The following is a 144,179-nucleotide window of genomic DNA, read 5'->3' on the forward strand; positions in this document are numbered from 1 at the left end:
ACACAGTTCTCATTCAGTAAAGGCACAGCCAAACAGATGTGTTTTCAGTCTTAATTTGAATGTGCCTAATGTTGGAGCACATCTGATCATTTCCGGATGCTGATTCCTGCAGTTGGGGGGCGTATTAGCTGAAGGCGGATTTACCATAGTTTTACTGAACTCTTGGAATTTCTTGTTTATATGATCCTAAAGTGATCTATTCGGTTTGTCTTCAGTGAGCATATCTGTAATATATTGAGGCCCTAGGCCATTTAGTAATTTATAGACAAGTAATAATACTTTAAAATCTATTCTGAATGTAACTAGGAGCCAGTGTAAACACCTAAGGACAGGTGTGATGTGCTCTGATTTTCTTGTTCTGGTCAGAATCCTGGCCGCAGCATTCTGGATGAGCTGTAACTGTCTGACTGTCTTTTTGGGAAGGCCAGTGAGGAGTCCATTACAGTAATCCACCCTACTGCTGATGAAAGTATGAAGTCTTCACTGGAAACAAAGCATCTGATTCTTGCAATGTTTTTGAGATGATAGTATGCTGATTTTGTTACTGCTTTGACATGACTATGAAACTCAGATCTGACTCCAGAGTCACAGCAAGATTCTTGACTTTATGTTTTGTTGTTTGACCCTTAGAGCCAAGGTACGCATTCACCTTGAGAACATCGTCTCTGTTCCCAAACGCAATGACAGTTTTCTCTTTGTTTAACTGAAGAAAGTTTTGGCACATCCAACTGTTAATTTCATCAATGCATTGGCAGAGAGTGTCAGTGGGGCTGTAGTCATTAGGCAGTAAGGCTAGGTAGATCTGAGTGTCATCAGCATATTTGTGGTAGGAGATTTGGTTCTTTCTCATTATTTGCCTCAGAGGGAGCATATAAAGGAAAAGCGTTAGCCCTTGTAGTCATACAGAAATATTTTGTTTTTAATAAGTAATTAAAACACTACCTAAAACAGAGGAAAAGCATTAAAGCATATGTCTTCACATTTGGTCCATATGCATTTTCAATGTTACAAGGTTTAATGTTTAAGATCATCAGCATCACAGCCTGAAAGCATCACGATGCACATTTAACAGCACTGTAACAAGGTTTCAACCACATAATAAACATTTTCACCCAATACAAGAAAACAGATGGTATTACAGAACACTGGCAGCTCATCTTTGATCTCTGTGCATATTGCAGGTTTATATTCAGAACCATCAAGAATAGTCCAACTGGTAGAGCGATTTTCCTTTTGTTTTGTGATTCGCAAAGCATTGGCCAAGTCTTCACTCAGACAGAGAACGAGAGTTCATTGCTCCAAATAATTATTGCTGGTTCCCAAAGCAATGTCATAGGATATTTTTAAAATATTGTGCACTAGAAGAGCAGAAGCACCTCGAACTTGTCATCCACAGCAGTGTAGTACCAGTCAAATTTGTGTTGACTCCTCCCCATGGATAGAATATATGGTTGATGACTTTGGCTTTTCTTGAGCTACTCATCAATGCTGAAACACGACTGCAAAGTGAAACACAAAAACAAGTTACTCCTCTCATTTTAGTCTTTTGAAACATTTGACAGGTAAAAAAAGTTGGTAAATTGTATTTAACGTGTAATATTCCTAAGCAATGTTATTTAACAATGTTTCCAATGTAACCCTAAACACTAAACTACACTACTCAATCTTATGTGATCTTTTCTCACTTTATTTTAAACTTCAGGGCAAATGTTTAATTAAGAATGTATAATAATAAGTTGTAAATAAAATATAAAACACTTTTTAAAAACTAATGATAAAAACTAAACATAAAATATTACTAATAATGCAAAATGTAAAAATGATACTTTAGAGATTTCAACTTTCTCACAACACTGTTATTTGTGTCTGCTTGCATCCACATTAAGCAGTGTAATATTGCACTCATGAATTCTAAAAAAAAAGTATTAATGTAAACAATTTGACATCAGTGATAGAGCATGATGAATGAAACATTGGACATTTTGTTTTGTATAAATGATATATATTGTTATAACCATAGAATGTGGTAATGATTTAAATTAGAGTTTAATTAACTTCAAATATGTGTTTGTGTATATATATATATATATATATATATATATATATATATATATATATATATATATATATATATATATATATATATATATATATATATATATATATATATATATATACAGTTTAAGTCAGAATTATTATTATCCTGTTTATTTTTTCCCCAATTTCTGTTTAAGGGAGAGAAGATTTTTTTTCAACACATTTCTAAACATAATAGTTTTAATAACTCATCTCTAACAACTGATTTACTTTATCTTTGCTATGATGACAGTAAAATAATATTGAGCTAGATATTTTTCTAGACACTTCCATACAGCTTAAAGTGACATTTAAAGGCTTAACTAGGTTAATTAGGTTAACTGGGCAGGATAGGGTAATTAGGCAAGTTATTGTATTACGATGGTTTGTTCTGTAGACTATTGAAAAAAATAAACTTAAAGGGGCTAATAATTTTGACCCTAAAGTGTTTTTTTTTTTTAAAAAGGGCCTTTTATTCTAGCCGAAATTGCTCTGTTCAACATAATTTGGTAAATATTTAAATAGAAAAAAAAAATTCAAAGGGGGGCGAATAATTCTGACTTCAACTGTATATACCCACCTTATGAAACGTCACATTTTGCAATGGCAGAGGCACTTATTTTTGCCCACTGGATGGTGGAAAAAAGTAAACCAGTAAAAACAGCATAGGTAAAAATCCCTCTCCCAGTCTGTAGTAACATGTAAATGGCGCACAAGTAACAAATCGAATTGCTGAATGGTAAATAACATCCAGTTTGTGAAGGAGAGCTTTTGAAGCTGATCTGTAAATTAAATACCAATAATCCAAAATTGGTAATACTGTTAATTTGACCAAATGCTGCTTTGAAGATAAAAATATCAAGTCTAGAAAGACCCACCACTCACCCACCACTCGAAAGACCCACCACTCACTGACAAAGGTCCAGAATTTGTCCCATACCATGCAAGAGAAAGGAAAAAAAAAACCTTTACATGTTAATTCCTTTATATCGTCTAAAATGTTGGAAGAAAAACATTGCAAAAACAGAATTTACATGAGACCACAGGTCAACATTCCCAAAACATATGAAGAAAAGAACCTGAAGAGACAGTGTTACAGATATGACTGCAGTTTCATTTTATACCTCTTATAAGGAGTTATGTATGCTCTACGTATGACTTTGAAATGGATAAGTTTTTAGACGTTAAGGTTAGATTAGACCACACCTTGACCCAGTTAATCAATAGGTCCAAATCTGTTCCAATATCTGATTCCAGATAAGTTTAGTAGAAAGGGGCTTTTCAGGGTGATCATTAAGTTTGCTATATATTAAAGAAACAGATGGCTGACCACAGGGTGGTGCGATCCAATCCCTCATAGGATGAGAGGAAATAGGAGATGACCAAGGAACACTGTAGGCTTTGAGAGCAGAACATAACTGAAAGAAGACAAAAAATGATGATGCCGGTAAACAAAACTTAGTTCTTAAAAAGGTCCACTTTTTAAGAAAAAAGAACCACCGCTTTTACTAGGCTGGCTATACGGGCCTGTATGTAATAACAAAACTAATATCTAACAGTAATATATATATATATATATATATATATATATATATATATATATATATATATATATATATATATATATATATATATATATATATATATATATATATATATATATATATATATATATATATATATATATCTGTTATATATTAGTTTGGTTATTAGAGTTATGAACGTTATATTAACAGTGACGAAATATAAAAAGGGACGTGCTCAAACTGAAGATGAGTTTACTATAAAATGCAGCAGTTTAAAATACATTTTAATGAATCATAAATAATAGCCATTCTGTTATTATATTTAAGCATTTCATTCTACAAAATGACAAATAATAACTTGCAATGTTGCACAAATATATTGGCATCTTCTTAATTATGCAAACTGAAGCAGTCTAATATTTTATTAGATATCATATTTAATGAAATATAACAACACATAATATATGTATATATTAATATATTATATGTACTGTCATATAATAACATTCAATTATAAACCTGGGTTGACACGGTCATTCAGTGGTTAGCACGATCGCCTCACGGCAAAAAGGTCGCTGATTCAAGTTTTGGCTAGGTCAGTTGGCATTTCCGTGTGGAGTTTGCGTGTTCTCCCTGTGTTCATGTGGGCTTCCTCCGGGTGCTCCGGTTTCCCCCACAGTTCAAAGACATGCGGTTAAGGTGAATTGAATAAACTAAATTGGCCGTAGTGTATGTGTGTGCATAAGTGTGTATGGATGTTTCCTAGTAGGAAGGGAGTCCACTGTGTAAAGCATATGCTGAATAAGTTGGCGGTTCATTCCGCTGTAGTGACCCCTGATGAATAAAGGGACTAAGCTGAAGGAAAATTAATGAATGAATGTATGAACTCACAAAGAAAGTCAATAAGTCTATACTGTCAGTCATAAAAATGCACCATCATCATCACTTCACTTCACTATAAAACACAATCATGAAGCCGCCAAAGTTGCGTGAAGTTTAATTTTGACTTAATTTGTTTAATATCTAAAATATGAACCACGTGGACAATTAGGATAATTGAAAAAAGAGCTGAAAATGTATTTGTTCAACAGTGCAATGCAAACCAATCATTGTTAGTGGATGCTGTTCTGTGTGTGTGTGTGTGCGTGTTTGGATTACTGTAATCTGTGAAGTGGGGATTTTGAAGTGTCGTGCTCCACCAGCGCTGTACAGAATTAATGAGGAGGAGAGCAGCAGCAGAGAGAGACATGTTTAAAGTTTAACTGATCCCTCTGATCCTCACCTTCAGCACTCAGTCTCCTGCTCCCCCTTACTGAGACACTCCAGCACTCTGAGTAAACATCTGTATGTCTGTCTGTCTCTCTGTCTGTCTCTTTGTCCGTCTGTTTATCTGATCTATCTATCTATCCATCTATCTACTATCTGTCTTATAGACCAATTACCAACCTACATCACACATGACGTCACACGGGTCCCCGGTTGCAAAAAAAGACAGGCTGCAATAGTAAACATGTCGTGTTGTGCAGTAGAATGCCAAATTCGAAAAAAAAAAAAAAAAAAGTCCAAAAATAGAAGACTTAACATTTACCGTACACCACACTGCTTTAGTGCTAACTGCAGACGTCTTTGGCTAAAAGGGAGCTGAATGAAGTGACGACCTAATTAAAATTGCTGGACTGCAGTTCTCATGTTATATCAGGTAAGCTAACGCTATGCTGAATCATACACATTACTCATTTTTGATTGCAGAAATGTAGTTACATATGGTTAATTAAACTGCGGATACTGAATCTACTGAATCCACTGAATCACTGTTTATTTGACTGTGAACAATGTTGTACGTTGATGGTCATTGGCTGCTAATATGATTTTGCTATTTAGATTTTGCAAATAATACTTTTATGAATTATTAAGGAGAAAGCAATGTGCGAATATAAAACCAAATGTACTTCTATGTATAAGTTCACATACCCTGCCATACAGGTGCAGTTCTCTGTCAGAATGCAGTAGTTTTGCTTGTTGATGTTTAATTACCCAGGCCTTGTACAGTTCCGTCTTCTTTCCTTGTCTTTGGCTAAGCAGAATCTCTGTTTTTAGCTCTACATAGTGTTGAATCTGGTAATCATGGAGCATTATTTCTTGCACATGACCACACAGACAACATTGTTGGCATCTAAAGACTTGTAGGCCTTTAACTTCTCTCTTGTTAAAACACTTGGAGCTTCAATGAGATTGTATATTTGGGGCTGGATAGTTGGCCATTTCGTCTTATCCAATATACATTAAGAGGGTGCTATCACAAATGGACCTGTCAGATGAACGCCGCTCACTTTAACGGTAATTTTGCCGAATCACTGTGCTTATCATTGGGTGACAAGCTGCTATAATACACTGACAGCATTATGTTAATAATATATATATTATGTAATCAATATATCTTATTTCTAATACAACAACAAACTCTGTACCGCATCAGATATCACTCCCTTGCTGTAAATGCTAGCGCTCCCGGTTTATTTCTGCAACCTCACTGCATGCGCATCCTGAATGTTTACAAACATGCTAATTGGTCTATATGTCTGTCTGTTTATCTATCTATCTATCTATCTATCTATCTATCTATCTATCTATCTATCTATCTATCTATCTATCTGTCTGTCTGTCTGTCTGTCTGTCTGTCTGTCTGTCTGTCTGTCTGTCTGTCTGTCTGTCTGTCTGTCTGTCTGTCTGTCTGTCTGTCTGTCTGTCTGTCTGTCTGTCTATCCATCTATCCAGCATGATCTTACGAGAAAACGTAAGTATTTTACTTTTTGACAGTTTAGTGGCTAATTCGTACGAAGTCGTACGAGTTCAGTTGTACGAAATTGTACGATTTTAAAAAGGAGGCGTGGCACCTAACCCCACCCCTAAACCCAACCATCATTGGCGGATGTGCAAATCGTACTAAAGTGTAATAATTAGATCGTACGAATTAGCCACTAAATCAAAAAGTTACGAATTGCCATGAGATTGTGTTGATCTATCTGTCTGTCTGTCCGTCTGTCTGTCTGTCAGTCCGTCCGTCCGTCCGTCCGTCCATCTGTTCTGTCGATCGTATGTCTGTATGTCTGTCTGTCTCTCTGTCTGTATTTGTTTTATCTGTCCATCCATCCATCCATCCATCCATCCATCCATCCATCCATCCATCCATCCATCCATCCATTCATCTGTCTGTCTGTCTATCTATCCATCTATATAGTATCTGTCTTGTATGTCTGTCTGTTTCTCTATCTATCTATCTATCTATCTATCTATCTATCTATCTATCTATCTATCTATCTATCTATCTATCTATCTATCTATCTATCTATCTATCTATCTATCTATCTATCTATCTATCTATCTATCTATCTATCTGTTTATCCGTCTATCCGTCTATCCGTCTATCTATCTGTCTGTCTGTCTGTCCGTCCGTCCGTCCTTCCGTCTGTCCGTCTGTCCGAGTAACACTGCACTGACCTCTATAGGTTCAAGTGTATTTAAAACAGAAGTCAATGTTCATTAAGGCCATCTCTGTTCAATGTGCTGTAGTCCTGAAATGTCTTTATATTGTGTGTCTGTGTGTGTGTGTGTGTGTGTGTGTGTCTGTGTGTGTGTGTGTGTGTGTGTGTATGTGTGTGTTAGAGTCATCTGCTTATGTTTGTTTCATATTCTCTCTTTTGACCCACCCTGGATGTGCTTTCCCACTTGAGGCAAAGCTCATAAAATCTTTACAGTGCAGGAACAGCTAAACGAATCCTCCTCCTCCTCCTCCTCCTCCTCCTCCTCAACAGTGCGTGGTGTAATTAAATGAGGCAGCAGGTTATTATTATGTTTAACACATCTGAATGCCAACAAGATCACATCATGCCACGAGCAGTTTAATTGGTTTGAAATGAGCATGTATTGTGACCTGAAATCAAGTATATTATTAGTCATCTCTCTCTCTCTCTCTCTCTCTCTCTCTCTCTCCCTCAGATGCAGTAATGGAGCAGCTATTATTTCTTGTAATTTTCTACTTGCTTCCTACTCTCGTCTCGTCCATACATAATTCAACGACCGGAGGTAAACTGTGTGTGTGTGTGTGTGTGTGTGTGTGTGTGTGTGTGTGTGTGTGTGTCTGACCCAAGCATGTTGAATCACAACCAAACATTTAAAGTGGCTAATCTCTTATGCTTTGTGAGATTAAAGGCCGTTCTGTTTAGATGATATAAACTGAGTTGTATGGATTTCAAATGGTGAGTTGCCCTCAGTCCTTGTGGGATCATGTTCGGCTGGAGCTATAGAAGGAAAAATATTGATTGCAATGTCAGTTCTCTCTTTTCATTGTGAAAGCAATGTATATCCTACAGTCTTAGTGAATCAATGCAATTCAGTGTTATGTACAGTATAGTTCATAGGTTTACTTCAATGTTTATACTGTATATATATATATATATATATATATATATATATATATATATATATATATATATATATATATGCTTTAATACTGTTAACTAGTTTTGTCTTTTATGATTTATTATCATTTTTACAACAGTTCTGTCTGGTTCTTGAATATGATTGGCTGATAGCTGGCAATATTCTGCAAATAACAGCACTCGTACCGCCTCTTCACCCTTGTGTATTACTCCGCCCACATACAGCAACAAGCAGAGGACACTCTACATTTTGACAAATATGGCTGCTGTTGGGCAACATAATGTACTTTTGAGGCTTTTTACAGAATGTAGTTGTTTAGACTGCAACTGTGCAGTTTATTTATAAGGGTAGTGCCTATTTTAAAATATTTATAATTTCTGAGAGACAGCGCGTCGGCGGTCATTAGCCTGTCATTGAGTAAAGTCGATGTTGTCCATCCACAAAATGGCGACAGAGACCGCATAATAAGCTCATTAAAAAGAGAAATACAGCATAATTTCTAACTACATCTGATCAAATCCTTATAAAACTATTAAGTGATATTCTAAGTCGATCTCTCTCATTTGTATGTTGTAATGCTGTATTTATACCATATAATTGTCATGTATTGAGTGTGAGATGGGACTCACATATCAGTAATGTATGTATTTTGTGTTGGCCACTCTTTGTATAACCCTGAGTTACTTTTTGGTTGGCCATCTGTTTCTTATGAGTCGCCTGTTTTTTTATTACTGCAGGCTAGTTCAGTAAAAATAATAAGATAGAAGGAATGTCCGTATGTGTTTACCTTTTAGCTTTTTCCTTGCAGTAATATATAAGTATAACCGTAATCAGGTAGTGTTTGCACTGCTTTAGCCTTTTCAGGGTTAATTATTGTGATTTCTTGATTGCAGCAGAGAAATAAATCTCTGTAGACTGATGGCATTTCATGTCGTTCAGCCTTATAATGTTAAAATGTTAGCAAAATTACCTGTTTTGTCATCACTTTAGACATTACGCTAGAGAATCATTCAAATACTAGCTCTAAAGTGACGTTAGTGAAGTGAAAGTAGCAACGGTTTCTGCTGTTCTGACGTCAGCTGCAGATATGAATGAATGGCGGAAGAAAGTAGTTCCTCACAAAAGGATTTTTAGACTCTCGTGTTTGATTTTCTTTTCATATACACGATTATGCAGTCGAACTGTTGTATAAACGCAATATCACATGAGTAGCAGTACGATATGGCTGTAAATCATCACTAAGGCACTCGGCCGGCACGCCTCCCACCAGTGCCGAAATGCAGCCATATCACACTGCTACTTGAGTGATATTGCTCATTTAATCTATCGAATTAATGTATTATCCAATATAAGTGAATATTGAAATAAATATGATAAATGAAACCTTTTTGAATGAAATAGATTGCTTTTATGAAAAACAAAAGACATATTTTAAGGATTTTAACCCCTTTAGTTTGCTATGGAAAACATTTCTTCCATGTTTCAAATAATGGTTTCTTAATTATTAAGTAAAAACATGAATATTCTGCTGTCTAAACATGAATATTAAAATAAATATGAATGAGTTTAACTTTTTTCACACTTTGAATTAAATAGATTAAGGATTCTAACCCTTTAATTTGCAATGGACAACCTTTCTTCCGTGTTTCAAATAATGATTTCTTAAATATTAAATAAAAACATTAATATTATGCTGTCTAAAAATGAATATTAAAATAAATATGAATAAACGAAACCTTTTTGAATGAAATAGATTGCTGTCATGAAAAAACACATATTTTAAGGATTTTAACCCTTTAATTATAGTTTGTTTACACCAGACAACATTTCTTTCATGTTTCAAATAAAGGTTTCTTAATTATTAAGTAAAAACTTTAATATTATGCTGTCTAAAGGTGAATTTTGTGATAAATATTTATAAATGAAACCTTTTTAAATTAAATAGATTGCTTTGATGAAAAACATGTATTTTCAGAATTTTAACCCTTTAATTATAGTTTGTTTGCATAATGTCGTTGCTGTTCGTGTGAAGAAAAACAGTGATGTGTATTACTTTCATATCTTCATGGCTAAGCAGCTGTGTTTTGCATTATTATAGGATTTCATAAGTCAATGATCAGAAACAATATAATCTCAAATACTACCACTCGAAATCTTATACAAATATCTTAGTACATATATATATATATATATATATATAAACTCTTATATCTTTACCAAAACACTCACATCTTTATTATTACATATTTTTAAATTCATTTGGGCTGAAGTGCTCAAAAGAAAACAGGAAATCTGTTAAAACTGACACATTTTACATTCAAAAATAATAATAAAAAATTTAAAGGCTGTTTTTTTGGTTAAAAAATGCTATTTCTGTCCTGAATGTTCTGAGAGTTACTATATTTGTAACTAGTTTAAAAAAGATTTACAAAATGAAATGAGGGTGCAGTAGTAACACATTTTGATCAAATTTATGCTGTTTGCATTACCATTAGAAAATAAATGATCTCTTTCATCACTTTCATCACAATCCTCTTTTTTCTTATAGTCTTGCATTAACACCAAAATGATCACAAAAATAGTCAAACAAAATGTCCATAAGGATGCACAAGGGCTAAAATCCCTTTAAAACAGCATTGCAATACAGCCTTGAGAATAAATCAAATACAAGTTCACCAGAAACATGTCATTTTTCTCTATTGATGTACATTTGTGTATTCTGACTAAGCTGAAAACCTTTCCGCTCTGTGCGTTTGATCCTCCCCCGTCTCTTTCAGGATGTGCAATCATTCGTCCCCCCAGAGACGGAGGGATACGCTACAGAGGACTGACTCAGGAACAGGTAAAAGTCTACAAGCAGCACATTAAACTGGCAGCCATAAACATCAATGCCAGTTCTGAAGGGACTGTGTCCCTCCAGCAACATCTAATTCAATTGACTAAACATCTCTCTTTCTCTGTCTGTAGATCCGCAGTGTGCAGATCTTACCGGTAGACTATGAGATAGAATATATCTGCAGAGGAAGCCGAATTATTGTGGGACCCAAAGTTCGAAAGTGCCTTCCTGATGGCACTTGGACTGATATTAACCAACTCAGCAGATGCTGTAAGTGCTCTGACTGTCCTATTCCATCGATTCATATTGATATTGGTTACACGGCTCTCTGGAATACTGGATTCTGATTGGTCAATAACAGCATTTTGAGGTCAAGTGCTTTCATGTAATGAACTTAACTGCATAATTGACAGATTTCTATTGTCTTGTTTTTCCTATCATGTAATATTATATATTGTGTAATATAATTAAGAGGTAGATTTATTCATTTATTTTGTAAGCTTCCGTGTATTAAACATGAACGTGTATAAGGGTCAAAAGTGAAATGGTTTTCAGACCTCAAAACGATACTATCTTTCTTAATTCTATTTTTTATTTACAAGTCAGAATAATGATATTCATACATTTACATTCATGTTAGAGATTTTTCCCTCCACATTTGCAAAAATAACAATTTGTTGACAAATCAAAAACTTCATTGCTTTATTTTTTTATTTAAGGATCATCGTGCAGGACCAAAATACTAATCAGTTCTCATGGCAAATCCTTTAAATATCATAGAAAATCTAGTCTGATCATGCATTTTTATATATTTTAATACAATCCAAATCAGAAAAATTTGGGACAGTATGGAAAACGCAAATATAAAAAGGAAAGTAGTCATTTCTAAATTTACTATGACATGTATTTCATCGCAGATAATATAGCAAACATTATTAAATGTCTTCCTCATGATTTTTATTGTTTTTTGGACTTGTTGTTACAGTTAACAGTTTGGTCTGGTCTGGTCTGGTCAGGGACTTGACTGGCCTGTCTGCTGTCTTGACCTGTCTCCAATAGAGAATGTGTGGAGCATTTTTTATAATCCTTTATTAAGCAGAAACTTGAATGACAGTATGTACATGACATGCAAACTGCATAGTATAATCTACTGGTTATGTGAACATTCAAAACATTACTCTTATCCCAACCCAAATCAACCACACAAAAGAAAAAATAGTAATAAAAAAAATTTATTAATAAAAATAAATAAATAAAATAAAAATGATACTAAATATTAAGAGAAGAAAAAAACTACAACGAAGGCAAGGTCTCGACAAAATAAGCACAAAATGCGACAAAGAAGACCCCGTACTGTTGCCCACCTTAAGACTTGTTTCCAGAAAGAATGGGACAAAATTACACCTGAAACACTTCATCACTTGGTGTCTTCAGTATCTAAATGTTTTTTAAGTGCTGTGAAAAGGAATGACAACATTATAAAGTCGTAAATGCTTTTACTGTCCCCAAAATATGCTGCAAGAACCAAAATTAGAATATGTTTATTTTGGGGGGGAAAGCCCCTATAAAATCACGAGCAACACTTTAGATAATGTTTGTTGTACTGTCTGCAATGAAATACAAGTCAAAGTAAATTTAGAAATCACTACTTTCTTTTTGATTAGCGTTTTCCATACTGTCCCAACTTTTTCTGATTTGGGGTTGTAAATACGGGTCAGAATAAGTTATATATGTTGTTTAATACAGTTATGTAAACAACCAAAACATTACTCTTTATCCCAACCCAAATCGACAAAAAAAAAATAATAAAAAATAAAAAATAAAAATAAATTAATTAATAAAAATAAATAAATATAAAATAAAAATTATGTTAAAAGTGGTGAATTAAAGTAAAGTGTCTTTACTGTTTTAAGTTTTTTTGAAATGTGTTACAAGAACCAAAATTGAAATATGTTTATTTTGGAACACTCTAAAATCATGAGGAACGCAATAGATAATGTTTGTTGTATTGTCTGCATTAAAATACAAGTCAAAGTAAATTTAGAAATCACTACTTTCTTTTTTTATTAGCTTTTTCCATACTGTCCCAACTTTTTCTGATTTGGGGTTGTAAATCCGGGTCAGAATAAGTTGTATATCATGTCAAGTCGAGCTTTATAGTCATTCCGCTACATGTTTGTACAGAGGAACGAAATGTTGTGTCTCGCAGGACAACATTGCTACATAAGTTGATCATACAGTTTTTCCCAATTGTTTACACACATTTTCTGAAAGCATGTCTCATATTGTCAGAACTTTACACACAAATCACAAAACACACACACATTGGACAAAACCCTTCAATTCTCTTGCATAATGAAACTTTACATTCTAAACAATGTGATTTCTTCTCAAAGGGAAGTTTCATAAACTAATTTCGAGAAGAGCATGTGATATGATTGAGCTCGTCTGGCCACTCATCTGTAATCAGTAATAATCCAATCAGAGTGATCCTAGTTTACTATAAATGGATCATTTTCTCCCTACTATTCTATCTTCGTTTGGAAGAATCCCCCCTTCCACCCCATCTCCTCCTTTTCCTCCCTTTTTTAAAGGGGGAGCTCTCGAGACCTACCTGATCTCGGATCTCCTGATATGCTCATCGACCGGGCGGGAGCCCTGGGCTCAAATATCTCAGAGCTCAGGGTTCTCTCCCGGGACAGCATGCCAAACCTGCTTTATGCGGCAAGCATATCTAAGTGGGAACTCTTGAAATGGTATTTTGTTTTCAAGTGACACACACAACCATCACATGAATAGACATTTATAAGAACCAGTTGAGCACTGACATGCTTAATGTAAAACACTATGACCACATCTTCTCCATTCATCATAATGACTTACTGTAAGCCTTTTTTGTTCAGTGTTCCACTTACAACAGACAGTATGACCTACAGAAGTGCTTTGTAAAATATTACAGAATATTGTTTTTATACAAAACACACAAATACACGGTACCAAATATATTTTACTGTATTTTCCCACAAAGACAGTGTACACAGTGTTTATCCCAACCAGCACAAAGTTACACATAACGTTGTCTACATATGCCATCAACAGAAGTATTTACAGAATACAGTAACAGTTAAACAAAAAAAAAGTGTGGGTTTCGGTCATAGACTTTCCATCCGCAGGCAGAAAATAATTCCTCAATAGGATTGAGGAATGGAGACTATGGAGGGAGATAAACAACGTGGGTGGGCAGTGAACCAGTTATGAACTAGATGAGCTCTGATTTCTAAATTGCAATTATGTGTGACAGGTGTTTACCCATGTGATGAGTTAATATGCAAAGTAGGACAACTGACTTTACAATTTTGAATGACAGTGTGTGCGTTGTGAAAACAAGAGATTTTCTGCATGAAGATTGTGCCCAATGCAGAGAATTGTGTGTAGTGTTTTGAAAAAAGGTGTGTTTTAAACCTGCAATTTGAGTGTAAAGCAGGAATTGTGCTTGTAGTTCAGCAGAATTGGTTCAGGGGGTTGGTGCATCAGTTACATGTTGTAGTCATTGTGCCTGAAATACAAATAATTGTGTATAAACAACTAAGAAAAACTGTAAATAAAGACACAACATTTGACATTCAGACATTTAAAAAAAAGCTAAAAATCCAATGCATAACTAACATTTACGATAAGGTATGTTGTTTCTTATTTTTTTTAACCACAAACTGGTTCTATAGCAGATGTTTATGTTACCAAAATGGTAACATATACTATAGGATATGTTGTTTCTTATGTTTTTTACACAAACTGGTAACAATAAATGAATGGCACATAATGAAACATTGTGAAATTCTATTTTCAAAAAAGGATATTTTAAACATTAGACACTTTACTTGAGTTTAATGAGCTTTCTATGCCCATGAAATAACATTTGTAAATGTAATTTATTGCACAAATTGGACCAAAATGGGACATCCCATGTCTGATGCACAGTTTTATAGAATTTTATTCTATTCTATTCTATTCTATTCTGTTCTACATTCTAAAAATGCAGGGTTCCACACAGTTCAAATTGATTCGTTTTTCTCAATTGCTAAAATACTAAACCCATTGGCTGAACTAAGTTCTCAGTTGCCAGACCTCATTTAGCTAATTGTGCAGTCTGTTGTCAATACCTTAAACCATTTCACATGGTAAAACACACTGTGCAGATCCTACTTAGACTTTTCAGTAAAACTCCAAACACATTCTCATTCTCAAAACACACTCTGCACTCTAATACTCACGTCATCGATGCTGGTAAACACAAGTAGCAACAATCAAATACAAATAGAGAAAAGATGTCATTGATTAAACACAACCACTCAAAATTGATGTCACGTTTTTCAAATGATGTGACAAAACCGATATAAGCAAACAGGTTGTTGAAGGTGGGAAAGAGAGTGTCTAAGCATGGTTAGAAGAAACAGTTTGATAGGACGAGTGCAGTGGGCAGTTTATAAACTGTACCTCCTTCCATACTCGCCTTTTTTACTGGCAAGTTTGGCAAGTTTATTTATATAGCACATTTCATACACACTGGCAATTCAAAGTGCTTTACATAAACAGGAATAAAAGAAACAAGTATAAGAGAAATAAAAAAACAAATGTTATAAAAGAATTAAAAAGAAGAGAAAAACATAGTAGTTCGATCTGTCGGACGTAGCACAGTGCTCATTCAGTAAAGGCACAGCTAAACAGATGTGTTTTCAGTCTTGATTTGAACGTGCCTAATGTTGGAGCACATCTGATCATTTCTGGAAGCTGATTCCAGCAGCGAGGGGCGTAGTAGCTGAAAGCCGATTCACCCTGCTTTGACTGAACTCTTGGGATTTCTAATCTATTTGATCCTAAAGATCTGAGTGATCTGTTAGGTTTGTATTCAGTGAGCATATCTGTAATGTATTGAGGTCCTAGGCCATTTAGTGATTTATAGACCAGTAATAATACTTTAAAATCTATTCTGAATGTAACTGGGAGCCAGTGTAAAGACCTGAGGACGGATGTGATGTGCTCTGATTTCCTGGTTCTGGTCAGAATTCTGGCCGCAGCGTTCTGGATGAGCTGCAACTGTCTGACTGTCTTTTTGGGAAGGCCAGTGAGGAGGCCATTACAGTAATCCACCCTGCTGCTGATAAAAGCATGAACAAGTTTCTCTAAGTCTTCACAGGAAACAAAGCATCTAATTCTTGCAATGTTTTTGAGATGATAGTATGCTGATTTACTAACTGTTTTGATATGACTATTAAAACTCAGATCTGACTCCAGAGTCACACCGAGATTTTTGACCTTATTTTTTGTTGTTTGACCCTTAGAGCCAAGGTACGCATTCACCTTGAGAACCTCATCTCTGTTCCTAAACGCAATCACTTCAGTTTTCTCTTTGTTTAACTGAAGAACGTTTTGGCACATCCAATTGTTAATTTCATCAATGCATTGGCAGAGGGTGTCAATGGGGCTGTAGTCATTAGGCATTAAGGCTAGGTAGATCTGAGTGTCATCAGCATAGCTGTGGTAGGAGATTTGGTTCTTTCTCATTATTTGGCTCAGAGGGAGCATATAAAGGTTGAACAGGAGTGGTGCCAGAATCGAGCCTTGTGGGACTCCACATGTCATGGGTGTCCACCTCGACCTATGGTCACCTATACTGACATAGTAACCTCTTCCTTCAAGGTAAGATCTGAACCATTTGAGGACCGTCCCAGACAGCCCAACCCAGTTTTCCAGCCTATCCAGAAGTATGCTGTGATCGACAGTGTCAAATGCGGCACTGAGATCGAGCAGTACCAGCACTGTTAGTTTGCCTGAATCTGTATTTAGGCGGATGTCATTGATTATCTTTATAAGGGCGCACTCTGTACTGTGATGTGGTCTGAAACCAGATTGATAATTGTCTAAACACCCCTTGAAGTTTAAGAACTTGTTAACCTGGTTAAAAACAACTTTTTCAATGATTTTGCCAATGAAAGGGAGATTTGAGATGGGCCTGTAATTGCTCAATATGGTGTTATCCAGGTTGCTCTTCTTCAAGAGGGGTTTAACAACTGCAGTTTTAAGTGAGTTTGGAAAAATCCCTGAGAGAAGTGAAGCATTTACCACTTTTAGAAGATCCATTTCTAAACAGGTAAACACCGTTTTAAAGAATGATGTGGGGAGCGTGTCAAGACTGCAGGTTGATGTTTTCATAACTTGCACGATCTCTTCTAAGATTTTGCCATTAATTGCCATGAAATCGGACATAATGTCTGATTTCTTAAGTTGTGGTTGAGTTAATCTGACTTCGACACAATTTGGCTGATTGGATGAGCTGATTGCCTTTCTGATATTATTGATCTTGTCAGTAAAGAAATGAGCAAACTCATTACATTTGCTTTCAGAGAGTAGCTCACTGGAAATCCGACTGGGGGGGTTGTGAGTTTCTCTATCGTTGCAAAGAGTTTATGAGCATTGTTTACGTTGCTGTTTATAAGGCTTGAGAAGAAAGTCTGCCTAGCAGTTTTTAGTTCCATATTAAAAGCACGAAGACTGTCTTTATAGATATTATAATGGACTACTAGTTTCGTCTTTCTCCACATACGCTCAGCTTTTCTGCACTGTCTTTTCATTATTTTAATTCTTGGGGACCTAGACCAAGATCCCCTTTGCCTGCTAGTTATATTCTTGGCTTTAACAGGAGCAATGTCATCTATGACATTCTTAACTTTAGAATTAAACAAATCAAGGAGAGAATCAACAGAGTCTGCAGATATACTTGGTGCTAGCGATATGGCCTTCATAAACTGCTCATTAGTGTTCTCATTAGTGTTACTGTACCTGTATTTAGTAAATACTTCTGTTGATGGCATATGTTGGAATGAACACTGTGTACACTGTTTTTGTGGGAAAAATACAGTAAAATATATTTGGTACCGTGTATTTGTGTGTTGTGTATAAAACAATATTCTGTAATATTTTACAAAGCACTTCTGTAGGCCTATGGACTGTCTGTTGTAAGTGGAACACTGAACAAAAAGGCTTACAGTAAGTCATTATGATGAATGGAGAAGAAGTGGTCATAGTGTTTTACATTAAGCATGTCAGTGCTCAATATAAATGTGTATTCATGTTATGGTTTGTGTGTCATTTGAAAACAAAATACCATTTTGAGAAGAAATCACATTGTTTAGAATGTAGTTTCATTTTGCAAGAGAATTGAAGGGTTTCGTCCAGTGTGTGTGTGTTTTAATTTTTGTGTAGAGTTCAGACAATATGAGACATGCTTTCAGAAAATGTGTGTAAACAATTGGGAAAAACTGTAAAGGGGCTAGTAATTTTGACTTTAAAATCTTTTTTTTTTTTAATTAAAACTGCTTTTATTCTAGCCAAAATAAAACAAATAAGACTTTCTCCAGAAGAAAAAATATTGTCAGACATACAGTGAAAATTTCTTTGCTCTGTTACAGTTTTTTCCAACAGCTTACACACAAAATCTTTTCATGTCACACAATTTCTGAAATTTCTGAAACATCTCCCTTAAAATGCAAACCTACACTCCAAATCTCCAAAACCAGAAGAAAAACAAAAGAGGTACATCTGAGGAGTCAAACAAGAGCAGTAGATACTAGATTTTATAAACCAGTCATCATAAATGGACAAATAGTAGAGCAGCTCTGAAATTTTAAGTATTTAGGCACAATTGCTGACAATAAATTGAATTTTAATAGTAATTTAGAGGCTTTTTATAAGAAGACAAGTCAGCGCCTCAGTCTCCTCGAAAGTTCAGAAGTTTTAGATTAGATTAGATTAGATTAGATTTAACGTTATTGTCATTACACATGTACAAGGCAACGAAATGCAGTTTAGGTCTAACCAGCAGTTCAATAGCAGCAAGTGCAGGGTACAGGTATAAGTTATAAAGTGCAGTTATAGAAAAACTATGGTGATATTTACAGATGGATGTACTATGAACATTATATACAGATTGTATTAGCTATGAACAGATTTACAATAAATGAATATATGTACAGGATGCTATTAATAGCAGAAGTGTGCAGACAGATAAACATAATTACAAGTGTCCATGTGCTGTGGGTATGTACAGTTCAAATAAATGAATCAGTGCAATGAATATGTGCAAATTTTTAATGTTAGCACACAGACTTCTATTTGACTTCTTTATGGAAAAAACTGCAGTTGCGATTTTTAAAGATAGTAGGGGAGCGCGGGGCACAAAGTAACCTGGGGTTAAATGTAACATGGGGTTTTAAGGTATTTGCTCAGGGTTAACCATGGCATGCTTCCAAGGTTTTCACTACAGTGTCGGCAGACGTCTTCCTGCCAATTATTGAAAAAGTTCTGCGAAATTTGGATGAGAAACACAGAAGAAACCATTTTTGCAGCATAAAACTATTTTTTTTTTCATTATAGTCAATATTTTTATTTTAAAAAAATCTGTGAAAGTATGAATGTAAAATCTTATATTGTGACCACCGTCTTCTAGGCTAAAAGATGAAACCATTTTGAAAGATGTAAAAAACACACAGTGACTGCTAGCCAGGAAACATGACACAGCGGGGTTAGTTGTAACAGGGTGTTACAATTAAGCCGCACACTGTTGCACACTAGTTAAACCAACAAAATAATTTTTCGAATTTTTACATTTTCAATTGTTTTTTTTTTTTTATGTTAAAAACTTTTTAAATAAAAATGTTTTTTAATAGAAAACAATGTTTTAATAGAAATAAAATTATTTTATTGCTAATAATGCAAATAAATGCATTGTATAATAATGGATAATAATGCAAATAGATTCAAATGTGTTTATCCAATAAACAAATAAATACATAAACATACTGTTCTCTGTAGAATAAAAAAGAAATGAGCCAATTACTGAGGAAATATAGCTACTATTTAAAGTAAACTGGATTTAAATTAACTGTGAAATCTGTCTTTGTATGCATATGTTGAAACTAACCCCCTGCCTGTTACAACTTGCCCTACAGGTGGGGTAAATATTAACATTTTTACCCCTGGCACTTTTGGAAATACTGCACAGAAACCATAGGTCCGGCAATCATAATTCCAGTGCTCATTTGTTGGAGAGGCTTGTGTGTTATTGGTAAAAAAAATATGGTTTATCTAACCCCATTATTTTCTTCATTATTTGGCCAAAACCAAAAAGTGTTACTTTGTGCCCCGCTCTCTTCTACACATCCTCTTCACTCAGCATTTGAATTGTTATCATCAGGACGCAGGTTTAAAATTCCTAAAGCCGTAAAAAAATGCTTATAAAAAGTCATTTATCCCAATTGCTGTTGTTGTCTTAAATCGGATCAAGATTTGAAGTTAATGTGGTGGTTGTCAAGAATGATCTGCAGTAATATATATGGGGCTAATTTGGTTTTTAAATTTTTAACTTATGTTGTTGTCTTGATGAGTGTTGTTATTGTGTGATTGTTGTATGTATGCAATTGTTGACTTAAATCCAGTGTTAAAGAATTTTAAATTAAAAAATGTCCTTACTGTGCCAAGCAGAACGGACAATAAAGTTTAAACTAAACTAACTAAACTCAATTATTTTTACAAATTTAAGTGGATTGAACATAAAAGAAATAGGTTTTCCAAATAAAAACCTTAAGAATTGTGTTATGTCTACTCATTTTAAATAAGTAGTTTAATCAAGCAACAAAAGCCATTTTTTTAAATGTATCCTATTGGTAAACAATAGTGTGGTGTTGTGATAGTAGTATTACACTTTAAGGCTGTGTAATTTCAGGTTTAGATAAAGGTGCTAATGTGCTAAGGATGTTTGCTTACAGTGTCGCTAAACTTTTCAGTGATGGTGTGCCCACGCTCCTGGATGTCTCTGGAGAACGGGAGGGTGTCGCTGCAGCCGCCTGGACCACCAGTAGAGGGCACAGTCCTTCATTACAGCTGCCATGCTGGATTCCTACTGGAGGGTTTCAATATCTCACACTGTACCAAGCTGGGCAAATGGGACTCACCGAAACCGCTCTGTGTCTGTGAGTATGTTTATCTATCAGTCAGACCAACACAAATATGTGTGGTTCTATCATTTGAATAACTTTTAATTGCACCTCTTGTTTTTTCTGTTTGTGACTATTTATTTTTTGTCCATCATCAGATGACAGCAACTACACAGGTAAGACATCAACACAAAACATCCCAAAGAGCTTGGTTTCTTATGTCAAAAGACACATTTACAAAGATTTATTATCATTATTGATATTTTACAGTATTTGATAATCAATTTTTGTTTCACAAGCCTCTTTGTGGGTTTGGTTAAATGTTAATAGAAAAAATGTCTATAAACTCTTAAGGCCCAAGCTGTTTTTTTTACATGCATTTTTTATTTCTCTTTGCTATATGGGCTTATTGGAACCTAATTAGAATAAAACCTAAGGATCGTCTTTTGATACAATGTACTTTTGGAAAAAAAGGATGTCCAAGTATGTGGACTCGTGGTCCGAATTTCCATAAAACACAATAAAGTCACCTTGGTGTAATAGAATAAAAAACTCTTTATTTCTGCCTTGAACACAGCAGTTTTTATCCTGACTGTTTTTCAATGCATTAATAACACATACACACATATTTTTTGAACATGTTTGAACTATCAGAGAGTAAAAAAAAGTTTTGGACAGTTAAAATAGTGTTTGGGACATTTTATACACTCTCAAAAATAAAGGTAAGCAACCTGTCACTGGGGTGGTACCTTTTCATAAGGTACACATTTGTACCTACATAAATGGTCCATATTGGTACCTCAAAAGTATATATTATTACCTAAAAAATTTAAGAGGAACATATTTGTACTTTTAATGTACTAATATGTACCCTTGAGGTATTAATATGGACCTTGTAGGTACAAATTTGTATCTTTTGAAAAGGTACCACCCCAGTGACAGCTTTTGTACCTTATATTTCTGAGAGTGTATGCTGCAAAACAGTTGCAGGATGACACTGTATGTCTGTAACAAAATATAAAACACAAGACATAAGAGCTAAAATGTGCTGTCCACGTTTGTGGCCACTAAGCGCTAGGAGGTTAAAAGCAATAGTTGCAGACCACAATTCCCATCGAGTAGAAATAAAAATTGTAACGCTTTATTCAACCACAAGAGGGCTGTATTTTACCATCAATCAAATGAAATACACTCTCAACGCAACAAATACTGTAATCTCAATCTCTCTCTCTCTCTCTCTCTCTCTCTCTCTCTCTCTCTCTCTCTCTCTCTCTCTCTCTCTCTCTCTCTCTCTCTCTCTCTCTCTCTCTCTCTCTCTCTCTCTCTCTCTCTCTCTCTCTCTCTCTCTCTCTCTCTCTCTCTCTCTATACAGTCAGACAGTCAGTGTGCGAATTATACATTGACCTTGTCTGTAGTAGTTTGGTAATACATGCTTCAGTGAATCAAATTTATGTATGTATTTAAATTACATCAACGTTTTTAATAAAATGTATACATTTTCAGTGTTTTGAGGAATATTTAGTGATCGTTTTAGATGTTATTGTAGGTTAAACTATACAAATTATGTGTCTATTTTTCTTTTTTAAGGCTACATGCAGATATAAACACCTATTTTACTAGAATCGTGTTTTGTGAATACTTAGCTGTCTATCGGTGCTCTTGAACTGCCAGTTTCAGACTGTTGAATGGTATTTTTCATTGATTGGCTAAATTGGGATCAAATGTATATTTATAGTATACATTTTTAATTATTAATATTTAAGATATAGATCAGAGATCAAAGAAAGCTATTTCTTACTATTAAAGGGCTGACCCCCCATACATCTTATTTTGATTTCATTCAGGGGGATCAGGCTTTAATTAGGGGGTCAATTCCCCCCAACGCCCCCGTAATTCACATCCTCTGTATACAGTCAAGCCCAAAATTAATCTAACCTGTTATTTATTATAATTTTAACTCAAATTCTTACCTAAAGTTACTTAGAGAAATATTTTTACTTTAAGAAATATATATTTTCACCATAATGATGCCTTTTGTACATTGTCATATTTAATTTTGAGAGAATCTTTTTATCTTTTTGTCATTTCTGAAAATCGTTTTAAAAAAACTATCTAACTTTATGTCAGAGTTTGCCAGGGGTATGAATAATAACTTTGAGCTTGACTGTATATCTGTTTCTCTCCCCTTCATATTTATTTCTTTACTCCTCTTTCTTTATTAAATATTAAACTGCAGTGTAATGTGGATGCACTCTATAATCCATATTGTTTAATTAAAATGTGTATGAATCTGTATACTGAAAATGAACTTGTCAGCATTTATTTGTAATAGCTTTTTTATTATTATTGTAATTCATTTTTTAAAAATCATTGTAGTTATACTATTTAAATTAGTTACAGTGTGATTAAAGGGGTAGTTTACCAAAAAAATAAAATTTCCTCACATTTACTTACACTCATATAATAATACTACTACTACTACTACTACTACTACTAATAATAATAATAATAATAATAATAATAATAATAATAATAATAATAATAATAATAATAATAATAATAATAATAATAATAATAATAAAATAAGTCTTTATTTGAGGGCTTTTTGGTTGGTCTCAAATCTGTGAAAATCAAGTTGTCATATTGTTCTGTGAAAAACTGTACATTTTAGATCTGAACATGTACAGATTACTTTAGAAAACATTTTCTATAGAATTGTTATTAAAATATGGTCTTAAAATATTCTGCATGCATGACAAACATTCTATTTCGATTTAATCAAAATTCAAGCATTATAAAAACAAAAAATGTTATGTCAAATGTTAAAATCCTGGTGCTGGTAAACAGGCTAAAGTAATTTAGGATGTTTTCACATATTGGTAGATCACAGTTTGTTGTTCGATTTGGTTCAGATCAATGAAGAAAACAATATATTAGGGGTGTGTTCACGCTTTGCATGTTTGATTTTGATTAAGCTGAACTCTGGTGTGATTATTCTCCCTACTTCTGCAACGTTGGGTCACATACCCCTCCAAAATGATCTCTGCTGTGGTTTGACTGAAATATCAACATGACATCGGACAGTCTTTTTCAACCACGTTCCTGGAGGACCACCAGCACTGCACATTATCTATGTCTCCTTAATCAAACACACGATTAAGATTATTAGCTCATTTGCAGAGACTGAAAGACCTGTAATGGGTGTGACAGACAAAGTAGACATCCAAAACAAACACAGGACATCAGGTCTTAAAGTGCGACCTAAATGCTCAAACAAACCTGTTTTTTTTAGACATACCCAGCAGGCACACAACATCATAGGACATTAATATTAGGTTAGTTACGTCAAGGTGTAGCATGATTAGACGTTGATATTTGGTTAATCCAACGTCCCCACGATGTTGGAGTACAACATCAATATAACGTCATGTTGATGTCCTGTGCCTGCAGGGTAGACACTGTATTGCTTATTACAGCTCTTCACAAGTTCTCAGCTGATAAAAATATCAGATAATATATCTGCACATATAATGAGTCGGCTTAGCCTAGTAATACGGTTAGGTCCATAAAAATTTGGACGTTGACACAATTCTAACATTTTTGGCTCTATATACCCACACAATCGATTTGATTATACAAGATGTGCTTTAACTACAGACTGTGAGCTTTAATTTTAGGGTATTTACATCCAAATCAGGTATGCATATGTGCCTCCCACTTGTTAAGGGTCCAAAAGTAGTTGGGTTGAATAATAATCATAAATCAAGTGAAAAATTCTGGAACGCATAGACATATCCAGATGCTGGGTTTCATCCCTGGTCATGCTCTGCCAGGCCTCTACAGCAACTGCCTTCACTTCCTGCTTGTTCTTGGGGCATTTTCCCTTCAGTTTTTTCTTCAGCAAGTAAAATACAAGCTCAATTGGATTCAGATCGGGTGATTGCTTTGTCCATGCATAACATTCCACTTCTTTCCCTTCAAAAACTCTTTGGTTGCTGTTGCAGTATGCTTTGAGTCATTCTGGCCATTGAACAGCTGAGAAGCCAATTGTCCAAATACTTTTAGACCCCTAACAAATGGGAGGCACATATGCAAACTGTTGTAATTCCTATAGCATTCACCTAATGTGCATGTAAATACCCTCAAATTAAAGCTGACAATCTACAGTTAAAGCACATCTTGTTTGTTTAATTTCAAATCGATTGTGTTGGTGGATTCTGTTCTGTTCTGGATTCTGTTGAGTCAAAAATGTTAGAATTGTATCAATGTCCAAATATTTATAGACCTAACTGTATGTAGCATTGCGTAGGTTGCATTGGAAAATGACAGTGTGAATGATATTTTAACCAGAATTTCTTAACTGGCTCTCTCAGCATTCAAACTGGCATTTTAACGGGACAGGTCACTCAAAAAGGAAAATTTCCTCACCATTTCCTCACACTCAAGTGATTTTAAACTTATATAAATTTCTTTTTTCTGTTGAACACAAAGGAAGATATTCTGAAGAATGTTGTAAATCAACTGTTGACATTAAAAGTAGGAACAAAATACTATGGAAGTCAATGGCTGTTTTCCACCAGCAATTTAAATGTTAGGGTAACCTCAATCTATAAGGATAAATTCCCAATCTAATTGGTCAGTTGCGATAATTCAATTTTAATCATTGCATGTTTGTGCATTTGGTTTTATATACTGTATATAAAAATTGTGTGTGTTTTGCTAAAACTGAACATTCTAAAGTATTTTTGTGCATCCTTTTAAAATATGTTTGTCAAAGAGACACTATATCTTGCACTACGATTGCCCTTAGCCCTTAGACATCCTTCTTTCTATATGTCAGCCCTAATGCATCACACCAGTGTTTGTTTTAATCAAACCAAACCTGCCAAGAGTGTAAAAAAACAACCTTGGATGCAGCATAGAGTCTAGCAGTAGGACTTCATGTCAACTATACGCCACTATAGAATCTCATTATAATTCCTCAGGCTGCCAGAGTCTCTCAGCATTAACACAAGTGCTCCTGCAAGCACGACTGTAGCACCCTCTCATTCATCCATCCCTCCCTCTAATTGCCTTCCATTCCTCTCAATCCCTCCGTCCTTTCTTTCATTTCCCCCCGTTTCTTTCGGCTCTGCTGATTTCGACTATCAAGCCACGCAAATGCACTTTCTCTCTCTCTCTCTCTCTCTCTCTCTCTCTCTCTCTCTCAGCTCCCTCTGTTAACTCACAGCAAGAGATCACCGCCTACTTAGTGCACTCTCAGCAGGCTAAAGATTAACACTCGGCCACAGTGTGTAGATCTGTGTGTATATGGACGTATACGAGGCTATGTGTGCATCTCAGCACAGTGTGTCTGCATAAATTCAAGCCAGTGTGTATACTGCAAGGTGATTACCTTGCTCTTACTTTGCTTGTTAAAGGACAATTCAGCATAAAGGAGACCTTTTTTGTTCGCCGGCTCTCTATAAATGAACTGCCTTTGTGTATAAAATCTCAATCTGTGTAGCAAACTTGTTTAGTTACCTCATAAATAGAGCAGTAATTATATATCACTCACAGGAGGCTCCTCCGGCCTTTCTTTTATTAAATAACAACTAAAGATCAGGGATGAATAATTAATGATTGGCATATGGAGGGAGCGGATTCAAAGGGAGCTCCAAATGTCACTGGAGTGTCTTGGCTCCTGAGGTTCAAGCTGGCTCAAGTCATCAATTTGGACTCCGTGCTGTTGTTTTAGAGTATTTCCTGTGAATAGAAGAATTTAGATAGCTGGATCCAACTTGCTTTTCATGTAAGAGCAGGTTCCTATGGAACGAAAATCTGGATATACCTTGGAATACCTGATTAATAAGAGTTCAGTTCATCGACATGACATACTGCAAGCCTCGGATATTGTTTCCTCATTCTCATGTAAATCCCATGAGTGTAAAATCCCAGTGAAAAATAGGCCAATCAGACCAAAAAACTGACTGTTAAATTGCACATGGGTTATTAATATGCATGCCCCAGGTTGCATTTGATTGGTTACAATATTTTCTACTGGGATGACGTTAATCTAATGTTTTCATAAATGTTCTATGTATGTGGGACTCTTATTTTGAAAATGGGAGAGACAGGAAGAGTAAATGAGGAATTCTCTGAAACATGCAGCCCTGCGTCTCATCTCTTCACAGGTTGGGAATGTGAGATATATGACTTATAAATTAAGTTTAGAGCCACCCCAAAGAGGTTTAAGTCTGTTTAAAAAATTATATTTTAGTTTAATGAGTATATTGTGAAATTAGCTGTGTGTGTTTGTAATGAGGCAACAGACACATGTAAACTGCTATATAATAGTATAGTATAAGTGTTAAATAACTCAGCTCTTAATGTGAAATAATGCCAGTACGCTTTGTAAAACTCGTCTGTTTATGCTTCAGTTGGTATTTAAGGTGATGTATGTAAGTTTTTGACTCTTCTAAAGCATAAAAATACCATAATATGTTTGCAGATATTTAAGAAACATGCTAAGTGAACGTTCTTGTTTATCTGAGAATCAATGCTGAAATCAGAAATTCTGTTTTGAAACTTTTTGAAATGTTGTTTTGAACATCTGCCCATTTAACCCACCCTACCATTTTAGCCAATAATATTTCAGTACCCCTGGTTGCCTTGGTGGAAAACCGCGTATTTCTTTGATTCAGTCAGAAAGGCTCTCAAAGCATGCGTCTGCGACAGAAATGCAACCTCCAGTGGACAGTAGCAGACTCCAAAATGAGATGCAGATTCAGAGTTCCACATGAGGTTGGTTGCTAATTAGCAGATAATATAAATATTATGAACGTAAACATTAGGTGAGCAGGTTAAACTGTAACCCTGTGTCCTAACAACATATTATGTCACAAGATTTGCAGTGATTAAGCAATTGGGCTGTTTGCACCAGATAAAACATTAAATAAATATAGCTATTCAGAAGCACCGAATAGTGCACTTACTGCACTCCAATGAAATTATAAGATTCATAATGTAATTAATACATATTAAACCTCTTTAACATTATTAAATGTAGATGCTGAATCACTGATATGTGTTGGCTTGCACTGAAGTTCAATTTCAAACGCTTTATATAATTTTCAAGATCTGAGGTGAACTATCTCCTGCCGCTTTCAGTAGTATGGCAATAAACGTGATGTAAAATGGTATTCAAACTCACATTGTTAGCATTTAACACTGAATTAAGCACATGAGGTGTACCTGAGGAAATCATTGTCATAGTTTCCTGTTGTTGAGCTGCAAGAAATAAAATAAAAAAAATATATAAATTTATGAAATGTATATATATAAAATAAATGTCAGGTGTTGGTTAGGACAAAAACTCCTTTTAATATGAAAAATATTCCTTCTATAACATGCTGTTGCTTTTATTTAGAACCCAGTTTAAGGCTTGACTGTCAGGCACACTGCTGTTGGTGTCATCAATCTGGCAACCTGCACTTGCGTTTGCTTTGAACCAGGTGTGCAATACCTAGCTCAGCCACTGGGTGTCAAACTTACTGCACCTTTAATTCCTGCACGTGTTTTCTGATGCATAGGTTCAAAATACAACTCTAAATTCAAATCTGTTGGTCCGTTTGTCAGATATAATTATAATTTAGCCTTTATTTTATTTACAACTGATAACTCAGGAGGAGTAATGGAGAAGGAGACTTAGTTGACTACAGATAGCTCACTCATTCCTAAAGTGAACCTCTTCTCCACTTTAATTGAACTGAATGTAATTTGACAAGGATCTACTCAGCTTGTTCAAAAAACTTTTGACAAATAAACTATGGCGTTATTTTTGCATGAGAGTATCAGAGTACATCACGCTGTGTGTGTGTGTGTGTGTCCCTTCTAGCCTAATAAACTGCATCAGACTGGTATGCTCTGATGCAAATCTGATGATCCATATGAGGTCACAGAGCTCATTAATATTCACGACCGTCCCAAATATGGTCAAAACCCAACTTTTTATTCTAGCTGTAAATTGTGTGGTTGTAAATAAAATAAAATCGTCTTTGGATAACTTTTGAGCTTAGCTACAAACCTTCAAGATATCATATTCAATCAATGTGCTCTATGGCACGTTTACATGAGTTTCATGCACCTCCATTCATGTTTAGCTGTTCAAACCCCCTAGTTATGTTGATTAATGTTGCAAACTGGTATTTTCATATCATAATATTTTAATTTTAATGTGCTTGTTATAAAGACACTGGTTTTTAGTGCAAGCAGTTTGACTGTTTACTGCCATTTGTTATTCCTTGTTATTAGCCCAAAGCACCAAAATGAATCAGAAGTCTAACAAATATGCAGAAGAGCTTACTTCTGCAATGCAAAATGAAGTGGATATGAAATACATACTTTGTGTGGTATTACAGGCAGACAGAAGATAGATAGATAGATAGATAGATAGATAGATAGATAGATAGATAGATAGATAGATAGATAGATAGATAGATAGATAGATCGATGGATGGATGGATGGATGGATGGATGGATGGATAGATAGATGCATTAATCAACTTTGAAAGTGTTTCTGATTCAGTAAAAGTGAATCAGTACAGAGCATTAACTTTAACCCCGCCCCTTTCTGCTATACAACAGCTCTGTCAGAGTGTCAGTGCTTTAGTTCTCTGCTGTCTGTTCTGAGTGAGGATCTCTGTGTGCAGCGTTTGGTGGTCAATCTTTTTCCTCTCTCTCCTCTGGGGCGGATTAAAGGATTATGCCGCAGCACAATTGTTCTTTTCCAATATTCTGATCAGATGCCGGAATAATATGCTCGACAGCTTAAAACTTAATCACGTTTTGTGAGCGGCGCTGTAAATAAAGGAATGCCAGAGGATTTGTGGAGCGCGTTCTGACCGTCAATGTCGCCCAACACCACCTGTTTTTCGCTCCTGTCGTGAACCACGAGTATACATCTGCACTACAAACACACCGTCTGTGACTTTAAAAGGGAAAGAGACAATAATTGCCCGATGGCGCATTTGTTTTTGCCGAACATTCATAACGTGGTTTCTGTAGCGTGTGTTTTTGCACGTTTGGACAGTTGTTTTGTGTTGAAGCGCTTTCCGTGACAGTACATTAGTGACAAGGTGTCAGCATCCAAATACTGCTGAGAAGATTCATAAATATTGCAAATAACTTAAAAGATTTTGAAGCTTCTAAAACATTCGGAAGAGTCTAAAGATGATGAAATAATCCGAAGATAAAGATTATGCGTGCGGCAAAAGTGTGAAGATGTGTAAAATACTTCAGAAAGGAGATTCGGAGAGTCTAAAGAGACCAATAATTCGCAATTGTTCAAAGATACTGAAGACTCATTGATTCTGAAGACTTTAAATTATTCCAAAGGCTGTGAAGATTCTAAAAGATTCGTCTGGAGTTACAAAGATTACAAAGAGTGTAAAAAAATTCACGTCAAGACTAAATACGCTTCAAGAAAGCGCACAAAAGGAGTTCAACAATTTGCTGAAGACAAAAAAGACCCTTGTGCAATGGATGACTGACACAGTCGGTTAACTTAAAACTAATGTAACAATCCCATCTAATATTAAGCAATTTTAGATCACTTATGCGCATCTAAATATTAGGCTACTACTCAGTGCTGCTGTTTTTACGCGCTCCATTCACTTTTTTTTAACCTCAAACGGGACTCGTCGCACGTGCGGACACTGTCAGAATTCAAGTTCAAAAGTATACAGGTCAAATTTGTTATTGATGGCATCCAATGCGAGGATCAGGAGCTTGGGGAGAGTTTGGAGAAGCTTGGCTCTCCTTTACGCACTGCTTATCTTCCTCTCCTGGCCGTGTGCGTTTGCAGGCAAGAAAAAGCTGTACATCGGAGCTCTGTTTCCCATGAGTGGAGGATGGCCCGGTGGTCAAGCGTGTCTCCCCGCAGCACAGATGGCGTTAGATCTCGTGAACAACCGGAACGACATTCTGCCGGACTACGAGCTGGAGCTCATTCATTACGACAGCATGGTAAGAACTTGACTATTATACATACATACATACATACATACATACAGTTGAAGTCAGAATTATTAACCCCCCTGAATTATTAGCCCCCCTGTTTATTTTTTCCCCCAATTTCTGTTTAACGGAGAGAAGATTTTTTCAAAACATTTCTAAACATAATAGTTTTAATATCTCATTTCTGATAACTGATTTATTTTATCTTTGCCATGATGGCAGTACATAATATTTGACTAGATATTTTTCAAGACACTTCTATACAGCTTAAAGTGACATTTAAAGACTTAAATGGGTTAATTAGGTTAACTAGGCAGGTTAAAGGGGCAAATAATTTTGATCTTAAAATGGTTTTTAAAAAATTTAAAACTGCTTTTATTATAGCCGAAATAAAACAAATAAGACTTTTTCCAGAAGAAAAAATCTTATCAGAAAATGTCCTTGCTCTGTTAAACAGTTTTGGAAATATTTAAAATGTAAAAAAATTTAATTTAAAGGGGGTTTAATAATTTAATGATAATTAAGTTTAATATATATATATATATATATATGGTTCAAGTCCGGCGAAGAACAGTTCTATAAAGTGGATAATAAAAAAACAGAAACAATAAAGTTAAATAAACAAGTAAACAACAGGGTGAGAGTGTGTTAAAACGTGGTAAAAATCAGACGAGGGCTTTTTGTCTGTATTTTCTTTCTCTATTTAAAAAATAGCTTTTTAAATTTGTCAGTTGGATTTAGGGTAGTAGGTGGGCGGGTCAATCTGTGCTTTTTAAAATACTATTGGTTGGGTTTTGGGAAGGGATGGGTGGGTCAGTCGATCGGTCATTCAGTCAGTCAAACAGTCAGTCGACAGCAGCCTCTGGTGGATTTAGGAGAGAAAAGCAGGCGCAAATGGCACTTGCGAAAGAAATTAAAGATCTCAAAAAGCATACACAGCGATCTCTCATTGATTCCTGAAAACAAAAACCACACAAAAAAAAAAAAAAACGTAGCTCCAGGGACGTATTTGACTGTCTCCAGAAATGTCCAGTTAAAGTCAGAATTATTAGCCCCCTTTGATTTTTTTTCTTCTTTTTTTAATATTTCCCAAATAATGTTTAACAGAGCAAGCAAATTTTCACAGTATGTCTGATAATATTTTTTCTTCTGGAGAAAGTCAAATTTGTTTTATTTTGGCTAGAACAAAAGCAGTTTTTAATTTTTTAAAAACAATTTTAAGGTCAAAATTATTAGCCCCTTTAAGCTATTTTTTTTCGATAGTCTACAGAACAAGCCACCCTTATACAATAACTTGCCTAATTACCCTAATCTGCCTAGTTAACCTATTAACCTAGTTAAGCCTTTAAATGTTACTTTAAGCTGTATAGAAGTGTCTTGAAAAATATCTAGTACAATATTATTTACTGTCATCATGGCAAAGATAAAAGAAATCAGTTATTAGAAATGAATTATTAAAACTATTGTATTTAGAAATGTGTTGAAAAGATCTCTTTGTAAAACAGAAATTTTGGGGAAAAAATAAACAGGGGGGCTAATAGTTCTACTCTTCAACAGTATATAGAAGTACATTTTCAGAATGAGCCTGGGCTGGTTTTAGCACATGCATTTGTAGTGTTTTTGGCAGTGCATGATTACCTCTTTTCATACATTTAACGCAAAGCAAATAAAACAAAGTTAAATACTTGCTAAGATATTCAAATAAATTTTATGTCAGACTTTTTCATAATTCTTTCTATATACTTATGATCTCCTAACCCCCAGAGTGACCCTAAATAGTTAAATGCATAATCTATTCCAACAAATTTTCAATGAATAAATATATATCTTCAAGTAGCTTTTGCTGAAAACTTTGGAAATAGAAGCATAATCGCCCTCTTTACCCTCTGTTAATTTATTCAAATATTTCACTTTCAAGGACTGAAACAGAGATAAGTGCCAGATGTTAATTGAAGATGGCAGGAATTATCAGCGTTTTGCAGGTGCTTCATTAATGTTGTGGCAATGATTGTATCTCGAGATTCAGGAGTTGGTGTCAAGTTGACATTGCAGTTGTTGGTACATTAATATTTCACAACTCACTGCACTTGGCTGTTATCAACAGCCTCTGAGGCTTCAGCTGCATAGACTAATTTGGCTTCCTCAAAAGGAAAAAAAAAAAGTTGTGCACCATAAATGCTTATGCATGCCTTTAGGATTGCAGAGTTTTCGAAGATTACCCCTAATATGTATTCCTTGGTGCATGTATTTTTAAATCTGACTTTTTCAGTGCAATTTTTCACTTCTTTTGTGGAGAGTCAGTTGTCCTGATATGATTTAAGGGAACACATTATGCCATTCATAAGATGTAAAATAGATCTCTGGTTTCCTCAGAATGTGTCTGTGAACTTCATGCCCAAAATACACCAAAGGTAATTTATTTTGGTATGAACAGGACAAGCAGGTTTGAAGTGTGTCCCTATAAATTAAAATGAGCTTTCCAGAAGAGGGGTGGAGCCTTTACAGGTCACTGTAAGACACTCTAGAAAACGAGCACATCTCACACAGCTAAATATCAGGAATGACCAGAAGTGGATTAGAGGGAAATAATTCATATATACACTACTACTCAAATGTTTGGGGTCAGTTTAAAAAAAAAAAAATTCATTCATTTTATTTAATAATTTAAATCAAATTATTCTGTTCATCAAGGCATCATTTATTAAATGTAAAAGAAATTGTTCATTACTTATTTATTAAATATTTATTTATTAAATATTGTATGTATTGTCAAATGAAATTATTACTCTAGTCATTATTGCTTTTATTACTATTACCATTAATAATAATAATAATTAATATTAGAGTGGTTTCTGAAGGATCATGTGCCTCTGAAGACTGGAGTAATGAAGCTGAAAATTTATCTTTAAAATCACTGGAATAAATTATTAAATCAAATTATAAACTACTTTTGAACAGTTATTTTATAGTGCAATAACATTTCACAATTTTACAATTTGTTCTGTATATTTGCTTAAATAAATGCAGCCTTGGCGAGCAGAATAAGCTTATTTTAGAACATCTAAAAATCTTACTGACCCCAAACTTTTGACTGGTAGTGTATATAAGTCAATGCATCGAATTATAAATGAGCACTTATGAGTTTTGTGTGTGTTTGTGGGATTAAACCAATTACAGAGCTCATGGCTCTGTTTATACATTCAGAGACATTGGTAACTTTAGCCATATTAGCCATGCAGCATGTTAGCATGCACATTCATAAAGATTATTTGCCCATTCTTGTTAGGTGACATGTATTAAGATCTGAATAAAAATTTTTGGTATTGATTTTCCTCCAGAATCCACATTGGCAAGGCAAGGCAACCATTATTTATAGAGGACTATTTTATATTCAAAGTGCTTTATGCTGCGTTCACACCAGACGTGGATACAGCGTCAAGCATGAGTGATTTACATGTTAAGTCAATGCAAAGACGCGAATAGACATCCTGCAGCATGATTTGTGCGAATAAGGCTGTGCAACTTAAGCATTTTGCACACTTACCGTACACTCAAGTTAGAAAATCTGAACTTTAGCGGACATTCGTGCTGCATTAACCAATCAGGGGCTTGCTCAGGGGTGTGATTATGACGTAGTGCCTGTTGTTGGTGTCCTGAGGGGAAATCCTCTTGCCGACACAACAGTTCATCAAACTGGGCTCTGCTCAGTCTGAAGCACCGCTGAAAGCTTCCATCATCCAGGTACAGTTTCTGGAGGAGTTGATGAACTCACAAAGCTGGTGTACCTCTGAAAGTATCTAGTGGACTCAGACATGGCACCGAACGAATATGCACTGTTTTTCAGCCTTCCTAAAGCACATAAACAAAGCTATTCTTTCAATAATCTCCATGTTAGCCATTTAGCAACGAAGATAGAGTCACTGGGCAGACAGAAGCCCTGCCCATGACGCAAATCTGTCTATTGTGAAGTGAATTTGATGTGTGAATGAAACGGATTTGATGCGCGAATGAATCGAGTATACTCAAATTGTTCATGTGTCTATTTACGCGCGACTAGTGCAATTTATTCATGCATGCCACATCTGGTGTGAACACAGCATAACAATAATAAAATAGAAAATAATAAAAAATATATATAAGAGAAAAATAATATATGTATGAACTGAAATACAGGTGTAAAATAACATGAATGCATCACTCATAAAGGCTAGAGAGTAAAAAATATGTCTTTAAATTAGATTTAAAAAGCATTGAGAATCCTGATGCACAGTGAACTCAACTGAATTATTTTCCCCCCAAGAAATAACACTTTACAGACATACTTCAGCACATTTTCTTCAAAAATTACATTCAACCACAATATCCTCAGTGGCTTGGATGTTGGGTAATGTTGTCAAAACTAACGATTTGATACCAGTCGGTACTGAAATTAAAAAAAAGTCAATTTTCAGCTAACATTTAAACACTGTTGAGCGTATTCTTATACATCATTGGTTGATGTGGCTTTCAAATACTCAGAGCGTCACAGTCATATCTGATGAGCACATGAACACAATGCCCAATCAGCGGTGTTTAGGATTGTGCTCAACAGTGCTTAAATGTTAAAATGCCATTGCAGTCTATATATAGAGTATGAGAGAGCTCTCTGATTTCATCTAAAATACAGTAGTCAACATTTAAAGTGGATCAAAAATGTTTATAAATTGTCCTAGGATAAGAATGGGTCTTGTTCAATAGTTTTAGGATAACTTTGATGAAAGGTTTCAAATCTAGACCACTGTATATTAATCCATGTTCTGAAGATGAACGAAGATCTCTGAGGTTTGGAATGGCTTTAGGCTAATTAAAATAATTAATCAACAACAGAATTAAATAGTTTTGAGTTAACAAATCTATTAAACATTATGTCTGAATCCTTTATATCATCAATCACTGCTGTCTTGAAAGTAAGCAGCCAGATTGCACCACTACGCCATCTCTCAGTGACTATGCAGCACGTTTAATACAGTAGTTGTCAGCAGGGCGGCTTACTTGCCAGTTGTGAGCAGGTGAGGAAACAGTTAAGGAGCTCTAACTGGACAGAGATGTGTTGTATCATGGTTGTGATTGGTGAACCACACTCTGCATTGCAATCGCACTCAATATAGAGGAAGAATCAGGGAGAGGAGGGTTGGCATGGCAACAGTCACCAGTGAAACCACAGTTCAAACAAACTTGCATCCCTGTTGATCCTGTAAGGATAAAGGAGCTGGAGACTCCTGTGTTTCTGCGGTGCCCGACTGACCGCTCGCCACTGAGAGCTGTCTACAGATGAACGGGAGTGATCTGTAATGTGTCAGGATAATCATTGCATGCCCAGGTAGTTCATTAAACCTCCTGCTGGCTTAAGAAAAAACATCCAGCTGGGATTCTTGAGTCGATTTGGACCCGTGTTGAAAGGCTTTAAAAGAAGATTTGTATTATTGATTAGGATTTGGTTTTTTTTTTTTTTTGCTAGTCTTAAAATGTGCTTGAAAATAGAATAAAATATTTTAATAAATGCATTGTGTTGGCTGCAAGATTTATGTGAGGAAATAAAAACATTTTAAAGATTTTTAAGCTATGAAATCAGCTACTTGATTGATTTTACTTGAATACAAACTATTAACAAAAAAACTAAAATATATAAAAAGACTATACACTCACCAGCCACTTTATTAGGTACATCTTACTAGTACCGGGTTGGACCCCCTTTTGCTTTTTGGTCCATATTGACATGATAGCATGACGCAGTTGCTGCAGATTTGTCGGCTGCACATCCATGTTGTGAATCTCCCGTTCCACCACATCCCAAAGGTGCTCTATTGGATTAAGATCTTGTGACTGGGGAGGCCATTTGAGTACAGTGAAGTCATCGTCATGTTCAAGAAACCAGTCTGAGATGATTTGCAATTTCACATGGCACATTATTCTGTTGGAAGTAGCCAAGAAGATGGGTACACTGTGATTATATAGGGATGGACATGGTCACCAACAATAGTCAGGTAGGCTGTTGCATTGACACAATGCTCAATTGGTACTAATGGGCCCAAAGTGTGCCAAGAAAATATCCCCCACACCATTACACCACCACCACTAGCCTGAACCGTTGATTCAAGGCAGAATGGATTCATGCTTTCATGTTGTTGACGCCAAATTCTGACCCTACCATCCGAATGTCCCAGCATAAATCGAGACTCATCAGACCAGGCCTATTTTGGTGAGCCTGTGTGAACTGTAGCCTCAGTGTCCTGTTCTTAGCTGACAGGAGTGGCATCCAGTGTGTTCTTCTGCTGCTGTAGCCCATCTGCCTCAAGGTTGGACGTGTTGTGCGTTCAGAGATGCTCTTCTGCATACCTCGGTTGTAACGAGTGGTTATTTGAGTGACTGTTGCCTTTTTGTCAGCTCGAACCAGTCTGGCCATTCTCCTCTGACTTCTGGCATAAACAAGGCATTTGCTCTCACAGAACTGCCACTCACTGGATATTTCCTTTTATTTCAGACCATGCTCTGTAAACCCTAGAGATGGCTGTATGTGAAAATCCCAGTAGATCAGCAGTTTCTGAAATATTCCGACCAGCCCGTCTGGCACCAACAGCTATGCCGTTTTCAAAGTCACTTCAGTCATCTTTCTTCTCCATTCTGATGCTCGGTTTGAACTGCTGCAGATCATCTTGACCATGTCTACATGCCTAAATGCATTGAGTTGTTGCCATGTGATTGGCTGATTAGAAATTTGCGTTAACAAGCAGTTGGACAGGTGTACCTAATAAAGTGGCCGGTGAGTGTATAATTATGAATAAAACATACCTTTTATGTGCATATTACATTTTATTTATGTATGTGCATGTTTTATTTATTCATTCTTTTATCACTCATTTGATTATCACATGTAATTAGTTATGTGTGTTTTTACAGGCAAACAAAAAATAATTTAAACTATTTAAACTATTTATTATTTAAACTATTAATAAAACTATTAATAAAAAAGCAACTGTAGTTTCATATACAAAAACAACTCATATTGTGTTTATTTGTTGCAAATACAAGTATATAAATCCCAATGAAGGTTTATTCTTATTATTAATTAATAAGAATATTAAGACTTTAGATATTAATCTATAGTGACTTTTAAATGAGCAAAGCACCACCTATTTATCATACACAAAGCCAGCTAAATGGAAATAATAGCCATTAAATTCACCTTAGTTCATGATTGTATGAAATAGATGCTCTATTCCAGATAGTCGGAGCACTCCGCTATGCCAACCTCTGATAAAAAAGGGAACAAGGCTAAGGAAAGTGAATGAATTTCAGATATTATGAACTGCTTTCTAGAAATGCCACCCTTGATACAAATCTTGGGTTTAATTCAGCATTAATCTTAATGAAAATCTGAGGCAGCTGAATAAGTAGAAGAATGCAATGTCAGAGAGGCTGTGTGTGTGTGTGTGTGACTCTGTATAAATGTCATGTGTTAGTATGCCGTGGAGACGGAAGAGCAGGTGTGAAGTGCTCAGACTCGTTGACATTTAAGCCCGCAGATATTTTGAGCTTTTTCTCTTGATTGGGGAGCACTTCATACCTGGATGAGATTCTAATCGAAATTGCTGTCGGGTGTCAGAAATGTAATTACACAGGGAGAAAATCAAATTTGATGTGGGTTTTGGATTTAATTATTGTTCAAAGAATCTCCGGCATGTTTGGGGCATTCTTTTAATCTCTCTCGAATAGCCAATTATCACGCAGAGCTCTGTTTGCATAGGAACATGAAAGTCACCTCGAAAAATTCCAATTACGGCTGACATTTGATAAATATTTATTTCATAAATGAGTGTTATTATAACCCCCACCATGCTCTGGCTGCTGCAGAACACTGATCAATTATTTTTTTGATTCCACTGCTTTTATAGATCATATTTAAAATGGCCATTTTTGCGACCCTTAATAAATCAGGAACTAGACTGAAGGAAAATGAATGAATGATTTGTTTGTTTGATTGATTGTTCCTTTTACAATGAAAAACTTCCATGGATTGTAAAAGTCAATCATGAAGCCATATCTGCCAATACTAAACTTTTAGTTGTAATAATGTAGGATATTATTTGAGGTTAAAGGTGTGGTCAGATTTACCAATTTTAAATACTGTCAAATTTTAACTGCTATTTTTGTAACTGCTATATTTTAACTACTTTTTGTCCACATACACTGTAGCTGTATTCAGTTGTCAGCTCACGTTCAGTAATTTACAGGATGGCTGGTTGCTTACTGGCACCAATCTAAGTAAACTGTCACCAATTTTCCATGGCATTCTAGTTATGATATGGTGTGAATAATCTGCCTGGATAAATTTGTTTGAAATATACCGAATACGAAGTATCATTTGTACAGGTGAAGTCAGAATTATTAGCCCCCTTTAAATCTTTTTTCCTTTTTTAAATATTTCCCAAATGGTGGTAAACAGAGCAAGGAAATTTTCACAGTATGTCTGATAATATTTTTTCTTTTGGAGAAAGTCTTATTGGTTTTATTTTGGCTAGAATAAAAGCAGTTTTTAATTTTTTAAAAACAATTTTAAGGTCAAAATTATTAGCTATATTTATTTCCGATATACAATAACTTTCCTAATCCCTGCCTTGTTAACCTAATTAACCTAGTTAAGCCTTTAAATGTCACTTTAAGCTGAATAGAATTGTCTTGAAAAACATCTTGTTAAGTATTATTTACTGTCATCATGGCAAAGCTAAAATAAATCAGTTATTAGAAATGTGTTATTAAATCTATTATGTTTAGAAATGTGTTGAAAAAATCTTCTCTTCCTTAAACAGAAATTGGGGGAAAAAATAGGGGGGCGTAATAATTCAGGGGGGCTAATAATGCTGACTTCAACTGTATATTCATAGCATGTTTATCTAGAGCAAGTTAATACAACGTTTAATACTTTGTGTATTATTTCACAATCCCTTTTTCTCTTTTAAAGTATAAGCTAGAGCTGTTCTTGCATTAGCAGCAGGCAGAATTAAAATTGCTGTTGGTTATTATAAATAGCTGAAACTAAAACTCACTCACTTTCCTTTGGCTTATTCCCTGCATTATCATTATTGCCACAGTGGATTGATCCACCAATTACTCTCGCAATTGTTTTACACAGCAGATGCCCTTCCAGCCACAACCAAACAGTGAAACTGCATCCCTCAGTGCTGGGAAACACCCACACTCTCTCATTCACACACTACAGCCAATTTAGGTTATCCAATTCACCTACACTATTGAAATGAATTAGTTTGTTTAAATTTAGCCCATATAAATTGTTTGCAACCACTTACCTTAAAGCAACTTAGTAAATCCAATAAATAATTATTTCAGTGTACATTTTTAGATTTATTGATATGATACTCTGCATTGTTGGACATTACACCAGCTGAATAGATCACAAGCACATATGCTACCATAAGTTTTTGGTCCATCTTGTGTGTATGTGTTTATTTATGTGTGTGAGCAGATATTTACAGGGACCCCCTTGCACAGATACACTCACCCTCTCCAGACGGTTGCCATGGTTATATCAAAGCTCAGCCTGAAAACTTTGATCAATTATTAACCATGATACAGCGAGAGAGAGAGGTAGAGAGAGAGAGAGAGAGAGAGAGACTGAGGTATAGAGAGAGAGAGATAGTGATGCTCTGATGAGACACTTGTGCTTTCCCTGTTTTAATTGGCATCTGTTGTATCCAGATTGTAACGAGAAGGATTTCCATATCCAAACGCATGCTTTATTCATCCTCATCAGGGTTCAGGGATGCAGAATCGCAGCTTAGAAATAACAAACCAGCGCTTGCGAGTTAATTTGAGGCAGAACGGCGTATAAAGACTCATTCACAGCCTGAGTCACAGGAACACGTGTTTCGCTTCGTCTGAATGAGACATTTAGCATTTGAATATGTTTAGTAAATAAAGTCAAAGCTACAAATCCGGCCTGTGTCAATGTCTATTTTTACGCAGACTGTGCTTACAATCCCCAAATGTGCTTCTGTGACCCAATCAGCAGTTTTATAGTATCAAGAAAGATGCATAATGGAAATTATTAACATGTAAGAAGGAAGACAATTCAGAATTTATAAAGACAATACAACTTTGATAAGGGAACAAAACATTCTTGGTGTTTACAATTTTTATTTTAAAAACCAAAGACCTACAGGTAGGGGCGGTGCAGTGGCACAGTGGGTAGCGCTGTCGCCTCACAGCAAGAAGGGTCCCTATTTATTTTACCGCCTCACAAAAGTAGATTTTTTTTGCTATTATTATTATTATTATTGGGCTTCACGCTGGCGCAGTGGGTAGCACGATCACCTCACAGCAAGAAGGTCGCTGGTTCGAGCCTTGGCTGGGTCTTTTGGCATTTCTGTGTGGAGTTTGAATGTTCTCCCCGTGTTGGCGTGAGTTTCCTCCAGGTGCTCCGGTTTCCCCCATAGTCCTAAGATATGCGCTATAGGTGAATTAAATAAGCTAAATTGTCCATAGTGTATGAGTGTAAATGAGAGTGTATTATTCGTTAATAATTTAACTAAAAAGCTTTTTTGTACAGCATCCTTTGAGGCACCTAAAGCCTTGAAAGGGTTAAATTCCCTTTGTATAACTATGCAATTTTAAAAAAAGAATTCATTTCTCTTTGTGGTCAAAATGGACCCAAAATACTTCAGTATATTCATTCACTTTCCTTCGGATAAGTCCCTTTATTCATCAGGGGTCGCCACGGTGGAATGAACTGCTTACTTCAGTACATTAACATTTTATTTCATTAATGTTGACAGGTCCGAATCAATTTAGATTGCAGGGAGGCTCAGTTCTGAATGTTCCTCAAATATATACAGTTGAAGTCAAAATGATTAACCTTCCTGTGAATGCTTTTTTCTTTTTTTAAATATTTCTCAAATGATGTTTAACAGAGCAAGCAATTTTTCACAGTATTTCCTATAATGTTTTTCTTCTGGAGAAAGTCTAATTTGTTTTATTTCGGCTAGAATAAAAGTTTTAAATAAAAAAAACAAAAACATTTTAAGGTCGATATTATTAGCCCCCTTAGGCTGTATATTGTTTAGATTGTCTAAAGAACAAACCATCGTTATACAATGACTTTCCTATTTACTCTAACTTGCCTAATTAACCTAGTTAAGACTTTAAGTTGCACTTTAAGCTGTATAGAAGTGTCTTGAAATATATCTAGTAAAATATTAATTACTGTCATCATGGCAAAGATAAAATAAATCAGATATTACAAATTAGTAATTAAAACTATTATGTTTAGGAACGTGTTTAAAAAAATCTCTCAGTTAAACTGAAATTGGGCAAAGAATATACAGAGGAGCTAATAATTCAGGAGGGCTAATAATTCTGACTTTAACTGTATATATATAAAATCTGACTGAACAAAAACAAAATTGTTACAGTGTCCGACAGCAGTGAGGAGAAGGAGGATTTTGTGCCCTTTTTAGCCGATACTCAGTATTCAGGTGTAGAGACCTGCATAACCTTCAGCCCCGGGGACTTTCCGAATCCAGATGCCTTCCTCATGTCAAGCGTCTTCACTTCCTCTCGATGGCTGCTTTTCTGAGGGTGTGAGCTGAATAAAAACACCTCGGATCCCAGGAGGTGCACTGGAGAGTCTGGAGCTTGAAGAAAACTAATATGGCTCTTTTAAAAGTTTAGTAGATTGATTCAATGACTGATGAAGAAATAACTTTAATATTATTAGTGGTTGTTTGCTTTGTTTTGACAAATATATTTTAATACTTAATACTGCTCATTCTACTGCGAGAAGTCTACTACTAAGTTTTCCCTGTCATTAAACAATTAATAAGATTACTTTGTTTAGTAAAAATAACCCATAGCATGAACACATAATGTAGCCTTATGCTAATGTGGCTCAGTGGTTAAAACTGTCGCCCTCAATTTCAAGTCCCGGCTGGACCAGTTGGCATTTCTGTTTGGAGTTTGCAAGTTCTCCCTGTGTTCATATGCGTTTCCTCCAGATGCTCCGGTTTTCCCCATTGACCAAAGACATGCGCTATAAGTGAATTGGATAAACAAAATTGACCGTAGTGTATGAGTGTGTGTGAATGCGAGAGTGTATGGGTGTTTCCCAGTACTGGGTTGCGCCTGGAAGGGCATCCGTTGCGTAAAACATATGCTGGAATAGTTGACGGTTCATTTTGTTTTGGCAACCCCTAATAAATAAGGAACTAAACCAAAGGAAAATGAATGAATGAATAGAAACAGAAGTGCATTAAGAATGTCTGAAGTATAAAGTGTATACAAAATATCAACACAGCACCTGGTTTACACAATTTAGAACAGCGCATCTAAAAAATTGTATGGCTTAGTGATAGATGTTTGTTATTTCATTCACCTATCAGAGATCTGCAGTGAACACAATCCACCAAAAAGCCATAAACCATCATAAATGACTTAATCAAGCCGGTCTTACTACTGTTTTTGTCAAAGTTTTACATACATCTGTGCTTCAGATTGAATCAATTAATGCAGTAATTAATTTGTGATTTGTTATGACTTTTAAAATCCAAATGGTGAAAAACGAAAGGAAAAAATACTTTCAGAACAAACGCGCTTATAAACTGGACAGGCAAACACAATCATAGACTAGCACATCACTAGTGTGTATCATAAAGATTTGTAGTGTTACAAAATTTCAGCCATTATATAAAAAAATCAAGCTAGAATAGGGGGTGATTTAATAATATAATAATAATAATAATAATAATAATAATAATAATAATTATTATTATTATTATTATTGTTGTTGTTGGGTGACACGATGGAGGAGTGGGTAGTGCTGTCGCCTCACAGCAAGAAGGCCCCTGGTTCAAGCCTTGTCTGGGTCAGTTGGCATTTCTGTGTGGAGTTTGCATGTTCTCCCCGTGTTCGCGTGGGTTTCCTCCGAGTGCTCCGGTTTCCCTCACAAGTCCAATAACATGTGCTGTAGGTGAATTGGGTAAGCTAAATTGGCCGTAGTCCTAGATTAATAAAGGGACTAAGCTAAAAATTAATGAGTTAATTATTATTGTTTTATTTTATTATTATTATTATTTTTGATAATAAGTTATCAAAATTTATTGTGTCCCCCTTCTGGAGTGACAATATAATCTCTCTTCCCCAGAGATGTATAGTAACGAAGTAGAACTACTTCACTACTGTTTTCATTCTGCTTAACCACGTGCCCCAAAAAAAGATATTTAAAATAAACATGTTTACAGAACACCTTTTGTTTTCACCTTTAATTGATAGGACAGTAGAGAGTATTGACAGGAAAGCATGGGAAGCAGAGAGAGGGTGAAGGATTGGCTTAGGACCACAAGGCGGTAATCGAGCTTGGGTCACCATGAGCTCCGAAGTGCATGTGTCGCGCACTAATTACTACACCACTGGCGCCGACAATATGATGTCTTTTGACTGCTTTCTTTAATAACTACATCACCCATTACTTGTACTTTTACTTTCAGTATGTGAGTAGTACATTTTTAAATGAACTACTTGCAATACTTAAGTACAAAAAATGTTGAATACTTTAGTACTTCCACTTAAGTATGGTGCTTAAAGAGCACTTCAACTTCTACTCAAGTAACTTTTTGGTAGAGCACTTTTACTAAAGTCTGGGTCTCAAGTACTTTATACATCTCTGCTCTTACCTAATCTAAACTTCTGTTAGTTAGATCCAAAGTGGTTCCTTTCTCGCTGTCATTGTTTTTGAGCTCAGCACTGTGTCATTTAGTTCTAACTTTAACAAAAATAAAAGCATGCATGGCTCCGGTAATTAAGCGTTTCTGCTGATACTGACTGCATCTGCGTCGTGCGAACGTTCAACCCCTCATTTGTGAATCACTTCCTCTTGTATTTGTCACAGTGTGTTTGTCACAGTGAACTTCAGCATGAGAGGTTTTCGTTTAGATCCTTTTTTTCTGGCTGTCTGTGCTGATTCCATTGATTCATTATTGATTATGACAAGCTCAAGTGCAGCTTTTACATCCTGCGAGGTGCAATTAACTTTTTCATCTGCCACTGACTAATCAGCACTGTCTTTTTTCCCTGTTTTCTTCAGTGTGATCCTGGAGAGGCCACTAAACTGCTGTATGACCTGCTGTACACAGAACCCATAAAGATTGTCCTGATGCCGGGCTGTAGTTCAGTGTCGACGCTGGTGGCCGAAGCAGCACGAATGTGGAACCTTATAGTGGTGCGTTTGCCTTTTTTTAATATCTGTGTTTTTGATCGCTGATTTCTCCATACACATGAATTAGGATTTAACATAGACTACACTTACTTGGACATCAATAATCAAAGGATTTGCCTTAATCTGAATAAGACAACAATATGATTAAGGTGTTTACATGAGTTGTATTTTTGAATGTTCCTTTCATGATCCCATTTTACGTCATAGCACATAATTTGATTAATGTCATTGAGTTCATCTTTAACTGCAGTTTGGCACTCTCACTTTCATTCAAGAACATTTCATGCATGCCCCCCGTGACAAACAAGATATTGGATGTGAGTAAGAACTGCTGGAAGAGTGTTTTTTTAATAGAATTTGACACTGCACGCCATATGGGATAAAAAACCATTCAGAGAATAGTGTCAAACAGCCGTGTGCGTATAGACTATTCTGTCGCAAAATACAGCAAAAAGCCTATGAGATGGTAATAGTTTGATTGCGTTGTTTAAATGTCTGTACTACACTTTAATAATGTAATAAATAATTAGATTTCTGTTTAGTTCGATCATGACCTTAATCAGATTAAATTAATCAAAACCGCTGTTTACATGGTAGACTCTTAATCAGAATAAAATCGGATTATTGGTGTCCATGTAAACATACTCATTTTCACGTAACATTTTCACTGGTATCCTGCACACATGCACACGACATCACCTATCTGCGATATAACTGCAGGTTAACTATGCTTGTATATGAAAAGTTCAGATGCAAAAGCCGCTAAACTCTATTTCCGCCAAAAATAAGATAATGATATTGAGTGAATGCTTTAGGCACGAAGTACATGTTCAACAAATAGATTTGTTTAAAATCATCCAGCGTCCCAGCGTCAGCGCATTCAGAAATAACAATTTGTTTGCAAAAGCCACTAAACGCCACTTGCCTTTGACAGCAAAAGCTGCTATATCCCGAGAACCAATCAGAAGGTGAGAATCGAATCACATGTGTTCAATATAGCGGCGCGCTGATGAGCCGGCTTTTATGAAGAGACTGTTTTATTCCGCTTTTGATTTCAGTTTCAAAAGATGGAGTATGATGAACTGCAAGAGCCTGTCCGACTGTCAGTGAATGCCAAATGAAAACGTCCCTTTCCTCAAAACTCTGTGCATTATTAGAAAAAGAAAACACAATGTACAGTCAGAAGTGGTAACATGCATTCATAATGTTTGTTTGCGCAGCGGCGCTACTTTGATTGAGTCTGATTTACTATAGCTACAATACATTTAACAGCAACTCCATTTCACAAAAGACGAAGTTAAGATGCCGTTCTTTTATCCCGCATGGATGCTATAAGGATAAACAAGAGACGAAAAAGAGACCAAGATCTTGAGTACAGTGAAAATAATTAAATGACAGCTTCTGAGAGATATCCCCTTTTTTGCACAGTATAGGCCTACCTTGTGTTTTATTTGCTAATGCAACCTATGTTTTAAAAGATAAATATAATGTATAAAACGGTACATCATTTATATTACTTCAATAAATGATATTATTTTATTTAGTAATGGACAATGCGAAGATATTGATGTTTCACAATGTTTTTATGCTACATTTGAATCTAACAAGCTTGTTTACATTGCTCTACTTATATTAAATCCAAATCCCAAATATCAGAAATGACAATAGATTGTTTCAATGTCAGTTTTAATGTTATTGATTAATGCACTTGTCAGATTTCATTCATTTATTTTCCTTCTGCTTAGTCCCTGCTTTATCAGGGGTTACCAAAGCGGAATGAACCGCCACTTACTTGACAGATGTATTTTAAATTTTAGGTGGTTTGTGTATGTGTTTTTTGTTTGGTAAAATAATCTCTAATTGCATCTTTAGTGATTTTCAACTAATTACAATGTCTTGTCCGAATAGGTGGATTTTGCGATAAGTTATCATTTAAAAAAATGACGATTAATACAATTTACAGTAATGATTTCTATTTATTTTGAAATATTAGGAAATAAATTAGGAATATATATAATTATAGAAATAAATTTTATGTAATACTGTTTCGGCCCACGGCTTGCAATAATATTTGTTTTTTTGCCCTTCATATGAAAAAGTTTGGGCACCCCTGTCAAAAAATACTTTTATATAAAGTATTAAGTAGTTCAGTACTTTCTCCTTGTGTCATTTCATTGTTATTAGCCTACACAACTAATTTTTCAGATTTTTTTTGTTTTATTTTATTTTTATGTTTGTATTGGTTGGGTTTTTACCAAAATCTGGTTCAATTCCATGTCAACAGCTTCTTTAGAAATATTATTCCCAGGACAAAAAAATGACTTATTTTTTCCCGCTGTATGTGCAGCACTCAAAAAAATGACTTTTGCTGCTTGTTCAAACTGCTTATTTAAAATGAGTTGACATTTAATTTTAAAGTTAATTTAAGCAATTTATGTTGGGATAACATTGTATGAAACCCAGCATTTTTTTTACTGTGAGCCATGGCAAAGGAGGTGCTTTTTCATGAAACTATTCCTGAACGCTATCTGTTGCATTTTAGACACAACACATTCTCTGTGAATGCCCCCTTGGAACTTCATCCTGTATGCTATTTTAGTTTCCATGGTGACACACCAAGCTTTAATTAAGAAGAGTGGTTTATTAGAAATTTTGGGTTGAAATTCTGACAGCTATGTGACATTTACAATATAAATTCTGTACATTACAAATCCCATATGTGAGACGATACTCTGTACAAGACGGTACATAAATATTAGTTAGTTAACAGTTTCTATATTTTTTTGGGCACAGAAATAATAGTACCACATGTGCGACTGCACTGCTCAGGAGGATATTTTTGCATTGTGAAGTTGGTTTATTGTCATTTTTGATTAAACAGCATAATAAAACACTTTGCAACTTGATTTGAAATTTGGATGAGGAGATGCACCACCCAAAACAAGCAGTTCTGTGTTGTTTTTAGGCCATGGAACAAAAAGAATTTGAACTTGTGATCTTGTTGGGTTTCTCTAAATTGCTGACACTTTTGAAGTAGCTTCCAAATTAAATCTGTCAAAAAAAAAAGATGCTCTCGCGGATGTCAGAGAACTAAATGAGAGTGCGAAAGCGGAAAAAAGAGAATAAAATACACAAGATACCCCTTAGCAATTTGACGAAATAATTATGTTTTCCAATTATTCTCTTTCAATCATCTGGCATCCGCTGAGGTTTGCTGGAATTTGGAAATTAATGTTCTCAGTCATGGCTTTGTTCTCATCAGATATTTTTACTTACGTTGGAAAGTTGGAAAAGCGAGTGTTGAGTTTACTTTTAACAAGTCAGCTCTCTAAGGAACCTAGATGAGCTCTTTTTTGAGAGATGGGTTTGTAGTCAAGCAGATTAAGAAAGAGATGCTCTTGGAAAATGAATAACCATACATAACAGTTTAGGCTAATCAACCCTTGTGCAGAATAAGCACACCTTAGCATATATTTTAGCATATAAATATTTCTTATTTTGCAAATTGTGCATGTTAATCCTTTAACCCTTATGTGCTGTTCGGGATGTTTTCATCCACTCTAAGGTGATTTTGAGTCTTAATTTGGCCACAACTACTAAATTCTCTGCGTTTCAGCAAATGGAATGATTTTTGGTGACAAATCTTATTTTGACACATATTTTGGGAAGATGCTTTGGGCATACACTCTGGGCAAATTGACTACCCTTTCATTATGTTTGTGGCTGTTCTTGCCCCATAGACTTGTATCATTATGACATTTTTTTTATTGCAAATCAATGACACCATATAATCATGCATTCTTGATTGTTGCTGGTTTTCCCTAAACATAATGAAAAGGGTACATGAACATAATGAAAGGGTAGTCAGTTTCAATAGTACACAAGGGTTAAGGTGGCCAGTTTATTTGGTTAAAGGGACAGTTCACCCATAAATGCATGTTTCGTCTCTATTCACTCACACACAAGTGCTTTTAAACTTTTTGGAATTTCTTTCTTCTGTTAAACACAAAACAAGATACTTTGAAGAATGTTTGGAACAAGCAGCCATCAATAGTAGGAAATGACTCTGCCCCCCACCCCATACTTGAAAAAAAAATGTTCAACAGCAGATACAAATTTATAAAGGCTGAAACCACTTGAGTCAGATTCAAAAAGATTTAATGCCAGGTATGTTCACATGAGGAATTTATTTTTGTGACAGAGCTTCTACAGTGCAACAGAATTACAGAGACAGTAAAAATTACAGACACAAAAAACAGATAATAAATATATTTTAAAAATAGAAGTAGAAGTACTTGAGTGTGAGTAAATGTGAATAAAAAGGGAGAAAATCTTCATTTTTGAGTGAACTGTGTCTTTAAATTCTGTTCCTGACCCCATTCTAAGCAATTTTTAGAGATTGTAATGATAACTTATGCATAAAAAGGCTATCCACAGTTACAATACATGTTAAAGGGTTTTTTAAGCCAAAAATTAAAGTTTGCTGTAAATTTTCTCACCTCTAAGCTGTCCAAGATAATGTGATTTTTTTTTTTGTCCAAAAGAGCAATCTTTAAGGAAAATCTGTAGTTGAAACTCAACTTTGTCAATGTCAATTTTATTTAAATAGCACTATTAAACACAACCAACGGTTGACCAATGTGCTGCACGATACAAATCACAAAGAGAAAGATGTGAAATAATAGCTAAAACAAACAATTCTCACTGATACAAATCAAAGAGGTACGCTTTCAACTTTAAAAACTTTAGAAAGATTTAAAAACAGACAGAGATGATATAGATCTAATACAGAAGAGCAGAGCATTCCACAATCTAGGACCAGCTACTGTGAAAGCCATGGCCGTGTTCAAAATGTCATCGATGTTATCAAAGTGCACTGCAGTTTACTCAACTGTAAAAATGCTTTGAAAGCAAATTACACCTAAGAGAGGTGACTTTAATGCTTTTTTAAAAAATAATTTCAAGTTAAGATGTTAGAACGTTCTAAATGAATAGGGCATAGGGGGGATAACTGGGAATAGAACACAGCCAGCAACTATGTTTCTAACCACAGCTCCAGAGGTGTAGTTGCAAGCCTTCAAGTTTGCGACACAGTTTGCGAATGTTCTTTGGAACGGGTCTGACAGATAAGAAGGTGCCAAGCCATTTAGTGATTTAACCAAGAGAAAAATTTTAAAAGTGACACAATTTTTGGTACTGGTTAAAAGCAGCATTTTGAACTAACTGTAAATGAGATAGAGTTGTTTGACTAATCCCAAAATATAGTGAGTTAAAGTAGTCCAACCTAGAAGTAGTAAAATTATGATTTATTTTTTCAACTTTTTTGTCTAGATAGAATAGGTTTGACTGTTTTCACTTTGGCGATTCATAAAATGAAAGTAAACAAAAAAAAAAAACTTGACCAGGCAAGTACAGTTATTTAAATGATTTGAAGTACACATTCAGCACAGTTAAGCTTTTTATAGCAGAATGTGTGTGTATGTGTTTAAAATCAACCACCTTGTTCATTGCTTGAAATACAAAGAGTTAGTTCAGAAAGACTGAAGCAGAGAGTTGTTAGCGTTCCTCTGCTCTGCCTTTCAGAGTATCGACACATCAACATTGAATGAAGAAACAGATTGGCTTATTTATTCAGGTTTGCACAAAGCTTCTGGCTCCACTGGGCTGACATTTACCCTTCTTACAGTGTGTGCAGAAATCTGACTCATATTTTATGCTCTGCTTTTGCTTTGTGTTTTCCTTCTTTTCAAGGGACTCAAATAAGGTCAGCCGTAAAGCTGAGTAGATATTTTTCAATGTGCACTCTCCATCCTTACACTTTTACATTTTTTTATTCTCCTCTCTCTCTCTCAATAGTTCTCATACGGATCCAGTTCTCCAGCGTTATCCAACCGCCAGCGATTTCCAACTTTCTTCCGTACGCACCCGTCAGCGACTTTGCATAATCCCACACGTGTGCGGCTCTTCCAGAAGTGGGAATGGACAAAGATTGCCACTATCCAGCAGACCACTGAAGTCTTTACCTCGGTCAGTCCTGCATGCGCAACTTTCTCTCCTATTTATCTGACTCAGTGCAGTCATACTGGGGTTTTCCAGGTCTCGAGATTTTTGGGCTTTTCTGCTGTGCCGCCAAATGAGATTTTGGTGTGAAAACACAAAAGTAATTAACAGAGTTTTAGCATCCTAGCACTTTTCCTACAGTACTTGAAGAACTTTCGTCCAACTGAACTGTAGAAATCCATATAAATGAACACAAAAATATCTGTGTGGTGTTCAAAACATATATAGGTTGCTTTTAATCACGTGTTTCTGGTGATGTGCGATGTTCAGATGGAGGGCAGGAAGTAAAAAACTGAATGGGAGACATAAGGGAAAGTCCGTATTTTTGCGATTTATACCATATTTCAAAGGAGATATGAACAGGAAATAACCACATATGTTGGACATGATCCTTATATCACAAAGAGGACAGAGTTTTCAACTGAACTAAAATATATTTGCCTGAGGTGGTAGATACTGTATAAGCTATTACGTAACATGAAAACATACTATAGTAAATACTAGTGTTATAAAGCATACTATAGATAATTACTTGAATTAAACTGTCTTAGCAATAATATTGTTGCTGTGGTACAACTATAGTCAAAAACAATTTATTCAATAGGCTTCAGTTCTCTACGCTATCATTATACACCATCACAATGCACCACAGTTTACACTCACGTCACAGTGTTTATTACAATGAGTTGTACATATTACACACTTTACTATGTAGTTCAAAAACATGGTAATTACAAATTACTGTAGTCCCCCTCATGCAGATATCTTCCGGACATCACGAAGTAACATAAAAGCATGGGCGCATAGTCTGCATTATATTATTATAATTATTTTGTAAGGGGTAAACAGTGCTCCACAATGATAACCATCTAGTTTTGTCGCTAGTACTGTGGTCGATGAACTTACGCCAGTAAAGACTTGGACTGTTGCAAAACAAGACAGAGATTTCATTGCATTGATTACCTGCAGGGTACGTTATTTATATTCTTCTGGACTTTGTATAAGTGTGGTGGTGTTTGTATCTGATTTTTAAAAAACACATTAACATATAATACATATAGCTAGGCCTTTATATAATAGTTATTAGTGCAGTTAAACAAATCATCATAAAAACAGTTTGTACACATGGATGTATTGAATAAATGTCTATTATATGCTGCCTTTTCTTCCATTTTTAAGACAGTTTTATGAACTTTCCCCCTTTTATGAGCACAAACTTTTGGAAGACTGTTTGACATTTATTATTTTGGCTGATTTAAATGATTATAAACACAAAACAGAAACATTTTGATATTCTGATAGCGATTCCTATGTAGAAGAACCACTTCCTGCCCTCCATCTGAGTCTTGCGCATCATCAATGACGTCATGTGAAAACAAGCTCTAGTATGAAGGCGAAATAGGATAAGAAGACCAATGTTTACCATAATATACCTTGATATTCATTAAAAACCACCAGAATTAATGAAATATAGTAAAATGCATCATTCCATGTGGTATTTCTGGTTGTGTGTAGCAACTAAAACTTTGCAATGTGAATTGTTTTGTGAACCTGTCGAAATTTAAAGGCTTTGCATTTGTTTTGACAAGTCTTAAACGGGACCTATTTTGTCACTTTTTACAGGATGTAGAATAAGTCTCTGATGTCCCTAGAGTGTGTATGTGAAGTTTCAGCTCAAAATACCACACAAATAATGTTTTAGAACTCTTTAAAAACGCACCTTTTAGGCTTTGATCCAAATTGTGTCGCTTTAAATTCAAATGAGTTTCATAAACAAGACTAATGTACTATGCTAATGAGGGAGACATCAATTCAATTCAATTCAACTCACCTTTATTTGTATAGCGCTTTTACAATGTAGACTGTGTCAAAGCAGCTTCACATAAAAGGTCATAGTAAATAGGAACAGTGTAGTTCAGTTTGTAGTGTTTAAGTTCAGTTCAGTTTGGCTCAGTTCAGTGTGGTTTAATAATCACTACTGAGAGTCCAAATATTGAAGAGCAAATCCAAGGATGCGCAGCTCTATAGATCCCGAACCATGCAAGCCAGTAGCGACAGCGGAGAGGGAAAAAAACTTCACTAAATGGCGAAAGTGAAGAAAAAAACCTTGAGAGAAACCAGGCTCAGTTGGGCACGATCATTTTAATTTCTCCGCTGGCCAAACGTCTTGTTCAGAGCTGCAGTCTCATCACTAATGGGCGGGGCTTTCATCCTCTGATGACACGTATAAAGGGCGAATGTAAATCAGAGTGGATCTGCAGCCTGTTTTAGTGAAGTGTGATTATAAAAAAATTTAATTAATAAATTTTTACCGTTAGAAGCTGGTTATATTCACAGACTGTTGCCACACAACTGTGTTTAAACCTTTTATACAAGTGATTTTTGCATAATAGGTCCCCTTTAAAGGCACAGCAACCTAAAAACATGAATAAAGTAAAAGAGATAAGGGTGTAAATAAAGCAATGGTTATGAGGAAAACTAATTTATGACTAAATTAATTCATGAATACTATAATTTGATCTCAGGTTTGAAATTATGTAAAAAAGTGCAGAAATCCACACAAATTAATAAAAGGTCTGGTGTTGGGTGACTTGATATTCTATAAAGGTGAAATTAGGACAGAAAAGCAGGTGTTTTTAAACATCATTGAACACCATCAGAACTAATAATGAAGTATTCAAATGCTGTGAAATAATACCTACTGCTCTGCATTTTCTTTTGATGGGTTTCAGTTTTGACAGGTTCTATGGCACATTGTTTTGTGAGCCTGTCAAAAATAAATGATTACTTTGTTTGCACAAAAAAAAAACTTTGGGGAGAAGTTTTGTGTTAAAAATAGCAGAAATTCACATAAATTAACACATTATATTCAATGTACAGTGACTATAAGCATGGATAGGCATGCATGTGTTTTATCTAATCGCTATAATATTCACTAAACACCAGCAAAACTAATAACAAACTAGCAAAATGCAGTAAAACTGTCATAGATATTTACATTAGATGTCGCCTACACTATTAGTGTCTGTTGGAAGAAATGCATCAATAGAGCTGCCATTTTAGTACAGAGTAGCGTTTCTTAGAAATGAATGTGAGACCAAGGTGCAGTGGAGGACTGGCCATCCAGAGCCAGAGATATATACACATATATTCATATAGCTATGATTAGGAGTTTTCCCGGTGGTCAGTAATGCAAATATTTTATTTAAATACGAAAATTATAATTTTATAAAATTAAAACTATAATCACTTTTCTACATCAATAGAAACAAGCTTTTTTGATAAAGAGCATGTGTATGTGTGCATGGAAGTGTATTATTCTCCCTACCTGTTAAATTTCATCTGTGTCCTGAAACACACCCCCTCTCCCGCGTTCACTGCTAAATCTAACGGAGGGAGCGTTAGTTTGCGAATGAATCCCCGTTATGAACGACTCGTTCACTTATCTGACAATAATACAAGTTTCTGGCACCGCAGCATCTTGTTGTCATATTTCATTTACATTGTTTGCTGATTTTATACCACAAAACTAGCATAAGTCTAGAATTTAGTGTGAGTTGGTGCTACTTTCTATATGTTCAGTGCAGTAAGTGAATGGATTATCATCAATAAAAACGAAATCTTACCTATAAAATAATCTGCCTTTGTGATTTGCTTTCTTTGCTCGTTATTGCATCCGTACACAGCGCTAAAGTCCAGCACCTTCACATTGGCTTTAGTCTTAACTAGTGCGGTTGAATGACTTTTGTCCTGGGAGCACTGTACAAATGTGGCGGCACTATTTACGCATGCTCAGGGTCCGTGTGTGATATCTAGTGTATATATCTATGAAACTATAGTATGTATATGACCTGCAGCGCTGCAATTTCTTCTGAAAGATTTCAGTTGTCTCAGTTTTATTGTGTGTTTCAGCTTGGATTGTTAAAGAAAACCTTAAAGGTTCTGTATGTAAGTTTTTGGCTTAGATATTTAGGAACATGCTAAGTGAATATTCTTGTTCATCTGAAAAACAATGCTGAAATCAGATATTCTGTTATGAAGAGGTGCGTTACATGCTGGAACTCTGTCTTTGTTGTGGGCCATTTAACCCGCCCAATGCCACTTTAGCCAATTATATTTGCACCATGTGTAGTCGGTTACATTGCAACCCCGTGTCCTAACAACACACTACGTCACCAGATTTGCCGTGATAAGCAATTAGGCTGTTTGCACCAGACGAAACATGACTGAAATGTAAATACAGCTATTCATAAGCACAGAATAGTGCACTCACTGCACACCAACAAAATGGTAAGCCTTATAATTTAATTAATAAATAATAAACCTCTTTAACATTATTAAATGTACAATCTGAATCACTGTTTTGTGTTGACTTGCACTAAGTGACAGTTCTAAAGTTCAATTTCAAACAGTTTTTTTTTATTTTTTTAGGTTCTGAGGTGAATCTGCTGCTGCTTTCAGTAGTATTGCAGTAAATTTAATGTAAAATGGCATTCACACTCATATTATTAGGATTTAACACAGAATAATCCTTTTAATATGGAAAATATTGCATCTATCGCGTGTGGTTTCTTTTATTTAGAACATGATTTAAATCAGCCTATGTTGGTGTGGTCAAACTGGCAACCTCCATGTGTTTTGAGTGTAATACCTAGTTCAACCACTGGGTGTAAAACTTACATACTGCACCTTCAAAACAGGCTCAGCATATATCTTACAAATAGGTCATCTACATACTATTCCCCCCTTCCCCCCACAAAACAAGCTTATTCTGAAGGTCAAAACTAAATTATGTCATGTTTGCTTTAAAACTATTGAAGATTGCTATAAGCAGATCTCAGGGGTCAAATGAAGCATTCAAATATGAAATGAATTATTTAAAGGAAGCAATTTCCCACAAAAGTGGTTTCCTTTTCTTCTCAAAACTGTTAGCGAGCTTATACTGTAAGGTTAAAGCCTCAGAGTGAATGCTGGTTGATTATTTTCTCCTTAAGCGATGAAGGAATCTTAAAGTCATTTTTCTTGATGTTGGCTGCTAGGAATATTGACCATGTCATAAATCTCTCATGCATTGATTCAGTATTGAGCTAGTGTAATTCCACCAGGCTAATGATCCTCCTCCATCTCTTCACCAGCTCATCTCTTTTCCTCATTCACTTACATCTTTCTCCATTGTCCTCTCGGTTCAATGATGTCCTGATGTCTCTATAGCACTTTTACAAAAAAATAGCTTGCCTCGTTCTGTACACACACACAATAAAAGTTTTAGGGGCTACTACTTTTCAATTGATTGGTCATTATTTTTTTAATATATATATTTTTTTAATATATATATATATATTTATTTATTTATTTATTTATTTATTTATTTATTTATTTATTTATTTATTTATTTATTAATTTACTTATTTTTTATTTTTTCAGTTGTTTTTTATTATACTAGATTTCATAAATACAAACTAATTTTTTAATTTAAATTTTTATATAATCATAATTTTTAATGCAATTTTTTATTTAATAAAATTTTATTTTATAATATAATGTATATATTTTTAAATAAATGTATTTAATTTTTTGATTTAATTAAATTTTTTTTTTTTAATTTTAATTTAATGTTATTAATGTTGTTTTATTTTAATTTTGTTTTGTTTTATTTTATTCTATTTTGTTTTATTTTGTATTTTATTTAACTTCATTAATTTTGTTTTTATTTTATTTCATTTTATTTTTAATCTTATTTAATTTATTATTTTGTTTTATTTTAGTTTCGTTTTTAATTTTAATTAAATACAATTTTATTTTATTATATTTGTTTTTATTTAATTTTTTATTTCATTTAGTTTCATGAATTTTGTTATTTTATTTTATTTTTGTTTTTTATTTTATTTTTTATTTCATTTATTTGAATTTTTTATTACATTTTATTAATTACATTTTATTTTTGTTTTGTTTTTTATATTTAATTTATTTAAATTTAATTTTTTTATTGAATTTTATTAATTTTGTTTTATTTATTTATTTTTTATTTTTATTTATTTTATTAAATTTTTTATATTATTTAATTTTATGAATTTTGTTTTGTTTTATTTTATTTTATTTTGGTTTAATTAAATTTTTAAATTTTAGTTTAATTTAATTGCATTTTTTATTAAATTAAATTAATTTAATTTAATTTGTATTTTCTTTTTCTTTTTCTTTATTTTATCTTTTTTCTTTTATTTTCTTTATTTTATTTCATTTAATTTCAATATCCCAGGCCATTCTTTCCCTTCCCATTCGTTGGGATTTTCTATACTTTGTTCTGCGGTTTGACCATTCATCTCATGGCCCTCTTTTCTATTCTGCTCTTTCATTTGCACCTTGATCTTTCATGCGGGCTCTTACTGTCCATCCTTCTCTCTCTCTCTCTCTCTCTCTCTCTCTCTCTCTCTCTCTCTCTCTCTCTCTCTCTCTCTCTCTCTCTCTCTCTCTCTCTCTCTCACTCTCCCTCTCCGCTCTCCACAAACATCACTCCTGTCCTGTCAATCGCTCTCTTCTTCTCTCCGCAGACTCTGGATGATCTGGAGGAGCGTGTGAAGGAGGCCAACATCGAGATAAGCGTCAGACAGAGCTTCCTCACCGATCCCGCAGTGGCTGTCAAAAACCTGAAGGTGCTTTGATGAAAAATTCACCAGCCTCTCACTTCCTCTCCTCAGCCTGTGTCGGTTAGCTTTTCCAGCAGGCAAAGCGCATGAAAAAATCTTACGTGAAATAAAGCAACACTCCGAGGAATCAGTTCCCTTCATCAGATCAAGTGACGCTTTGGATGCTCGTCTTGGTCCATACTTATTATTCAGTAGTCAGACAGCATTTATTCAAATATGAAAAATATGTTGAATGAAGACCTCGTGAGAATTGGACTGCCTTTTTAAATGTTTGGCTTCACTTTTTTTTGCATATGTGAGTTGAATATTCAGCACATACGGTGTATAAAAATCTTATAGGTGATTTAATATTTTTCAGTGCTGCAATACTTTATTATTTCTCTCTTTGCTATGCAGATTCTACACTTTTCACAATAACAAATTGAATATTTAGAGGAAAGCTTTTTAAAAATGGCCATTGTTTTGTTTGGTAGCTTTAATGACGCCGAAAGTACAGACTTCAGCTTTATAGCATGCACAAAATAAATGAAAGCAATAAAATTCACGAGGGCGTTTTTACACGTAGAAAAATCCTTGTACTTCACATGGCAGTGGCTTATTGCTCATGTAAAGGCATTTGCAATTGAGAGTCAAATTTATAATTACTAATCAATAATTATTTGAATAAAATAATGCTAACACTTATAAATAAAGTAATAAAGTTATTCATTGTTAGTTCATGTAAACTCACAGTGCATTAACTAAGGTTAACAAGCATTAATTTGGATTTGAATAATGCAAACTATGATTAATAAATGCTGTACAAGTATTGTTTGTTCATGTTAGTAAATACATTAACGTTAACTAATGAAACATTATTGTAAAGTGTAATAGAGTTTTTTTTGTAGGCTATTTGTAGTTTTGGGGCATTATATCACCTTTCAATGCAGCATATACAGTTGAAGTCTTCTAGATATTTTTCAAGACACTTCTATTCAGCTTAAAGTGACACTTAAAGGCTAATAGGCTAATTAGGTTAACTAGGCAGGTTAGGGCAATTAGGCAAGTTATTGTATAATGATGGTTTGTTTAGTAGACTGTCGAAAAAAAATAGATTAAAGGGGCTAATAATTGTGACCTTAAAATGGTTTTTAAAAAAATTAAAAACTGCTTTTATTCTAGCCGAAATAAAACAAATAAGACTTTCTCCAGAAGAAAAAATATTATCAGACATACTGTGAAAATTTCCTTGCTCTGTTAAACATAATTTGGGAAATATTTAAAAAAGAAAAAAAGGGGGCTAATGATTCTGACTTCAACTGTATATAAATACATTAAAATCAATATATTTCTATTTAGTCTATATTAAGGATAATTTTATAAATTACAGCAAATATATTATTAAATATTCACCCAAGCTGCCTATTTGCAACTCTAAACATTGAAGCACATAATGTATGCATACAATTTTGCTTCCAGCCCGTTTTAAAGATAACAAATGGTGAATGAAAAATAGAAATTGAAATAATTTTTTTAATTATTTGAACAAATGAATATCACACAAAAAACACTACTTAACACCAGGTATAAACATAGCCCTTAAAGTTGAAGTCAAAATTATTAGAATTAAAGCTATCGTTTTAGTATTATTTTTTAAATTGCTGTTTAACGAAAAGACTTTTTTTCAACACATTTTTCAACATAATGTTTTTAGTAACTAATTTTAAATAACTTATTATTTTGTCTTTGCCATGACAACCATAGAGGATTTTTTGATGTACCATTTATTTAGTGAGATCATAGAATTTAGCTTAACATGTGATTTGAACAGCTCATCTTGGTTATTTAGGTTAAATAGACAAGTCAATGAACAACAGTGGTTTGTGTAGGAGCCAATCAAAAAAAAAAATCGTAAGGGAGCTAAGAATATTGACTGTAAAAAAAGTTTAAATGAAAATGTAAAAAGTCTTTTATTCCTTTAACTTCCAAACCAAAAGAAGCAAGACTAACAAATTTGGTAAACAGTACTTGGGAAATGTGTATATAATAAAAAAAAAATCATAATAATATTTCAAAATACAGTTTTACATTTTTTGCTAATAATTTCATAATAATGAGATGTGTGATGGGTTCGTCTTGTTTAATTCTTTTCTCTGATTTGTCTCCAGCGTCAAGATGCTCGAATCATTGTCGGCTTATTTTACGAAACTGAAGCCAGGAAGGTGTTTTGCGAGGCAAGTGACAATTATGATTCCTTTTTTCCAAGTAAGTCTAAGCTGTCAATTTATTGTAAATCACTTCAGCACAATTCACTTCGATGCCTCCACTCCACTTGTGTTAACTCACCGAGGCTTAACTGAGATTAAAATATTGAATATGATTATGGCTTGAGCGCAGACTTTCAAAACATGGTGTCGTCTTTGGCAGGTCTTCAAAGAGAAACTGTATGGTAAGAAGTACGTATGGTTCCTCATCGGCTGGTACGCCGACAACTGGTTTAAGATCAAAGATCCGGCCATCAACTGCACAGTGGAGAACATGACAGAAGCTGTGGAGGGACACATCACCACTGAAATCGTCATGCTAAACCCTGAGACCGTTCGCGGGGCTTCCAACCTGGTGAGACTTTCACAACAGGATCATGATTATTTGGCATTTTTTTTTGTTTATGTATTCAGTTGCAGTAAAACATGATTAGCCCTCCTGTGAAATTTGAATCCTTAGATATTTATTTTTGCAAGTGTCATTTAACGGAGAGATTTTTTTCAACACATTTTTATACATAATAAAATATTATGCAACCTAAAATCAGAAAAAGTTGAGTCAGTATGGAAAACACAAATAAAAAAAGTAATTTACTTGGACTTGTTTTTCATTGCAGACAATATGAACACAAAATACTTCATGTTTTTCTGGTCAATGTCATTTAATTTGTAAACACACATCCTTTCCTGTCATTCAGACCTGCAACACATTTCAAAAAAGTTGGAACAGGAGCAATTTACGGCTAGTAATCAGGTAAATTGGTTAAATAATTGTGTGATTTGATACAGGTGATGTCAACAGGTGGTTGTTGTTATGATTTGGTACACTGTAAAAAATAAATCCGTAAAAATTACGGTTAAAAACCAGCAGCTGTGGTTGCCAGTATTTCACCGTTAAAAATACGGTACAAACCGTATTAGTAATTTCTAATTTTTACAGTAAAACACCGTATTTCAAAAATGTATAGAGGTAATATGTCTGTATTTTGAATTATCAACATATACACATCTTTTGTTACACAGATAGACACGTGAACACAGCCATATGCTGGTGGTGATGAGAAAGATACATAATGAATCAATGCTCATCACAGACAACTTTTCCCACTAGCAGAAAAGTGTATCAGTGTATAGAAGCTGCTCAGTGTCATTCACACAGCTACTAAACACCAGTATGGCAACACGCATAAAATTATAATAAAAAAGTCATGAAATAAACATTGTTTATCAACATTAGATGTAGAATAAATCTCTAATGTACATAACTGATGGGGAAACAACTAAAAAGATCCACAGTAATGTCAACAAAAAGCCTAAAAAGTCACGTGCCATGCAGGGAATTCTGGGAAAGTCACTTTACGGTTATTTGCCGTTTATAATATACTGTTAACCAGGTTACGGATTTTTACTGTGGCATTTTTACAGTTTTTTTTTACCGTTGAAATCACGGCTATTTTTTACAGTGTACAAAGCAGCATCCAAGAAAGATGTAGTCCTTTAGGAGCAAAGATGGGCCGAGGATAACCAGTTTGCCAACAAATACGCCCATGTATATTTCAACAAGACAATGCAAAACCACATTCTGCACACATTACAAAGTCCTGTCTGTGGAAGAAAAGGATACAGATGCTTGACTGGCCTGCCTGCAGTCCCGACCTGTCTCTAATAGAGAATGTGTGGTGGATTTTGAAATGCAAAATGCGACAACGAACACCCCACATGTTGCCCACCTTAAGACTTGTTTCCAGGAAGAATGGGACAAAATTACACTTGAAACACTTCATCACTTGCTGTCTTTAGTCCCTAATCCTCTTTTAAGTGTTGTAAAAAGGAATGGCAACATTAGTTACATTAGTAAACATCAGTAAATGCTTTACTGTTTCAAGTTTTTTTGAAATGTGTTGCAAGAACCAAAGTTGAAATACAATAAAAAACAATACAAGGGTGCTTAGATTAACATTATTTAAATGTTTATTGGATAGATAGCTGCTTTTTAATCCTTTAAAACTCCTCCGCAGACCTCACAAGAGTTCATTGCTCAGCTGATGTCTCGTCTCGGCGGCAAAAACCCAGAAGAGACTGGCGGCTTTCAGGAAGCTCCTCTGGCGTATGATGCCGTCTGGGCTCTGGCTCTGGCCCTCAATAAAACCGTGGCCCCGCTGAGGGCCAAAGGCTGGGGCTTGGAAGACTTCAACTACAACAACAAGGAAATTACTGCCGAGATATACAGAGCCCTCAACACCAGCTCGTTTGAAGGAGTGTCTGTAAGTTGAGTAACTTCTCTGAAAAAACAGAAGGAATAAAACAGTGCATTTTAAAATGTTCCAGGCTTTAATTTCCTAGATCTGTCAAAAAGCCTCTTTAAATTTTTAACTCTGAGATGCTCATCAGTCTCCAAAGATCCGATTTTTATTATGCAAGCAGTTATTCTCAAACTCATTATAAGGATGATTTAGCCTTTGTTCAACAGATTGTTCTGCTTTATTGAGGAATCACAAATGTGACCCAGGACTACAAAACCAGTTATAAGTGTAACATTTTTATAATTGAGATTTATACTTCAACTAAAGGCTGAACAATAAGCTTTACATCGATGTATGGTTTGTTAGAACAATTTTTGGCCAGGATACAACTATTTAAAAACAAAATCTGGAATATGATTGTTTAAAAAAAATTAAATACTGAGAAAATCACATTTAAAGTGGTCCAAATAAAGTTACTAATTCACAATCAAGAATTTTGAAGTATTTGCAATAGAAAATTTAATAAATATTCAAGATTCAATCCTAATATTCAATTTTTTTGCCATAAAATAAAGAAGCAATAATTTTGACCCATATAATGATTTTTTTGGCTATTCCCAAAATATACCCAGACCACATAAGACTGGTTTTGTGGTCCAGGGTCACAAATAGATTTTATAGTTAATTTCAACATCTTTATCCTAATGGCTTTACATATAATGTATTTATTCACATTACATATGTATTGTAATCATATTCATGCATATGTGAATCCATAGGGTCATGTCGTATTTGATGCTCAAGGTTCACGTATGGCCTGGACTCTCATCGAGCAACTCCAAGGTAAAAACAAAACCTAAAAACCTAAAACAAATGTCAAATATGACAAATGATCATTCTGTTGATTCTATTGACTGTTCATTTACATACCTTGTGAAGTTTTCTTGCACTGTATGGCTAATAAGCAGATGCCTTTTCAGTGTTTTTAATTGGCAAATAAGCCAGTATTTTAAAGATTATGGCCTAATTTTGGATACCTATTTCCACGTCATCATTTGTCTGTTGTAAATGGAGCATTTTATGGTCTGTAATTTACCAACCAAGTTGTAATCTTGTTAAATTGTGTTTAAAAAGAGTGTTTTATAACTTTGATAAGTGCAGTATACACATCTGGGAAATAAAAAGTAATTGCCAATAACATTTCCAGAATCTCTTTTAAATTATGTGTGCCTAATTATATTTGCAGTTTCAAAAAAAAAAAAGGATATCTAAACTGAACAGTGCTCTTTCAGGTAATGTTCTGTTTTATTAATGAAATAAAAGGCCACTTAAGTGCACTTAAAGAGAGTATATGTAATGCAGTGCACATAATGTTGATGGGCTGACTTACATACTAAAGCACATGTAAAGCTTAAGGATTATGATTTTAGCTGTAGTTGATATTTAATATTGCATTTAAATGTAATATCTTTGAAAAATACTCAATTGCATATTTTCCATAAATGCCTGTTAATACATCAAGCAGTACACGTTTAATTTATTTTAAAGATAATAGTGTTATGAAAGTGAATACAAAGATCCACTGTAATCCTTTAAGTGGGTCAAAATACATTTATTTGGCTAATAGCATTTTGTCTATCTATCTATCTATCTATCTATCTATCTATCTATCTATCTATCTATCTATCTATCTATCTATCTATCTATCTATCTATCTATCTATCTATCTATCTATCTATCTATCTATCTATCTATCTATCTATCTATCTATCTATCTCTGTCTGTCTGTCTGTCTGTCTGTCTGTCTGTCTGTCTGTCTGTCTGTCTATCTGTCTGTCTGTCTGTCTGTCTGTCTGTCTGTCTGTCTGTCTGTCTGTCTGTCTGTCTGTCTGTCTGTCTGTCTGTCTGTCTCTGTCTCTGTCTGTCTGTCTGTCTGTCTGTCTGTCTGTCTGTCTGTCCGTCCATCCGTTCATCCATCTCTGTCTGTCTGTCTGTCTTTTTTGTTAAAAGTACACAATGTTAAACTATTTGAGAATATCCACTGTATCTCTACATGTTTTTGCTTTTATCATAATTTGTAGGTAGAGACCAGTAGAAGCGTCTGCTAGAAGAATAAATGCCAGTGTAATAATTGTTAAAGAATTACAGTAAATGTTTACTAACAATTTCAGTTTTGGCAGAAATGACATTTTGTTTAAAAAAGTTCTCCAATGATGTATAAATTTCTGCTGTTGGATGTCGTTAGTAGACAAACCAAACTAGTAAGAGTATAATAAGTAACTGTAATTAGAAATAATATCAGGAAACTTTCCAATAATCCACAGTGTAAAGACAACCTAAACATCCATCTATCTTACTTACTATTCATTACTTTACTCTGTCTACGGTTGTAAATTAGCGTTAAAGATTTCTGAATGACCCATATTTCTGGTTTAGTTTCAGTGAATTGTCTGGACTGGTGAAAGAGTCGAACTTACATGTTGTGAGCATTTGTCTCCATATTACATCAAAGTCTTTGATTTCCAAAGAGCAGGATTTTTCTGCAACATGTTCCCTTTAAGATTAACTTTGATCAATGCGGTTAGGCTTGTTTTTTTTACATCTTCGACCCACTGATGCAGCTCTAAGTCGACTGCTTTGCAGATTTGTTGAGTCAGGCCTCTTTTGAAGCTTTTTATTGCAGTGCTTGGTGCAATGTGACCTTTAGTTGACATGCTGTTAATTAGGGCCCATGTTTTAAAATAACATTAGATTATTTATTCTGTCTATAATATGTCCTTTTATAATTCTTTTTATTTTTGTGTGATGTTTTTTTTATTAGATTTAGAGGACTATTTGGCAAATAATTTAAGAGAAATGTTTGTCGTGGAAGAATTTTAGAATATTTATCACTGACTAAATCGACAGGTTATAATAAACTATATATATATATAAAGTTGAAGTCAGAATTATTAACCCCCCTGAATTATTGGCCCCCATGTTTGTTTGTTTTTTCCCCAATTTCTGTTTAACAGAGAGAAGATTTTTTCAACACATTTCTAAACATAATAGTTTTAATAACTCATTCCTAATAACTGATTTATTTTATCTTTGCCATGATGACAGTAAATAATATTTTACTGGATATTTTTCAAGACACTTCCATACAGCTGAAAGTAACATTTAAAGGCTTAACTAGGTTAATTAGGTTAATTAGGCAGGTTAGGGTAATTAGACAAGTTACTGTATAATGATGGTTTGTTCTGTAGATTATCAGAAAAAATAGCTTAATGGGGCTAATAATTTTGACCTTAAAATGGTTTTAAAAAAATTAAAACAGTTTTTTTCTCGCCGAAATAAAACAAATATGACTTTCTCCAGAAGAAAAAAATATTATTTGGGAAATATTTAAAAAAGAAAAAAAAATTCAAAGGGGGACTAATAATTCTGACTTCAACTGTATATAAAAAAAAAAAAAAAAAAAAAAAAAATATATATATATATATATATATATATATATATATATATATATATATATATATATATATATATATATATATATATACACACACACATAAGTCCGCAGGGTCTTTAATTTCAAAAGCAAAATTTTAGGCCCTAAGAAGTCTTAAATTCACAGAAATTTTGTGTTGAAGGTCTTAAAACATTTTAAATAGGTCTTAATTTTTCTCTGTCCAAGTAAAGTACCCAAGCAGTCTAACATCCATACAATCACCAATAATATATATATATATATATATACGTTTTTTATTGCAAAGAGATACAATTGACAACAGCCATTTTACAGCAAATTGTCCAAATTTAATTCTCTAATCAGGAAAAAAAAAACATTAAAACAATTACACAAATACTCATGATGATAACAGAGCAATATTTCCCTTTACATGATCCTCCATTTATACAAAAATTTTATTCTAATATTTTCTATATTTATTCTAAATATTTATTATGTAATAAATATACTTTTAACATTGTTATATATATATATATATATATATATATATATTTTTTTTTTTTTTTTTTTTTACAAAATTATATTTTTATATTTGATCAGTTTTGTTTATTAGTATTGTTATGTGTATATTTTTTATAATGCTGCTTTATTAAGGAACTTACCAGTGTTGTCATGAATATAGCCAGTGCTGCTGATATGCCATTAAAACATGAATTAATTAATAAATATTCATTTTACAGTATCACATAAAATAACACAGACTAATTCAGTGCAGTAAACATGAAACAGGACAAAAAACAAAGTGAAATGAATGTACATGGGTTTTGCCATGTGTGTAAAATGTTTGTACATGTTACATTTGTACATTTCTAAATATATATGTTAAACATTCTTGTTAACTGATATAAAACTAGCAGATAGAGTGTATAGTTGAAAGCAGGTAAATTATAGATGGAACATTGAGGTTTTTGGAGTACAACTTGATAAAACAACTTAAATCCTAAGAATTTAATTCCTTCATGCTGTCCGAACAAAAATCAATTGTGTGTTGATTGTGTTGAAATTGTGCTTTTTTTTTACAGTGCATGTTTATTTATACACAGAAAGTCATATGTCCAAAGCACTCAAAGTAGGTGAAAAAGAAAAAAAGTCCTTTTTTAATTGCCTTGTACTTAAGACTTTTCAAGTCTTTGCCAAAGATCATTGTCACATCGATTACTCCTGAAGCACTTTTTATTTGATTCTGGATTGTACATGTCTATTTATAATTCAAGCACAGATGACGGTGTTTCTGTTTCAAGTTTGAGGCCAAAAAAGTTGTTCACTCTCTTTTGTTCAGGTTTTGGTTGTCTTTCATTTCACTTCTAACTTTTTTTTTCTCAGGTGGCAGCTATAAGAAGATTGGCTACTATGACAGCACAAAAGGCAACCTGTCCTGGTACGGAAACGACAAATGGATCGGTAAGAGAAACCGGCCCTTTTTTTTCTGCTCGTCCAGACAGCTCTGTCCATTCCACTCCTGTCACCTTTCACAGCCACACTCGGCCTGTCGAGATTGAGGCTTACCAGTATTGATTTCTGTTGGCTCAACAAAGCCCTGTCGCACTCTTTAATACATCGCTAACAATTAGCTGTCCTTTCTGCTAGCAGAGGCCATACAGGCCCAGGGGAGCGAGGCTGCGGAGCCCATCTGACCTTTGTGCAGCTCTGCAAAATTTCTCCATTGACAAACCAGTATTGATGAAAACCGTGTAAGGTGCAGAGCGGATCAAATGAAAATGTGTGATGATGCTCAAAAAGGACAGAGTGTCATTAAATTTCATAACGGGGAGGTAAACCAAGGTTTTGTTTAGACAGGCATCAAAAATCCAATTGTTTTATATATATCTTTGACTTTGGTCCACTCAGATGTTTGACTGAAACAAAGAAATCAGGGTTTAACGTGTTAGCATGTTTCCGTTCTGTAGATCTAATATAAAGCTGTATGAAATGCTTTTAAAATGCTACAAAAAAAGCTTTATTCATATCACACATTGGTATAGATGTCAAATTAATTTGCTGTAAAATACATTGTGCAATTCCGAGTGTGCAGGTGAGTGGGCTTGACAAACCACCTGTAGTGCACATTCTTTCCTCTCCATTTGCTCAGAAAAAAATTAACTAATTAAAAAAAATTTAACTAACATAGACTTGTCATAACATTTATATACTGCATGATCTAATATTTATATAAGTATTTATGTACTTTTTTGTCTGAAATACTTATAATTTTGGAAAAATCATTGGATAAGAATAGAGGCCAGATTTACAAACAGTTCATTCCAGCGCAAACTCTGCTTTGCAATTTTAAAATAATAATAAAAACATTTACTGAAGAGGAGCTGAAAAGCCACTGACAGTAGTTTTTGTGGCAGACCTTAACACGGGTTACCTATTCAGAAATTAATGTTAATCATGCAAGCTAATGCACTGAGAATTTCAGGAGTCTATTAGTACTTTATTGGTATTTGTTGTATTATTTTATGCCCCTCAACATGACTTAAATAGGTAGTTCATCAAAAAATAAATAACTTGTAATCATTTGCTTCTCAGTTTGGCACTTTCACTTTCATTCAGGAACATTTCATGCATGCACCCCCTCCCCCCCACCCCGTGACAAAAGAGATATTGGATGCGCGTATGAACTGCTGGAAGAGTGTTGTTTAAATGGAATTTGATACCGCACGCCGTATGGGAAAAAGAACTCTGCATTTCACGATGCAGGTGTCTGTGGTCCTTCACTGACTCAGTAGGTGCAGAGAATAGTGTCAAACAGCCGTGTGTATATAGACTATCCTGTCGCAAAATGCGGCCAAAATCCTACACGACGATAATAGTTTGATTAAGGTGTTTATGTGTTTGTGCTGCACTTCAATAATGTGACTAAAATCAGCATACTCCACATGTCTGAAGTCGATTTTTATTTAGTTTGATTATGACCTTAATTGGATTAAATTAATCAAAAGTCACTGTTTACATAGTAGACTCTTAATCAGAGTATTGTCCTAATCGTATTCAAATCAGATTATTGGTGTCCATGTAAATGTACTCGCTGACTATCATAGTATTTTTTATACCCACTGTAGATGTCAATGGCTGCTGGTTTCTAATGTTCTTCAGAATATCTCGTTTTGTGTTCAACAGAAAAAAAGAAATTCATAGACGATAAGAACCACTTGAGGGTGTGTAGATTGTGAGGAAATTGTCATTTTTTTGGTGAACTACCCCTTTAATCATGTTTGTTTGTAGATTACATGCATTTTAATGTCTTGTCTGCTTGTTTGCAATTTTATTTTGACTGGTTTAAGCTTCACAAAATGAAAGTTAGCTGCTGTAATTAAAATTCATGCGCTATCATTAATTCACTCACATAATTTTCCACTCCCATTGGCCCCTTTAATTGATTGTATTTGCATACTAATTTGCCCTTTTTATTAAAGCTGGCCATAGAAGTCGTTATTTTCATCAGGCAGTGGCACATAAAGTGCATTATCTACGCCTGTGAGTGAATTCGCACACTTACTCTCTTATTGTTTGCATTCAGCGTGTAATGAATGAGCAAACGGGTGAGTGGCTTCACACTCAGCATATGCATGAAAGTGTCAGTTGTACAGAAATGCCTCTGACGCGTATGTTTTCTCCTGCACCTCATGAATTCATTCCGTTTTCTGTCCTTTTTTTGCCAGTCGGTTCTAAAGATGCAGCGCGAACAAAGAAACGCTTTGCTTTAAAAAGCATCCTGTCAGGTGTAATGTCACCTCGCTGAAATGTATTCAATAAAAATTCACAATCGTATAGCTCAACTTACTCTCTCTCGCATGGATGCTGGGATGCTATTCTAGTCAATCGTTTACGAAAGCGCCAAACGGGGCCTTCCCTATTACCCCACAAATTGGTTTTCTGCCAAGAGATGGGAATTGAATTGCCACCACCAAAATCCTGTATTTCGCACCCGAGAGATACAGAGGCGATTATTTGCTGGATTTGCCCAGTCCTCTTCTGTGAGTCATTCTTGATTTAGACTCTAATCAGTCCTTCATGCTGTGATCCCATTGAGTGGATTCCACCAGCGTGACGATAACAAAGCTGCATTGCCCTACATTAGACCAGTAATGACCTCACACTTCACCAGCGCTTGTTTTCACAATGGCTACAAGGTGAAGATGAATGCTGCAGGCTGAAGTTTCACTGCAAAGTCTGGAAGAGGTGGTGGAGTAAAGTCCGCTTGGAATCAGAATTGACAATGTTTATTTTGCTGGTGCTCAAATTAATCAGTGCAAGTTAATCCACTGGAAATAACAAAACTGTTTTGACTGTCTGATCATGTGCTTCCTCTTTGGAATGGCAGTTCCTTTCTGATAATGTCAGTTTGATAGAAAAATGTTAATTAACAGCCGTAATTTGTGGTTCATATGGTGTTTTCTGTTCATTTACGGTTGTGAATTGCATAATGGTAGTTTTAACTCTTCTCTGTCGATGTTTGATGTTGACTGCAAATCAATGAAAGTGACTTTTATTGGCATTTTAGTAGTTTAAGACAAGATATTATTTAAGAAATAACCTATAAAGAGTTAAGTTTGTAAAATAACAGGAAAAAGTACTGGCAGTTTGTTAACAGGTTTTTGTACTGTAATTTACAACTCAAACACAGACCATATATCACTTCAAACTATTAAAAATGCAGCAAAGTCTGGAAGAAGTGGTGGAGTAAAGTCTGCGTGGCTCAATTTAATCAGTGCATGTTAATCCACTGAAAAAACAAAACAGTTTTGACTGTCTGACCATGTGCTTCCTCTCTGGAGTTCCTTTTGTGATGATGTCAGTTTGACACACTGTAGAAAATATCTGTTAATTAACAGCCGCAATTTGTAGTTCACGTGGTGTTTTCTGTTTATTCACAGTTGTGAATTGCATTATGGGAGTATTAGCTCTTACCTGTCGGCGTTTGATGTTGAGAATTCGACACTGCAAAGCAATAAAAGTGACTTATTAGCATTTTAGTAGTTTGAGACAAGATATTGTTCAAGGAATAATAAAGAGAGACAATTAGGTCTGTAAGATAACAGGAAAAAGTAGTGGTGTCACGATCACCAGCGATCTAATCCTTGCAGATGGTGAACTACACATCTGTCACTGAACTAAACTACAAATACCATCATGCACCTCACACACACCAGTTCCTGATTTCCCCTTATTACACACACACAGCTGGTAACTCATCATGGAGTGATTACCTGGACTTTATATTCACCTCTCACACACACACACACACACACACACACGTTGCTGGTCTTGTTAACCTGTAGTATTACAAAGCGTTTTCCTGGTTTTTTCCTTTTTCTGTGTTGCGATCCTTTTTCTTGTTAATGTTTTTTTTGCCACCTGTTTCTGACGACGCTTCTGGATTACCTTTATGATTCTGTTTGTACCTGTTTGACTGTTGCCTGCCTGACCATTCTCTCTTTAATAAACTGCATGTGGGTCCTCATCTCCATTGTCCAGCATTCCTATGTTACAAATGGCAGTTTGTTATCATGTTTTGTACCGTAATTTACAATTAAAATACAGACTATATGTCACTTCAGACTTCAGACAGGAAAGATTAAGGTCCCATAATGCAATTCAAAAACATTAAAGTTAAAAATAAGTTACAGTGCAGCTTGGGTAAAATATATTTAGCCACATCTTTTTAACCTTTTAGTTTGCTGTGAGTGAAAACCCGGCCTCCTACTCTATATTGCATTTCAGTTGGAATTACGTCAAATACTCAGCAACTTCCAGTTCACACTGACTTTAAGACGAGATAAGACTAATAAAAGTGTATGTCTGTGGGAAACACTGCTGATAAAAACACTCTATAGTGGCATTTTCCCCAATACATTTCCGCTAATAGATATTTATTCCATGGTCTGTTGAAACTCTTGATTCTGATTGGCTGGAAGGTGTGCAATAAAATCGTTAGTTCCAGTCAGTTTTGATCACCATTTGAAGTAAATGCGCTTCCCTCCATTAGTAGTAACCATAGCAACCCAGTGACAGTTGCCAGAGCTTCATTTAAGCTCGCGCTAGATTGTTAAGACATCACTAAAAGGTTAAACAAATTTTATTGACGTCTCTGTATTTGAGAAACAGATTGAGTGATTATATGAGACGAGAGATGTTCTATCATGTTTATTAGGGTAGTAAAGAGGAAGGAATTATCACATTGATTTGCTCCAGGACTGAGGCATCTATATAGCTGTCATGCCACATCAGAGAGCATTAAAACTAGGGATGTCCCGATCAGGTTTTTTTGCCTTCGAGTCCGAGTCATTTGATTTTGAGTATCTAACGATACTGAAACCCAATTCGATACTTCTATAATACATAAAATAAAATAAAAAAACATGAATGCAGCAATTTGAATGATTAATAAACATGAAAGTCACCATCATTTATAATTAATGTTGCAAGGGTGTTGAGAATCTGATCTTTTAATGATTAATCGTGCAGCTTACACTGAATGCATTAACGCAGGCTAAACAAGTAGTGACAGAAAACACCCTTAATAACCTACCACAAATTTTCCGTCCTCAATATATTTTACAGGAAAGCCTAAATGCCGAATGACGTGAGAGGCGGTCTCTCTGTGATCATTACAAATTTAGGATTAAAGTACAAGTACAAAAAAAAAGGATCAATCCGCGGATCACGTGTGTTCCGAACCGTGGGTTGTGATCCATACAAATCACGGATCAACCGTGATCCATTACACTCCTAAAACCGACATATCAACCATTCGATAGAGGTTTATATTTTAGAAATTATGGGATGTGTTAAAAAAGTGCATGGAGTGTGTTAACTAGCGACATTAGGAGTTAAGAAATGCAGTCCAATTGTTTTTATTGGTGGGGCAGTTAAAGGGTAAAATGGTCTTTTAAAAAATAAAAAGAACTGCTTTAATTCTAGCCAAATTAAAATAAATAAGACTTTCTTTAGAGGAAAAAATATTATCGGAAATACTGTGAAAAATTCCCTGCTCTGTTAAACATAATTTGGGAAATATTTAAAAAAAAAAAAAATCACAGGAGGTTGATAATAATGTTGACTTCAACTGTATATGACAGTAATGCGATTTTTAAAATGCTCTAAATGCTGCTTTAGCATTTTTATATATTTATATAATTCGTATTTTTATATAATTTTTTTTAGAATCTACTAAATTAATAATCTGATATATGCTTATTGATTTCAAGATAATGCCCACTCATGATCAGCTCCCCAAAAATGGACGTCAATAAACGTCCTGAAATGGGGGTCTTTCTCTGCTCCGCTTTCCACAAAAGGGCACACAATCTGACAGTTTACAACCATTTTCCTCGCTCAATTGCAAATGTACCCCCGTTTTATCTATTGGTGGCTATTTTCAGAAAAGCTGAACTCTGAGTTATGACCCATTTAGTCTCTCCTTCCTCTCTCCCCCACGGAGAACAGCAGAGCGTCAAGCTGGCATGACATTTCTTGCCTCTTTTTTTTGCCCTTGATAATAGCAGAAACAGCAGATGTTCTTTCCAAATAGCGGGATCTATTGGGTGAGAATCTCAAGCATTTTGGCGCTTTTCAATTTTCTACTGAAACAATACTTCGCCCTTTTAAAAAACACACACAATGGCTGTAACCTCAAGTCAGGACCTGAGTTTGTATGCTCTTTTGATCCATATGGCAGTGCTCTTGATTTTCTGTCATCTCTCGGTATAGCTCCTGACAACCACTACAGCATTACTTTCACCTTCAAATTGCAGTGAAAACTGTTGTAAGTCAAGACTCTAAAGCAACACTCTGTCCTGATTAAACTGACATCAGAAACACTACTGTAAACGCCATTCATTTCAGTGTGTTTTGAGCACGTTCTCTGGTAATTTGATGAAGTGACTGCATTTTCTTTGAACTATTGAGCTGCTGAAATCTTGCATTTACACTGTAAAAAGTGCTGGGTTCCACACTGTTGATTTGTGTTGAGACAACATGAAGTAATTAAGTTAAGTTAAAATGAAAAAGCCTCAAGAATTGTTGTTTCAGCTCATTTTAAAGAAGTAGTTTGAACAAACAGCAAAGTTCATTTTTGAGTGTATACATGTCAACATTGGGATGTGAAAACAATGGATACCCCTCCCCCCTCCTCTTTTGTGTTTGAATAGACTAAATAACAGAGGTGTCACTTTAAAAATGCACAGATCTATAATGAAAGCATTCAATTGCTTTGCTAATTGTTTATGCTCATTTAAGACATATTTACGTTTAAATGAAAACCCACAAAGATCGACATGTTTAGATATTATTATTATTTATATTATTATATATTATTTTACTAACTGCATCTCTGTTTAATATTTATCGTCTTTTTTATTTTTTATTTTTTTCATATTTATTTAATTTGTGTTGTCACTTTATGTACACTGGAAGCTTCTGTAGCCAAAACAAATTCCTTGTATGTGTGAAGCACATTTGGCAATAAAACTGATTCTGATTATTATTATTATCATCATTATTATTATTATTATTATTATTATTATGTGTATATGTTCAATTCAATTCAATTCACCTTTATTTGTATAGCGCTTATACAATGTAGATTGTGTCAAAGCAGCTTCACATAAAAGGTCACAGTAAATAGGAACAGTGTAGTTCAGTTTGTAGTGTTTAAGTTCAGTTCAGTTGAGCTCAGTTCAGTGTGGTTTAATAATCACTACTGAGGGTCCAAACACTGAAGAGCAAATCCAACGATGCGCACCTCTACAGATCCTGAACCATGCAAGCCAGTGGCGACAGCGGAGAGGGAAAAAAAACTTCACTAAAGGCGGAAGTGAAGAAAAAAAACCTTGAGAGAAACCAGGCTCAGTTGGACACGACCATTTTAATTTCTCCACTGGCCAAACGTCTTGTGCAGAGCTGCAGTCTCAGTGGCGGAGGCTGGAAGCTGGCCTCAGCAAAGACTTGTCTGTCTCTGGAGCGTTACAGGAAACAGTCTCATGTTCTCCACTCTTCCATGACCATCGCAGTAGTTGCTCAGGATTCGGCCAGGTCCAGGATATGGAAACCTTGGGATCATCTCGTCGTTGGTCTTGGATCGAATCAGTGACTCTGCATAGTCTGAGGGCCTCGGGAAGAGTATCCCCAGGTGGAAATGGAGAATAAAGAAAATAATTAGCGTAGCTGATGTTCACAGTGTATATCAGCAAGATGCATAACCTGTGTGGAAGCCCCCTAAGTGGTGCACTAAGTGTATGCTTTACTGAACAGATAGGTCTTTAATCTAGTTTTGAATTGGGAGAGTGTGTCTGAGCCTCGGACGTTATCGGGAAGGCTATTCCAGATTTTAGGAGCTATAAATGAGAAGGCTCGACCTCCTTTACTCGACTTTGCTATTCTAGGTACTACCAGAAGCCCTGAGTTTTGAGACCTTAAAGAGCGAGTTGGATTGTAGCGAGACAGAAGATTGGTTAGATAAGCAGGAGCTAGATTATTTAAAGCTTTATATGTAAGAAGCAATATTTTAAAATCAATACGAAACTTTACAGGCAGCCAGTGTAAGGAGGATAAAATTGGGGTGATGTGATCAAATTTTCTAGACCTGGTTAGAACTCTGGCAGCTGCATTTTGTACTAATTGAAGTTTGTTAATAGAGGATGCTGGGCATCCAGCAAACAGTGCATTACAGTAGTCCAGCCTAGAAGTCATAAAAGCATGGACTAGCTTTTCTGCATCTGAGATGGATAGCATACTTCGTAACTTAGCGATATTTCTCAGATGAAAGAAAGCAGTTTTTGTGACATGGGATATATGATTTTTAAAAGTTAAATTGCTGTCTAATATGACACCCAGATCTTTTATAGTAGAGCTAACGCTAACTTTGTATCCCTCTAATTGTAGGTCGAGTTGTGAGATCTGCTGTGTACAGGATTTAGGCCCAATAAGTAATAATTCTGTTTTGTCTGAGTTTAAGAGAAGATAATTGTTGGTCATCCAGTCTTTAACATCTTTAATACACTCAGTTAGCTTGGACAGATTAGACGTCTCGTCAGGTTTAGTTGAAATATATAATTGAGTATCATCTGCATAGCAGTGAAAGCTGATCCCATGTCTTCTAATAATGTCTCCCAGGGGTAGCATGTATATTGTAAACAGTAAAGGGCCTAAAACTGATCCTTGAGGCACCCCGTATTTTACTGGGCTGATTTGTGAAGGCTGTCCATTAATATTCACAAACTGGTAACGGTCAGATAAGTATGACTTAAACCATTGTGGGGCATGTCCCTGGACACCTGTAGACTTTAAGCGATTAATAAGGATACCATGGTCAATGGTGTCAAATGCCGCACTAAGATCGAGTAGAACTAATAGCGAGATGCATCCTTGGTCAGCAGCTAAGAGTAAATCGTTGGTTATTTTCACTAATGCAGTTTCTGTACTGTGATGAGCTCTGAAACCTGACTGAAACACTTCAAAAACATTGTTGGTCTGCAGAAAGGAGCATAATTGAGCAGAAACAACTTTTTCTAGTATTTTAGATATAAATGGAAGGTTTGAAATAGGCCTATAATTAGCTAGGTTGCTGGGTTCCAGTTGTGGTTTCTTAATAATAGGTTTAATAACAGCTAACTTGTAAGGATTTGGAACATGGCCTAAAGATAAAGAAGAGTTGATAATGTTAAGAAGAGGTTCTCCTATAACAGGTAGCAATTCTTTCAGTAACTTTGTTGGAATTGGGTCCAATATACATGTAGCTGATTTAGAGCTATTTATAATTTTGTCTAGCTCTTCCTGTTCTATGATTTTAAAGCACTGTAGGTTATTTAGATTCAGAGGCGTGTTTACTGGATCTGAAGTATAAGGCGGTGCAGAAAGTTTAATATCTCCTATATGTCTGTTCAAACATGCACCAATACCCCAGAATGTCCATTTTTACTACGCTTTAAATCACTCTGCAGCACATCTGACAGTCACATGAATTATACTTTTATAATGGCCATTATTAATTGTTAAAACTGATATTCAGCTAAAGAAAGGGTATGCTTCGTATTTTTTTAATGAAAATGAAAGGAGGCAGTGATGTTAAAGGCACCGTTTTGTTATAAATATGCATACAGTGAAGATGACAGTCATATAAACATGTTGCTACACGACGCCTAAACATTTTTGATGTCAAGTTGCTAAAATCAACATGATAATAGGCAGTTCTTCATATCATGTTTTCATTTTATTCTTCAGGAAGTGAAACAACGTAGCCAGGGTGATGTGAATGATGTTATAAAGTACAACAGTGTACTTTATAACATCATTCATATCACCCTTTAAAGATTTACCTGACGTGTCCTTGGGAGTTTGTTGTCCATATCAAACTTGCGAAGTCTGAACTTACAAGGAAAGGATGTAAGACTGAACTGTTTGTAGGCTACTTATTATTGAGGAAAAAGCCCCAATAAGATAGGCGAAAGTATGCAGCCCCGCCTCAGTTTTCAGATGTCTCCGTTTTCCCCCATCCACACTGACATGGAGCAGCAGCGTTTAAAAAAAAAAAAGTATTTTCAATACGTATTGTATTTTCAAAAAGCTCCATTTTCGGCGCTCGAAAACTCTGGCGTTGTGTGGACAAATGGCGTAACTGTAGCAAAACGTATGCGTTTTAAAACTAAAACATATTATTGTAACCAGGGCCTAAATTTGGTGGGAATGGTCGGTCGGGTAGAAAATTATTCTAAGGTCGGGGGTGAGTAAAAGCGGTTGGATACGGAATAAAACCTCCTGGAAGCCGAACTATAAAAACAGTCCAGTGCAGACCTCTACTTAAAGGAAAAACTACTAATTTTATCAGAAACAAATTACTTTAATTAAATTTTAGAGTTTGAACCAACCTTAAATTATAATTTGAGGAAAAACTACTCATTTTAGCCGGACAAAAAAACAGTAATTTTTTAAAGTTGGTTCAAAGTATAATTTTTTAAACGTGATTATTTTCCAACAAATGGTTTACTTCGAATCTGCATCCACTGATAGTGCTGAGTTTTTTTTTTAACACACACACACATTTATCTCTCACTGCATTGCAGTCTCAAATGTCACTCTCGACCCGTCATCCTGAAAAGAATATCAACAAACATAGTGTCAGTTTGACAAACCCGAGCACCAGCTGTCACCAACACATGTCCCTCACGGTCAGCTTGGCATCGCCGATAATGACACGCTTTCCTCTGACAGACAAAAAAACTCTCATTTTAACTCATGTCAGGGCCTGTCATTTGTTCGCCTGTTTCAGAAAGTGATGCACACAAGACAGACATCATCACAGTAATTATTGCTCCCACTAGAATCCTGCTTTTTTGGTTATAATTATAGTGACAGATTGAATAGCAAGATGTTGGTTTTATAATTATACAGTAGTCACAGTTCTTGTAAGAGTGATAACATTTGTGGTGATACAACACATATACAATGCATACGCTTGTTGCATAGGGCTGTGATCGACACTGTTAGCTCATTTGATGTGTAAATGATCTGTGAAATGTGCTATAATTCAGGCTGGTGTTGTAAAAACCTTGGTGTTTTTATTAATTTGTTCATTTGTTTGTTTATATTTGTTTATTTGTTTATTTTATTTATTTGATTATATATTTGTTTGTACATTTTGTTTTCATTCATTTGTTTATTTGTTTATATATATATATATATATATATATATATATATATATATATATATATATATATATATATATATATATATATATATATATATATATGTTTGTTTGTTTATTTTATTATTTCTTTATATATTTGTTTGTTCATTTTGTTAATTAATTTGTTTATTTATTTACATTTATTTGTTTGCTTGTTCATTTTGTTTTTATTCCTTTGTAATTAGTTTATTTTTTATATTTATTTGTTTATTTTTATTATTTCTATATATATTTGTTTGTTTGTTCATTTTGTTTTTATTTTAGTTTTTAGTTATTTAATTTTTTATTTATTCATTAAAATGTTTATTTTTATTTAATTTGTAAATTTTATTTATTTGTTTAATTAGTTAATATATGTGTTAGCTTTTTATTTATTTATTTATTTTAGTTTTTAGTTTTTATTTATTTATATTTTTATTTATTTGTTTATTTAATTTATTTATTTGTTTATTTGTTAGTTTTTTATGTATCTATTTATTTATTTATTTTAGTTTTTGGTTTTTATTTATTCAATTATTTATTTATATATATTTGTTTATTTAATTAATTAATTTAAATTTGTTTATTTAATTAATTTATTTAATTAATTTATTTATTTGTTTGCTAATTTTTTATGTATTTATTTATTCATTTATTTTAGTTTTATTCATTAATTTATTTATTTATTTGTTTATTTAATTAATTCGTTTATTAATTTATTAGTTTACTTATTTTTCATGTATTTATTTATTTTTATTCCAGCCAAACTAAAATAAAGATGACTTTTTTTTTCCCATAGAAAAACAAATAGGAAATACTGTTAAACATGACTTGTGAACTAGTATAGTGTCTAACTATATACAGTCTTCTTCTGGGATCTTGTTACTTATAACATATAAATTCAGCAATGGTGTAATAAATTGATAAAGAACAAATTCAAAAATATATAATGTAGTAACATATGGATAGTAAGCATATTACATATATTAAGCAGCACAACCATTTTCATTATTGATAATAAGCAAATTATTTCCTGAGCAGCAAACAAATATATTATAATGATTTCCAGAGAACGGTGTGTGTTTGTTTATTTTAGTTTCATTTATGCATTTATTTTAGTTTTTATTTATTTTATGTTTTTTTTGTTTTTTGGGACGCAGTTCTCCCAGCTCCATTTAACACCTCTTTAAATCTGTTTCACAGAATTCTCCAGATTTCTCGCTAAATTGAGCGCAGTGAGTGTGAAAAGTGTGAAAGAAGTCAGATTGCGTTTGGTCCTGCTTAAGTGTGAATGTCGCGAGCTTCCTTTTTTCCCCCAGAAAATTTTCCACACGATTGACGTGTCAAACCGGCCCAGTGGCCTTATTTCACAGCAAACCGTCTGTCAGAAACCTCCATTAATATTCTCCGCTCGTCATGTGTTTCTGAAGTCTGACAGCGCAGATGAAGCTAATGACTCTCTACTTGGCTTTTTTCGCTCTTCAAACTGTCAATGAAGTCAATCACTGTTTTTCTCTCTCCATCTGGTGTCACCGCTCTGTGATCTGACACTCTTATCTGCCGTTCCTCTGATATTTCGGCTCTGTTTTGTGGTGTTGACAGGCCTCAGTCCACCAGCGGACCAGACCAAGGTGATAAAGGAGTTCAGGTATCTCTCCCAGAAGCTCTTTGTGTCCGTGTCTGTGTTTGCTGGACTCGGGATCCTGCTGGGCATCGTTTGCCTCTCATTCAATATTTACAACAGCAGCATCAGGTCAGTGTAATCACATCAAGACAAATGCATATATACAGTTGGAGTCAGAATTAGAACTAGAAAGGAAAGTTTTGGGCACTTTATATATCAGAAGAAAATTGGATTTTTCATTATTTTATGAGTCCTTTTCAGTTCCAACAGTGTATTTGAGCTCATATCAGAAGCTTGTCTTTTAGGTGTTGCTTTCCTCATCTGACAGGTACATCCAGAACTCTCAGCCGTATCTGAACAACATGACGGCGGTGGGTTGTGTTCTGGCTCTGGCCGCAGTCTTTCCTCTGGGCATCGATGGCCTCCACGTCCGTAGATCCCAGTTCCCTGTGGTTTGCCAGGTACTGTTGGAGCCACTTTTTTTAATCGCCACTGCCTCTCATTTGTAGACATGGGATGATCACTGGTTTCAAGGTTTACAGTGGTTTGGAAAAGTCAAGGTTTTAAAATCGCAAAAATTTTCTACCATTCGTCCGCTATATGTTAATTATTTAGCTTTTTTATAACTATTTAATTGAGTTGAGTTAATTGAGTTAATTTAGTTTTTTAGGGCCGGGGTTCCCAAACTTTTTAGCCTGCGACCAGCAAAATAACAATGCCAGTTACTCACAACCACTAATATCCTCTGAGGTTGTTATAAATAAATAAACATTGCTCACAATGGCGCACACAATAGGCCCAAGTCTATTTTTCATTTAATTTCAGAAAACACCAATTGATCCTTCGCTAAGCCCCGCCCTCCTTAGTTACTGTTGCTACGCCTGTCAAGCTTTCATGCCTGGCTCGTCTATTAGTGTGTATGCGCCGGTGTCAGACATTGCCAGGTATATAATTAGTCATTTTTGGCGAACAGGTGAGATATCCGAGAAAGCCAGACAAAAAAGGACTGCAGTATGCATTACAGGGGTATATTCACCACATAATAGGTGACCGATTAGAAAATAATTTAATCGAAATTGAAGCTAGGTTAGCCTGGCCGCCTCATACGCTAACCATGAGAGATGAAATTTAAAAATAATTTAATAACAACAAATAAAACCCTGATTTCTATTTTTTTGCTAAAAAGTCTGATAGATTATTGCTGTGCAATGAAATATAGCGTTACTAACCGACGAGGAAACAACATGGACAGTGCTTCTACATAATTCATTCATAGAAAGAGCAGCCAGAAAAGCTAAATTGATGGATTTGTGTCGAATATTCGCATCATTGACCATAACAATGTACATTAACCATATTTTTCTGTATGTTTGTGTGCTCTTTATGCAGTTTCTATTCTAATCTGCAGTTAAGTGGAAGAAATAAATAAATTAAAATACAAATCAAAGTATAAATAGCAGAAGTGAACGAATAGATTTTCCCTACCAGCAAATATTAATCGGACAAATATAAAAGCAGACACTCACTCGCTATGACGTTGTCACCAATGACTAAATCACCAAAATACGGACGAAAACATCAGTGAATTGTAGCTCTGACATGGACATGAGGATTATAAATGACTGAAAAACAGCTGCGGATGAAGTATGATCGCAAGTGGTCAGATTGTGATCATATCTCGGTTTTGTTGTGTTGATATGTAATTTAAAATATTCGTAGCTTGAAACAGATGGAAATATGACTGCTATTAGTATGACTACTATGGCGAGGGTTTAAACGGAGCAGTGCTCATAATATCGAGTGAAAAAAGAAAAAGACAGCGGGGAAACATAACCTGGTTTGTATTTTTGTAGGAAACACAGTTTAGATCTGTTTAGGTTAAGAGGTGTGTGAGTTATTTCCGTCTATCACTGAATGTGTCAGGCATATCTAAACTAAACCAACTAAACTCCGCTTCTTTAGCGCCCCTCACAAAGCTTGATCCACGCTGGCATTTCTCCCCTTGGGTTTTTGGTTTTGAAAAGGGAAACCCTGTCCAAACTTTTAGGATACTGGGTATCAGATTTGCACAATCCATGTGCACAACGCTTTTGCTTGTTTCCCTCGCTCGAAAGCTTGGTGATTGTTGGCTGGCGGTTTTTGGGTGTGGCTTAGCGAAGGGTCAATTGGAGACCATCCTCCATGTTCAGTTGTGGCCCGTATTTAATTGTAATGTTCGTGAGTGTCAGAAGGTGTCAGAAAAGGTATCAGAAAGTTTAACATGGTGCCATAAAATCAATCTGCTGCATCTGACACTATTGCTTTGTCCTTAATATAACGTAATCACCCCAGGAGTCGCAAAAAAATCGAAAGGCTCAAAAATCATGGCTTTTTATTTGCATGTTGTTTTTTTATTTAACTATTACCACATTTTTTTCTTCTGTAGGTTATGGACAAAATATGGTAATTGTAATAATAAATAAATAGATTAGATTTTTGGAAATCATCAAACAACAACCCCCCCTGCCCCCTCTTTGTGCCGCGACTTGACCTCCACTTTGGGAACCACTGTTATAGGGCAGTAGTATCTCCAGCAGAAAACTACCCTACACATCAAAAGCTACTGGTCAGCCCATCATTTGGGATGGGAAACATTTAAAAAAGCATATCGCTTATAAACCAACATCCAAACATCCTCTAGACCTGAAAAGGGGGCAGTGACTTGACTTTATATCCACAGAAAAGAAAGATATCCAAAGATGCCTTCTCAAGCTGTAAATAAATCTGTTTTTGAAACTAACGAAGACAGCAGAAGTCAATTATTTATTTTCATTATTTAGCCTGACATGTTTACTGTTTCAAAATATGTTAAATGTTTCTTAAAATAATATATATTGTGTATGTATTTTTTACCCAGAGATTTACAAAAAGAAGACTCAGACTTTATTATCCCGTTTAGGGAGACTAAAATTGCAGCAAGGTGCCAACACAGGCAAAGATTCATGTACACATCGAATAAATCATTTTTTAGATGCATCTCCCTCCCTGCTGGACTCATTTAATGACCTAATGGCCACCATTATAAAAGAATTTCTAATTCTGTTTGTCCTGAATATAGGAACTCTAAAAAGACGTCCTGACGGCAAAAACTGAAACACAGAGTACAATGGGTGATCCAGGGTGCATAAGATACCCTGACCTCTCTTTAAACATAATTATGGTAAATTACCATTGGACCAGTTTGGTTAAAACCGATGATCTTGCCTGCCACCTTCACAAGGCTACTCAACCTGTTCTTATTTGACACACTCAGATTACTGTACCAAGCTACAATGCAGAAATATGAAACAGATTCAATAAATTGTTTATAAAACAGTGTCAACATAGGGGTACAAACCCGAAACGATCTAAGTTTCCTCAGAAAAAAACTGTCTTTGTTGAACTTTTTTATAGACAGACTGGGTGTTAGGTTGGAATGTCAACATATTGTCGATAATAACCCCTAGATATTTATGTGTGTCAACAATTTCAATGTCCAAACCTTTAATAGGTGTAGAACATATTTTAGAGCAGTAATCACAAGACTGTAATACTGTAATATTTTTATCCAAGGTTATCACACCATCAGAATTGTACACCGGCCCATGCCTACTCATTTGTTGAGTAAGATTAGATGTAAAAATAAATGTCTGGTTTGTAGCTGAATTCCCTGAAGTCTTTCTGTGGTTGTGTTGTAGTTTCGGCTGTGGCTGCTGGGACTGGGCTTCAGTTTGGCCTATGGCAGCATGTTCACCAAGATCTGGTGGGTTCATACTGTTTTCACCAAGAAAGATGAGAAGAAGGAGAAAAGGAAGGTAAATATGTGCTTAGTGGGCACTAAATTTGTATCATGGGATAATTCCTTGTGTTTTCCAGATGTTCTTTGAACATTGTAATAGGGTATATGCACAGGGACTTTTAATATTCAGTCATCCAGCTCAAGGGTTTCTTTAAAAATCAGTGATCTTCACTGCCTGATTGATATACGATATAAAGTGGGTCTCAGATTGGACAAGATGCATTGTATTGTTCTGGAGTCATTTCTTTAAAATATTTAAATTTATTTTACCCCAGTATTGTCAATGGAATTTCTGCTCTCGCTCACGGCTACTGACGGCACTTGCGTTTAAACAGTCTTTCATATCATTTTACCATTGAACATCTAAATGATTCTATTTTAATTACATTACAACATTAATGCTGTACAATAAACTAATTGAAACAATCACATTAACATTATACCAGAAGTTAATCGGTGGCTGAAAAACACTTGTGAATTAGAAAAAGGTGTAATGCCAAATATACAAATGAAATGTTTATTTATTATTCACAGAAAATGACTGATTTACATATTAAGAATAATGCAGCGCAAATAAGCTATAAAATGAAAGAAGATGTAAAGAAAATAGAATTATTTATATATATATATATATATATATGTACCATAAAAAAACGAATAATAAATTACAGAAATTTCCTTAAATTTAAATTTCTGGTAAATTTCTGTAATTCAACCTCTGTTATTTTACAGTAAATTTCTGTAATTTAACAGCCGTTGTTTTACGCTTTTTTTTCCAGCACCCCAGCTGCCGGAAATAATCCATAAAATTTCTGATTTTTTTTTACAGTGTAGTGAACACAACAGTCTCTGGAATTGGTGCATCACAAAAACCTAAATTTTAACAATTTATAAAAAATATATCACTTTCTGGCCATCAGATATTAGGCATGTGTATATATATATATATATATATATATATATATATATATATATATATATATATATATATATATATATTGCAATCTTGATTTTCGAAAGTATTACAGCGCTTTATAAATGTTTATTATTAGCATTTGATGAGCCTCCCCATACAATTTGATAGAGAGCTTGGACCCGGAAGCTCTCACTTAACAAGCGGATTGTCACATTGCACTGCTGCTCATGTCATATTGCTCATTTGTTAATTAAATTCAATTAAAATAGTTTTAAGCTTATGTTTAAACTTAGCAAAAATACTTTCTAATGTTATAGGACTAATGAAAGAAATATTTTAATAATTATCAGTTAATGTATTGTCAATTAATATATTATTATTTATAATACATTATCAGTGTAATTAAAATTTGTGGACTGCAAATAAATAAAATATGTAAACAAAATATATCTAAAATAGTAATATAAAATAATATGACAAACAAGTTATTTTGAAAAAAAAAATTGTGTATTTTATATATTATTTTACAAATAAATTCGTAGTAATGCATAGCAAAAATTATTTAAAAATATTACATAATAAAACCTTTGAAAGCATAAACATTTCCTATTGCGCCATGTAAGTGTTTTGAATCACAAGGGTGCGTACACAGAGACCAAATTCATTTAATTGATATTACATTTCGTTTAATCACAGCGATGACAGGGCTTTGCGTTTTTCAGTAACCCCTTAATTATTTCGGATAATTTTGCAGAATCTGCAGATATGATGAGCAGCGAGTTGGCATTACGCAGAGCTACACAGAGTTCACTGCATATTAAACAATCCACAGCGCTAGACGAAGCTTCCCAGCATGAAAAAGAGGAAAAAAACATCTCACACACTCTTCAGTCCGCTTCACCCTGACACAACATAAATAAACACACTATTAGCATCCTGACACGTGTGCTCGCTCTGATCCCGTGTCCTAAAGCAATAAGACACGGCATTAGGGAAACCCAAAGACCTCATCAAACGACGACCAGATTACCCAGGCTATGGAATATGGATGAATATGGATGAGCGTTAAACTTCTTTTTACGGAAATCCGACCTTCAGGGGGCTTTATTATTCAAGCGCTCAGCACGACGAATTGAGATGACTTTCAACTCTCCTGATGTCCATAATGGGGCAATTTGCCTAAGTGGTTCGACAGCACTTGAAGAAAGTTCGGCGCTCAGGCAGAATGTGGTGAAACGGAGGCTCTCGGGTCATTTGACGCCTTCACGGCGATTAAGATGGAGAGAGAGAGAGGAGAAAGTGTGCTGCGAAATTCACTTCTATCCCGTTTTCCCAGTCTGCCAGCCCAGAGGGAGCCTGCGGCCAGGGATTAATGGATGCAGTGTGAACTGAAAATAACTCCACATTTGTAACACACCACTTTCGTCATGTTTGCTGATGATTGGCATTCCCGCTTTCCTGATACTCACCATGCAATGCAAGTAAACACAATTGTTATGGTGTCAGAGCCATTCCATCATTCACCTTCACAGGAAAATAAATGTGTAATTCAGAAGGTGGCGGTTCTTTAAAAATGTAGTTATTTCGTGTCGTTCCAAAACCAATTTGATTTTTTGATGTCAAAATTGACTTCAAAATAGTTTCCAAACTCTCAAGCTGTGAAAATATCTAATATAGCTATATAAAGTAGTTCACATTGCAATTTACAAAGATGAATAAATGCTATAATGAATGTATTGTTCGTTGTTTATTCATATTAGTAAATACACTGTAAACAAATCGTAAATTAACAGTTTTTCGTATTTTGTGATTCATGTTTTTTTTACGCTTTTGAATCGCATTATAAGACCTTAATCTTTTTTTCTGACAACTTTTAACCTTAAAAAGTTGTAAAAAATGACTTTTGTTAACATTTTTAATAGTTTAAAGTGATATATTGTCTTTGTTGGTGTTATATATTATATTGCTGCGAAAACTGCCAGTACATTTTCTGTTACAGATTTATTTGTTTGAAATAAATTTTAATTATTTAAATTATATAAAGATTCAAATTATTTCTCATACATTATATTATTTCAAACTACTAAAATGTCACGAAAAATCGCTTTGTTTATCTGTTGGATTTTCAACATCAAAAGTTGACAGAGCAGAGATCAACATCCCATAATGCAATTCACAGCTATAAATAAACACACAAAATGCAGAAACCGTTAAATAACATATTTTTTACATTGTACATTAACTAACATGATAAATAAATATATATATATATATATATATATATATATATATATATATATATATATATATATATATATATATATATATATATATATATATATATATATGAGTGAACAATTCATTATGTAAAGCATATTGTAAAGATATTGTAAAGTGACATTTTTACACTATTTTGTAATAAAGTGTCACATTCTCTACTACTATTTTTGCAGACTGGTTTCAAAATGTCAGGATGTTTTTACAGTAGTATGACCTCTTCTGCTGCATTCACACCGGAATTGAATTGCCACTCGCTCTAGATTACTTGCGGGATATTTCCCGCCTTTCACAAATTTTGAGTTGAACTTGTGGGAAAGATGTGATTGTGGGAAATTCCATGTTCGTAGCTAACGTGTTGCAGGTTCCAAATCATTCATCTCTATTTGTGTGTTTTTTCTGACTTTTGTATGTAACAATTATAATCAGAAAATGAAAGCTGCAAGCAGCGATGAAAGGGACCCAGACTCACCACTACCCAGTGGCTTTAAGATGACCAATAATAATAAAAGCTGATAAATATAATAAAACCTTAGAAAATCACAGATTTATGCTTCCTATTGTCAGCAGGTGGTGCTATAACTGTGATTCAATATTGGCATGTAGATGTCTTCAGCATTATGTCATGTGCTGTAGATAACTTGCAGGATATATTTAACCACACAAATTTTTCACTTCAGTTGAACTTGCGATTGTGGCAAATTCCACATGTTCGTATTGCAGGTTTCACATCATTCACCTCTATTTGTGTTTTCATTTACTTTTGGATGTAACCAATTAAAATCAGAAAACAATTAATATATAGTATACTACGGTTGGCGAAGCTAAAAAGGCAGAAGTATGTGTTGATCTTCAGTGGAAGCGGAGTCTAGCTTTAGTTATTCATTCATTTCTTTTCAGCTTAGTCCCTTTATTAATCAGGGGTTGCCACAGCGGAATGAACCGCCAACTTATCCAGCATATGTTTTACGCAGTGGATGCCCTTCCAGCTGCAACCCATCACTGGGAAACACCCATACACGCTTTTTAGCTTACAATTTTAGCCCACACAATTCACCTATAGTGCATGTCTTTGGGCTGTGGGGGAAACTGGAGCACCCAGAGGAAACCCACGCGAACACGGGGAAAACATGCAAACTCCACACAGAAATGCCAACTGACCCAGCTGGGGCTTGAACCAGCGGCCTTCTTGCTGTGAGGCGATCGTGCTACCCACTGCACCACCATGACACCAGCTTTATAAAAAATTATATATATATATATATATATATATATAAATATTTTTTTATATCTTGTTATAAAGTGGCACATTCAAAATCTGTCCTGTTTGCAGACTGCTTTTAGGCCATCAAGAACGTTTCGATTTCTGAAAAGTATTTTTTTTTTTTTGTTGTAAACTGACCTTTCATATCTCAAATGATCAAGTGAGTTTTGATTCTTGGGTTTAATACCGCTTAATGTCCTAGTAAAAGAAAATTGGATGGCCTGAGATTCAGAAAATTACACATATTTTTTGAGGTGAACAAACCTTTGCATAAAGAACAACACATACTGTAATGAGACTTGCTCCTTTCTCCAGTATAAATGCTAATATACGGTGCTGTGCATAAACAGCAGTTACTGTATTCGCCCGTTTACATCTGCTGCTTGTTACGGTCTCAATGTTTTGTGTCCATGCATCACAAACTAATGATTATGCTCTTGTTGTGTTGTCCGCAGCACTTGGAGCCGTGGAAGCTGTACGCCACCGTCGCCGTTCTGCTGGCTATTGATGTTCTCTCTCTGCTTATCTGGCAGATCGTGGACCCGCTGCACATAACCGTGGAGGTCGGTGACACTTTATTATTTTTATTATTTTTCTACTTCTTGTTGTTACTGTGATCTTTATGATGCACTTCCTCTGAGATGCCTTGGCAAATTTTTGCCGAGCAAGCTCAACGAAGTAGGTGTTAATGGTGAAGGATTGTAGCGCTGCATTGACCTCAATCTCTGTCCTTTAAAGTGCTCTCCTCGCTCTCTCTCTCTCTTGTTTTTTCTCGCTGGAAGCAGCAGTTCACTAAAGAGGCTCCTAAAGAAGATCTGGATGTGTTGATTCAGCCGCTTCTCGAGCACTGCAGTTCAAAGAAGATGAACACGTGGCTTGGTGAGTGTCCAGTATTCAATCGACGTCTCTTGAGTGGTCATTACTGAGGTTTTTAAAAAATTTTATCTAATAATCTTAAATATTAAAGACTGTTTGAAAAGTTTGGACTAAAAATAAAGTATATTTATATACACTGTAAAAGTGCAGGGTTCCAAACAATTCCTTCATCTTATCTAAACACAAATCGATTAAGTTAGCTGAATTGTTTTTACAAATTTAAGTGGATTGAATATAAAACATTTAAGTTATCCCCAAAAAGAATTGTGTTGATTCAGCTCATTTTAAATAAGTAGTTTGAACAAGCAGCAAAACTCCATTTTTTTAGTGTATATATGTACTGTTTTTATTTTTATTTTTATTATTGTTTTATTATTATTATTATTTTTTTTTTTAGTTTTTATTATTGTCTTTGAAAGATGTGATTAAAGCATTGGCCAGAAATAAAGTAAAACAACAATAATATTAATGTGAAATTTGTTTTTTAGTTTACGTTGTTTTCTATTCTAAAACATTTTTGTAAAAAATGTAAATGATTTTAATGGTACAATTGCATTTGAACTAATCCTAAATATTCAAATTCAGAATGTGATATGTATCAAGAAAATCATTATATCATAATAATAGTAAATAAATATGATATTTTATAAAAAAAAACTTTCACAATTCATGTTTGTTACTGTAATGTTTGGCTCATTGTGAATATGTACCCCTGTATACATTTCTGGAGAGCGTGAATCATGTAGCCAGATCTGCGTTTCATCTTTAAAACGAACGATACTGGGTGGTATGACGCCATCGTCGGCTTCTTTTCGCACTGCCAGCTGACCGGCTTACTTGAGACACAGAGAGAAGTTGACCACGAGGAGTTGAAGTTCAACAAAGTACAATTTCAGAAAGCAGGTAAAACAAAACAAAAGGCAAAAAATTAAGTAAATAACAGGGGAGAACGTGGTACGATCTAAAAACATGGTAAAAATCAGGGGCTTTTTTTTCTAGATTGCTTTTAAAAACACTATCGGTTGGGTTTAGGGAAGGGGGTGGGCGCTGGTCAATCGGTGCTTTTGAAAACACTATCGGTCGGTCAGTCAGTCAGTCAGTCAGGTGACAGCGGCCTCAGGTGGATTTACGCGAGAACAGCAGGTGCGAACGGCACTTTTGAGAGAAATTTGAGATCTGTAAAAGCGTACACAGCGGCCTCTGGTGGAATCGCGAGCTAAAACTGCAAAAAACGTACCTCCTGAGACATATTTCACACTGTCCAGAAATGTATGCAGAGGTACTTATCAACAATGAATGTAATTTAAATAAATCGCTGATTTTAAATATATTAAACTTTGCTGTGCAAAGAGTAACAATATTAATTATTGTCTTTTTTATTCCCTCAAATCACTGTTTGACAGTAGATTTAATAATGATTTTTAATTTGAACAAACCACTGATAAAGATGAAACTTTCTCTGTGAAGTGAATTATGATGATAGATAAGGATGTTTTGTTGTTTAATTTATTAAGATGATTTTTATTTGTGATCAACACAGCGATGATAAAATTTGTATTTTATTTTATTTTCTTTATTTTTAATTTTTATTTTTTCATTTTCTTTATTTTTATTTAATTTTTATTTATTTATTTATTAAAATTGTGTATATATATATATATATATATATATATATATATATATATATATATATATATATATATATATATATATTTTTTTTTTTTTTTTTTTTTTTTTTTTTTTTTTTTTTTTTTTTTTTACTAGCCCTTTGTTGTGCAACCTCAGAATTATTACAATATATTATAGCAGTTATATAAACTTCATTTGTCATTTTTGACAGTGGCTTTAATAAGGATTTTTAATTAGAGGAACAAACCACTAATCATAAATATTAAATACTGTTGTTCAACTCAAGAGTATCAGTATATCATTAATAAATAAGCAGGAACATTTTCTACACCTTTTATCTCCTTTAAATCATCCTATTGGCTGTGTATTTGACATCTCTAGTCTAGAACACTTTTATTTTATTTTTGTTTACTGTATATATCTAAGTTTAATAATATCAATACTAATAAAACATTTTATTTATGATGCACTTTTCTTAAACTCAAAGCTATACAAACAGTTATACAATAACAAATAAAAATGCTAAAAATTACAAGCTTGCATAAAATCCCAGTAACAAGCCAGAAGTCACACTGCAATAATACAACAATAAAGAACAATAAATAAGCTAAATGTATTTTTTTACATATTAATCTAAACTTGATTTTTTTATTTTTAACAAGGACTTTTTGAATAATGAATTTTTTTTTCTCAAGTCATCCTGTGGACTGTACTCTTGACAGTTGTCTTAATTATTATCAAATATTAAATTATGATCATAAATTATTGTACCTTTGGCAGGATTTATATATTGTAATTTAATTTTTTTTTCAAGTCATCCTGTAGACTCTGTGTTTGACATTGGTGTTTATTAATATTAAATTTTAACTCAAGTTTACTCAATCAATTTATAATGACATTAAATAATAATCATTTTATTTTCTGCATAATTTGCTTGCTTGAATCATCCTGTTGGCTCAGCGTTTGACACCTCTGATCTAGAAAATTATTATTTTAGCTATTTATGAATATCCAAGAGTTTAATTATCCATATGATTGCGTCTCACTGATATAATCTGTCTCCCAAAATTAATTAATAGTTTGTCACATACTCTTTCCATCAGTTCATTTTATATTCCTCTCACCACTTCACAAGTCTGTCTTACCCTCTCTCTTTCTTGCACTTTTCCTCTTGCTCTGACTTCTATCAGAGCGCCGCAGTGTAAAATTTAATTTTGTGGGTCAGTGCCCAGGTCTGGATCTCACTCGCACTGTACAGGAAGATAATATTACAGAGAAGAAAAAAAAACTTCCCTGAACTTAAAACTAGATTAAACTCTAACTAATGTGACTTATTAGGCCATCTCTTCTCTCACTCACTTCCTTTCACATTCTTCTTTTTTTATATATGTATTTAATTGTCTTTTAATTTATTTCTAAACTTTTTAAATGGAGAAACAGACAAGGCAGAAATCAGATGAGTAAACTGTACAAACATTTAATTAGTTAAATAATTAATTATTTATTAATACATTTATTATTAATATTATTTATTATTTTAGGATACTTTCATGATGATTTAATAATTTCTTTGCCACTGTAATATGAAAAAAATCTTTACCGAAATGCACAAAAATATGTTATATGTTTTTCAAATTAAGTAAATCAAGTAAACATGATCCACACATCCAAAAAACGTAAAGCAGGTTCTCGATCCTCACACTGCTACTGTAGCTTTAAGAAAAAAAGGTTTATTGAAATGACAACATATTGACCAAAAATGTCTGCATTAAGTCTTCAAGTCAAGCAAACATCTATTTATCATTTTAGTATTTGAGGTGCTCATTTTGAAGTTTTCACTTTTTCCCTGCACAAGTGCTGTTACTGGCAGAATATCGCATGGCTATCAGCCAATCAGATTCAAGAACCACACAGAACTGTTGTATATATATATATATATATATATATATATATATATATATATATATATATATATATATATATATATATATATATATATATATATATACCTCTATAAAAAAGTGGTGATATGTGTATATATATATATATATATATATATATATATATATATATATATATATATATATATATATATATATATATATATATATTTATATATACACACACTCAAAATATATTTTTTAACTTGTTCAAACTACTTATTTATACTTATTTATTTAAAATAAGCTGAAACAACACAATTCTTGAGATTTCATTGGGACAACTTAATTTTTTAAAGTTCAACCCACATAAATTTGTTAAAAGTGTTAAGCTAACATAATCAATTTGTGTTGGGACAACATGAATGAACTGTGTGGAACCCTGCATTTTTTACAGTGTATACACAATTCATTCATGTTGTCCCATATATATTCACTCCTTTGGCTTAGTCCTTTATTAGGGGTCGCTACAGCAGAATGAACCGCATATATTCAATTCAATTTAAGAATTTCAGTATATCATGAAAAGATTAGTAAAGATTAACTAAAGATGCATTTAATCTACCAAATATATTACAAATAGAGTTCATAGGATTCAGCTGAACAACATTTAAGCTACAATGTGTATGGAGTGGTGCTGAATATAATGTTATTTTTAATTAAGAAATCATCAATCTTTCCATTTTAATCCCAAAACGCATTTAACAGTGAACGGTTTTTAAATGTACATCAGTCTGAAAGAATCATTCAACAGAATCAATTCAAACTGATGATTTGTATTGGAAATGTGACAATAGTAGGCTCACTGCTTTTGACTTATTCACCTTGCGTTACATCTTACAAGTAATCATTTCTCCTTCAGGTGTGGTTTACGGCTACAAGGGGCTTCTGCTGCTACTGGGCATCTTTCTGGCCTATGAGACCAAGTCCATTTCCACAGAGAAGATTAATGACCACAGAGCGGTCGGCATGGCCATTTACAACGTAGCTGTAAGTCCGACTGCTGGCTGTTTCAATCTTCGGTGTATATAATGTAATGTCCTCATAGTGTAACCTAACCATAGCTGACAGCCCAATGAAATACATGAGTCTGTTTCATTTTACATACACACATACATATATATATATATATATATATATATATATATATATATATATATATATATATATATATATATATATATATATATATATATATATATATATATATATATGTATATATATATATATATCTAGGGGAATAAGAACACTATGCCCTTCCAGCCAAAGCTATTTAATTATAATCCGATGCTTTACTGAGTTTAACATCCATGATATTTGACAGCTTTATAAATACAATACTGTCCAAAACCCCCATTACAGTTGTAGTAATTTTCACTTAAAATAAATTAACTGACTTAAAAATTAAGTTATAAACATGAATAACTTAGATAAGCAAGATATTATTTACATAAAAACATCCACCACCATTGTGCAGCATCCACCTGAATAACGTGATGACAGCCATATTGCGCCAGACCGCACACCATTCACCAGCTGATTGGTGGAGAGGAGACCGAGTGATGAAGCCAATTATGATATGGTTATGATTGGGAGGCCATGATGGACAGAGGCCAGTGAGCAAATTTGGCCAGGATGCCGGAGTTAAACCCCTACTTTTTTTCGAAGGACATTCTGGGATTTTTAGCAACCACAAAGAGTCAGGTTTAACGTCTCATCTGAAAGACAGTGCTCACTGAACAGTATAGAGTCCCCATCAATATACTGGGGCGGACACACACAGACCACTGGTTGAGCGTCCCCTGCTGGTCTCACTAACACCACTTTTGGCAGAAACCTAGCTTTCCAATGTGGTCTCCCATCCAGGTACTGTCCAGGTGCAGCCCTGCTTAGCCTCAGTGGGCGACCATGGTAAAATTGCAAGGAGCTAGCCACCGGCTATTGTACCGGCATGTTTCTTCATGCTTGCCTTTATCTGAATGTCTACGGATCCTTAGAAAGTCCATAAATTCTATAGTATAAAGATAAGGCCTTAATTAGTCATAAAAAAATTTTATGTGCATTTCAAAGGTCTTATAAATGCAGTTGAGCTAAGCCATAAAACGAAGATTTTGTTTCTGTTTTCCTTGTCTATTTTTCAACTAGATAGATAGATGGATAGATGGATGGATGGATGGATGGATGTGAAGGTAATGTTGTTAATCTAATGACGTAATACTCACTTCAACTGTATTTATTTATATCATCAGCAACAACAGCAATATGTCGCCTTGTGTTCAAGCCTTTTTTAGCACATTTATTTGAATGAAGTGTTGATTACTGCCGTTTTGTGCTTCACTCTGAATTGCTCAACTGCTTGCAAACAGTCTGATTCCGGCAATGACTCCGAGTACTTCACCGGATGATTTGCATAATTGCATCCATTTGCTCAAACTCCGACGAAAACATCCTAATGAGGAAACAAGTAACACTTCACTGGTAACGCGACCGCCTCACGTCAGTCCTACAGCTATTTTACATAAGATCAATTTAAGTTGCTGAGCGGCAGCCTGGTTCTGTCATGTGTGTCAGAGAGAACATGCCGCTTTTGACATCGTACTCTAAGGCACAATTCACTCAGAAGTTAACATTTACTGTAGTTTCCTTCTCTTAAGGCCATTCATAAATGTCGGTAAATTAGCAGTTTTCTGTATTTTGTGATTCATGTTTAAATTTCCTGTTTATGCTTTTAAATTACATTATTGTACTTTGATCTTTCTTCTGACAACTTTTAACCTAAAAAAGCTGAAAAAGTGACTTTTATTAACATTTTTAATAGTTTAAAGTGATTTAATGTCTGGGTTGGTGTTGTATATTACGCTACAAACACCTTGTAATAAACTGCCAGTACATTTTCTGTTATTTTACAGACTTATTTACAGATCTATAGATTTCTCTATATATTATTTCTTATTCATTATATTATTTCAAATGACTAAAATGTCAATAAAAGTCACTTTGTTAAACTGTAGAATTACATCAAAAGTCAACAGAGGAGAGATCAACATCCTATAATGCAATTCACAACCGTAAATAAATGGAAAACACTTTCTTTAATATTGATCTAATTATATGTTCTTGCTACCTGAAATGACTTTTTTAGTTTTAGACATGACTTTTTACCTAAAATGGAGCCTTTTCACAAGATTTGCAGCAATATTTGTGGCATATCTGTCTCTTGAGTGATTATTGGGAGATTTCGATCCCTTTAATGTATAGTTTGACTAAACAATGATCATAAATGGCTATTGAGATTCAGTTTTCTTCGTTCAGATCAGTAGAGGCTTGGACCTGGTGTTCGTACCCAGCAAAGTAATGAATTAAATACACAAATTAATGTAATTTTTCTTAGGGATTATGCTTTACTAAGTAGTTCTAAAGTAATTTTTTAAGCGTTGTGTACTTTTTAAAGTTCTGTGTACTTTTTCTTTTACTTTAGCACATTGTTAGTGCAACACTATAAAAAATGCTGAGATCCATTTAATTCCTTCATGTTGCCCCAACACAAATCGATTCAGTTAACTTAATTGCTTCTGCAAATTTAAGTGGATTAAACATAAAACAATTAATTTGTCGCAAAAAACGTAAGAATTGTGTTGATTCAGTTCGTTTTAAATAAGCAGTTTAAACAAAGGCGAGGCAGTGGCGCAGTAGGTAGTGCTGTCGCCTGAAGGTCGCTGGTTCTAGCCTTGGCTGGGTCAGTTGGCGTTTCTGTGTGGAGTTTGCATGTTCTCCCTGCCTTCGCGTGGGTTTCCTCCAGGTGCTCCGGTTTCCCCCACAGTCCAAAGACATGTGGTACAGGTGAATTGGGAAGGCTAAATTGTCCGTAGTGTATGAGTGTGAGTGAGTGTGTATGGATGTTTCCCAAAGATGGGTTGTGGCTGGAAGGGCTTCCGCTGCATAAAACATATGCTGGATAAGTTGGCGGTTCATTCCACTTTGGCGACCCCGGATTAGTAAAGGGACTAAGCCGAAAAGAAAATGAATGAATGAATGAATTAGAACAAATGACAAAAATAATTTTTTGAGTGTATATCAGCACTTCCATTGTGCTATTTTACTTCATCCTTCGTTCACTACTTTGTTTTATTAATGCAGTTTAGTACTGCGATTACTATCAATTGAAATCATGCATAAAAATCACATCAGACCGACCAACCTAAAGACGTGGGTGCTTTATGCAGCAAGCATGTAAAGAAAACCCAAAACTGTTATACACAACAAACAAGAGTCTGTTTAGACTACATGTAACAGAGGAGAAGATGAAGGAGATCTTCTGTATGATAACTGAAACAGCCTTACACAATAATTAAATGCACTACAGAATGTTACGTTTTCAAATCTGTGCACAAATTGCATTTATTGTATCAGTGCTGCATAGGCTTGTTTCTTTGGGGGGGGTGCCACCTGCTGGACATTTGTTGCTTGTTAGTCAGAGTTTAAAGTGCAGAACATAAGTGTTAACATGTCGTCACAGCTAGACTTTTGCCCACAGATTTCACTTTGTTTATAAATGCATCAACCTGCTATTATAGAGGCATATATTAATGTTATCACCTAATTTCTCATTTAAAATTTATAATCCATGATTGGCAAATCATACAGAAACACTGAAGAAAATGGTACTGATGTAAGCTACAGTTTTCATTTGCAGGGTATGAAGTGGATTCATATTCACAGCATAAAAATTGGATTTTTATAGATTTTTATATGCACTACTATCTATCTATCTATCTGTCTGTCTGTCTGTCTGTCTGTCTGTCTCTCTGTCCGATAGTACCCATCCAGCTATCTATCATCCATCCAACAGATAGTATCTCTAGTAGGAAAAAAAAAATACCATGAAGTCAATAGTGACAATTTTTTACCTTTCTTCAAAAATCCTACTTTGCCTGTTTCTTTCTTCTGTTAAACTCAGAGTAAATGATGACAGAATGTTAATTCTTGGGTGAACTATCCCTTTAACCTGTGGATTGTGAGGAATGATTATTGATCCAAATCTGAATTTAGCGTACATTTTACAAGATTCATGCAAAATATCTCTAGGGAAAGAATAGACCTGCTGATTTTTTTTTTTAGTTGGCAAAAGTAATGTGCAGTTCATTCCTGAAGGATGTTCCCTTCAGCCGACAGTGAAGCAGCTCATATCTCTGAGAGAAAATAGATTTTTGTGGCACTCTGGATGATGTTTGGACTCGGGACAGTCTGTTCATTTCCTGCAGTGTCTGTCTGTAGTCATTGTTGGCCGTTGAAGGTAAATAGCAGCTATTTTTCTGCCACATTTGACATCTCCACTTGTCATACGAGATCTTCATCTTTCTGCTGCTGCAAAATGACCTCTCTTTTTTTATCTACAACTGATAGCATTTTTTTTCTGTTTCTCTACTGCCCTTTTTCTTTTCGCTGTCTTTAAAATGTCAGTTTTTTTTGTACTTTAATACATGATCTCCTCTGGAATTAGTTTTTTCTAAGTGTTTATTTATGCCCTCTGGTGGTGATTATTGTTTGGTACACCAGTCTTGTTTAGGCAAATTTTTTTTTTTTTTTTTTTAATTCAGGATTGTTTTGCTGTTGTTGATCAGACTACAAGAAAGTAAATGATTTGAGTTATTGAATATATCCAACTCAAATTCATTTATCATCTTGCAGTCCAAACACTCAAATAATTTTCACTTGAGCACATAACAAATTAACAAAAATAATAATGATTTAAAAATCTAATTGTTTGAGTCTTCACATATTCAACACAATATTGTTTCTAAATTATGTGTTCAAACACATGTAATCTGAATTTTACAAACCTGGTAACGATTGCATTTAATTTATGAGCTTTAATTATTCACCTGAATTTTTTTTTTCTTATATCTATCTTTTTAAAAACCTATTAAGACCTGGTTCACAAGTGGATTTATTTTATTTCAAGAATTCAATATTAAATCAGTCTTTGATTTGCCTTTTTACAGATAAAATTAGTGTTGGCCTCAAAATTCAGTTTATCATCCAAAACGGTGCCCAGATATTTATACTCACTGTCTCAACAACAGTACTGTTTATAGTAGTAGTAGTAGCATTAGAAATAGAGTTGCGGCGAAAATCAATCAGCATCTCTTTAGTTTTTGAGATATTAAGTTGTAAATATGAGTCTTTGCACCAAGCAACAAAGTTGTCCAACACTAAATTAGATTAGATTAGATTAGATTAGATTAGATTAGATTAGATTAGAAAATTGACCAAGTTCATATTCATAGGTGCTTTCATTTTATTTTATTTTATTATGTTTTGTTTGTTTTATGATTTTATTTTGTTTTTTTATTTATTTATTTATTTATTATTATTATTTTTTATTTAATTAAAATTTTTATCACCTGCAGAAAGACAAATTTTAAAAACTGAATCAGTAACATTATCATATTTTTCTGTATTTTTTGTCCATTCATTCTGTATGTATTCATTCTGTAAAAAATACTTAAATAATAATAATAATAATAATAATAATAATTTTAGATGATAGAATAAGTAAAATAATCAGTTCTGTCATTCCTATTAAATCAAGCAATAATAATAATTTTAGATGAATACTTCAAATGTCAGTTGTCTTTCTTTAACTTAACATGCTTGTTTGTTTGTGTGTGTGCAGGTGCTGTGTATGATCACTGCTCCGGTGACCATGATCCTCTCCTCTCAGCAGGACGCTTCATTCGCCTTCGCTTCTCTGGCCATCATCTTCTCTGTCTACATCACTCTCGTTGTCCTCTTTGTGCCAAAGGTCCAAACACCTCAACATTCCCCTGCTTTATATCACTTCCACATTCTCTGTGGTGGACACACAATTCTCACTTTGTCTCGTTTCGGTTCTTTCCCTTCACACAGTTTCCTTTTTTGCACATTAGACTAAGTTAGGTTTCATTCTCGACACCAAATAATGTTTATCGAGATTTCGAAATTATGAACATGTTGGGGAATGCCCTCAGTCTATTAATACTCCGTTATTGACAAAGTATTTATATATATATATATATGTCTGTGTGTTTCAGTTTATTTAATGGTTATTTTGGTTCAAGTAACAAAAACATTCATTCACATCTGCAGCTGACGTCAGAACAGCAGAAGCCGTTGCTACTTTACACTGTCACTTTAGAGCTTTGAATGATTCTCTAGCGTAATGTCTAAAGTGATGACAAAACAGGTGATTTTGCTCACATTTTAAGATTATAAGGCTGAAAGGCATGAAATGCCATCAGTCTACAGGGATTTCCCAGTATTTCTTGGTTGCAATCAGGATATCACAATAATTAACCCCGAAAAAGACAAAGCAACCCAAACACTACCAGATTACTCTTGTATATATATATATATTATAGGTGGGCATAGATACATTTTTTTAATCTAGATTAATCTAGATTAAAATGGCTCATTTGAATTCTGCCCAAGGCGTTCAGAATATGTGTGCTACCCAAATAATAGGTCTTTGAGAACAGGTTTCTCAAGCCAGGTGGCGCATTAGACCAGGGGCTCAACTCCTGTTTCCAAAATGCATCACAAACTGCTCGAGAAACTGATCTACTATGATAATTGGTGATGAAAATAAATTAAGTTCAATAAGATGTACTTATGCTTACTAACTTTATTCAGTTAAACATGAATTTTGAACTGTAGGCCTACATAAGCTCAAAACAGCGATTTCATACTTGCTTTTGATATACAAACAGAAAATGCTTCTTCGCTAAGGCAATGTCAAACATTGAGTATGATTACGATTTTAATATGATTAAAACAATACTCTGATTAAGAGTCTACCATGTAACCAGCAGTTTTTGAATACCTTAATCCGACTAAAATCATAACTGAACAAAACAGAAATTGAATTAAGACATGGAGAATGCATATATTAGTGGCATTACTGACAAACTATTACCGTCATGTAGGACTTTTCGCCATATTTTCCGACAAGATCCACACAGTCGGCTGTCAGTAAAGGACCGCACACACACACACACACACACACACACACACACACACACACACACATTGCGAAATGCGGAAGTTTTTTTTTTTCTTTCCCTTTGGCGTGCGTTATTAAATTCCATAACACTATCACCAGTCCTTTACTCATTATTTGCGTCTAATACCCCAGTTTGTCACGAGGGCATGAATGAAATTTTCATGAGTTAAAGTCAAACTGCCGAACTGCAGTTAGTCCGGCATCTGCTGATTTGATTCAGAGGGGCACTTTTTGTCAAACGGCTCAACGGTGAGATATACATCCACGCTAAAATATCAATGTGAAAGTCATCATACTGTAGCTTGCGTAGAATAGACCCAGCTCCCAACCCAGCTTTGAGAATAGATTAACGGCGATATTTTTTTTTGTATAAAATAACAGCCCACCACTAATATATATATATATATATATATACACACACACACAAATGTATGTTTGTACAGTATGTATGTATGTATGTGTATATGTGCAAACTCATATATAGGTTTATTTTATATATTTAATTTATTATATACTCCTTTCTTTATTGTATGTTTTTATATATTTCTTTTGTTATAAATTTTTGTGCTTCAATTCATTAATATTTCATATAACATTGCCACTTCCTTGGAATTTTGTGTAATACTTTTCAAATGAATCATTATTTTAATTTAGCTTTATACTAATGCTGACAAATGATTTAATTAATTTTAGCATCTTGTCATATCTTGCTAACAATAATAACCCTGCTTTGTGTTTCCTTTCGTCTCATGCACTTTAGTTTAAACAATCTGACCTCAAATCAATATTTCATGAAAATAAGTGTAATTAATTTAATAAGATAAGCCAAGGTAAAATGAATGATAATGTATGAAGAAGATTAAACAAAATAAACTCCAGAATGATTTATTTTGCTATAAACCACCCTTTCCTTATTGCCCATTGGCTCTCCACGGCATCACCTGTATAACTATTGATCTCAGTGGCGTTTCATGAATGCAGTGATGGATTTGAGTGTTTTTCCCCCTTCAGATCCGCCGTTTGATCACTCGCGGTGAGTGGCAGTCAGAGCAGCAGGACACACTGAAGACCGGCTCATCCACCAACAACAACGACGAGGAGAAATCCAGACAGCTGGAGAGAGAAAACCGAGAGCTGCAGAAGATCATTCAAGAGGCACGTGCTGCCATTCTCACTGCTGGAGCTTCATTAACTGCAGAATAGATGAACACATTAATGCACACACACACACACACACACACACACACACACACACACACACACACACTGAGAGGGGGAATAAATTACTAAAATGATATCATACTCATCCTTGTGTTCGACCTTCTGGAAACATGACTGCACTTTCACATGTTCTTCATGTGTTTGTGGCAGAATGAGGAAATATAGACTTGCTGAAGTGGTAATGATGGGTTGCTGAAAGAAAGATAAAGGGAAGTTTGAAAGAATAGTTCAGCCCAAAATGGAAAAATGATTTACTCAGACTCACGCAGGCACTGTCTGACTGACTTTCTACTGGGGAGCAGGTATGGAGAAGCTCTACAGAATGTTTCATTTAGTATTAACATGAACATCACAAAATAGATTTAGAGTAGAAATGTATAATTATATAAAGTTTTATATTTAACATATTATATTCATAATATACAAAAAAGTTAAATATGATATATGTAGACTTATATAAATTATTATATTGATTCTAAAAGCCTAAAATAAAATATAACAAAAAAATATATATACATTTTTACATGTATTATTAGTATTAGGATTACATAATATTTATGTAGGTTTTTAAATATGTACATGATTATAATATAGATTAATAATGATAATAACAACAACTACACAATAAAAATGATAGTATAAATTGATAAGTAAATACAGTATTTATTATAAATATATTATATGACTTACTACTGTGGAGCAGAAAATGGAGAATCAGCTTTAACAGGCATTGATATATAATTATTTTTAAAAATAAGTAAAAAAATAAGTTAAAAAATTGTCTATTACATAATTAAGTGACTATTGTGATTATTAATATTTTTATATTGACAAAATTCTACGTAGGAAAACAAAAAGTAAAATATATAATAACAAAGGATATTTGATATACATTTATGAATAATTATGATATGAATGTATTTAGATATTAAATAATTAATTATAACATGCATTTTTACATTTATTATAATGATGTATACAGTTGTAAAATATATATGCATAAATGGGCAATATCACATGCATTGCAGTGCGATATGGCTGAATATTGGCACTGGTTGGAGGCGTGTGCTGGCATGAGGCTGCAGGCCGAGTGCTTTAGTGTCCCACCAATGATGATATACAGCCATTTTGTACTGTTACGAGTGTGATATTGTGTTTATACAACAGTTCGATGGCATAATCGTGTATATGAAAATGATAATCAATCACGGAGAGTCTCAAAAGCCCTTTAGTATGAGAAACTACTTTGTTCTGCCATTAATTCACTTCTGCAGCTGACATCAGAACAGCAGCAACCGTTGCTACTTCACCAACGTCACTTTATAGCTAGTATTTGAATGATTCTCTAGCGTAATGTCTGAAGTGATGACAAAACAGGTGATTTTGCTCACATTTTAAAATTATAAGGCTGAAAGGCGTGAAATGCTATGAGTGTACAGAGATTTCCTAGTATTTCTCTGTTGCAATCGGGAGATCACAATAAATAACCCTGAAAAAGCCAAAGCAAAGTACACTACCAGATTACTATGGTATAAATACAGCACTACAACATACAAAAGAGAGAGATCGACTTAGAAGGCACTACCTTATAAATAAACAAATCTAAACAACTACATTCTTTCCTTAAAAAACCTTAAAAGTACATTATGTTGTCCAACAGCTGCAATATTTGTCAAACTATAGTGGGACTATCGATCTGCTGTCACTCTATGTGGGTAGAGTTATACACAAAGGGGAAAAGGCTGTACGAGTGATGTTATTGTATATGTTTTTTATTATAACTGTATTTTAAATTGTCATAATATTAAGAATTATTGTAAAAATATATAGTTATTTAAAGCCACTGATATGACTATTATGAATATTTCATCTGTTTATGCAGAAGGAAGAAAGAGTGACGGAGCTGAGGAGTCAGCTTGCCGAGCGTCAAGCTTTGCGCTCTCGCAGACGTCCATCTGTCCAGAACCAAAACCAGAACCACAGTGTCCCATCCTCTCAGGCCGACCCGCCCAGCTACTGTCCCACAACAGACAAACAGAGCCTGCCTCCTTCCTTCTCCAACTCCTCCAACCTGTACCAGGGCGAGAGCAAACTGAGCCGCAACAACTGCCACAACAGCCGCCTGCCGCTGCTCTACAAATGAGGACGCCGCAATGTAGAGCTCACTGTCTGAAAACCGGTACTTCACCTACTTTATGTTCACGTGTATGGGGTTTTTTTGGGCTCCGATTTTGGATTCCTCACATTCCTGATACTGACTTCCTCTTTGTTCACCTCTTATCTCATTAAAACAAGTCATTTAAAACTCTTTCGGCAACATTTTCTAAGGTTTGAGGTCATTAAGATTTTTAATATTTTAAAAGAGGCTTGCTAAAGGGGCCGTTCACACAGAACACGTTTTATTTTTTATTCCAGTGTGCTACTTTTTTATTGCTTTTCTATGTAATCTCCCTTGATGGATATGCGTGACTTTTTCAGAGCTTCACACATAAGTGCTGCGTGTTTAAGATACTTTTTAAACTTTTTTTTTTTGCCCCTCATCAATGTCAGTTCCAAAGCAGTGGACCAATCAGAAGAACTCGGAAGCGGGACAATGTTAGATTTAGCTGTATTTAGCTTTATCGTTCTTGGGTGGCTCGCCAATGTATTCAATGACTCTAAGGCCCCATTTACACAGCCAGTTAAATGTGACCCAATTATGATTTTTTGCTCATATGTTACACAGATCGGATCTGATCCATGACTGTGTAAACATGAAAAAACCGCATGCATTTGGATTTTTAGAGATCGTTTTCAGGCCTCCTTCATATGTAGAAATAAATCAGATATAACTGTGACAATGTGACTATCATGTAAACCGGCAGATCGGATTTATTGAGGCATTTCCATTTTGTACTTCATTAAACTTGCGACAATGTGGTACTTCTCCGCAGTTTAATGACGTAGAAGGAAAAGCGTGTGTGCTCATTCTAAAATTTCAGACCTACAGCTCTTCATTAAAGCCCGCCATAATTTGCTCCCACAAGACCTGAGATCTCTCTCATACCCACAAATTCCTCTGAATGGTGGAAGACATAATATATAAACCATAGATGCAAGCTGCGATGATGGCCCTTTCCCTCCTTCTCCGCCTCAAAATTATTTTAAAGTTGGGCGAACTTCGCATTTTTCGCAGAGCTAAAAGACAATTTCTTACATGGTGGCGCAGATGCTAGAACCCACCTTTACGCATGCACGACATCATAAATTGTATGGCAAGTGCAAAAACATGAATCAGATATGGGTCACAATTAAAAAGAATGTGTAAACGGACAGTCAATTAAAATCAGATATAGGCAGTAAATCAAAATTGGGCATCAAGACATGACAGTGTAAACTTGGCCTAATACATAAAATAAGCAAGCTGACCAAAGTTCTTAAGGAGAGAAGACTTTATTGAAGACATTGAATTGTGCAGTTCCTCAGCAGTGATGTTAACTTGTCTGTCTTCAAGTAACTTAATCCACAGTACTGTTTGTGAGACACTATTGTATAATTAAGAATATGACACCCCCTGGAGATGTCTTGAGTTCCTGTAGGCCATTTGGTTCACACTTTTTCAGATGCAGATACTGTACTTGTTTGCATATGAAACAAGCCATACAATCTATCAGCAAGCACTCTGAGATTCTGTTTACGGTAACAAGTTGGCATGGTAACTGTTTTATTGGCAGCTGAGGGCCTTTTTTAAAAACTTTCTAAATTGTTAATTGTGTTTTCCTAAATAAGCATTCTGTGTGAATTGCTCCTAAGGCTGCATTCATTTAACCAAAATTACAGTAATTGGGACTTTAACATGTTTTCAGGTGTCATTTATTGTTGCTGAATTTTTTCACTCTGATTACTGTAGTCTTCATTCACATGGTGCTTAAGAAATCATTTTAATATGGTGATTTGATGCTCAAGAAAAAGTTTCTGATCAATAATAAACAGAGAGTGAAATTATAAATGTCTTTACTGTCACTTTTGTAAAAATCTTACTGACCTCAACCTTTTTAAAGGAAGTGTAAACTATATATATATATATATATATATATATATATATATATATATATATATATATATATATATATATATATATATATATATATATATATATATATATATATTCGGAGGCCAATGTCATAAAACCAATGTCCTTGTTTGTTAATCAAAAATCTTTGCAGCGATATTCTGGTTTCAATGCAACTTAAAGGGGTAGTTCACCCAAAAAATAAAAATTCTGCCATTTACTTGCCGTTCACTTGGTCCAAACTTGTTTGACAAAAGAAGAGATTCTGAAGAATGTCTGAAAAAACAGCCATTTGACTTTTATAGTACATGGGTTCTTGCTGTATATCAGTGACATTCCCAACATTTTTCAGAATATCTTCTTTTGTGTTCAATAGCAGAAAGTAATTAATAAATGTTTAGAATCATGTGAGGATGAGTAAATGGAGTGTACATTTTCATTTTAGCGTGAACTATACCTTTAAGCTTTGTGTAATGTTTATTAGAAATTATTTTTTTATTTGTCTCATCCTTTGTCCAAAGTCTGGGATTCATTAACACAACTATTTTTGTGTTTATGAACATTATCAGTTGAGTTTAACTTTACTGTACCTGTATTCCTTTGCAGACATAAAGGAAAAACTGCTGTTTCAAATGAAAGATTCTTGTAGGAGCAGGAACGAACATGAGCTAAAAGTTATTTAAACGAGTCCTATTAGGCTTTTCAGCAGGGATGCAAACTGATCACCTTTTGAAAATGTTCTATTTTAAGCCAAAAATTGGTCATTATAATGCTTAGCCTTAAAATATAGTTGAATTTCTATACAGAACCTGCAAGTTTTGGCTTGTTTTTAAAAGCAGCAGATAAAGATGTGCTTATTTGTGTGCTTTATGGGTGATTAATCAATAGCAACATAGTAAAGAATCACATACTGTAGCAACAGAGATTGTGTGTATATACATACTATTTAAAAACAGATATTATATATAAAATGGCATGAATGAAAGTAGAGCATACTAATAACCTGAACACATTGATATTGCATAATGCTGAACACGGAGGACTAATAATAGAAAAGAAGCCTTTATAAAAGAAAGAACAGGTTTTTCATCTGAAGACTGACTTTTGCCTCCGTTTACACTTCCTTATGACATAATTACAAAGCACAAAGAGAGTTATCTCTATCAGTAAGCACCGTTTCTGAGCACCTTGATTGTAATCCAGAGTTCTCTTTTTTAAACGTGCACATCAGAAAACCTTTCATTTGAAAAATTCCTGCCAAATTGGGCGGAGCCTGCTTGAGTTGTTTTGTAGTTATGGGAAGTTTGGATCATTTTACTCACTCTGACCTTTTAGTCTCGTTCATCGACATGAACAAATCTTTTTTTTTTCCAAGTCATTTCGTTCAGTTTGGCTAAATATTATTAAAATGTTACAAGTTGCTTCCAAACACATCTACAACTATGTCAAATGTTGATGACACTACAAACAAGGATGCTATAAGAAAGAGAAAATAATCATTCCTTGTTTACCTTTTGTCTATGATGGTATTTTTGTGTCTTTGCTCAGCTCACCTCTTCATGTCTTCAAATCTGAGTAGTTCGTTCTCGTGACACTGACAGTCACATATAATCTTAACCAATGCACACAGTCTGAGCTGGAAGGATGCATGATTAGCTCACCTTTTGAGTCTTTGGGTTTTTGACTTTTGAGTCGTTCGTTCATCACGTGACGGCATGTATAAAGTGATAACTCAAAACTGAGGGTGCAAGAAATGAACAGATCAAATCTTTTTCTGGCTCTAAATGCATATGATTGGCTTCTGTCTTTCAAGTGATGAACGACTCAAAAGACTTGAAAAATGAACGAAACCACCTGCACAAATGTGCGCATGTGCGGATGAACGAGGTACTCCCTGAGAGGACTCGTCATTCCCGATTCACATTGAAGAAAGATTCATTCAAAATGAACTAATTGTTCAAGAACAACCAATCACTATTAGTAATGCGTTGTCAGATGTAATCTGCATAAGCCATTTTCTCCCCAATCCTTTGTTTGTCATTTTGACATAACGCTGTGTATATCTGACAGTTCACATGTCAAATATTAGTTTAATATGCACATAATGAGGTGTCCTCCAATGTTTTTTCTGTAAGCACTCTTTACATTTGCGCTCCAAATATCAGACGTTTAAACTGACAAGACTTCAAAATACATGTTGATTATTTTTGTTTCTTTTGTCAGACTATGTGAGGCACAAGCTGTAAAGGTTCCACCCTTTTTTTCAAAAGGGGCGGGTAACAACAGCTGATTTGCATTTAAAGGTCCTGTGAAGTGCTTTGAAATATGCATTTTTATTCAATGTTTGACGTGATCTCAAACAAAACACGAAGAGATGGTTGAACATAGTCAAAGTCCCTTTAAGGCAAGTCATTTCACTCGGTGGCCATCTTTGAAACGCCTCTCGTGCAGTATGCTCGGGCAGTCTATTTGAATGGGTAAACATCAAATTCTCCAAAACTACTTGACAAGCTTATGATTACATATCATATTAGGAATCACCAATAAAATTAAACAACTGTTTATTTAGTTTCATTTCTAAATGTTCATATCACACAAAATCTGCAGAAACTCACGTCTAGTCCGAGCCCCTCCCCTGGAGATTTGTCGTTCTATAGCGATTGCTGATTGGCTCCTATACTAGAAGTTGGGCTTTATTAGCCCTATAGCGATCACTGATTGGCTCCTGAACTAGAAGGAGGGTCTTCATTTGCCATATTGACAGTTACACTTTTCCCCATTCAAAAGTATACGAGTGACATGTCTTGTGTATTCTGTAGTCTTTGACATAATGTAGCTCCTCCCCTTTTAATATAACAGCCAATACCAATTTGCTTTATCTGCTGCATCAAATATGAAGCATCTTGTAGAAGGCTGGGCATGTCAGACAACGAAAACGAACAATACTGATACTGACATCTAAAAACTTTATTTTAACTTCATAGGACCTTTAAAGACACACACACCAAAAAACAGTTTGTTTTTGCTTCCACCCAAAAAGGGGCATTTACATCATGGTCTACCAGATAATACTTGTGTTAATTTAAGCCGAAACTTCACAGACACATTCTGAGCAGACCTGAGACTTATCATCTTGTAAAAAACACAAAAAACACCCAAACATAATAGGACCCCTTTAAATGTCATTTGTGCTGTGTCACCATTGCTCTCTTCACTGTATCACTTCAATCAGAGTTCCTCAAGAAGAACTGACTGCTTTTGCAATTGGATGGGCGTAAATCCCTCGCTATGAAAGTGTCTTTTAAACAGCAGCGCTGGGGTGTTTAGGAGGGATTGTGCGGCTGCCGGAGCCCAAACCGGTCAGACGTTTCTTTGAGTTATTTTGTTGAGTGACAGCGAAGGCAGAAGAGCGTGTCTCCTTGCTTCACTTAGCATTTGAAGAGACTGTCGCTTTAATGAGACAGACCTTGTGCTGCAGCAACAGGCAGAATCAGATGAATTGCTCTCTCTCTCTCTTTCTCTCACTCTCTCTCTCTCATCCTGCTCACAAAGGAAATAAGACAAGGTTTTAGCCCAGCCTGTGATTTACTTACTCCTCAAGGTATTTGACCCAAGTCTGGTCGATACTCTATTTTCCTCATATGGTTTTTCTCCTTTAATCCCAGAGGCTTTAATGGCTTTTCTGTCCTTGTCTCACCATCTCTGATCCCCCCCCACCCCCCCCCCCCCCCCCCCCCCCCCCCCCTTTTTTTTTTTTTTTTTTTTTTTTTTTTTTAACTGGTGTGGTCATATATGTGAAGTGGATTTACATGGAAAAGAATGAAATCAGTTTTTTTTTTTTTATTGTGGGGGGCTTTGGACTGTATCAAGTCTTTGGACAAGTATCTCATCTTATTAGTGTACAGTCAAACTGCAAAACACTTCTGGTCAGATCACTGTTATTGGCTTTTTTTGGTTGCCTGTGATGTTTCTGGTGGTTTTTGTCACAGTTGGAGTGAACTGTAAGCACAGGCCTACTAACAGCTTCTGTAGCTCTTGCACTTTCAGGCCAAGTTTAGCACACATCTCACATGTGTGTGTGAACTATACCTTTAACCTTTGTGTGTGTGTGTGTGTGTGATATGTTAGATTACTCTGTCCAGGTCTGTCCATGGGTTCTTCCTTCCTTCCATCCTTCTTTCCTTCCTTCATTACTTCTGTTCATTCGTACGTCTTTTCGTACTTACCTTCCTTTTCCTTTTCCCTTCTCTTTCCTCCCTCCTTCCTTGCTTGCTTAATTTATTTCCTTCCTCCATTCCCTTCCTTCCTTCCTTCCTTCCTTCCTTCCTTTCCCTTCCTTCCTTCCTTTTCTTTCCTTTCTTTCATTCCTTTCTTTTCTGTATTTTCCCTCCTTCCTTCTGTCATCCTTCCTTCCTTCTTTTATTCTTTCTATTCTTTCTTTCCTTCATTCTTTTCCTTCCTTCCCTCCCTCCTTCCCTTACCTTCTTCCCCCTTTCTTCTTATCCTTCTTCCTTTCCTTTCTTTCTTCTTCTTTCTTTCTTTCTTCTTCTTTCTTTTTTCTTTCTTTCTTTCTTTCTTTCTTCTTTCTTTCTTTCTTCTTTCTTTCTTCTCATCCTTCCTTTCTGTTTTTTTCTTTCTTCTTCTCTTTTCCTTTTCTTCATCTTTCTGTCTTTTCTTTCCCTCCATCATTCATTTCTTTCCTTCCTTTCTTCCTTCCTTCCATCCCTTCCTTGTCTTTCTTTCATTCGTTCCTTTTCTGTCATTTCCTTCCTTCCTTCTATCCTTCCTTTCTTCCTTCTTTGTTTTTCCTTCCTTCCTTCCTTCCTTCCTTCTTTCCTTCCTTCTTTGCTTACTTCTTTCCTTCCTTTCTTCCTCCTTTCTTCCTCCTTCCCCCCTCCTTCCCTCTTTCCTTTCTTTTCCTTCCTTCCTTCCTTCCTTCCTTCCTTCCTTCCTTCTTTCCTTCCTTCCTTCCTTCCTCTTTATTATTTAAACTGTATTTTATTATTTCAAATTAATACATTTATTATTCTCTTTTTGGAATAATAAATAACAGACATTTATGGTCTGTGCCACGTGTACATAAAAAGTCAATACATTTTGTGCAATATATATGTATTAAATCAAATAATTTGTTTAATGAAAAATTGACAAAAACAGGCACACGTTTATTTATTCATTTGTCTATTTATTTAATAACTGTATGTTTGTTTTTAGTTAATTTCCTGTTTTACTTAATTTTATATATTTTTTATAATTATTTTACCCCTTTTACAAGTAATAGTAGACCGATTGTAAACAAGTTATGTATTTTTATTGAATTATTTATTGTATTTGTTATGTTTAAGTCTTAATGTTAAAATCATTTTGTGCCTCTATCTCAAGTAAACCGTAGGCAAATGAGTGCTCTTCAGACTCATTCATATGCATTGCTTCCACCCTTGGAGGATATTTATGACCATTCTGTGACATTTAATCTGTAATGTTATGCTCGGAAACTTTCCCAGTTATTTATCACTTCATAAACACTGTCACGGTGACAGAAATCATAAAAAAACTATAACCATAACTAGATCTCTTAAAATGTTATTGACTCTCTCTTCTTTTTTATTACAAATTGAGTCAACACTTTTGTACCTGTGGACAATCTCTATCTATATTTAGATCTACTGCAATATTACAGTAATATAATCTTTATTTCCTATGGTAAGACAATCACATGATAGTTGTTTACACGACAATAGTCCGCTTGTTAAGTCCGACAGTTTCTGGGTCCAAATGCTCTATCAGATGGCAAAATGAATAAAAACATGGCACTAATATAAAAGCCCACAGTGTGCTAATACTATTGACAGGGTTCCCACGGGTCAGGGAATTTTTGCAATATCATGGAATATTTAATGGTCAATTCCAGACACTGAAATCCAGGATTTTTTAAAAATATCTAATTATTTTTAAGGGATTTTTCACCTTAGATTGTTAGGACAGTGGAGTGGAAATAGGAAAACTTTGAGAGCAGGAGAAGGATCTGAAATGGAACTTGAGCTGGGAATCGAACTTGGGTCACTGTGAGCATCACAGTTCTATTGACCTTATATCTAAAATGCAGTTTTGTCCAAATTTTTGTGAATGTTTTAGAACTTCCGATTCAGTTGCCTATGGGAGAAATGTCTAGGAATAGTAAACGGCAGAACATAGTAAACTACTTGATCTACAAACAAGTGTGTTCAAGACTTTACATAAAAAGAAGAGTAAAATAATACAAAAGTGTCATTTTGCAATATCAAGCAGCATAACGAGCTGTTTTTAATGTCTAAAAATCAATGGAAGTGAATGAGACTGGAAGTCTCGTGCCAAACAGATAAGGTCAATATGTCGACGCACTAACCACTAGGATATAGGTGGCGACAAAAGTCTGACATTTTTAAGTCCTGGAATATCAGGGATTTGTGATTGTCATATATATTTTACCTCTCATTCAATGCTATCTCACGGCAATTTGTAACTTTTGATTTAGTGGCTAATTTGTATGATCTCATTCGTTCAGTTAAATACAATTTGCTTATCCCCCAATGACTTTAGGGTTTGGGAGTGGGGTTTGGTGCCACGACTCATTTTAAAATCTTAATCTTAGCTACTAAGCAGACAAAATGTAAAATAGTTATGTTTCCATTATCGCAATGCACGTTCCTATTTGAACAACTCGTGATATCACACACCATATAAGCACCCTTTATATGGGAATACAATGTTATTTAATATTAAACAATGCAAATGGTGTGGGAGGAATATAAGCAGTTTCCTTACTGGCCAAAGGATATCTGCGGCAATTAAATATTCCTATATTTTACACCATTTATTTTATTTTGCATTCAATTCATGATCACAGAATTGCAAATTTATGAACGGGCACAACAGCTGCTATGTTTGTCTATTCGTAAAGTCATGTAAATTCAGCTTTATAGTTATTGAAAGTCAGTTGGTTTAGAGTGGGAACCCTGTATTGAAAATCATAATTGTAACGTTTATATTTTCATGCCTGATCTCAGATGCTCAGACAGCGATTCTTTTATAAATGGTTGAAAAATCAGGAATGCAGCCAGTTTGAAGAGAAAAGCATGAAACAGTGCACATAAATAGCCATCAACATTGAGTTTTCTCAATTGAAATGAATAGAGATTTGGACCTGGAACCGTTTTTCTATACGCCACGACTTAACAAGAGGTTTGTGTATTTTTCTTTCGGACAGATTTGCTGCATGTTTCCTTCTTGTATGAAAAGCTCTCAGACTATATAAACGAGCATATGATTGACAGCAGGCGACCGTACAGTTAGATGTAGTATTTTCTGTATTCTGTCAACATCTAGTTGTGTTAGCTCAGGGTGTGTGACTGTAAAACTGAAGACTTGACACAGGGTGAAGGTACAATCTGTAATTCCTGAAGCAGTGCCTTTTGAACGTGGAAAAATGGCTTTGTTTCTTTCTCTAAAGGCTCTGCGATCGCAGTTATGGATTTTCCTTAAACGTTGAACTGTTGAACTGTCTGTCAGGTGTGTGCACTGAACCACAAGGACTTTTTTTTTTTTTGTAAGCGTCGAATGATGTATTTTACTTCCTTGTATTTTTTTCAATGGATGAAAACTGTATGTATGTCGAGCTTTAGAAAGTTTCTCTAAATATGCAAACTTTCTGGATGTCAACATTCAATAAACTCATTATTTTGCACTGAGAGCGCAGTCGGGTTTGTTCATGATGGAGTAAAATAATGATTCTATGGATTTGCTACATTTGTTTAAGGTAAGTGCTTGTAAACAATTTATATGGGCTGAATTAAAAAATTTTGTGGTGGTAAACTTAGTTTGTTTGTTTGCTTAAATTCAGTCTTACAATGTGTTTGCAATCACTTACCTTAAAAATGTAGTAAATCCAATGAATTATTTTTTCAGTGTGATCTGAGATGATCTAGAACATGTAAAAGACTTGACCATTAGACTATGAAGTACGAAATTAAATAATAAATTTAGAATTTTAAATATATAAACAACCCAGGCTCATTCTTAAAAAGTACCCCAAAAATTTCTGGAGATGGCGAAATACCTTGTGGTAAGTTTTTATGCAGTTTTTGTTTTCACGAATCTGTCAGATGCCGCTGTGTATGCTTTTTCAGATCTCAAATTTCTCTCGCGAGTGCCATTCGTGCCTGATGTTCTCACGTAAATCCACCAGAGGCAGCTGTGTATGCTTTTTGAGATCCCAAATTTCTCTCGCGAGTGCCATTCGCGCCTGCTGTTCTCGCATAAATCCACCAGAGGTTGCTGTGTATGCTTTTTGACATCTCAAATTTCTCTTGCGAGTGCCATTCGCGCCTACTGTTCTCGCGTAAACCCACCAGAGGCTGCTGTGTATGCTTTTGAGATCTCAAATTTCTTTCGCGAGTGCCATTCGAGCCTGCTGTTCTCGCATAAGTCCCCCAGAGACTGCTGTGTACGTTTTTTTTTTATTTTTAAATTTCTCTCACGAGTGCTATTCTCACCTGCTGTTCTCACGTAAATTTACCAGAGGCTGCTGTGTACGCTTTAAGATCTCAAATTTCTCTTGCGAGTGCCATTCGTGCCTGCTGTTCTCACGTAAATCTACCAGAGGCTGCTGTGTATGCTTTTTGAGATCTGAAATTACTCTCGCAAGTGCCATTCGCACCTGCTGTTCTCACGTAAATCCACCAGAGGCCGCTGTGTATGCATTTTGAGATCTCAGATTTCTCTTGTGATTGCAGCCATACATACTGTATCTCTGGCTACATAATTCCAGAAATGTATGTAGGGCTATGTTTTCAGAATGAGCCTGTGTTGCATTTAATTGTATACATGTATAAATGTATATTTAAATGCACATTAAGTCATTTATTTGTAATATATTTACATATGTAAATACTCTTTCACAAATAAAGTTATAAAATCTGTCAATGAGCGGGTGACTTTTCAAAATATTCATGTTCATACATAAAGAGTCCATATTGGTACAAATTCTGACTTAAAGATTTTGTTCAGATGTAAATAAAAGCTTAGATTTTTTTTTTCTTTCTGGTCAAAAAAAAAAACTTGGTAGTCGAATAAAAGTAGCTTTAAGTCAGAATTTGCCAGGGGTATGAATTAATTTGGGCTTGACTGTACATATTAGAACATAAAAATGTACAAAAGTGTTAGTCACAGCTGTACAAGAGTGTACAACATATGAGAATACCTGAATCTTTATAAATTCTATATAACGTTTATTTATCTTACATAGGGGCTGTGTTATTCAGTATAATTATAATTTGTATATTTATTAAAAATTTGTCAAAGGAATTAGGTTAGTTACTGCACACAAAATTCTCCACCATAGACGTCCAATGTTCTCCAGCCTCCGGTGCCTAGACTGCCGCTCTGCACAAGAAGTTTGGCCAGAGGAGAAATGATCATGCCCAACTGAGCCTGGTTTCTCTCAAGGTTTTTTCTTCACTTTCATCAATTGGTGAAGTTTGTTCTATGCCACTGTCGACACTGGCTTGCTTGGTTTAATACTTGTAGAGCTGCACATCGATGGATTTGCTCTTCAGTGTTTGGACTCCCAGCAGTGAAAATTAACACTGAACTTAACTAAACTGAACTTCAAACTGGACTTATACAGTTTTAATTTACTATAATCTTCTACGTTAAGCTGCTTTGACACAATCTACATTGTAAACGTGCTAGAGAAATAAATATGAATTGAATATATCCAAAGAATCTTTTAAACATGTGGAGAAACACTTTCTTTTTTTTTTTCTTTCTTTGGTGGTTTGGGCCTAAAAAATGTCGGATTGTGTCCAGTAGAGGGCCTTTTAGATCAATGCAGCTTCTGGAATTCACAGCCCCACTCTTGCACCAAATAGTGCAATCTAGTGAGGAAACCGGAAGAGTGATGAAATCCTGATAAGTCACGGCTCCGGGCTTTTCTTCCAATCCCACCTGGGAGAAAGCTGACGCTCACGAGGAAAACAAGCAGTGACCTCATTTTTGACCAATAAAAGGAGGTCAGGCTTTTTGGCAGATAAAAAAGCACAAGTCACGCATTGGAACGCAAAAAAATCCCCCGCTGCGTTCATATGACCTGTTCATATGAGCAGCTTCTCCTTTCTGAGCTCTATTAGGAACAAAACCAGCACATTGCAGTAATACTTCTTGATTTATTTTTAAAATCACAGAGGAGTGTCGGAAACACATTTCATTACATTCATTTGGCATATGACAGCATGGAGTCAATAATAAATAGATAAATACAACAAATACAATATATAAATAGGTGTAAAAGTTATAAATAGATCAATACAACAGCAAAAATAAAATAAAAGTCTACTTATTTCTACAACGAAATACGTAAGATAATTAAATGTCACATTAGCTTGCGATAAGTACACAAATTGTAGTGCCCTTGTTATAGTGCTCATGACTGACTACATGGTATTCAGTGCACAACTCTCACTGCATCTGCTGTGTTTTACATATAAAACAAGTGATCACAATGCAGTGAGGACTCTCAGCCTTAGTCGAATTTCTTGCCCTGAGAACATAAATTCAAAGTTTTAACATAAAACACTTGTTTTTCTTACTAGAGCCACATGGCTAATAAATCACAACGCAAACACCCCGAAGAATGTTTTGGCGTAGTTGTCCTCGATGTCGCCCACTCGACTGGTGTTAGTCGACAGCCTGTCATCCTGAAAGAGATTAAAGATGGCTCCAAGATAAATGGTGCTGTAGGTCTTTTTTCCATCTAGAGACGGGCAGACGGAATGGGCCGAGTTTTGCAGAGGCATCTTTTTCCCCAACGCATTTGTGTATCGATTAATGCTGTGGCTCAGGTACTTCTGACCATCTCCTTCAACATCTTCAGCGCACAAAGTTTCGTACGACACTTGACTGTACACGAAGTAAAGACCATCCTCAGGAATGATGATCTCGTTGTTTTCCAGCCTGAGGCCACCCTGTTCGAACGACTGATCCACACCGCCAACCCATTTCAGTGATTTTCCTGATTGCCCACCTGCGAATAGAGAGGAAAATTACGTCAGATGTGGACCACAGACATTTACACGTTTAAACTTTTAATTTTGGGCTCTACATAAATACATATACATACATCGTTCAGTTTATAGTGGAAATCAGTTTGCCAACATTGTCATCTGTGCGAAAAACTTTTAAAAAATGCTAAGTAAATAGTAGTTATAATGCTTTAAAATGGTCAAACTTGGGAATGGGGAAATGGGAATTCACTCCAGACTTAAGAATTAAAGATTTATGTTTTAAAGGGATACTGTAATTCACCCAAGAATAAAAATTGTCACCATTTAATCTCCCCTTTTTAGTTTCCTATGAAAGAAAATATTTTGAAGAGTTCTGATTGCTGGTGTCCATTGACTTCTAAAGATGGAAAAGAAATACTATAGAAGTCAATGGGTACCAGCATTCTTTAAAATATAAAAAAAAACACAAATTGGTTTTGACCAAGTGGAATCTGAGTAAACGATGACAGATTTTATTTTTTTGGTTGAACTATCCTTTAAATAGTCTGCTTTTGTGCATTGTAAATGTTAACAGTTCCTTGTGGAACCATCAATGTTTATAAAGAACCTTACTTTTTAAAAGGGCAATGAATGTGTAATATTTAATCTTAAAATGTGAGATCATACACTAATATTAAAGTGGGCCTGCATTTTGGTTATTAATCATAGGCTTTATCTTCAGTGGAGCACGTAATGAAGTAATCATAGATTTGACTGGAGTCCCCCCACCTCTGGCCGCCCACTGCGAATCAATGTGTGAGTATTTGTCTTACATCCCACTACACTAGGAAATCCCGTTAGCTAATGTTTGACCAACCATTAAGGCTTGTAACCAACAAACGCCTTTTAGAAATCTCAGATTTCGGACTATCTGATAAGATGAAGTTCACTAGGAATACTAAACTCGAGCTCTTGAAATGAGATAACCTGTGACGTATGATGACGCCATTCGGAGGAAAGTCAAAGACACAATTTGAGACTCACCATGCAAGTGAATGGCTGCCTTTGTGCTCTCAGCGATCTGCTTCAGCACTTTTCCGTGGTCTGCAGAAGCTGTGGAAAAGAAGACTGGGGTCAGTTTTCACAGTCTAATAACAGGTGGCCATTGAAGTGGAAAAATGTAATGTCCAGAACAAAAGCTTCATGTCAAATAGTATGTACACTGTAAAAATTATATGATCAATTAGTCATGACAGCAAATGTTTTTAGTTCATTATAACATGTTAACTTAAGTTCATTATGTTCTAACTTAATTTTATAAGTTATGCAAGCTGTTTTAAGTCAGTTTAACATTATATAAGTTAAATGGTTCAGTTCATAAGGTTAGTTTGATTCAGCTTAACATTTTAAGGCAAACAGGATACTTTTACAGTGTATGTTTGTTGAATAAGTGGCTTCTATGTATGTTTTATAGGTCTATATGCCTCCCTTTTTCTTAAAATCTACATTTCTGTACAAATCACATTATGAACACACTCTAAACCAATGATGTGTTGTCGTAACCCAATGTTGGATCAAATATGTACAAACTTAGCTAAAGTTTATTTATTCAGCACATTTAAAACTGCCAAAAGACTGACCAAAGTGCAACATCTCAAAAACAAGACTGAGTTTGTCTGTATGTTGTCCATATATTGTCCAACATTGGGTTACGAGTGTAATACTTACACTTTGTTTCATGATATTAACTCTTAAAAAATTCATTGAACAGTTAAAAAAGAAGCCATGTTTTTTTAAGTGTTAATAAGTATCCAAATGTAATCATCAATGCCCAAAAAACAATTGGTTTAGAAAAAGAAAAGCAAAAAAGTACCAAATGGAATACTGGGAATGATATTAACCTGATGGTGTGGTGACTTGTTGTTTTAGAGGTACTCTGTTGGGTTTCTGACCTTCTTCGTTTGGCTTCTGCAAAAGACATTGCTTTTTAAATAAGGTATTTCAATAATGTTTCATTATTCCAATGATCATCCCACAATGAAGTTTCAGTCTTACCATCACATGACAGGTGAAGAAAAGTGCAGCCACAATGCAGAGGCTAATAAAAGCAACTGCAGCGAGCGTCTTCCATATCCAGCTTCTTGAAGACTTGACCGGTACAGGTGCCACGGTTGTCTGATAAACTCCCCCGACACCGGCTTCCATATCTACTAATGTTGTTTCGTATCTCACCATGCTGCTAGTTTACCTTGCTGTGTTCCTGTTTTACTGAGATTTTTTGTATGAACTGAACTTGTCTGCTTTGCTCTGTCATTTATATACACTAAAGATAGGGGAAACTCCAGTGATGTAAGCCTGTGAGCGGCTTCAGGAACAGAGGTTGGTTTGAAAGGGGAAAGAACACCCTCAGCTCTCAAACACCAACTTTCCACCCACACACAAACCTCCAGACAGCGCTTGCACATACACACCCTCACACTTCTGCCGGATAGATATTAGTAAATATTTTCACTTTACACTTTCAAAATACTGTAACCTGTACATTAAAAGTTTGTTTTTTATTCATTTTATAAGTTTGCTTCATCTTTTAGTGCATAGAAAAATACTCAGCAGATCACACTGTTGTTGTTTTTTTTTTTTTGCTATTGCTTAAACTGCTAATTAAAAATTAGTTGAATCAACACAATTCTTACAACATAATTGCTTTATTCAATCCACTTAAACTTATAAAAATAGCTAACTTAATTGATTTGTGTTAAGACAACATAAGGAATTGTGTGGAACCTTGCATTTCTTACAGCGTAGTTTATCTTATGTTCTGCAGGTTGACTATGTTTATATATATTAACCTTAACTGTTGAAAGTTATTAGTTACTAGCTAATTAGTTAAAGTTATTAGTAACTAACAAAGCTAACTAATAACTTTAACATTTCCGAATTTGATTGTAATGCAATAATCTGCACCCATAAAGCTGCTATGAAACAATAACTACTGTGAAAAATGCTATACAAATAAGCTTGAATTGAATTGAATGCACCTTTGAATTAGAAATTGCATGAATGTTTGATTTACATGTATGCATATATAAAGTTATTTTTCATTGTGAAAGTAGTGAGCATTTTAGTGGTTTAAACATATTAATGTACGTACAGGATTCGATTGGCAGACAAACATTTCATTGCCTGTTTTGTGACCAGTAAAACCTGATAAACAAGCTTTGCTAATATGCCGCAGGCTCTTTCGGTTTCAGTGTGCTGATGTAATTCGAGTCAGTCCGAATCCACCAATAACACACAGCTGACTTACTTCCTATTGGGAGATTCCACGAGCTAAAATTCTTCTGGCTTTTGTGACCCCGTTTTTGTTTTCTGTCTCCTTTTCACTCTTTTTTAAAACGTGATTTCACGCTCACTTTCTATGTTAAAAACTACTGTGCATGTTTGGGATTTAAGTTGAAGTGTATTTCTGTTTCTTTTTTTTTTCATTTAGCATAGCTATCTGATACCAGAGTTGGTGTTTGTAAACGTGAGGTATTTTGCAATACATGATCAAAATGTGAGAGAATTTGAAGCTTGATACTTATGAGAAGTTATTATTAGTCTAAAAGGGAACCTAACCTGATAAAGGGCCTATACTGATAAAATTGAGATTGCCAAATATTTTAAAATGGTAAAAAGAAAGAAAGAAATAGGATCAAGCCATAAGCATAAAAATTTAATTCTCTTAGATAATGCATGAGTTACTGAGTTTGATGTTGGACATAGATATTTTAAAACATGACAAAAAACTTTAATACACTATAATGTAATACAGAGTACATATCCATAACAAAAACACATGACGAAAAAAGAGACCATTTGACATATCTTATGTTCTTGATATTTACTGGATTTCTTTTGTTTTTATTTGTTATGATTTTTAAATCAGTGTTATTAAGCTTATCAGCTGTATGAGATCCACAAGTTTACGTTCATATAATTATTAATCACCGGTTTCTTAATGGTCGTCTCTAAAAATGAGGGAGACGTATTAGGTACGTTAAGAAAGACTGTATTTTATCTGTTTCATTTACAAAAGCCATTCGACATAAATCCTCCCGTGCTGTCTCAAATAAGACTGATAAAATTAAAAATGGCGTTTCTTCTTATCTTTGGAAAATCACAAATGAACTGACGCAACATGAACACAATGTTTGGCGCGATTTTTTTCCGCCATGTTGGATTTCAGTCATGCGCAAATCAAAAAGCCGCAACGGAGGAAAACAACTGGTTCCAAACTCACACCTGCCTCTGTAAGTAACTAAATCCTCACACGAAAACACCCGACAAACGGCGTTAACTTGTTGACAAAAAGCCCATATTCTAGGCTATGATGTTAGAATATGTTTATAGGCTAACGAAACAAGGAGTTTACTAGCCCAAACAAAATCTAAATATTGTTTATATGCTCATAAAGAAGTTTCTGTTATATTGTGATGTACATTTTTCTTTATAATGGATCAATTAGACATCAATTCTGATATTTAACTCTATATCTCAATAACCTGTCATATGATATTCAAATATTAATATTAGTTTTGTTGTAATCAAAGCTATATTTTTACTTGCTAGCTGCAAATGTGATACAACACAAAAATGAAAGAGCAGGCATATAAATGCAGCTATTCCAGTCTGGTGAATATGGTGAAATACAGTACAGTACGAAAAAACTACTACCACTTTTTACATTTACTTAAACTCATTAAAGATTCCTGAAAAATATTTGTAATTGCTCTAAAAGTTATTTTACTTTCTTTAAAAATAAATATTATAATGTTTATTAATCATACTGAAAATGTGTTAAACCAGACTAGTTTTAATTGATCTCTATAAATCTACAAAATGGACGGTTGAAGTATTTTGTGGGCCTTTAAAATAATGATGTAATGTGCCAATGTGTTTCTTACTGACCCTTCTAAAATTATCTGTGCAGCAATGCTATTACAAGCCTCTCATTTCCTTTCATCATGAGAAAGGGGCGAATAAACAAGTGGCTCTAAACTCACGTCTGTCTCTGTAAGTTACCAAATCTAGACATGAAAACACTCTACAAATGACGTTAACGTGTAGACAAAAAGCCCATATGCTTGGGTATGATGTTAGAATAAGTGTTGAAGAAACAAGTAGGCTAGGCTAGTTTTAATCAGATTACCAAACTAAACCTAAATATTGTTTATATGGTCAAAAAAAGTTTTGGTTATATTGTAATGTAGACTGATGTTTTAAGTTGATGCAAGATAAAATGACCGAAGGAAGCCAAAGGAAAATGAGTGAATGAATTTTAACCCAATGGTTGGGTTTCTCTATATTTGACTCAACATTGGGTTAAAAAAAATTCTTATGACTATATTTATTTTTTACAATGGACAACACATATATATCATCTCTGATATGTAACTATATCTCAATAACCCATTTTAGCAATATGAATTTTAAATATTAATATTAGTTTTATTGTAATCACGGCTATAGTTTTACTTGCTAGCTGCAAATGTGATACAATACAAAAATGAAAGAGCAGGCATATAAATACAGCTATTCCAGTCTGGTGAATATGGTGAAATACAGTACAGTACGAAAAAACTACTACCACTTTTTTACATTTACTTAAAATCATTAAAGATTCCTGAAAAAAAATATTTGTAATTGCTCTAAAAGTTATTTTACTTTCTTTAAAAATAAATATTATAATCTTTATTAATTATACTGATAATGTGTTAAACCAGACTAGTTTTAATTGATCTCTATAAATCTACAAAATGGACGGTTGAAGTATTTTGTGGGCCTTTAAAATAATGATGTAATGTGCCAATGTGTTTCATACTGACCCTTCTAAAATTATCTGTGCATCAATGCTATTACAAGCCTCTCATTTCCTTTCATCATGAGAAAGGGGCGAATAAACAAGTGGCAATGGAGGAAACAACTGGCTCTAAACTCACATCTGTCTCTGTAAGTTACCAAATCTAGACATGAAAACACTCTACAAATGACGTTAACGTGTAGACAAAAAGCCCATATGCTTGGGTATGATGTTAGAATAAGTGTTGAAGAAACAAGTAGGCTAGGCTAGTTTTAATCAGATTACCAAACTGAACCTAAATATTGTTTATATGGTCAAAAAAAGTTTTGGTTATATTGTAATGTAGATTAATGTTTTAAGTTGATGCAAGATAAAATGACCGAAGGAAGCCAAATGAAAATGAGTAAATGAATTTTAACCCAATGGTTGGGTTTCTCTATATTTGACTCAACATTGGGTTAAAAAAATTCTTATGACTCTATATTTATTTTTCACAATGGACAACATATATGTCATCTCTGATATGTAACTATATCTCAATAACCCGTTTTAGCAATATGATATTCAAATATTAATATTAGTTTTGTTGTAATCAAGGCTATAGTTTTACTTGCTAGCTGCAAATGTGATACAATACAAAAATGAAAGAGCAGGCATATAAATACAGCTATTCCAGCCTGGTGAATATGGTGAAATACAGTACAGTACGAAAAAACTACTACCACTTTTTTACATTTACTTAAACTCATTAAAGATTCCTTAAAAATATTTGTAATTGCTCTAAAAGTTATTTTACTTTCTTTAAAAATAAATATTATAATGTTTATTAATCATACTGAAAATGTGTTAAACCAGACTAGTTTTAATTGATCTCTATAAATCTACAAAATGGACGGTTGAAGTATTTTGTGGGCCTTTAAAATAATGATGTAATGTGCCAATGTGTTTCATACTGACCCTTCTAAAATTATCTGTGCAGCAATGCTATTACAAGCCTCTCATTTCCTTTCATCATGAGAAAGGGGCGAATAAAGAAGTGGCAATGGAGGAAAACAACTGGCTCTAAACTCACGTCTGTCTCTGTAAGTTACCAAATCTAGACATGAAAACACTCTACAAATGACGTTAACGTGTTGACAAACAGCCCATATGCTTGGGTATGATGTTAGAATAAGTGTTGAAGAAACAAGTAGGCTAGGCTAGTTTTAATCAGATTACCTAACTAAACCTAAATATTGTTTATATGGTCAAAAAAAGTTTTGGTTATATTGTAATGTAGACTGATGTTTTAAGTTGATGCAAGATAAAATGACAGAAGAAAGCCAAAAGAAATGAATGAATGAATTTTAACCCAATGGTTGGGTTTCTCTATATTTGACTCAACATTGGGTTAAAAAAATTCTTATGACTCTATATTTATTTTTCACAATGGACAACATATATGTCATCTCTGATATGTAACTGTATCTCAATAACCTGATTTAGCAATATGATATTCAAATATTAATATTAGTTTTATTGTAATCAAGGCTATAGTTTTACTTGCTAGCTGCAAATGTGGTACAATACAAAAATGAAAGAGCAGGCATATAAATACAGCTATTCCAGCCTGGTGAATATGGTGAAATACAGTACAGTACGAAAAAACTACTACCACTTTTTTACATTTACTTAAAATCATTAAAGATTCCTGAAAAATATTTGTAATTGCTCTAAAAGTTATTTTACTCACTTTAATTATATATTTTTATATTACAATGTTTATTACTTATACTGATAATGTGTTAAACCAGACTAGTTTAAATCACTGATCTCTATAAATCTATAAAATGAGAGGTTGAAGTATTTTGCGTGCCTTCAAAACATTCAATACACAATATAATGTGCTAATGTGTTTTATACTGACCTGTCTAAAATAATCTGTTCAGCCATGCTATTACTAGCCACTCATTTCCTTTCCTCATAATAAAGACACAAATCAAAAAGCGATAACAGAGGAAAACAACTGACTCTACAACTGGCTTTATATGGTCATAATGAAACGTCTGCTATACACATTTTGCTTTATAATGGACAACACAAAGATTCCAACTCTGATATGTAACTCTATATCTTAATAACCTGTTTTAGTAATACGATATTTTAGATAGTAATATTAGTGTTGTTGTAATCATAGCTATAGTTTTACTTGCTAGGGGCAAATACAATGCAATACAAAAACGAAAGAGTAGGGAGTATAAATAAACCTATTCCGTCTGGTGACGTTTAAATCACTGATCTCTATAAATCTGTAAAAGGGATGGTTGGAGTATTTTGTGGGCCTTTAAAACAATGATGTAATGTGCTAATGTATTTCATACTGACCCTTCTAAAATTATCCATGCAGCAATGCTATTACAAGCCTCTCATTTCCTTTCATAATGAGTAAGGAAATGCAGTATGAGGCCACATCAGGCCCGTATCAGCCTTTCCCTTACGCATAAGCTTATTATAACACTACAGAAAGTGTCTTAACTCATACTTCTCTGACAGGATCTTAATTACTTGTTCAGAGTTAGTCATCCTATTCAAGATGCTTTATCTTTTGAAATGATTGCTTCATAAATAGCAGGTTCATACATGCGTGTCACGGGAGGAGTTCTCCCAGTATTGCATACACTATACCTTTCCATGCAGTAATTCCTCATTCTTTCGTTGCCTAATTAAGGAAATGCAATGGAAACTGTTTTCTCATTGTGTCTTCCTCGATTTCGTTGAGGATCTGACTCTCCGGGCCTTTGTTTGTGGTTTCTGTTGTAATGATGTCAACACGAACTGATATTTATCAGGTCCTGTTTTGTGTTTGTGCTGCGACATGACATTTACTTGCGGTGATCTAGGTCTATATGTAGGCACTGAAAGGTTGCCCCCATGTTAACGAACAAAATTTGTTGACATTATCTTCACCCTTTTGCGTGCAGTGATACCAACAACAACAACTCTTCTGGAGTTTTCTGCTATAAGCAAATCGGTGTTGTGTAAGTAACATTATTGGGGGGGGGGGGGGGGGGGGGGGGGGGGTCTATTGAATAATGATGCCCATATTTAGGATGGAAGCAGCTTTGACTATAATGAAATTGTTTGCTCAGAGGTGAAAAGTCATCCTTGATGCATATTCATGTCTTTTTTTGCATATGAGTCGCTTACGCTAATCATAAAGAGAGATGACAAAATTATTCATTGGATTTACTAATTTTTTTTAAGGTAAGTAGTTGCAAACAATTTATATGGGCTGAATTTAAACTATTTCAATTTAGTAATGTTCAACTCAATTTTCAACCACTAACCTTAAAACAAATGAGTAAATCCAACACTAAAACTCAACAGTCAACTTCATCAAATGAAATGAGTGTAGTTAACTCAAAATTTACTGAAAGTTAATTCTACTCATTTGAAAATAGTTTTGAACTTAGTGTTGAAGTTAATGGGTTAATTAAATACCTCATTACTTCAACTTAAATAGAGTAAATTCACAGATTAAAGATTAATTTACTAAACTAAGATTAGTTTACCCCATATAGATAATTTTTTTTAACTCAAATGGTTTGTAGCAATCGGTTTCCTCAAACGGTTTGGGTTGCCTTAACTTATTGGGTTTTACAGTACTCTGTTGGTTTAAGTTCTTTTCATTTATTGGGTTTTACTGTGCTCGAATTGCTTCGTTTACTCAAATGGATTAAGTTCACAGTACTCATTAGGATTAGTTTTTGAACTTAAATGGTTTGTTTCAATCGGTTTCCACAAATGGTTTGAGTTACCTTAACTTATTGGGTTTTACAGTTAATTAATATTGTTTTTTCAGTGAATTGATACCTTGTAATCTATAAATATACTGTATATCACACCAATTGATTCTGTAGATCAGTGATTTATAAGTGTATAAACAAATGCCATTCAAGGATTAACATGATGCTTTTTCGTGTCATGCCAGAGATTCTTACACATTTTTTATTCAGGGGATGGCTCTGTGTGGAGTTTGCATGTTCTCCCTGCATTTGCGTGGGTTTCCTCCGTGTGCTCTGGTTTCCCCCACTGTCCAAAGACATGCGGTACAGGTGAATTGTGTAGGCTAAATTGTCCGTTGTGTATGTGTGTGAATGAGTGTGTATGGATGTTTCCCAGAGATGGGTTGCAGCTGGAAGGGCATCCGCTGCGTAAAACATGTGCTGGATAAGTTGGCGGTTCATTCCGCTGTGGCGACCCTGGATTATTAAAGGGACTAAGCCGACATTGAATGAATGAATGAATATGCTCCGGTTTTCCTCACAGTCCAAAGACATGCGGTATTGCAGAATTGGGTAAGCTAAATCGTCTGTAGTGTATGTGTGTATGTAGGTTGAGCGTTGGGTTAACGACCCACTTCATAAAAATTAGCTGTTACGAAACACCAACATGGTGCTGCTAAATAACATCAACTTCAATATAAACGGCCCTGGGAGAAAGTATTCATTCATTCATTTTCTTTTCGGCTAAGTCCCTTTATTCATCATGGGTCGCCCTTCCAGCTGCAACCCATCACTGGGAAGAAAGTAACACACACAATTTGTAAAGACAAAAATAATCTGAAGTCAAATGGTTCAATTGTAATGTGGCATAGTTCACGACAACCAATACCATGTCTGCAATGCGATCTAGCATGTTTAATTTTCTGAAGCATAGCGGACTGGTTTTGAAGATATTCATTATTTTTGTTTACAAATATACATATATATATTTTATATTACAGCCTCTTGCGATTAACTAATCGCAACATTTAAAACTGCGATTCGATTAATCACACAGCCCTACTTAGAACCATTTAAATACAGTGTTGGTAGCATAATCTGATGGGTAGGATAAAATGTCAGGACACCGGCCTTCCAGGACGAGTTTGGGCACTCCTGGTTGACTTGGTCGGTGCACTCATAACACGTATTGGCTTAAAAATTTTCTCCCAAGATTCTCCAAATGAAGCACAACCCAGATTGGGAACATCCACTCCATTTATATTCACTATATTCTGAGTAACATTAACAAAAACCTAGATGTACATCTGATGAGTAAACAAGGGTGAGAAAAAAAGTTGTAAAACTTTGTTAACTTGTGTTAACATTTGTGTCAAACACTTTCAAATGAAGCTTCACTATAAAAGCTTACAGTGAGTAATAGATTAGCTCATTACACCATGATGTTTTCATGATTTCACAATTACTCACCAAATAAAAACAACCAAAAGACCTCATTAAGTCAATGCAGCTGTCAAAACCCTGAATTCTCTTTAAAATGATCCTAGTTTAGGCGTAGATTCATGTTCACCGCAAATCATAGCAGGTGCTTCTGTGTAGAAAAGAGCATTCAAAGATCACCTCTGATGTATCATCAAACGACAGATATTCGCGAGGGGGAAGTGTGGGAAATCCCCTGTATTTTAGGTTACATTAATGTGGTCATGCAGTGGTACGGGCTGGGGTGATCATTTTGTGAGGATTCCCTCCACACCTCTGACCCTTTTCTCCATTCTCCCTTTTCTTCTGTCTCTGTAATGCTCCGTGGAGGACGGGATACCTGACGTAGTTTCACAGCTCCTTTCTGCGTCTGGGTTAACACCTTCACCACAAAGAAAAAAAGAAAAGCACCGTTTAGGTTTTTGCTTATTAGCGGAAGATGCACAGAGAAGCAGGACTTTCTAACCAGTAACCAGGCATCTGGGTTGTGGTGCAGTGGGACACTTAAGCTTAGAAAGACATTCTTAAAACAGATTTGCCAATATGTTAGGAGTTCACCAAACTATAGCCAACACCTGATGAGGTTTTGAGTCAAAAGTCCAATCACGCTAATGTGTTTTCTGTATGGGTGCTTTTAAGCATGTGGTTTTCAAATATATAATTCAAAAGCCTCAATTTAGATTATCCTGCAAATTAAAATTCCAGAATTTTGCCTACTTTATTTTGATTGTCCCCTTTAGATATTTTGTTGAATAAATAAGTTAAGGCTGATCAATATATTGTTTGAGCGTCGGTATGACAATGTGTGTATCTGCAATAGTCACATCATACAATTAGATTATTTATTAAAGATTAAAAGATAAAGATATTCAATCTGTTTTTTTTTTATTATTTATACAATAATGACCATGCTATTTTATGATTTTTACTTTAATACTGTTACACTTCCCCGAAAACTTTAAAGCGCTGTGTATTTATTTATTTTTTGTTTGTAATTTATTATAATTTATGCAAATGCTCATTATGGGAAAAAGACCTGATATTTATACAACACTTATAATTATAATTCCATTTATACAACAGTTCTGACTAGTTCACAGATCTGATTGGCTGATAGCCGTGCAATATTCTGCTATAGCACCTCACCAATCTGTATTACTCCACCCACATAGAGTGACAGCAGATCAATAAACTCACTACAGTTTGATAAATATTGCAGCTGTTGGACAACATAATGTACTTTTGAGGCTTTTTAAATGGAGAATAAAGTTGTTTAGATTGCAACTATGCAGGTTATTTTTAAGGATAGTGCCTATTTTAAATATTTATAATTTCTGAGATACAGAGCGTCGGCATCCATCAGCCTGGCATATTGAGCAGAGCAAAAACGGTTGATGTTCCGCCACAAGATGGCAACAGAGACCACATAATAAGCCCTTAGAGGAGAAAAACTCAGCTTAATTTCAAACTACAGCTGATCAAATCATTATAAACCAGGTAAATGAAATTCTAAGTCTATCTCTCTCTTTTGTATGTTGTAGCGCTGTATTTATACCATAGTAATCTGGTAGTGTTTGCTTTGCTTTGGCTTTTGTGGGGTTAATTATTGTGAAATCCAAATGCTGTCTGTTGTACTATTGTAGAAACGCAATATCACACAGTGCGATATGGTTGCATATTGTAATTCATGGGACGCTAAGGCACGAGCCAGTGCCAATATACAGCCAAATCGCACTGCTACTCGATGTTGTTCATATATATATCATGGGAAAACAAAATATCGCAATGTCTGATTTTTCCAATACCATGCAGCCCTACTATAAGTAATGTTTTTCCAAGTATCAGATATATTAGGTTTCGGTAGACTGTTAGTGTTATGCCAAATACACTGAAAAAAGGGTTTATGCAAATTTGTTGCAAACAATGCATATGGACTAAATTTAAACAAATTAAATGTAGTAATGTTCAACTTAATTTGTTTGTTTAAATTCAGCCCAAAATAAATTTGTTTATAACCACTTACCTTAATTTTTTTTTTGTTAATCCAATGAATCATCTTTGAGTAATTTCTTTCAGTGTACTTTCAAATGTCTCTTTGTTGTGTATTCCATGACATTCAATATTTAAATCATGCCGGGGATTCCCAGAGGCTTAGGGAAACAATCATGTTATTGTCACTTTATTAGGCAGATTTTCGTGAATGCAAATATGTAATCACCCAATAACATGGTTGCATCTAAATGCCCTTAGGTGTGTTGACGTAATCAAGACAATGTGCTGAAGTTCAAATCAATTGAATCAATATTTAAGTGACTTTGAATGGAAAAATGGTTGTTAGCACTAGATAGGTTGGTTTCAGTATCAATTTAGCGACAGTTCTGTGTGTGAAATCACTGTGTTGATGCCAGATGTCAGAGGAGAATAACCAGACTGCTTCAAGCTGACAGAATGACAGAAGTATTTCAAATAATTAGTTTGTAATCTTGGTTGTAATCATTACTACCCAGAACAAAACTTGAAAAAGAAGAGCAACAGCAGCAGCAGAAGAATGAAAACACCAAACCGAGGCTATAATTTATCAACCCAGGCTCATTCTGAAGACGTACCTCTATATAAATTTCTGGAGACCACGAAACACGTCCCAGAGAGATCTCAAATTTCTCTTGCGAGTGCCATTTGCACCTGCTGTTCTCGCGTAAACCCACCAGAGGCCGCTGTTGACTGTTTGACTGACTGTATGAATGACTAACTGACTGGCTAATCGACTGACCCACCCTCCTCCTTCCCTAAACCCAACCAATTGTATTGATTGACCCAACCCACCCACTTCCCTAAACCCAACCAACAATTTTTAAAAGCAAATTAGAAAAAGAAAAGCCTTTGTCTGATTTTTACCACGTTTTACCACATTCTCACCCTGTTGTTTACTTCTTTATTTTATTTTTTGGATTCTGTTTTTGTCTTTTTTTAAACCGTTCTTCACTGGACTCAAACCCCGTAGTCGTGGTCAACTCCTCTCTGCGTCTCAAATCCGCCGATGTACATGGCGAGCTAACGGGACAAACTACTTATAGTGGGAAAGCCGTCCATACGGAGGTAATCGGTCAGCTGGTAAGCACGAAAAGGAACGGCGTCACACCGCCCCGTAGCGTTCATTTAAAAAACTTAAATGCAGCCATACGTACCTTTGGCTACATAATTTGTGGTCTCCAGAAACGTGTATATAGGGCGCTGTTTTCAGAATAAGCCTATGTTGTAATTTACACAGACTTACCAAAATTGGACAATAATAGTGGAAGATACTTTCTGGTCCCACTTTATATTAAGTTGCCTTAACTACTATGTACTTGCATCAAAAAAATAAATACAATGAAATTATTATGTCCGTAATACATTGCAGAACACTTGTGCTGCTTTTGAGGTGGGATACTGGTAGGGTTAGGGATGGGTTTGGTGGTATGAATAGGTTTGAAGGTTGGTTAAGATGAGGTAAGGGATGGTCAACAGTGTAATTAAAGATGTAATTATATGCATGTATTTAATAAATCATAAGTACAATGTAAAAACATGTACTTGCACCATAAGTACATTTTAACAAATGATTATTTTTAATGTAAGTACATATTAGTTAAGGCCACTTAATATAAAGGATTAATTTGCTTATAACATTTAATGGTCTGGTTAGAATTTGGTTAAAACAGCATGAAAAAATGGGTCCATTTTGCATTGATGACTACTACCATGCCAATAAGGCTTAAATTAAATCTCACTATACTCAAGGCCTCCACAGACTCTAGATCTCAGTCTTTTACAGCATCTTTGGGTTGTGGTGGAATGGGAGATTTATATCATGGATGAGCCGCAGATAAATCCGCAGCAATTAAGTGATGCTATCATGTCAAAATGGACCACAATTTATGAGGAACAATTTCAGAACGTTTAATTTATTTAATGAAGAATTTAAATGCAAAAGGTGCTCCATACCTTTAGCATAGTGTAAATTATTGTCTAATGAGTCTACATCAAATGCAATATAATTATAATGTATTATTTTTATAATAGCGTCTGCCAAAATGCATGAAAGTATTGTAAATCTAGACACCAGCAACTTTGGAACTTATTATTGTGACAAAATCGAATTTAACACAAAGTCTGTATAATGAAATGAACTTTCAAAAATAGAGAATCGAGAAATCATTTACTGGAGCAAAATGTGTGACAATAGTATAGTACTCTGCTCAATGCATCTGTGCAAAAAATAAAAAAAGCCACAAGCTAACAGGAAATGGTTGACGGTGCATAAACAGACATTCATAAATAAAGGTTAAGTTCAGTTGCTTTGCATATGTCTGCAGAATTATGCTGACAAACAATTCTCCAGTCAGTCCTGCATGCTAAAGCAAGTTTTTACTTACAGGTAAAGGTACTTTTCTGATTCATTTTTAACTTGCAATCTATTTCAAGGGACACAAACAGTTAATTAGTATCACTCCTGTATCACTACACATAACGGAAGCGTTTATTTGTGTGAGTGCAAGGAGTTCATCTCGGGGTACAAGACAAGAAGTGTTGTTTATGAAACCACGGATATGAAAAATTCCATTGCTTGTATACTCTCTGTGATACTGATGAGAGATCAGGCTTGTGAAAGAAGAAGCGAAAAGTGTACCTGCATATATCATGTTTCTTTAAAAATGGAGGATTTGCTTCCTCAAATGGTTTTCTGCATCATTCAGCAACTAATAGAAGGAGAGGAACTACAGTACACTACGGAAAACAGTAAGATCTCCACAAAATGGGAGCTGATTATTACCGGCAAAACCATTTGAAGTTGTTTTGTCTTTGTTTTTATTTTAGGGGTCATGCTGCATGAATTGGATTTGTGCAGAAGTATGCTGAAGGACTTTTAATTTTCAGTAACCTGGATCAAGCGCTTCTGGTGAACTGTGTGTGGTTACAAAATTGGTGCGTTTAAGGTCTGTTTTCTTTAGAAATCAATGATCTCCACTGCCTTATTGATATGCAATATAAAGGGGGTCTCAGAATGTGCAAGAAGCACTGCATTCAATTACATTTTTCCGCGCCATGTCTTTAAAATATGAACACCCCAGTATTTTCAATGGATTTTCTGCGCTAGCCTGCTAATCCTGAGCATGTGTGCGTGTAAACGGCTTTTCATCTCGTTTTACGCTTGAACAACTAAATGAATGTTGAAGTCTCTTTAACTGATTGTTTTTAATTACTTTACAACATCGATGCTGTAAAAAGAACAGCATAATTCACATTAGTCACATTAACTTCACTGGAAGTTTATCGGTATGGGAAGAAACACTAGCTGTGCATATACCTCATTATATACCACAATCTCACCGCAACTCATGTTTTGGTAGTGAAGCGTATAGCGGACTTTTGAAGCACTTCACCTCAAAGGTTATTTGTTATTCTTTTTTATCTATTTGTTAACTGACCAGTGAAAAATACATTACATTTACAATACAAATTATAGCAAACGAAATTAGTTTCAAAAAGATTTTTTTTTTCGGAGAAAAATATCCGAATTATATTTTTGTTTGTGCCCGTTCAACTGTGTGATGATGATTTGTTCCGCTCCTTGGAAAATAAAGATTTAATTAACGCTTCACTGCTTCACAGCTGCTGGCGGCATGTTCAAGCAAAGTGTTTAATAGCAACATTGGCAGTAAATATACATTTACATTTCAAAGAAAATATCTTATTATTAAAAAGGAATTACAAGTTTGATCCTATTAATGTCATAACGAATGCCTTTAAATATCAAGGCATTAATAAGAGTATTTACAGCTAATGTATAGGATCTTTCTGTCCGTTAGCATCCCATCCGTTTGTGCCCCCTGGTGGCATAGTCGCAAACCGTGGTCAAACCTAAAAAACATGTTCTTACTCCTTTAAAGCGGCGGCAGTACAAGGTGCGGCGTTACTGCTTATATTAAAGTGTCACCTACTGTACCTCATTATTATGCAATAATACAGTTTACCTTGAAGCATAGGCCTCAAACTCAATTCCTGGAGGGCCACAACTCTGCACAGTTTTGCTCCAACCCTTATCAAACACAGCTAATCCAACCAATCAAAGTGTACTAGACTACTCTTGAACAGCTGTTTTTAAATAGGGTTGGAGTAAAACTGTGCAGAGTTGCGGCCCGGAATCGAGTTTGAGACCCATGCCTTAAAGTAAAGCGCAAAATGCTTTCAGCACATGCTCTTTATGCATTGTACAACTAATCCTGGTCTCGTTATGATTTGTCAACCGCAATATGACATGATTGAAGGTGCGAAGGTGAGGTGGCTTTTCAGTGTGGGCAGAGGAATAAACTAAAAAAAAGAGGATTTAAAGATGCGGGGAATTCATAATTGTGACTCATAGCATTTGAAATTAGCTGTCAGTTTTTTTTGTGGTTACAGTTTGTAAGCGAGACCACATTTTTGGAAATACATTTCAACTTTATACAGTGTAATCCATGGAGACTCGATACTTCAAATGTCAGTCTTATTTCAGGAGACCAACCAAAACTAGACTGTACTAAATATTGACCTTTACACACCATTCTTTTTGACCTTAACATTACATTTGCGAGGTGGGGAAGCTTCCCTGTTGTTTTTTGGCCTTCTAGATTTGATGTGTGTACACATCATCTGTGGCTAAAGTGGGTTTCGGGTTCGGTGGTATGCTTTCAGAAGGCCAACAGGAACTTAATGTTGTTCTTGAGACAACTGGCTCCCCCATGTGGCTGTTTGTAGTCAATTGGCAGAGTAGCAAAGTGAATCAATAAAGTTTGTTGCAGTGTCTGAATTGAAGGGATAGTTCACCCAAAAATCAAAATTACCTAATCGTTTATTATCTCTCATGTGGTTTTACTTTTATAAGTTCTTTATTCTGTTGACCTCAAATGAAAATATTTTGAAGAGTACTGAGTCAGGACTCTTCAAAATATCTTCTGTGCTGAAAAATCGACTTCCATAGTAGGAAAAAATACTATGGAAGTCAAAGGGTTCCAGCATTTTTCAAAATATCTTCTTTTGTGTTTAAAAGAAATATATGAAATATCTTTTATTAGAAATAAACTGAAATATTTCCATTTTTTGGGGGTGAACTATTCCTTTAAATGTAAGGAACGACTCTGATGCATGCTGCAGTGAATAGACTTTTATTTTGTTATAGCTTACAGCAGGGATAACAGTAGTTTACCTCATTTCAAGTGATCACTGACTACTGTTCATCATGATTTATGTATTAAATTATTGAATTATTGGACATTTTGCACAATATTTACAATACATTCTTTAAAAAATTAAATAGAATTAGAATAAAACACACAAACAAGCCATCTGCATTGAATTAAAAAAAGCAAAATACCAATATAATAAATCTCAAAATGACAAGTAATGAAATATGTTAAAAAAACGAAAACATTTTACACAAATATAAAAATAAGATTTTTTTAAACCCAATAATGGGCTTGAGAACTTAACCACACCATCATCTTCAGCCATTTTACTTTTATAAATATAAATAGAGAAATAGACTTTTAATCCTTCGTTCGATTCACTTGACTAGAGATGGGTTTTGATTTAAACATTTCAAAATGTAAAAGTGGGTCTTATAATTCTTTAAGGGGCACCAAACTGTTCCTTTAAAACCAAGGTTTGCACTTTACATCCCCTTATAAAAACCTGACCTGTTATTTTTCATTAAGCAAGATAATTTCCCAGTAAGTGTGGTACTCATCTTCTAATATGCTCATGGATTGAGTTATATCCAAGCTGATGCTGTCTCCCTCTTTCAGCTTGACCAGCCGGATCAGTCTCAATGTTCCTGGTTCAAAGCTGATTACCTCACTCAACTTTTTCTGTGCGCCGAGACCTTTGTTCTTGATTAAATTAATAGTATTTTTTTGTGAAGTCTTCTTTGTTTCCTGCGTCTTCTCTTGTCTCTTAAAGCTGACCTGAGCATGGATATGGTACAGGCCAGATTTTGCAATTTCAACACTGCTGTTGTTCAGTTTAAGCGTTTTGCTCTCGCATGGTTGAGTGCATATCCAGATTTTTTCCTTATCTGAGGAAGAGAATGGAAATATATCAGTGTGCAGGATTATACATTTACATTAGTATGACATTTGTTTAACTTTATTGATGCTTTTAAAACAATAGCACATAAACCTTATTCATAAGCACTGTAAAACCCAAAAAGTTAAGGTAACTCAAACTATTTGAGGAAACCGATTGCAACAAACCATTTAATACAATAACTAATCCCTATGAGTACTGTGCACTTAATCCCTTTGAGTAAACAAAGCAATTTGAGCACAGTAAAACCCAATAAATGAAGAGAACTCAAAACAACTGAGTACTGTAAAACCCAATAAGTTAAGGCAACTCAAACTGTTTGAGGAAACCTATTGCTGAGTTAAAAACTAATCTATACAAGTACTGTGAACTTACTCCATTGAAGTTGAAGTATAATGAGCTATTTAATTAACTCATTACCTTCAACACTGAGTTCAAAACTCTTTTCAAATGAGTCGAATTAACTTTCAGTAAATTTTGACTCCTTTCATTTGTTAAAGATGACTGTTGTATATATAACCTATATAAAAACACTGGATGTTTGGAACATTTTGAAATATCAACTTAATAATTAATGTAATGAATAAATGTGAATGTTCGAAAAACATTCTTAAAATCACGTTTTGGCCATTTTAAATAGCATTTTTGGTGATAATAGTCCAACCAAGAAACAATTGGTAATAAAATTAAGCAGTAAGATTAATTAATGGTTATTATATTAGATTATAAACACTACTGTTGATAAAAGTTTTTGGGATTTTTTTTTATAAAGAAGCGTTTTGCAGCAAAAAGAGTACTGTATTATATAGACCATTTTAATTTGTATATTTTTAAGAATATTTATTTTTAGAGGCCTTTTATGTCAAATGATCCCTCAGAAATTATGACGTGCTGAATTGTTGTTCAAATTATCATTGTGAATCATTGAAAACAATTGCTTTGGTGGAAACTATTATATCAAATAATTTTTTTCCAGGATTATTTGGTGAACACAAAGTTCAAAAGTACATTATATATAGAGAGGGTATCCGCGGGATCTTAAAATGTCTTAAATCTCAAGAGCTAAATTTTAGGCCTTAAAAAGACTTAAATCTATACTGTAAATCCCAATAAGTTAAGGTAACTCAAACCATTTGAGGAAATCAATTGCAACAAACCATTTAAGTTCAAAAACTAATGCTAATAGTACATGAAGTAATTTGATAATAAATGAAGAGAACTCAAACCAACTGAGTACTATAAAACCCAATAAGTTAAGGCAACTAAATCCGTTTGAGGAAACCGATTGCTACAAACCATTTGATTTAAAAAAAAACTGATCTTTATTAGTACTGTGAACTTACTCCATTTAAGTTGAAGAAATTAGGTATTTAATTAACTCATTACCATCAACAAGAGTTCAAAACTCTTTTCAAATGAGTAGAATTAACTTTCAGTCAATTTTGTGTTAACTACACTCATTTCATTTGATAAAGTTGACTGGTAGGTTTTACAGTGTACTGAAATATTGTGCTGTACAGGTTATAAATCTTGTTTTAACAGGTCTTAATTTTGCTTTGTTCATGTATAGCTACCCAATCTGGCCATTAAAAACCGATGTAATCACCAACAACCCATCTCAATAAAACCTTTTATTTTTTATTTAAACTAGCATTTAATTATTTTCCTTACAGTAACATTTCTTAAAAGTTTATTTACTGAGGATACTGACCTGATCCATTATTTTTATTATTAAATTATTATTATTGTAGACTGAAGTCGACAGCTATGTTCTGTTCTATTCTTGGTAAGGGTTATAGGGTTTGTGAATGGATATATTTGAAAATTATTATCATTATTATTATTATTATTATTATTATATAAAAAATACTTAATATTTAAATAATAATTAATGTTAATAATTTTTTGATAAATTGCTGGTTATATACTTTTATATGGTAGTTTAGACTATTTAATTAAAAAATCCTTGTTAGATAAAAGTATTAGTTAAGTCTAAAATCAAACATAAAGAAGTTACTTTAAAGAAAACTTCATTTAATAATTACATTTATAAATGCATACATTTTTTCATTTCTTGTATAAATGTTCCGTTTGTGGGGGTTGGAGCCGTCGTTCATCCCACATTCAGTTTAATACAGAATGCAGTGAGGTCAGGGAAGGAGAGTCTTTTAAAGGAACGATTCTACCTCCTTCCCCATATACAGAGCCGTGCACATTTAGACTAGTTACATTTCCACTGATTCACAACGCCTCTGCGATAAACATTCAGCGTCACCTCAGAGGTGTCATTGTGGTCTCAGAAACTGGTTCATCTCATGAGCAAGAGCAAACGACAAGTATGAGACTAAAGTGTTTTAAAAGAAGGTTACAACCTCCTACTTGAATGGAGGACGGTGAGCTGTCAGATAACCTCAAGTTACCCTACACAAAACAACTTCCTTATTTACAGATATGATGAGCTGAATGTGGTAAAAGAAATCTTAAATAGAGAATATTCTTTAAAAGCAGAGAACCACATGCCCAACTTCCTCAAGAAACCAAGAGACACAATGACACCACCAAAAGTCCCGCTATCTTTTTTTTTTTCAAGACAAACAGACAAACGTGTGAAATGGAAAGTGTGAAATGGGGAAGTGGGAATAAGGAAAAGTGAGAGGTCCCCCCCCCCCAAAAATAAGTCGCTTACCTTTGAGCAGACGGATATAGTCGTAAACATCCAGAGCTGGAAGTTCTGAAAATGCAACCACATTATTTTCACTTGACAAATTTAAAGAGTTTCTGCTACAGATACAGATTTTCCTCAAATGACAATATTTCTCAAAATAAAAGATGATTGCTTTAGTAAATATACATTCAAAAAATTACTTTTGCTTATTTAAAATGAGTTAAAACAACACAATTCTTATTTTTTGGGACTTAATTGATTTATGTTCAGTCCACTTAAATTTGTAAAAAAAGATTGAGTTAACTTAATCGATTAGTGTTGGGATAACTATCGTTTTTACAAATTTAAGTGGACTAAACATAAAACAATTGAGTTAACTTAATCGACTTGTGTCGGTACAACTTAATTGTTTTTTTGTTCAGTCCACTTAATTTGTTAAAACGATTGAGTTAACTTAATCGATTTGTGTTGGGACAACATAATTGTTTTAAGTTCAGTCCACTTAAATTTGTAAAAAAAAACAAAAAAAAAAACGATAGGGGACAACTTAATTGTTTTATGTTCAGTCCACTTAAATTTGTAAAAAAAAAAAATTAAATAAACTTAATCCATTTGTGTTTGGACAACTAATATGTTTTATGTTCAATCCACTTAAATTTGTAAAACGATTGAGTTAACCTAATCAATTTGTTTTGGGACAACTTGATTGTTTTATGTTCAATCCACTTAAATTTGTAAAAACAATTGAGTTCACTAAATTTGTATTAGGACAACTTGATTGTTTTATGTTCAGTCGACTTAAATTTGCAAATACAATTGAGTTAACTTAATCGATTTGTGTTGGGACAACATGAAGGAATTGTTTGGAACCCTGCATTTCTTTCAGTGTAGGAAGGTAGTGGACATAAGCAATATTCATCTGTTGTTTACATTTATGTCCAAATTATTATTAGACGCATGATAGATAACCATTAATTTCTTACCTGAATTTTGGACTCTCTTTTCTTGAAGTCCTGTAAAATAGTATTAAATTGTTACTTTGATGTCACATATTATGTAAAATTGGCTTATGGCAAGACAAATGCAAAAAGAAACAAACCTGCTGAATTAAGATGTCCAGATGTTGTCGTGTTTGTTTCAGACTAAAAAGAAAAAGAAAAGCATGTTTATCTGAAAAATTATCACTTACTCATTATCCTTCATCTTAGTTCCTGATTTATCAGGGGTCGCCACTGCAAAATGAACCACCAATTAATCTGGCAGATGTTTTATGCGATGTAGGCTCAGCAAAACAAGTTGTTATTGGTACTATACTGTTGTTCAAAGCTGTCCAAACTGGGACTCTATGGCACATTGAGCACAACCAATATTAGTAGGTCAGTCTGGAACTGTTAGTTTCAGGGGCGTAGCAACCAGGGGGGGGTACGTCCCCTGCACTTTTAGAGACAGACCATTTGTAAACAAGTGATTAAGAATGTAAACCTTTGGATTTACCCCTGGTTAGTTTCTCAATACACTAAAGACCTGGATATGCTGGAAAATTCATTCAATTCATGTTTATCTCTATAGCGCTTTTACAATGTAGATTGTGTCAAAGCAGCTTAACATGGAAGTTTTAGTAAATTGAAACTGTGTCAGTCCAGTTTTCAGAGTTGAAGTTCAGTTTAGTTCATTTCAGTGTGATTTAATTTTCACTGCTGAGAGTCCAAACACTGAAGAGCAAGTCTGCCCATAAGTGAAATCGAAGGACAAACTGGTGTGATGTAATTCATAGGGAAAATAGCCAAAACAGAATTAGTTTGGAGTTTGTTTCTGGAATTCAAAAACAACTTGCCAAAAAGCCTTTCTGGGAAGCCCCTTTGAACTACCATTGGTCTGTGATAATGACTCCATAGGTGGGTGTGGTTATCATTTGACCCCACCTTCTTCGACCAGATCCTCTGTTTAGTCTATCAGATGTCCTCAAGTAAAAATGTCAACAAAATACAATGCCGTTATCAAATTATTTATTAGCTGCTGTTTTTGTCATTGGTGTACATCTAGCGGCATCTTTATTATAATTATTGCATCATTGAAGTACTGATCAGAAAAACCCGGGAAGCTACTGGATGTTATTACAAGACTTTTGATCTTTTGAGAAAATATACAGTAATCAATGTCAAGGAAGTTACTATATACAGTTGAAGTTACTATATACCTGAATTATTAGCCCCCCTGTATGTTTTTCCCCAATTTCTGTTTGACGGAAGAAGATTTTTTTTCAACACATTTCTAAACATAATAGTTTTCATAACTCATTTATTTTATCTTTGCCATGATGGCAGTACATCATATTTTACTAGATATTTTTCAAGATACTAGTATTCAGCTTAAAAGTGAAAGTGAAAGGCTTAACTAGGTTAATTAGGTTAACTAGGCAGGTTAGAGTAATTAGGCAAGTCATTGTATAATGATGGTTTGTTCTGTAGACTATCGAAAAAAATATTGCTTAAAGGAGCTAACAATTTTATCCTTCAAAATGGTTTTTAAAAAAATTTAAAACTGCTTTTATTCTAGCTGAAATAAAACAAATAAGACTTTCTCCAGAAAAAATAATATTATCGGAAATACTGTGAAAAATTCCCTCATCATTTGGAAAATATAAAAAATAAATAAATAAATCGCAGCAGGGCTAATAACTTTGACTTCAGCATATGGTTTCTCATCTGATAAGTTGTTAATATTATTTTAGAGGAAAAGACATGGCATGTATTTACATTCATCTTAACACCACTGTCAGCAGTGTCAGGATATTTGCTAAAAGATTTTACATGTCTTTTTACCTCTAAATTAACAAAAAATAATTTCCCTGCGAGCACATCTGTGACTTAATCCTAATGAGGTTTGAATGAATGACTATATTAACAGGTCACTTTACCTGTTTGATCGAACTTGTCGCGAGATATACTGTCATCGTCAAAAGAGCTGAGCTCATCAGGCAGCACCAGCCAATCAGGAGGCGGAACCTGGGGTTACTCTGGCCGGTCATCTCCGTGACTAGCAGACACCAAGAGAAAGGAAAGAAATGCATCGGTGAAAACCATGATATACATTTACACTGAATGAAGTGGAAGAAACCACCATACACCCTACTGACCTAAATTCATGGATTTGATCTAGATGCCTAGAAAGCACAACATCACGCAAATAAAACAGCCAATGGAGATAAATAACTAACTTGCTGAGCAAATCTATTGAATCTTACAGGGCTCTTATATAAATAATCACATATGCTCATACACTCAGGCCATCCACTCTCTTTCTTTCCACTGTGGTTTGTAGTTATGCACGCGTGTATGGCTATAAGAAGAGCAGTGGTGCATTTGCTTTTCACCTAAGTCAGGTGAATTCCCATGATGCCCACAAAGATACCCAGCTCACCTCCAGGTGGGTTGAATGTAATCTTCTGAGTACTCTGGGTACTTTGAAACTGGACCTTTTTCAGTGATCTGATAAGACTTTTATCTTTTAATTTTGTTTATTTTAGTACCACTCTGACATTGATTTGATGAAGGAAACTTCTGAAGAGTGTTTGCTGCCAATAGCATAAAGTGTGAAAATTTTCTAAAGTTTTACAAATAGATGCTGTTCATCCCAGATTTCTGAGAATCAATTGAAAAATACTATTAAAGTAAACCTGCATTAATCAGATTGACCAATTAGTATATCAGTCTAGATTGAAAATAGTCATAAATCAAATTGAAGACTCATTATGACCTCTTCAGATGAGTTCCAGAACGAGTCCATATATTTAGAATTAAGTGATAACATTAACATTTGAACAATTGGTTAACAGTATTTGCATATAATTTGACTTCTAATCTGAATATTATAGGTTACATTTGACTTACATATGAGGATCTACACTTGTCATTTATTTGTGGCTCAATGCAAAAATACTTCAATCAATATCTGAATTAGCATCTGCTACAAGAGACTGATAATCAAAAGGCACTGTTATCTTATGATCATTAAGCAATAACATTGATATTCAGTATTGGATTATGAGAAAGATTGCTTCACTCACCTTAGTGTGTGCTGTAGTGTGAAATGTGGCTGTTTGACTCAATGAGCATCTAGACATGGCCTCTCCCACAGGGTTTCCCCTTTTCATGCTCTCATTTTCTTGCCATGGACCTCTCTCTCTCTCTCTCTCTCTCTCTCTCTCTCTCTCTCTCTCTCTCTCTCTCTCTCTCTCTCTCTCTCTCTCTCTCTCTCTCTCTCTTGCTCTCTCTCTTGCTCTCGCTCTCTCTCTCTCTGTATGTTTTTCTCTGCTTCTTTCGGTGGTAGTGGCTGTGGTTGGAAACATCAGAGAAGGTGGATGGTCAGAAAATCATCGTACTTGAAATCATACTATAGAAATGAGTTAGAGCGTTGCTGAAAGTGACAGGACTCATATTTGGACTATTTTCCATAGTGAAGTCAAAATATGAGTCCTGTCACTTTAACTCAAATAAAAAAACTGCAATAATTACATTTCTGCTCAACAGGTGCTGAGATTTCTCTGGCAAAACAGGAAGGATAAAGATAAAAATGACAACATGTTTACCTTAAGAAGTCCCATCATGCGCTTTTATTCTACCAGACTTTATTTAAAAGAGCACAATTTGGTTTAGGATATATTACAGATATTATTATGTGTGTGTGCATGTGATTATGTTTTTTCATTCAGGGGAAGGCAACAGTGGTGTTTCTACTGATAAGTTGTTGTCATTTTTTTTTCACCCAGATCCACTGTATTTCTTCTTTTTTCTCTTGGAAGTGTTAAACCCTTTGGGACATCCCCATTCAGTCGCTTGTACTTTCCTAAGCATACCACACACTCCTACACAACAGCCTACACAAAGACAAACACACTGTCCCTATCTCTTTGGTGAATGTGACTGGTGAACCCAACCACCCTTCATCAACACACAAACACAACATCATGTTGATATAATATGCAGGAATACTTTAGATAAAAGAACAATTCTCTATGTGGAAAAAAATAGGACTGTTTACATACTGTGCACAGCATATATAAGTGCACCCTTCACATATCTATCTTTTAATTCATAATTTTAATAGGAAGCTATACAATATTATATTTGTGCATATACATTAGATTAGTCAGTA

The 144,179-nt window shown here is 34.6% G+C and overlaps 3 protein-coding genes across 3 annotated transcripts; 1 reads left to right on the forward strand and 2 right to left on the reverse strand.

Moving 5' to 3' along the window:
• The first annotated feature begins 7,606 nt into the window (after positions 1-7,606).
• Positions 7,607-105,216, forward strand: gabbr1a (gamma-aminobutyric acid (GABA) B receptor, 1a). Its single transcript, XM_056474102.1, has 24 exons — positions 7,607-7,685; positions 10,820-10,884; positions 11,010-11,148; positions 20,718-20,903; positions 21,026-21,043; positions 21,167-21,177; positions 30,570-30,872; positions 44,995-45,129; positions 50,983-51,153; positions 57,735-57,836; positions 59,978-60,043; positions 60,237-60,428; positions 62,092-62,337; positions 63,096-63,159; positions 67,154-67,231; positions 80,101-80,251; positions 80,451-80,583; positions 83,839-83,955; positions 88,852-88,959; positions 89,182-89,275; positions 93,704-93,831; positions 99,518-99,646; positions 101,894-102,037; positions 103,986-105,216. The coding sequence occupies exons 1-24, from the start codon at positions 7,607-7,609 to the stop codon at positions 104,244-104,246; spliced, it is 3,120 nt and encodes a 1,039-aa protein (XP_056330077.1). The 3' UTR covers positions 104,247-105,216.
• An 11,165-nt stretch (positions 105,217-116,381) lies between these two features.
• Positions 116,382-119,530, reverse strand: tnfb (tumor necrosis factor b (TNF superfamily, member 2)). The gene is made up of 4 exons (XM_056473823.1): positions 119,228-119,530; positions 119,074-119,140; positions 118,217-118,285; positions 116,382-117,213 (listed from the first exon to the last, which is right to left on the reverse strand). The coding sequence occupies exons 1-4, from the start codon at positions 119,405-119,407 to the stop codon at positions 116,801-116,803; spliced, it is 729 nt and encodes a 242-aa protein (XP_056329798.1). The 5' UTR covers positions 119,408-119,530; the 3' UTR covers positions 116,382-116,800.
• Positions 119,531-135,718: 16,188 nt separating this feature from the next.
• On the reverse strand, positions 135,719-143,110 carry lta (lymphotoxin alpha (TNF superfamily, member 1)). Its single transcript, XM_056474323.1, has 6 exons — positions 143,092-143,110; positions 141,943-142,061; positions 140,125-140,167; positions 140,009-140,038; positions 139,047-139,091; positions 135,719-136,349 (listed from the first exon to the last, which is right to left on the reverse strand). Exons 2-6 carry the CDS (start codon positions 142,051-142,053, stop codon positions 135,976-135,978), a joined length of 603 nt encoding a protein of 200 aa, XP_056330298.1. The 5' UTR covers positions 142,054-142,061; positions 143,092-143,110; the 3' UTR covers positions 135,719-135,975.
• Positions 143,111-144,179: the final 1,069 nt, after the last annotated feature.

This window comes from Danio aesculapii, chromosome 15 (genome assembly GCF_903798145.1).
Source record: "Danio aesculapii chromosome 15, fDanAes4.1, whole genome shotgun sequence".
NCBI lineage: Eukaryota > Metazoa > Chordata > Actinopteri > Cypriniformes > Danionidae > Danio > Danio aesculapii.

Bases quoted from the DNA above. Each gene is read 5' to 3' on its own strand.
- gabbr1a (XM_056474102.1), top strand. From the start codon at position 7,607: ATGGAGCAGCTATTATTTCTTGTAATTTTCTACTTGCTTCCTACTCTC. The intron at 57,837-59,977 runs GTGCTTTGATGA...ATTTGTCTCCAG, and splicing joins TGGCTGTCAAAAACCTGAAG to CGTCAAGATGCTCGAATCAT. The intron at 102,038-103,985 runs GCACGTGCTGCC...CTGTTTATGCAG, and splicing joins TGCAGAAGATCATTCAAGAG to AAGGAAGAAAGAGTGACGGA.
- tnfb (XM_056473823.1), bottom strand. From the start codon at position 119,407: ATGGTGAGATACGAAACAACATTAGTAGATATGGAAGCCGGTGTCGGG. The intron at 119,141-119,227 runs GTAAGACTGAAA...TGTCTTTTGCAG, and splicing joins TCTTCACCTGTCATGTGATG to AAGCCAAACGAAGAAGGTCA. The intron at 118,286-119,073 runs GTTAATATCATT...TCTTTTCCACAG, and splicing joins ACAAGTCACCACACCATCAG to CTTCTGCAGACCACGGAAAA.
- lta (XM_056474323.1), bottom strand. From the start codon at position 142,053: ATGACCGGCCAGAGTAACCCCAGGTTCCGCCTCCTGATTGGCTGGTGC. The intron at 139,092-140,008 runs GTAAGAAATTAA...TTGCATTTTCAG, and splicing joins AAAGAGAGTCCAAAATTCAG to AACTTCCAGCTCTGGATGTT. The intron at 136,350-139,046 runs GTAAGCGACTTA...TCTCTTCCTCAG, and splicing joins CTATATCCGTCTGCTCAAAG to ATAAGGAAAAAATCTGGATA.